Source organism: Physella acuta, unplaced genomic scaffold, assembly GCF_028476545.2.
Source record: "Physella acuta isolate Inbredline_101_S28 unplaced genomic scaffold, ASM2847654v3 ptg000178l, whole genome shotgun sequence".
In the NCBI taxonomy this organism is placed as follows: Eukaryota; Metazoa; Mollusca; class Gastropoda; family Physidae; genus Physella; species Physella acuta.
The window spans coordinates 1,459,118-1,603,296 of record NW_026731697.1 but is presented as its reverse complement, the minus strand read 5'-3'; the positions used below and the strand labels follow the sequence as shown (position 1 = coordinate 1,603,296).

Below are 144,179 nucleotides of genomic sequence, written 5' to 3'. Positions count from 1 at the left end.
CAACACGCCCCACTCAAGCCTAACCTGATTAAATGTCGCCAACAGGTCTGGGGTACCTGATTAAATTGTCATACCCTGCTAATAAACTACCCCCATTACGGTCACCCAGGCAAACTAGATACGTGTCTTCTACACCTACCCCCATTGATGCCGTCGTCCGTAAATGTAACCTAATTCTAACACGTGCCTCGTTGATTGTCTCCATCTAGACCTATTCAATCTGGGTCACGTCTGTTGTCAACCCTACACTTGCTATATACGCCCCCATATATATATATATATATATATATATATATATATATATATATATATATATATATATATATATATATATATATATATGTATATATATATATATAGGTATATATATATATATATATATATATATATATATATATATATATATATATATATATATATAGGTATATATATATATATATAGGTATATATACATATATATACATATTGTTACGTTCGGGTTGGTTTCACTCAGGAGACGATTCGTGTGTACTTTAATACTTTTATTCAGTGTACAATATGTACATTTTAGCGTAGCCCTCGTCCTACCCGATATCAACTAACCCGCTGACTAACCCCCTACAATCGTTCACTCGCCCTGTTATACCCGCATTCAACCTTGGGATTACAATACATAAACATACAAGGGTAACTACACAGTAGGGTGAACTCCACTCATACACGCACTCTACCCTAGTTCTAGACTATTCTAACCTATACTAATCTGACCTACAACTGACCCGTAACACACATATACATACATATATATATATATATATATATATATATATATATATATATATATATATATATATATATATATATATATATATATATATATATATATATATATATATATATATACTAGGCATACTGCTAGCTTCGCTTAGGTTTTTAAATAATAATCATTAAAAAAGTTTTAAAAAACCCACGTTTTCTGATTGAACTAAAAAGTAGAAAATAAATGCTATAGGCCCTACATCACAATAATGCAAGCGATCACTCTACTATAAGCGATGAAAAACGTGGGGCGCCGAAGTAAAAGTTATATTACTATTGATTAGATAATACTATTGACTTTTATTAGGGAGCTTGTAGAGAGTCAACAGTATTAGAAACTGTAAGAAAATCACGGCGCCCCACGTTTTTGCTCGCTTATAGTAGAGTGATCGCTTGCATTATTGTGATGTAGGGCCTATAGCATTTATTTTCTACTTTTTAGTTCAATCAGAAAACGTGGGTTTTTTAAAACTTTTTTAATGATTATTATTTTCTACTTTTTAGTCTTTGTCTGTTTGTTTGCATTAAAATCTTGCTATCGATTTTATCTTTTCACTTTTTTTGGGTAAACGAAGACAACTCGTAAAAAGACAACTCGTAAAAAGACAACTCGTAAAAAGACAACTCGTAAAAAGACAACTCGTAAAAAGACAACTCGTAAAAAACACGTTGTTTGAATACGTTACTGACTAGAACACATAGATTTGAACCCGTGTCGAGTGGGATAGCAATCGTGTGCCCAACCACTCGACCATATCGTCTCCCCCAAACTGTCCTACCTCCTGTAAGTTTAAACTCGGTTCAAGCTAAATTCTCTGCCCCTAAGCCTGTGGCGACATGTGATCGTTCGCTTTACTGCGCGCGAGGTACGCGTCGCTGGTTTTTTTTCTAATGGCTAGCAGAGGAGAATTATATATATAGATTATATAGCGGTCTAAAATGCTCAATAAAATGTTTCCATTGATCAATTTAGTAATAATAACAATTGAATATTCAATGGTCATCCAAAAGAAAGCTTCCCTGAAAATTTCAGCGCGCTAGCTAACTGGGAAGTGCCAGAAATTTCGATCGCAAGATTTGATTGGAAAGACAAACAAATAAACACACAGAGAAAGCAAGTTAAAGAAAACGTGGGAAGAAAAACATTTGAGAATTTGAATACTTAATTATTTAGCGATGGATTGGGTGTGGAGTGCTTTAATAAGTTTAATTTAAACAGTAATGCTAATTTTAGAAAAAAATGTTTTTGTTCGTCATTTACATTCCGTTCGTGGAGAATTTTTTGAAAGTACGCAATGTATAACTAAAATGGAATTAGAACTACACAGGTTTCGTGAACAGTATATCTCATAGTTTATATTACACTGCCTTTTGAAATTAATTAATTTATTTAATTAGGTTACTTAACTAAATTAACAACTTAATTTTGTACTAACACAAATGCTATACTTCGTCATTTTCTGTTTCTGTTTAAAATAGTATACAATTATTTGAAAAATAATAATTTTACAAACGTTACCTCCCTTGAAAACTGAACGTATGACGTATGTCATTGTTTACTTATATTGTTTGCTTATATAAGAAATTACGTTATATGAACTTATTTAACGACTATAATGGCTGTTTCCGACGGGAATAAAGTTTTTTTGTTACCCTCCAAGGTCGGTCTACGACGTCACATAATATTAAGGGGATCGTTCGTCAATTTATTTATATATATATCTCATATAAGGAGAATTTCACTCAAGATCATCTTTTAGCCCTCGTCGACGGCTTTGAGTCTGACCAACAGTTTTTCCATACGGCCTAGTCATCTATAGTAGTGTATGCAAAAACTTAGCATGATGTACAGATATTAAGTAACCTGAAAATTGTGTTAAAATTTCCCTGTTTTTCCCATAAAATACATAGATTATATAGGGAAATACAACTGGTCAGTTTTGACCGCTTTACGAAGTTTTCCCAGATATGCCGAGTTTTTTGTGACACCCCTAGGTGTTCTTCTACCACCTCACAAAATATCAAGGGGGGTCGTCGGAGGAAATTTTTTTTCGTAATAGAGCTCATATAATGAGAATTTCACTCGCGGTCACTTTTTAGCCCTCGTCGAGGGCTTTGAGTGTAACCGACAGTTTTCCCTAAAGGTCATGCCATTGACCTAGGAGCATGCAAAAAATTAGCCAGATACACTGAGCTTAAGTACCCTAAAGTCTGCGTTGAAATGACCCTCTGTTTTTCCCATAAAATACAAAGATTATATAGGGAAATACAACTGGTCAGTTTTGACCGCTTTACGAAGTTTTCCCAGATATGCCGAGTTTTTTGTGACACCCCTAGGTGTTCTTCTACCACCTCACAAAATATCAAGGGGGGTCGTCGGAGGAAATTTTTTTTCGTAATAGAGCTCATATTAAGAGAATTTCACTCGCGGTCACTTTTTAGCCCTCGTCGAGGGCTTTGAGTGTAACCGACAGTTTTCCCTAAAGGTCGACCCATTGACCTAGGAGCATGCAAAAAATTAGCCAGATATACTGAGTTTAAGTACCCTAAAGTCTGCGTTGAAATGACCCTCTGTTTTTCCCATAAAATACAAAGATTATATAGGGAAATACAACTGGTCAGTTTTGACCGCTTTACGAAGTTTTCCCAGATATGCCGAGTTTTTTGTGACACCCCTAGGTGTTCTTCTACCACCTCACAAAATATCAAGGGGGGTCGTCGGAGGAAATTTTTTTTCGTAATAGAGCTCATATAATGAGAATTTCACTCGCGGTCACTTTTTAGCCCTCGTCGAGGGCTTTGAGTGTAACCGACAGTTTTCCCTAAAGGTCAAGCCATTGACCTAGGAGCATGCAAAAAATTAGCCAGATATACTGAGCTTAAGTACCCTAAAGTCTGCGTTGAAATGACCCTCTGTTTTTCCCATAAAATACAAAGATTATATAGGGAAATACAACTGGTCAGTTTTGACCCCTTTACGAAGTTTTCCCAGATATGCCGAGTTTTTTGTGACACCCCTAGGTGTTCTTCTACCACCTCACAAAATATCAAGGGGGGTCGTCGGAGGAAATTTTTTTTCGTAATAGAGCTCATATAAAGAGAATTTCACTCGCGGTCACTTTTTAGCCCTCGTCGAGGGCTTTGAGTGTAACCGACAGTTTTCCCTAAAGGTCGACCCATTGACCTAGGAGCATGCAAAAAATTAGCCAGATATACTGAGTTTAAGTACCCTAAAGTCTGCGTTGAAATGACCCTCTGTTTTTCCCATAAAATACAAAGATTATATAGGGAAATACAACTGGTCAGTTTTGACCGCTTTACGAAGTTTTCCCAGATATGCCGAGTTTTTTGTGACACCCCTAGGTGTTCTTCTACCACCTCACAAAATATCAAGGGGGGTCGTCGGAGGAAATTTTTTTTCGTAATAGAGCTCATATAATGAGAATTTCACTCGCGGTCACTTTTTAGCCCTCGTCGAGGGCTTTGAGTGTAACCGACAGTTTTCCCTAAAGGTCAAACCATTGACCTAGGAGCATGCAAAAAATTAGCCAGATATACTGAGCTTAAGTACCCTAAAGTCTGCGTTGAAATGACCCTCTGTTTTTCCCATAAAATACAAAGATTATATAGGGAAATACAACTGGTCAGTTTTGACCCCTTTACGAAGTTTTCCCAGATATGCCGAGTTTTTTGTGACACCCCTAGGCGTTCCCCTACCACCTCACAAAATTTCAAGGGGGGTCGTCGGAGGAAATTTTTTTTCGTAATAGAGCTCATATAAAGAGAATTTCACTCGCGGTCACTTTTTAGCCCTCGTCGAGGGCTTTGATTGAAACCGACAGTTTTCCCTAAAGGTCATGCCATTGACCTAGGAGCATGCAAAAAATTAGCCAGATACACTGAGCTTAAGTACCCTAAAGTCTGCGTTGAAATGACCCTCTGTTTTTCCCATAAAATACAAAGATTATATAGGGAAATACAACTGGTCAGTTTTGACCGCTTTACGAAGTTTTCCCAGATATGCCGAGTTTTTTGTGACACCCCTAGGTGTTCTTCTACCACCTCACAAAATATCAAGGGGGGTCGTCGGAGGAAATTTTTTTTCGTAATAGAGCTCATATTAAGAGAATTTCACTCGCGGTCACTTTTTAGCCCTCGTCGAGGGCTTTGAGTGTAACCGACAGTTTTCCCTAAAGGTCGACCCATTGACCTAGGAGCATGCAAAAAATTAGCCAGATATACTGAGTTTAAGTACCCTAAAGTCTGCGTTGAAATGACCCTCTGTTTTTCCCATAAAATACAAAGATTATATAGGGAAATACAACTGGTCAGTTTTGACCGCTTTACGAAGTTTTCCCAGATATGCCGAGTTTTTTGTGACACCCCTAGGTGTTCTTCTACCACCTCACAAAATATCAAGGGGGGTCGTCGGAGGAAATTTTTTTTCGTAATAGAGCTCATATAATGAGAATTTCACTCGCGGTCACTTTTTAGCCCTCGTCGAGGGCTTTGAGTGTAACCGACAGTTTTCCCTAAAGGTCAAGCCATTGACCTAGGAGCATGCAAAAAATTAGCCAGATATACTGAGCTTAAGTACCCTAAAGTCTGCGTTGAAATGACCCTCTGTTTTTCCCATAAAATACAAAGATTATATAGGGAAATACAACTGGTCAGTTTTGACCCCTTTACGAAGTTTTCCCAGATATGCCGAGTTTTTTGTGACACCCCTAGGTGTTCTTCTACCACCTCACAAAATATCAAGGGGGGTCGTCGGAGGAAATTTTTTTTCGTAATAGAGCTCATATAAAGAGAATTTCACTCGCGGTCACTTTTTAGCCCTCGTCGAGGGCTTTGAGTGTAACCGACAGTTTTTCCTAAAGGTCAAGCCATTGACCTAGGAGCATGCAAAAAATTAGCCAGATATACTGAGCTTAAGTACCCTAAAGTCTGCGTTGAAATGACCCTCTGTTTTTCCCATAAAATACAAAGATTATATAGGGAAATACAACTGGTCAGTTTTGACCCCTTTACGAAGTTTTCCCAGATATGCCGAGTTTTTTGTGACACCCCATGGGGTTCTCCTACCACCTCACAAAATTTCAAGGGGGGTCGTCGGAGGAATTTTTTTTTCGTAATATAGCCCATATAAGGCGCCGGTCAGTCGAGGTCAGTTTTGACCCCCTCTCCGTAGACTTTTCGGCGAACCATCACCGGCCCTCGTGTTCTATCGCCCCAAGGCACCATCGTGCCAAATTTGACGCGCCTGCGGCGCCGGGAAGTGCCCTATCGGGCACCCGACAACTTTGCTTTATATATATAGATATATTTGAAGCAGGAGCTTCAAATTCGGCAGGCTATAGCGTCAGGCGAACAGAACGCGGGTAAAAAGCCGATTGACCACAAAGTCCACGACGAGTGGGTGGAAACTGACCGCGACTGACCATCGCCTTAAATAAGCTATAAGGCGAAAAAAAAATATTTTCGGCATCCCCCCCCCCCCCCCCCCCGAAACCCTCGATATTTTGTGAGGTTGTAGACCAATAACCAGAGTTTCCCCAAAAACACTTCGCCTCTGGGAAATACCGTTTTAAGGACTAAAGCTGACCAGAGGTATTCCCTTATTGTTAAAGTTGGTAAGAATAAAAGGGATTTTCAAAAAGTTTTTAAGGCATTTAGGCTCTATAGATTTAGCAGTTTCCTTGAGTGGACCTCGGTAATAAAATCAAATAGGAAAACTAGGTCAGACTCTACGCCCTAGCGACGGCTAAAAAATGTACGCTAGTGAAATTCTCCTTATATGAGCTATATATCCATTAGGTCGTCGACCGATCACCCGTTACAACAAGGAGAAAATGGTCTTTCACAGTTCTTTAATAAGTTTAGACACATTACACACAATTTTAAAAACGGAATACTTTTACCTTTATTATTAAAGTAGGCTATATAAATTACTTCCCATTTTAAAAAACCAAATAACAAAGGGTCACAACCTATAACTATGTCCGTCAAAATTTCATAAAAATAATGAGAAATTCAATAATAATAACACAAAAGCAAAGATATTTTATATTTTTAAAATTCAAATATAACATGCTATATGAAAATGTACGTAATCTTTATATATTTTGGAATTTAGAATTATTTTTTAAATCTATTTAAAGTTAAAAACCACTAGTGATATAAAATCCCATGTATTTACATTAATGAAAGTTAAGATTATTTCACGTTACATACACTGAACCGGCTGTATACGATAACACTTTTATTTCACTTAAATAAAATGTAATTAAACATTACTGTACATGTAGAAAGCAGGTGATCTGTGTTATTCTAAGTATGATTGAGAATAGTTTCAAAACAAGCTCATTTAAATATTTCGTGTTTTCAGATTTTCATGCACAATGTTGTCAAAACCGCATTAAGGAAATGGGTCCACATTTAATCTTTACAAACTTTTATGCTCAGCATTTTCATTTACTTCTTATATGTTCTGTTTCATATTATATTCAAACACAGCTATTATTTTTTACAAAGACAGTCGTGGGATATGTTAAGATAAATGGACAGTACTGTATGTAAGACTGACGTAGGGTATGTTAAGATGGACAGTAGGGCTTGCTAAGAGACACTTGGAGTATGTTTACCAACTAAGGTCATGAGAGGAAATGTATTTCGTAGCATGTTGAAAAATACACGGTTGTTTCAAATGACAATTAAGTGACATTTGTCATGACAGTGGTTGACATTAATGACACACTCGACAATAAAATGATTTAAAGACCACTTCGCCTGTACTATGTGGTATCTGTCTCTTAAAGTTGTGTAAGTTCTACACTATTTTACCTCTCATAAATTGAATGCCACATGTAATTCTTCCATGTTTTGTGTAACCAGATTACCCCCCCCCCACTAAATTGTGTCACCACCTGTGTCACCAGATTACCCCCACTAAATTGTGTCACCATCTGTGTCACCAGATTACCCCCTACTAAATTGTGTCACCACTTTTGTCACCAGATTATCCCCACTAAATTGTGTCACCATCTGTGTCACAAGATTACCCCACTAAATTGTGTCACCATCTGTGTCACAAGATTACCCCACTAAATTGTGTCACCACTTGTGTCACCAGATTACCCCACTAAATTGTGTCACCAGATTAACCCCACTGATAGTAAAATGTCAAACTCCCTTTTCAAACCTGACTGTCTATGGGGCACTTGAAGTAGTGTTTATCTGTTTCTGTGGCCTCGGCATATAAAGGGATAGTGTGGTAAGCACTAACAGAAGGGATAGTGTGGTAAGCACTATCCCAACTGCCTGTACTTTCCCAAACGTGAGTTAAGTACCCATCTGAGCTGGGTGGACTCAGGGACGCGTAACGGACTTAAACCATTGATAAGTCTTTTCAATTATGTCACCACTATTAGGTTCTTTGCATTGTATCGCCAAGACTTTATACCATTTATACGACTATTATTCTAACCTTAAGATATACATTTTAGAATTATTATTATCTATCTATATATATAATTCTCTTCTTCGAGCCGTTAGAAAACAAGCTGCAAACGCTCTCCCTACCTCCCCACCCCTACATGGTTTTAGTGAGCTGTGTTCACTCTAAATGTTTACAAGCAGAGCCAACGATTTTAAACGTGGGGGGGGGGGGGAGGAGGGGGGAGGGAAGGAAGGGGGGGGGTTATGGTCCTTAACGAGCTACTTATAGTGTTTTAAAGAAATATTTTCAGTGTCAGCGTTGGTACTGTCGAATTTACAAATTATGAATTATTGAAAATTAGAAACAACTAAATAGCGGCGTATGTTATGCCGCGGGCCGGCTCGTATATATATAATTCTCTTCTGTGAGACGCTAGAAAACAAGCTGTAAACGCGCTCCCTACCATCCCCACCCCTACATGGTCTTAGTGAGCTGTGGTTCACGCTATGTTTACCTTCGTGGAGTCGGGTTTAGTGACGGCTATTAGGGGCAGATAATTTAGTTTGAAACGATTTTAAACGTTGGGGGGGGGGGGGGGGGGGGGGGAGGGAGGAAGGGGGGGGGGGGGGGTTATGGTCCTTTACGAGCTACTTAGAGTGTTTTAAAGAAATATTTTCAGTGTCAGCGTTGGTACTGTCGAATTCACAAATTTTGAATTACTGAAAAGGAGAAAAAACAACAACTAAATAGCGGCGTATGTTATGCCGCGGGCCGGCTCGTACCATTTAAAATTGAAATGGCACACGTTATAAAGTTCCCATAAACCTCACAACTGTGTATCATGTGTTCTGTTATAAACCTCTTATAGTGCGGCCGCTGCACTTTCTGTGTACTTGTAGTCATCAACAGCAAAAATCCCCCCACCCCTTCACCCCATCCACCAACTCAACTAATACCGCTTTAAAAAAAAAAGTTTACCACCTATTTACACAATCTAACTAAATGGAAACAAAGGTCGCCCACGAACGTGAATACCGAGCAGTTTAAAAACTACAACACACACATTAATTTTATTCCAAGATGGCTGGTAAGATGCTATCTCTTCACCGCATTATTGAATAAGGATTAAAGCCTAACAGTGTTTGTTTCGTTGATCTGTAAGAAATGTTTGAGATTTTAATCTTATATACAAATACCAGCTCTATTTATAGGTCGCTGAGCTACTTTTGTATCTATTCAGACTGAGAGATGGTCTGAAAAAAGGATTTAGTATTAGTTAGAAACAAATAATGAGATTTATTAGAGTTTGTTGTTAAATGGAGTTAAGACTGATTAGGATAATGATAAAATTATCTAGAGCTCGTGAGCTCGCGTCAAAATGGGAAAGATTGAAATCATTCATCTCCAAAGACGCTCTTAAAGTTTGTCAGTCTAACTTCACAATGTTATGTATGACAGTCACAATATTATGAGTCAGATGTCATAATGTTATGTATGACGGTCTGACTTAAAAATCTGACAGTCATATTTGAAAACAAAAAGTTTACATCACTAGAAAACGTAACTAATTCTCGAAACAGCTATCTGAGGCGTGTTCATGAACGGTGACTCGAAATATAGGGCTACGTTACACCAAAGAAAATACGTCAACACTCTCTGTGTTCAAATATTGTTCAAGACAATCAATTGAAATCTTCATTAAGTATTCAGACAGGAGCGGAGTTGGAGCAATCATGAAAATTGTGTCCTGATGGTAAGTAGAGGATAAAAAGTTGGGACAAATCATTGGGGACTTCTGACATCACAAGGTGAGTTGTGTCCCTTATATAGTTCATGTTATAGAGTTGTTGTCCGTTATAAAGTTCATGTTGTCGAGTTGCTGTCCCTTACATAGTTCATGTTGTCGAGTTACTGGCCCTTACACAGTTTATGTTGTCGAGTTGTTGGCCCTTACATAGTTCATCTTGTCGAGTTACTGTCCCTTGCATAGTTCAACTTGTCGAATGGCTTTCCCTTACATAGTTCATGTTGTCGAGTTGTTGGCCCTTACATAGTTTATGTTGTGAAGTTACTGCCCATTACATAATTCATGTTGTCGAGTTACCGTCACTTACATAGTTCATGTATGGAGTTGCTGCCTTACATAGTTCATGTTGTCAAATTGTCGCCCCTTACATAGTTCATGTTGTGGAGTTGCTGTCCCTTACATATATTTTTGCATCTTTCATTACATATGATTACGCATCGTTAAGGAACACGTTGATAAAATCCAGAAATGTAAATGAATTCAGTAAATAATTCATGCTTGTAATCAATTTATTCGAATTCGCCAATTCGTTTATCCCACACATTCTGCCTCCACACATCAGCCACCTCGTCAACCCACACACAAACCCACACATAAACCCACACACGCCCCCACGTCAGCCCACACATCAACCCACGCTTTACATATCCAAATGACGTCACAACACTTAGCGTCTGCTCCGTGTGATACAACGTGACAGTGTAAACTACAGCATCTTGCCGCTCAGAAAAAAAAAACAAAAACAACATCAGCCAAATTTTTCTCCCCAAGTTCAAAAATAATTTGGCCAAGTAAAAAAGAATTGATGATCAATTTTTCAAGAGCTGCCTAATCTGAACCCAGCAGCTGTCAGGGCCATCTCTTTTCTCTACGTCTGGAGAAGGTGGTACGTCACGTCACGTGAGCTAGCCTTCGTGACGTCATAGGGCCCTGTTAGATTTTAAATATCATGGAAAACCATCATGAGTGGCCAGCCTGTTTCAGGCCATCATGTGTGGCCATCCCGTCGGAAGGCCATCATATGTGGCCACCCTGTTACAAGGCCATCATGAGTAGCCAGCCTGTTGGAAGGCCATCTCTTGCTCCACTAGAGCAACCTGTAAACTGTCTGTGGTTGACTACTGTGGTACCCTAGTAGCCTAGGGATTCAAGCCAGAAAACACAAACCAGCTCACACCAAACTGATTCTGCTCACGTTAAATGCACATGCAGTTAAAAACGTTAGTCCTCTGAGGTGAAGACAATCAAAAGCTGTAGAGCTGGACTTAAAAAAACAAACAAATATTAGATTGAGACTTTTTTATTTAGAACAAAGCGGGAATGATCTCCCCTAAACCTTCTGGTGTATTCTTAGTAGGGTGGTGTGGCACTTCCATGGCTTTAGAAATGTCGTTCACTTTTTTTTTTGTCAACAGCACAGAATTGTCAAAAAAAAAGAATTGCGCATCACATGAACTCAACCTAAGTGAGTAAAATAGAAAATAAGTACTTTCTATCAGTGGCGGAACTAGAAAAAAAGGGCCACCCCGCAAAATTTTTTTTAGGCCCCCCTCCCCCATAAATATAGGCCATAGGCTTATATATGTGTATATATGTATATATATATATATATATATATATATATATATATATATATATATATATATATATATATATATATATATATATATATATATATATACATATATATACATATATAGGATACTCATTGCTGGCCTGGCCTGTTCGGGTTTCATAAAAAAAAATTCAATTAAAACAAATTACAACATCATGTCATGTGTGTAAGTGCATGAGTGTGTTTTGGGAAATCAGTTTTATTTTATTTCTGCTATATGACATCTTAACCTCTAGGTGGTCAAAATCATATAAAACATGAAAGCTTTGTATAAGCAATGGTGTCTCGTGTTGTTTATTTTTATGTTTCTTTGTATTTATATTATTAATTTGCAAGAAAATTATTTTTTAACTATAAAAAATATTATGGTCGGCTGTGGGCCCCTAAATGGCGTGGTTCCCCCGCATTGCGGGGTCTGGCGGCACTGTAGTTCCGCCCCTGCTTTCTATAGGAAACATTGATTACCTTTTTGAAAAAACGAAAACTGCATAAATTACTATTTCCAATCCTCGGAAATCAATAAAAAAATTAGCCACTTGCAGCCTATCCGACAATTTTAGGGCAGAAAAAGAAGCTTTATAGCAAACCTCCTGTCAGAACACCCTGAATCTCCAAATAGTCAGATAGTTTTTCTTACAGATGCCAAATCTTTCCTGCAATCCCTAAAAAATCCAGAGTCCTATACTCAATCAATTAGGACAGCACTAGAAAGGCTAAAAATACCTGCAGCAGAATTTTGCTGCAGTGGATCCCGGGCCAGGGTAATGAGATTGCGGACCAGCTGGCAAAAATTGGGGGAAAGAAAAAACAACCAGAAATCTCGCTACACCCAAAAGAAATAAAAACAATAATAATAAAAAAAAAACGCAAATGTGGTCTGACACACACCCTCACTACAATTAAGATGATGGATATTATAATTTGACACGAAAACAACAATACATAATCTTTCGACTTGGAACAGGCCATAACAGACTAAATCAACACCTGCATAAAAAACTAAAAATTGGGTGTGGCGAAATATGCCCTTGTGGAAAGGCCCCAGGGAATACGGAGCGCGTCCTCCAGGAATGTTCTCTATATAACCAGGCGCGAGTCAGACACTGGCCCCTGCTCACCCCACTCAGGGAAAAATTATATGGGGCACTTGCAGATCTGGAGACCACAGTCCGGTTCGTTCACGAAGTTGGGCTTGTTGTCTAAATCCTCCACCATATTCTCAATTAAGAACGAAGAAGAAGAAGAAGAATCAAAATTTGAAAGAAAACAGCGAACAATACCATTTACCTACGTATGAAATTTCGTCTAGCTAACTAGTGGGATAAAGCCAGACAAAATAAAGCCGGACTAAATAAGGACAAAATAAAGCCGGAGAAATTGTGTGACCTCCCCTTCTGTGTCCTACTGAGGCTAGAAATGTGTTGGTCTTGTATCACTCACTAGAGCTCAAGGGGAAGACAACTCTTCATTCAAAGGGTAGTTAACTCCACATTCAATCAGAGGATAACCCCACATTCAAGGGGAAGATAACTCTTTATTCAAGGGGAAGTTAACTCTTCAACTTTGCATTCAAGACGGTGACTTCTGATTAAATGTCTGTCCTAATTTGGCGTCGATGATCTATGTCATCAGACTGGGAAGTTCAGCAGAAATGGCGCGACGTCTGCAGACCCATGGGACATTTAACAACTGCGTGGTGTAATCGTAGTGTTTTAAACGTCGATTACATCACTTGTGCTAGGGATCGATACTAATACGTTTCCGAATATTAGAGGACGATACCATAAGAAAACTGATACTATATATCGATACCATAATACTCACGGATACGAGAGGTTAATATACCACATACAGTTCTTCTTTAGACCTGGTGATCCATTTGGCAGATGAAGTAGAGTTTATGTTACTCAACCTCGGCGTATGAAGGGATGGTGTGATCAGCACTATGTCCAGCCGCCTTTATTTCCCCAGCGTAAGTCAGGTACCCATCAGAGCTGGGTGGACTCAGGTCCTACAGTCACAGATACGAACAGAGATCCGAACTCGAGGCCTTCGGGTTAGCAGCCAAACGCTCTACCCCGCAACAACGCCACAACGACACATAACATTAGCTGAATGTTGAAGTCGAAAATTTAACCTTAGTGATAGTGTAAGACAATACCATAACATTAAGTGATCTCAACTTCGATACCATAAATGTTTATAAAGATATTTCGATATTACAATACGAAACCGAAATTATATACTGATATTAATTTCTAAAAGATATCGATGTTGCAAAATTTCGATACCAGAAACCAATAGCTTAGTACACGATGATATTAGCTGATGAAATGTATCGATATTGTAAGATTTCACACCACTATATCGTGAGATAACACCACCATTATCGTGATACCAGTGTCGTATAACATTTGTTTTATACAAGGAAATGATGCTACGACACTGTCAAATAAATTCTACCCAAAGTTCATAAGGTCGAACGTATTGTTGGAACAAGAAAAAAGCGAATTAATCGATATTTCATATTTCATCAACGTGAATAATTGATGGTTTTACACTGTCTCAAGTTGACGTCATCATATCTTGCGCGTGGGGCTATTTTTAACCTAATGGAATATGAAACCCTTGGCTCCTCAATGCTGATGACACAACACACACACACACACAAACATCTACCCACTTGACTGCTGCTCACACACACCTCCAACACACACACACACACACACACACAAACACAAACACAAACAGCTACCCACTTGACTGCTTCACACACACATTTGATGTAGAAAACAGATAAATCTGTAAATACAAGTAGCAGTTTATTTTCCTAACTTGGACAGCGTGTAATTAAAAGCCAGATTAGAGTGAGCGTTTTCTTTTTTTTTCCTACCTCGTTCGGCGCTCCCCAGAGTCGGCGTCGGGACGGCCGCCCCTCCCGACCTCCTGTAGCTACGCCTCTGCAGGTTTCTATTGTTCATTTGAAAATTCCGTCACGGATACGACCGCTAATATCATTGGCTGGCGTCCGTCACGTGATTTATGTTTACCAAATACGTGAACTCGTTCATCATCAACGGCAAACACAATTGCGGCTAATTATCCACTCGCTAATTAAGGTTTGATGAAATTGAGATTTTTAAATGAAAGATTGACCGGAGTTAACCGCCCTCGCCCTAAATAGCCGATCAGCGATTGGTTGATTTGGGTCACGTTTGTCACGTTAGTTTCAAATCAAGTTTTTTTTTTTTTTTATGGGGTCGTGAGTATCAAATACAGCTTTAATTGAAGTTTGTTATGTCAAGGGTGTGAGTGTGTGTGTGTGTGTGTGTGGTTAATTGTAGTTTGATATGTGAAGCGTGTTTATGGAGGGGGGGATACGTAATGATGTTTTTACTAGGGTGATTTGTTCGGGTGTAACATTTTTAACGTATGAGTATAAATAGTTATGGGAAGGCGTGGAATAGATTGTCAGTTTGTAGACTAGTATATATATATATATATATATATATATATATATATATATATATATATATATATATATATATATATATATATATATATATATATATATATATATATATATATATATATATATATATATATATATATATATATATATATATATATATATATATATATATATATATATATATATATATATAGTTGTTGGTAAGTGGGGGAATCATTGTCACGTGATGAGAAGTCATTTGAGAAAAGTTCATGTTTAAAAACATTATAGTTTCAATGGTGAATGTTTACAGACTGTTAGTGTGCTTTCATTGAACTGTGTTCCGGTGTGTTTTGTGTGTGTGTATCAAGTGCAATGTGTGTGTATGTTGCGTGTGTTATTTAAAAAAAACCCATAATAACCACAGTCCTATGAGAATACAGGTTAATGTTGGAGGTATTTGGGAACGTATAAGATCAATGATCGTTCTGAGATTTTTTTTCCTGTGTCAGAATTTTTTTTAACGAGCATGAAGATTGAAATTGTGAGTTGTTTTTTTTTTGTTTTTTTATATATATTTATGTACATTACCTCCCGTTATGTTAATTATCTCCCCTGTGTCCAGTCCTTGTTGTTTCCTCTGCCTTAGCGTATGGCAGACGATATTCCCGAAATCCTAACTCGTGCAGAACCCCAGGTTATGGGGTACCCCATGCATGCCTACGTCATCAGCATTCAGCAATAATTGCACGTGCTCCTTGCGCGCGCATGTCAGCAGTGATCATCTTCCCCGTGACCCGGGCCCTCCTGGGATGTCGTCTGCTACACGGGGCGTCGAGGGGGGGGGGGGAGTCTATAGGGCGGGGTTACATTAAAGTTCAGCAAGTTGAAATTCCCTATAAAAATGTAAGGTTTAAATCAAGTGGGATCTCCCCTAAACTTTCTCGTATTTTCTTATATAACACTAAGGGAGATGGCAATTACAGTGCAATCGGGATACAGAGGGTTATTTTTGTTTTTTTTACAAAAGAATTGCTCACTAAATGAACGCATACAACGTGTGTGCAATATGCGGAAAATTAGTATTTTATAAAGGAAACATTGATTCATTTTTTAAAAAGTGAATGAAACATCTAATAAAGTCATATTTTAGTGTCGTCTTTACTTACATGAAGAGAATTCGAAACAAACAGGTCTAGTAGAAGTAATATTTTGTTGAGAAATCGGAAACACCATCAAGTACTACTTCCGATCACCGGAAGTAGCTCAAAATGAAAGATTTAAGATACTAAGATTGCATACCTATGTATCAAACTTCTCTCACCTAAATGACACAGATAATTTTTTTTTCTGCTCGTTGTACAAACAAAATATTGGACAAAAAAAAAACAATTATTATTGTTGTAACAACATGTGGGAACAAAATGATTGAGCATCCGATATAAGGGTCTTTGTTAGCTTCTGGCAGACGTAGCCTGGTTCTATTTACCAAAATGGCGGGCGCCTGGCTGCCTGCTGGTTTACGGGACAAAGTCCACATCACGTGCTCAACTACCTGTGCACTAATTAATTAGTGTCTAATTTTTTTTTACCTTCCCTTCCTATGCTCATCGATGTCGTGACGTCATGCCAGGCGGCAGATAGACTTTTGGAAACATTATTTACACAGCTAAAAACCCCGCCAAAAATGTGTACTGGAGGTGTCAGCTTACCCCAGTATCGCAGGGGTGTAGATAGGGGTGGGGTGGGGAGAGGAGGTGGGGGTTGGGAGAGGAGGTGGGGTTGGGGGTTGGGAGAGGAGGTGGGGTGGGATACGGAGACGGGGCGGGAGTGAGGGGTGCTTTATGCAAGAGGTCAGTTTGTATTGTTATAAATATTTTGCACAGGGAGAAAAAATGCGAATTGCTTTTATAGCTGTGATTGAGTTTATGCTGTTGTGTGTGCATGTTGGTGAGTATTGTTTGAATGTTCGTGTATGTGGTTGTATGTGTGGGCTTGTTGGCGAGTATCGCTTCAGTACTTTTATGTGTGTTTGTATGCATGTGCATGGAGTGTCAGTGATAGAATCTATATGGGGTTTATGTGTGATGGCACACACATACTGTGAAGGTTCGCGTAAAGTAAGAAATTATATCAAAAGTGAAACAAACCACCATAAATTAGCGACATGCCTCTCTATCCACTGGTTAATTTCCTGTAGCTGTTTGGTTTGCCCCCACTAAACAATATCGCTGTTTAATGTCGAACTGTTTCCCATGTAAACTATACGTGTCTCTGTTTACGTCCTGCTGACCTTTAACCCCGTATCTATGTTAAGTCTCCAGACTGTGAGTGACAGATCAACCCCTTATTCCACCCCTCCCCTCACCACCCTACCCCCTACCCTCATCACCCCACTTTAAGTGATGCCAATGATCGACATAAAAAACCCAGGGGCAAAAACTAAGTCAGCAGTAGCGATAGATAATCCTCCCTCCCTCCCAACCCCACCCAAACTCTCAGATCCCCAGTCAGGTGACCTCACCAGTCAGCTGACCGGAAGTGTCAAGTAACAACTTACAAGATTTCTTACTTCGTCACGTGACTCCCGCCGACACATTATTGAGGTGTATGTTGGGACTTTTTAAATATGACAACCCTGGTTTGTGGCTTTTGTGTTACAGAAATTCTAATCTTTATAACATGACGTAACACTTGAATGACTAATACAATTTAATAGCGATGATAACGACGACAATGAGTACTGTGTTAGTTATTTTTTTAAAATTTGTTATAAAGGGGTGTCTACTTAAATAAGTTGCTCGGTAAAATTTTAACTTACAAACTATAAAGAAACTTACAAACTATAAAAAAAAACTTACAAACTATAAAAATAATATTTAAAAACTATTTTTTTAAACTAACTTTTAAAATTCTTACAAACGATAAAAAAAACCTTACAAACTATAAAAAAATTAACAAACTATAAAAATGTGAGTGAATTCATGTTATGAACAAGCCAACAATTAAGCAATTAGGCCACACTCTTTTTACTTTCTCGTATATACGAAGTATAGAGAAAGTATTGTAATCGTGCACAAAAATAACTTGAAATTTTAACAATTTTCACCGTATTACACCTCAGTCCTTCATCACATCCGAAGTATAGAGGACTTATTTTAATCGGGCAAAAATGATCAATCCAGATTTATCAAAATTAAGAGGTTTTATGCGTAATCCAGTCTGAAAAACTGGGCTTTGCAATTCTGTCCGTATGTCTGTGTGTCTGTGTGTGTGTGTGTCCGTGTGTAAACACGATAACTTGAGTACCGTTACAGCTAGGTGGATGAAATTTCATATATAAGTATTTTATCAAAATCGTAGATCCGTATCAACTTTTGAGCGATTTCCGATAACCGGAAGTGGTACTTTTTCTACTTTGAATTTTTCAAAAGCCTATAACTTGAGTACTATTTCAGATGGATAAATGAAATTTCACATGTAAGTATAAGATCTAGTTATCTACCTTCTGTCAAATTTTGAGTAATTTCCGTTGCCCGGAAGTACTAATTTACGCTACTTCCGATTTCTGAAAAAACTAATGTAAATTTTTAAAGTACTAATAATATTGCGCACTATTATGCGCTTTTTTATTTCGCGTTCACTTGGTGTGCAGTCTTTTGTCTACGAGATTTTATTCTTATTTTAAAATGGATTAAAAATCATGTCTATAGCCCGAGTTCTCATCCCTTGTTGTTTATATAGGAATATTCGAGAAAGTTTAGGGGAGATCACTCCCCGTTTATTGTATTTTAAAAAAGGGGAGAGAACGCTAATAGAGTTGAGAGATGAAACAAAGATCTTATCGTACAACGGGAGGAAAGATGAATCGGCGATGCAAAGCTTTCCTACAGTGTCTGCGTGTTATTTTATAACAAAAGCCACTATAGGCAAAGTTTTCCTGGTCCACTACATTACCTCTTGCCCGGTCAATTACTCCCCCCTCCTCCCCCACCCGGCGATTATTCCCCGCTAATACCACCCACAATCGATCTCAATCTAATACGCCTACTTACTTTAAAATACCCCACAATATAATAATTACCAAATAATTGCCAACAATATAACAAAAGATAGACCACAATATAAAAATTACCAAAAGATAGACCACAATATAAAAATTACCAATAGATAGACCACAATATAACAATTACATAAAAATACAACTCCGTATCAGAGTTTCTTCCAGGCATCTCTTCGGGGGGGGGGGGGGGGGGGGGGGCTTTGCCCCCCCTCCCCCGAATTTTTTTAAACTCCCCCCCCCGAAGAAAGTCTACCCCCCCCCCCCCGAAAATTTCAAGTGCCCCCCCCCCCCCCGGAGAAAAAAGTCTGGAAGAAACACTGCTCTGTATAACATGTACTCACCTAAATCACAGCAAAAACTATTGGCATGAAAAACACAACATTTGCAATATGTTTATGGCTACATTAATTACTGCTGCACACTATTAATTATTGCATAACCTATTCACAACATTAATTATGGTTATAATGAAAGTAAAATATCAATCAAAGATCCAACTACTATCCTGTTCTATGCACAATATTATTTCAGTCCAAGAGATTGATCCTTTATTTTTCAACTTGCCGATTTGAATACCCGTTAGATATTTTTAGAAATGAAATATTCCGTTGTGCACAGCGGAACAGCGACAGGAACGAGAACTCCAGTTATGTCGGTTGTTTATAACAAGAATTATGCGCCTTTATGCAAAAAATAAACCCGCTCTCCTAAAGCATACAATGCATAAATATTCACTCATTAATTAATATAAATCAGTTTCAATAAGTTCAAAAAGGGTAAGTCTAAAAATTCTAAATAGAATCTCTTAAATTATTTAAAATATTGATCTTTGTCCACAGAGGTAATTGTCGTGTCTTTATAAAAATCAGTATGAGGTTAGCCTTGAAATCCCAGCGAGAAAAAATGTACATTTTTTTCCGACGCTCAGATTTTATCACTTTTTTAAGATGCCCAGGGCATAACCCGAGTTGAGATTTCGTCTGATGACATTCTGTGACCACCCAGGTGAGAAAATGAAATATCTTGTTTTCATTCAGACGAATTCTTTGATGCTTGATCCTGCGAGTAGAATCTATCTGTGAATTTAACACATGTAAGATGTTTTGACAAATCGTGTTGTTGATGTTATTTCACGTTTGTTGGTGTCTTTGTTGGTTTAGAGTTCAAACTGTAGATCTCAATTGCGACTATTTCTACCAATATTTCTAAAAGAACCGAACGAAATAGAATTTAAATAGTAAACATAGACTTTTACCAGTCTCAAATTTTTTCCGTTCTCCGGTCATTTACCCCATCCCATAAACAATTTACGACGTATCTACTTTCTATCAAGAAATGACGTCCAGTTAACCTGGCGGTGACGTCCCTGACGTCAAGAATATCTCAAGAAATGCAATCAACGTGCAATCACATGCCGTTACTTGCGCGAGAAAAAATTTTCGCGGCAAATTTTTCCTTTGCTTACTTTTGGCTTTCTAAATTTATTCCAGTCCGCCAGAGCTAGATCGATGGTATGAAAAATTTGGAATGAGTATGGAACGTCGTCTTCTGCTATGGTACCTCTCCCCCCCTCCCACCCCCCCATCAATTACACACATCCCCCCCCCTCTCAGCAGCGTCGTTCCCTGATTGTAAAACCTTACACTGAACCCGCCGTCCTTATTTTGGTCACGTGGTATTCGATTTTCCTGCTCCTGAAGATCAGGCACGATCTAAATTAGAATAAGTGACCTATTTAACAGGCACCCCCCACTCCCTCATTCCCAGAACAATGGCTTCTCGGGAACCGTTAGATTCAACCTCTTGGCTTTTATTTGCTCCTGTTTCGTAACTCAACTTTGAGCCCTAGTAGTGAGTACTGTGGCTTTAAGTAAGGAATTACAGACTCGTATTGACCCAATTAGCAAACTGAATTTATTTCCGAACAGCGTTTATAGCCCAAGAAGTTCATAACCCGATACATCGTAACCCGAGACGTTCATAACCCGAGACGTTCATAACCCGAGACGTTCATAACCCGAGACGTTCATAACCCGAGACGTTCATAACCCGAGACGTTCATAACCCGAGACGTTCATAACCCGAGACGTTCATAACCCGAGACGTTCATAACCCGAGACGTTCATAACCCGAGACGTTCATAACCCGAGACGTTCATAACCCGAGACGTTCATAACCCGAGACGTTTAATTTGGAACCCGGAGTGTCCCCCCCCCCCCCCCCATGCAGGTATACATTTGTTAAAAACAAACCACGTAGATGGCAACAATTATAAAAAATTTAACATGATCACATATTCAACTAACATAGCCTCTGATGGGTACCTAACTCACGTTAGGGAAAGTAACTGCGGATTGGCATAGTGCTGACCACACTATCTCTTCATATTCCGAGGTCTTAGAAACAAGTGAACTCTACTTCACTTGCCACATAGAGCGTCAGGTTTGAAAGGGAAACTGTACTCTATTTTTCAATAGTTTATAGTGCAACTAACCTTACGTTAAAACATGGAAAGGACTTTAACCACGACAGCTGCTAGAGGTGTTCTACCAGGAAACTTAAAGTACGCTGGCTAGTGATACGGGTAATTGGTCGTGTTCGGATGGTAGAGACCCTTGTAACTGTGTGGAAACATGTTAGGCGCCATATGGCCCCTTGACTCCGGCTTCAGTCCATTCAAGAATAAACTACAAGGAAGCAGTTGTTTGATTTTGGAGTTGTCTCTCCAAGATCGGTTGCTGTCCCCAGCCAACGAGCTTCATAAGCACCGGGTCCTAACTCGGGACTTTTGGAGTTAGCAACAATAAGCTCCTTCGTCCGCCCACACTGTCCTCTTTTTTACTGACATTAAATTAGCTCATTTATAGAAAATGTGGGGGGTTAAAAAGAATAATTTTGTCACCAGTTCGTTACTACCAAACAGTCACTACCTAGGCGGTGGGAGGAATATAGTGAAATGTTTTAAAAATCGCTTAAAGATGAACACCAACAAAATTATCTGATAAATAATCTGAGTTATTTATTAATAAATGGATTACAAGTTCAGCAATAAGTTCTGTATTATGCTTCAATATTAATTAGCATACATTACATGTTTTCATCAATATTAATTAGCATACATTACATGTTTTCAGCAGATTAATCTAGAGGAATTTTCACATTACAATTGATCTAATCATTTTCTTAGTAAACAATTTTTAAGGTCTAAAATTACTTATATTAGCTGTATATTAAATTGTTAGATTTCTGACAGGTCAGAATTTTCAAATAAATATTTTTAGATAAAACACCAAATAATTGTTAGCTATTAATTAAAATTATAAACTGACAGTGCCATTAGATTTTACATGCTGCATAAAACATTGAATATTTAAATGTAAACATTACATAAGGTTATCATTCACAAGAAAAAGGTGTATTGAACCCAAGTTATCTGATACAAAATTATAATTACAGCCCCAAAGATTGATATAAAAACAAACAGGATTTATTTTTGTCAGCGATATTTTTTAAAGCCAAAGGATTTTTAAGATGGACATTTTCAAGGAAGATAACTCAATTTTTTTTTACGGTTGACTCTTTCTTGTTGAACAGTAAGTTTGGCATGGAGAGTATTTATAATCTATATTTAAAGCATTCCAACATGGATGATATGAATAGATAAATATGTAATGATATATCACATTGTTGTGTGTTGTTGTGACTTCAACTGCTAATATTCCCTTTCTTCCAAAAAAAAATCATGACATTAATTTTATTTTTAACTTTTTCTCAATGGTTTGATTGGATCAAATTAATCTTCATAAACACAGAAATTAATTTTTTTTAGTTATTATAGCAAATTAAATATATAAATAATCAAATGTGTTTAAAACATTGGCATGTTCATTTTTTATAGGCTTCACCCCAACAGATAATATCAAATTGATTAGGCTAAACTAAAAAATGAAATAATGTCATAAATTTTATAAGGTAAATAAGCACAAATTTAGTGGAATTTAAATACAGATTTATTGAAAACAAATAGTTTTTTTTTATATTTTAATATTTTACTAAGTCGAGGAAAAACCAGTTGATAATCTGGCTTATGTTTTCAAAGGTTGTATACATTTATCATAAAATATAATTTTCTGTATAAATTTACTAAAGAAAAACAAGATATTGGTTCCTTAGTCCTAGTTTTACACGATTTTCAAATACTAAAAAAATTTGAATCAAAGTATATTTTACATTAACTTTCTTCCCAATGAGGAGAGTCCAAAGCTATTTACAGTAATTAATATATTCTATTATTGACATGGGTAAAATAAACAACAATAATAATAGAAATTATAAAAAAGTTAATGGTAAAGGCACGAGGTATTTAGTGTGTTGCCATTTTGTTATGTGAAGACAGATTCAGTATAGAGGTTCAAGTTTTTTACAGAATCTGTCTGTTTATTAATTTTTAATTAAACGTTAATTAGATGTTTTGATTGTTGACAAAAACAAATTGACATTCTACCACGCCAACAAAAATTCATTGAACCCTGTCAACAAGGGTAGAGGATTGTGAACCCTGATGACAGGAGCACAGTCATTGAACCCTTGTGACAACAGAGAAGCCACTGAACCCTACAAGAAATGCTGTCTTTACCACAGTAAGATATTGCAATTAAATTGGTTTTCCACGAACACCAGCCTTTCAAGGCTCGGCTTCGTGTAAACTGACACACTTCGATAAAGCCTATTGAATATATGCTAATATAAATTATAAGAATATGGACAAAGTTTCCAGATAAATTTACATCAAAAGATATGCTTAACATCAAAATTAAGTGTCAGGTTCTGAAAGGCAGACAACAGAGGACAACTTTGCTACAACAACTTTTTTTGCTAGAAACTTTTGATACATCAACCATTTTATTTACTAGATAATTCAATTAGAGAATCTACACATTTTATTTCTTCCTATTGAAGATCATTTAACAGTAACTTGAAAATCTCAGCACAAAAATGATTCAGAGCTCACAATAAAATCAGTAATAACAGCACAGTGTTGTTTTATAAATAGCATGGAGTAAAATATCTAACACTCGCTAACAAACTAACATGGGACACTATAGAAAAGTTAAAGCTTGTTGACTAAACTGTTGCAGACTTGAATGGGCAGCCTGCTCTGACACACACACACACAAACATCATGACATCACACAAACATGACATCACACAAACATCATGACATCACACAAACATGACATCACACAAACATCACGACATCACAAACATCATACAAACATGACATCACAGACATCACACATGATATCACACTAATGTTTGTAGTGGATACAAACATCATGTCATCACACAAACTCTGATAGTGTTACAAACATATCATCAAGCATTTCTGCTGTATACAAGCAACATCAAGCAACAGTGAAACACTGGGATGCCTCAACACATGTGTAAAAAAACCCACCTAGACAACACACATTGATTTAGACTTCTAGAAAATTCTTTTAAATCCACTTCATCACCTAAACTTTTTAGTCCAGATAATCCAAGAACCACACAGTAAAATAAACTACCTTATGAGTTTAGTGTTAATGTTATCCTAAAACTTTTGTATAGTTCAGAGTGGGATGGATAACCTTGCCAACATACCCCAATAAAACAGCTGGTGTCCAGATAACCAGCTGTTTACCATGGGTTTTGTCAGGGTAATCAATTGAGCAAATCTTAAATAGGTAAGTGTTGGCACAGTTGTCTATATTTGGAGGACTTTACTCTGTCATTCATTTTTACAAAACACAAAATGTAAGTATTAACAGAATTAACATTAACAGTATGCAGTAAATGTGAATGAATTTGCTAAGAGAGAATTTCTGCCACATAATAAAAAACATAAACCTAAAAATCTGGAAAAGATCAATTAAAAACCTAATTTTAAACACTAGTCTATTGAGATATACATCAGACCATCTAACAAATCTATCAAAATAATGACTGGGTCTATCAAGATATAGGCCTACATCAGGCCATCTAATAAATCTATCAAAATAACGACTGGGTCTATCAAGATATAGGCCTACATCAGGCCATCTAATAAATCTATCAAAATAACGACTGGGTCTAGCCTAGCTACAATCATTTAAAAAACTAATTGTTATAACTAGTCTATCAAGATATAGGGCAGGCAGTCTTCCTGAGGTTCTGTTGGCCGATCAATGCATACCAGTCCACCTGTTGTCCATTGATGTTTAGATTCTTTATACACCCAGTGAAGTAATCGTTGTGTTTGCTTGTTGCCTGTTCGAATCCCACTGTCAAAATACAAAATTTATTTTTCTTGATTCAGGAAAATGCATAGAAAAATCAAATTCAAATGTATTTGACTACTTAATTTGTATATCAGAGTTTTAGTTCAATACTCTTTTTTACTTCGAAAGAATAGACAAGAAATAGTTAGGGGAAATATTTTAATTGGTTCTAAACTTAATCACAAAATTTTAAATATTTACCTTCTAATTACCCCATATATAAAAAAACAGCATTACTTTAATTTCTTCAATAAAATAAAGACAAATCTTAACTTTAATCCCTTCAGTGACTTAAAGACAGAAGTTACCCTTAATTCCTGAATTAGATAAAAGATAAACCTTACCCTTAACTCCCCCAATAAATAAAAGACAAAACTTACCCTTCATTCCCCCAATAAATAAAAGACAAAACTTACCCTTAATTCCCACAATAAATAAAAGACAAAACTTACCCATAATTCCAACAATAAATAAAAGACAAAACTTACCCATAATTCCCCAAATAAATAAGAGACAAAACTTACCCTTAATTCCCCCAATAAATAAAAGACAAAACTTACCCATAATTCCCCCAATAAATAAAAGACAAAACTTACCCATAATTCCCACAATAAATAAAAGACAAAACTTACCCATAATTCCCACAATAAATAAAAAACAAAACTTACCCTTAATTCCCCCAATAAATAAAAGACAAAACTTACCCATAATTCCCCCAATAAATAAAAGATTTCCAGTTTTGATAGCAGAAGACCCCAGGACCTTTGCCTCTGCACTGGGTCGACCATCTACATTGAGAGTTAAGTCCCCATTGAGCAGCTTGGCTGTGACAGTGTGCCACTTCTTGTCGCAGTACTTGTACACATTCCTGTTGCTTGTCTCAGCTGTGAAGGTGTTGACGTTGTTCTTCAACTCTAGACGTAACTGGAACAACAAACAACATCAGTTGTAACAACATCATTAGTTGTAACAACACCACCAGTTGTAACAACACCACCAGTTGTAACAACACCACCAGTTGTAATGACACCACCAGTTGTAACAACACCACCAGTTGTAACAACACCATCAGTTGTAACAACAAACAACAACACCAGTTGTAACAACACCATCAGTTGTAACAACAAACAACACCATCAGTTGTAACAACAAACAACACCATCAGTTGTAACAACAAACAACACCATCAGTTGTAACAACACCATCAGTTGTAACAACAAACAACACCATCATTTGTAACAACAAACCACAACACCAGTTGTAACAACACCATCAGTTGTAACAACAAACAACACCATCAGTTGTAACAACAAACAACACCATCAGTTGTAACAACACCATCAGTTGTAACAACACCACCAGTTGTAGCAACACCACCAGTTGTAGCAACAAACAACACCATCAGTTGTAACAACACCATCAGTTGAACAACAAACAACACCATCAGTTGTAACAACAAACAACACCATCAGTTGTAACAACAAACAACAACACCAGTTGTAACAACACCATCAGTTGTAACAACACCATCAGTTGTAACAACACCATCAGTTGTAACAACACCACCAGTTGTAAGAACAACACCAGTTGTAACAACACCATCAGTTGTAACAACAAACAACACCACCAGTTGTAACAACACCACCAGTTGTAACAACACCATTAGTTGTAACAACACCATCAGTTGTAACAACACCATCAGTTGTAACAACACCATCAGTTGTAACAACACCATCAGTTGTAACAACAAACAACACCATCAGTTGTAACAACAAACAACACCATCAGTTGTAACAACAAACAACACCATCAGTTGTAACAACAAACAACACCACCAGTTGTAACAACAAACAACACCACCAGTTGTAACAACAAACAACACCACCAGTTGTAACAACACCACCAGTTGTAACAACACCACCAGTTGTAACAACACCATCAGTTGTAACAACACCATCAGTTGTAACAACACCATCAGTTGTAACAACACCATCAGTTGTAACAACACCATCAGTTGTAACAACACCACCAGTTGTAACAACACCACCAGTTGTAACAACACCATCAGTTGTAACAACAAACAACACCACCAGTTGTAACAACACCACCAGTTGTAACAACACCACCAGTTGTAACAACACCACCAGTTGTAACAACACCACCAGTTGTAACAACACCACAGTTGTAAACAAATTTTGTAACCGGTTAAAAAAAAACAGCCTAGTTTTCATTACAATAACTAATTATAAAGAAGTGATCTAAAAACATCAGAACCTAGTTTTTATTTTCACTAATTTTTTTTAAAAAAAAAGGTGAAATGTTTGTAAATCCATGAGGGCCACAATCTTCACTATCATCCTACATACATGACCTTCATCCAACACATGTGTCCAACATCCTACAAACATGGCCATCATCCCACCCGGCTATCATCTGACAAACATGGCCATCATCCAACAAAGCTGGCTATAATCCAGCAAAAATGGCCATTAACAAATATACTTAGTCTTCCTTTAACCAACCTGGCCACTATAACATAGACATGGCCATTAACAAATATACTTAGTCTTCCTTTAACCAACCTGGCCACTATAACATAGACATGGCCATTAACAAATATACTTAGTCTTCCTTTAACCAACCTGGCCACTATAACATAGACATGGCCATCACAAACATACCTGGCCATCATTCAGCTCCAGTGTTAGCCCTCGGCCATTCTTCTCTGAGACGGTTACCAGAAGTCCCTCTTGACTGGTTGTTCTAAACTCCAAGCTGATGACAAAGTTGGCCTCAATCACATAGTCAGTGGCTAGAAAAGTTTGAAAGATGTTAAAATTGTGTTAGCCTCAATCACATAGTCAGTGGCTAGAAAAGTTTGAAAGATGTTAAAATTGTGTTAGCCTCAATCACATAGTCAGTGGCTAGAAAAGTTTGAAAGATGTTAAAATTGTGTTAGCCTCAATCACATAGTCAGTGGCTAGAAAAGTTTGAAAGATGTTAAAATTGTGTTAGCCTCAATCACATAGTCAGTGGCTAGAAAAGTTTGAAAGATGTTAAAATTGTGTTAGCCTCAATCACATAGTCAGTGGCTAGAAAAGTTTGAAGGATGTTAAAATTGTGTTAGCCTCAATCACATAGTCAGTGGCTAGAAAAGTTTGAAAGATGTTAAAATTGTGTTAGCCTCAATCACATAGTCAGTGGCTAGAAAAGTTTGAAAGATGTTAAAATTGTGTTAGCCTCAATCACATAGTCAGTGGCTAGAAAAGTTTGAAAGATGTTAAAATTGTGTTAGCCTCAATCACATAGTCAGTGGCTAGAAAAGTTTGAAGGATGTTAAAATTGTGTTAGCCTCAATCACATAGTCAGTGGCTAGAAAAGTTTGAAAGATGTTAAAATTGTGTTAGCCTCAATCACATAGTCAGTGGCTAGAAAAGTTTGAAAGATGTTAAAATTGTGTTAGCCTCAATCACATAGTCAGTGGCTAGAAAAGTTTGAAGGATGTTAAAATTGTGTTAGCCTCAATCACATAGTCAGTGGCTAGAAAAGTTTGAAAGATGTTAAAATTGTGTTAGCCTCAATCACATAGTCAGTGGCTAGAAAAGTTTGAAAGATGTTAAAATTGTGTTAGCCTCAATCACATAGTCAGTGGCTAGAAAAGTTTGAAGGATGTTCAAATTGTGTTAGCCTCAATCACATAGTCAGTGGCTAGAAAAGTTTGAAAGATGTTAAAATTGTGTTAGCCTCAATAACAAAGTCAGTGGCTAGAAAAGTTTGAAAGATGTTAAAATTGTGTTGGCTAAAATTTTCTACTAGTAAAACCACCATAGATGGCCCACAACCTCCCTACACATGGCCCACAACCCCCACCATAGATGACCCACAACCCAACTCACCATAGATGACCCACAACCCCCCTACATAAGCCCACAACCCACCATAGATGACCCACAACCCCCCTACATAAGCCCACAACCCACCATAGATGACCCACAACCCCCCTACATAAGCCCACAACCCACCATACATGGCCCACAACCCCCACCATACATGGCCCACAACCCCCACCATAGATGGCCCACAACCTCCACCATAGATGACCCACAACCTCCACCATAGATGACCCACAACCACCACCATAGATGGCCCACAACCCCCCTACATAAGCCCACAACCCACCATACATGGCCCACAACCCCCACCATAGATGGCCCACAACCCCCACCATAGATGGCCCACAACCTCCACCATAGATGACCCACAACCACCACCATAGATGGCCCACAACCCCCTTATATAAGCTAACAACCCACCATAGATGGCCCACAACCCCCCTACACATGGCCCACAACCCCCACCATAGATGGCCCACAACCTCCACCATAGATGACCCACAACCCCCACCATAGATGGCCCACAACCCCCCTACACATGGCCCACAACCCCACCACACATGGCCCACAACCCCCACCATAGATGGCCCCCAACCCACCATAGATGGCCCAGGCATCACCAGGGAAGTAGATGCCAGCCTCCACATTCCTGAAGCAGCTGGACACGTCCTGGATGACCTGGGTGTCCGTGATGTTGATGGGGATGTTGTTGACCTTCAGTGACCTGATGCAGCCCCTCACACTGTGGCTCACCTGCAACAAGGGGGGCAGCAGGTAAGACAAGGTGTACAGGCAACAATCATAGCTGTACAACATAGGCAACTATTTGTTACAGCATGGTACTACAATTAGATGTGTAGAGCATGTCATACAAATACATTTTTAGAAAAGATTATTTGTTTCGTGCACGCACCAGCTGTATATCATTGTCAGTGAATTCCTCTTTTTTGGCCGGCCCACCTAGGTGGAGTGGCAGTGCGATGTTCAGCACTCCATCAATTGGTCCAATTTTTTCTGGGACTTTGTCGTAGCCTACTGTGATACTTGTGCCAGATTTCACAACATTGACCTGCAAGTGACAAAAGTTTCAGATATTGTTTTAGATCTGGTTTCAGTTTTTTCCATTTAAAAAAAATAAGAGCTTACACAATTGTTTAGCAACTGTTTTTCTATTTTAAAAACAAAATTTTTTCAGAATTAATGTTTTAGTGTACATAAATATATTTTTTTTACTAAACCACAACTAAAGAATCACAGCTTAAGCCAAACACAAATGTCTTAATAAAAAGTTTTAATAAGCTACTAACGAAGCAGTGACAATTATTTTCACCAAATGAACTGATCAATACTGCAGACTTACTGAGTGCCATTTTCCATCATTGATAAACTCCTCAAAGGTCAAGGTCTTGCGCTGACCTTGGTGTATGTAAGCCACTTCTAGTTTACCCTCCCGTAACTGGACACCCAGGTAAAAATCTTTGTCCTCATTGGTCAGATAACCAAACAAGCCGTTGGGATAAAATGTGCGAAAATCATAGGCAAATGTAAATCTGGGGACGAAAAATTCACACATCAAAACATCATGAAACAATATCATGTGTTGGTTTAGAGATTTATTTACTTAGTTTTTCTGCCTGGAACAACTAATTAATAAAATTAAAACAGGCATGTTATTATAATCAATTTTTTGTGATAGAATGTACACTGCTTAAATTGGACTAGTTTTTTTTCTAAAAGTAAATTTCCTGAAACTGTAATTTTTTAGTTTTCAAGAGAAAGCGTAAGTCACAACTTGACACGAGGAGATGAACAAATTAAAACTTGTCTCACTGGTTGCTCAACAGACGAGGGTCCAGCTTGGTGATCTCGGCAAAAAACGAAGCAGCGTTGGCCACAGAGTTGGCGTCGTCCTCGATGATGGGCACCGTGTCCTTGGCACAGGTGACTGGTTCGTCTGCTACAGGCAGCAGGGTGGGGGTGTTGGGCACACCTGTGAACCGACACCTGCCCACGTCTGCTCGCTTGTACTGGCTGGCGTCAGCCATGGACAACAGGCTGAAAAACATGGTGAACTTTGACCTCTGGCACTAATTAGTAGCTTATTTCTAAATTAAACGATCTCTAGTTTATCTTAGGAAGCAATTAAAAAAAAATATAACCATCATAACCATTCATATAGAACACAAGCTTTATCTTAAAGAGTCCTCAGATCGGTAAAAGACTAGACTTGGCTCATGAGTGACATTTCAAATGGCTTAACCATAGCCAGAGTTAGGTCAGATATTGGATTTTCTTCATTAAACCGGGACTAAGTTTAAAAAGTAATCAAGTCCTTCAGAAAGAGTTGATAAATGGACTGAATCGTAGACAAACAGAAATGATATAACAAAACAGAGTAAAAAGTTAGATATAAATGACATTGGCTGTAACATTACAGTTACACTAAAACACCACTGGCTATGTTACACCTAATTTACACTTACACCCCATTGGCAAAGACATCACAATGTTACACTTACACCCCAAAGACACCACAATGTTACACTTACACCCCAAAGACACCACAATGTTACACTTACACCCCATTGGCAAAGACATCACAATGTTACACTTACACCCCAAAGACACCACAATGTTACACTTACACCCCAAAGACACCACAATGTTACACTTACACCCCATTGGCAATGACATCACAATGTTACACTTACACCACAATGTTACACTTACACCCCATTGGCAATGACATCACAATGTTACACTTACACCACAATGTTACACTTACACCCCATTGGCAATGACATCACAATGTTACACTTACACCCCAAAGACACCACAATGTTACACTTACACCCCATTGCCAAAGACACCACAATGTTACACTTACACCCCAAAGACACCACAATGCTACACTTACACCACAATGTTACACTTACACCCCAAAGACACCACAATGTTACACTTACACCACAATGTTACACTTACACCCCATTGGCAATGACATCACTGACACAACCATCCAGCTTGGCATCCGTAGGCACAACCCCCATAGAGAGGATATCTGTCGGAGAGCCTCCCAGGTATAAATCTCCACTGTTATTGAAGCCAATGCTGACCGCTGTCTTTTTGTCCACAGCAACATCATCAACTACCAGCTCCACCTCTCTGGGAGGTCAAGGTCAAGTCAAAATTGTTAAAAAAACAGAAACATCCCTGAACATGTTCAATCTTCTAACAAGTAGGCTCTGAGAGTCAAAAAGGTTTCAGACTTTTTTAAAACCATTTTGTCCCAAGTCTACTGCCTTAAATTTTAAAAATATTTTTAAATATATAAAAATTTAAAACAAAACTTTTTTTTAAATTAATTAATTAAATGTATGCATGCAATATATTAGAAATAGGATCCTGTTTTTATAATATAACAGTCTAAAAAGTCCAAATATTTTAAGCCCAGTGTTTTAATAAGTATTACATTAATGACTTTTACATCTTCTTATTGAAAATCAAAGATGTGTGTTGGCTATTGAAAAACTAAATCATTATAAAATAATATTTTACAATTCTATTAATAAAAATCTGGATTTTAAAAAAAATATTGTTCTGGCTATTGTTCAAAGAAGTGAAAGTAGGCCTGAGAGCCATAGCTGATAGACACCAGACTGTAAACAAACTTACTGACACTATAAACAAACTTAACTTACTGATTGGAAGATTTAATTAATGAGACACAGTGCATCTCCCCATCGTTGAACTTATCTGTAGATTTTAGCACAACTTTCTGCGAGTTGGAATTCTGGAATCTGGCCTCAAGTTGTCCCCCAACAATTGACAAGGAATAAAAATTCTAAAAAGTTAGATAGACAAGGAATAAAAATTCTGAAAAATGTAAAGGAATAAAAATTCTAAAAAATTTTAGATGGACATAGAATAAAAATTCTGAAATATTGTATTCAGAAAATTTTGAAAGCAAATATAAAAGAAAAAAGTTTTCTCAGAAAATATTTTCACCATTTTAGTGTTTAAAAAATGTAAGTAAAGACGGATAGATTACATTTATTTTCTCTGGACTCACATCTGAGGGAATATCTCTGGCTACTAGGATGACACCATCTTCTTTCTTTGTGACAAATGTCAGTGACACATCATTGGTGACAGCTGCAAATTCAATGTGCTCACTTCGCAAGAGCAGATAACCATCGCCCCTGAAATCTACAGAGTGAATGCCCTGGGGATGGACAGGAATTAATTTCATAATAAACAAACACATTGTATAGCTGGTGGTTTCATTAGTAGATCCCTTAAACTGTGTAATAAAAACATAAAATAACATCAGAGATTCTTATAAATTAAGTGTGGTAATAGCTTCACAAGTCAATGTACCAAAAGATAAATACAAAACTGGAGTGGACTAGCATAAAGGCTAGAGCACAAGAATTTGGGATAAGGTGTTAGAAACAGGTAATAAGATAGACAAAGGTAAGAAAAAAGACAGGTAACTGATAGACACACAAAAGACAGACACAGGTACAAATATAGACACAGGTACAAATATAGACACAGGTACAAAGGTTGACACAGGTACAAATATAGACACAGGTACAAAGGTTGACACAGGTACAAAGGTTGACTCACATTTTCTCTACAACCTGAGCTGGTCTGGACGTTGTTGAGGACACTCCCCACCTCTTCAGGTGGGCTGGTATCAAAGATGATGTCCCTCATGCAGCCGTAGAAAAAGTCAGAGGCATTGCTGGTCAAACAACAACATAGTGGGATGGTCAGTCACATTGTGAAGATAATGATCCAGGTCAAATAATGATACAAGTTTAATGATCCAGGTCAAATAATGATACAAGTTGCTTAAAAAAAAACATCATCTCAAACAGATAAAATTAATATTATATTTTGATAAAGTATGATCAGCTTTTGATCTTTTTACATTAAAAAAATTAAAATTTTCCTTACAGTCCCTTGAACTTGTCCACCACTAGCTCCCTGGGTATACCACCAAAAAACATGGTTGCTCCATTGAGGTCAAGACCAGTGGATGTTCCGGAAGATGTTATAGAGATGCTCTCATCATTCACCTTCAGAACAGCTGAAAAAATAACATGGGGAGCTGTAGATTTTACACAGTAAATACCTTGGCTCATGATTCAACTATAAACAAAACACCATGGGGCATGAGGCAACTATAAACACAATACCATGGCTCATGAGCCAACTATAAACACAACATAATGGCTCATGAGACAACCATAAACACAACAATATGGCTCATGAGACAACTATAAACACAACAATATGGCTCATGAGCCAACTATAAACACAACATAATGGCTCATGAGACAACCATAAACACAACAATATGGCTCATGAGCCAACCATAAACACAACACCATGGCTTATGATTCAACTATAAACACAACAACATGGCTCATGAGACAACTATAAACACAACAAAATGGCTCATGAGACAACTATAAACACAACATAATGGCTCATGAGACAACCATAAACACAACAATATGGCTCATGAGCCAACCATAAACACAACACCATGGCTTATGATTCAACTATAAACACAACAACATGGCTCATGAGACAACTATAAACACAACAAAATGGCTCATGAGACAACTATAAACTTTATGAAGTGTTCTTCTAATGCAGCAGTAATGCTCCTATTAGAAGTGGCTATTACATGCAAGCGTCATGACAATAGACTACTGATAGTGTCAGAATTGTACGTCATGACATTTTAATGTCAGCAGTTGTATAACATTATTGTTGACATTGTCTACTGATCATGACATTCTAATGTCATCAGTTGTATTAACATTCTTGTTGACATTGTCTACTCATCGTGATATTTTAAATTAATGTCAGCAGTTGTATAACAATCTTGTTGACATTGTCTACTGATCATGACATTCTAATGTCATCGGTTGTATTAACATTCTTGTTGACATTGTCTACTCATCGTGATATTTTCAATTAATGTCAGCAGTTGTATTAACATTCTTGTTGACATTGTCTACTCATCGTGATATTTTAATGTCACTCATCGTGATATTTTAATGTCTCAAGAATTCTCAAAAACAGGATATTATAATTTAATTAATAGAAATATATTGTAAACTAATAATCATTAGATCATAAATTATTATAACTATTTCAGAATAAAATATTTCCTCTTTTGCATATATCATACATGGTCTTAGGCTATAAATAGAATATGCAAATGAAAGGCTTTCTTGAGAGAAAAAGAAAAAAAGGACGCAAAGGAAACAAAAGACAGAGAAGACTGGGTAAAAGCTGACCAAAAGGAAGCAAAAGACAGAGACAGGGACAGAAGGCTGAAGAAAGGCATGGGGAAAAGAAAAACTGCAGCTACAGAAAGAAGCAGAAAAAAGAAGGCTAAAACTAAAAAGAAAACTCAGCGAATGACTACTCCAATAGGGAAACAGCCCAACATAGTAACAATGATAACAGTCTTATGTACCTGAAATTTAGAGATATCAAGCCAGAGGAGGAAATCTTTTAACTACAATTCAAAGGCAATGCCACAGCCAACAATTATCACAACGATAGATGTGCCTTCACACTAGTAAGATAAAAGGTGGAAGTCTTCATGTGATAATTACTCTTAGGACTATAAGTACATAAATAAGAAATTGCTTACATGTTATTACAAATCAGAGGACAACTACAGAATAGCATTTATGAAAATAAACTTAGAAACTGGAACTGACAGAACTACAATATTTAAAATAAAGGGAAACCTCTTTAAATGGTTAGAATTAGCAGGAGTGGATGTGATTGATATTAAAGCACTTCTAAATGCATAAATGGACAGTCAGAACAGAAGAATTAACAAGAACCATTGCCACCATGTGTAAGGCAAACTTGAATTTTTTCCTGCATACATTCACAGAAAACCCACAAATTGTTTTAGGGCAGGGGCAGGTAATCAGTAACAAATCAGCCAAAATGCTTATTTCTATACCTAATGCTATTATATTTAGCATATAGTCATACCTCAAAGAGCTAAAAAATAACAGGATTATGTTTAGAAAAAAGCATTTTGGCTGATTTGGTATTGATTACCCGCTCATGATCTTAAGAGACACAAGTTACACCACTATAATAGTGGACAAAGATTGGGTAGATGAGAAAGATTACATTGGAGAAACACAGGATGTTTGACTAGTGAATCAATTGACTATCAAGTGCAGAAAAGCCAATGCAGAAATACACTGTCCGTGGTTGACTGGGGGCTCAACATGTCCTAGAAACATTGGTAGTACTCCAGGTATACATGATAATAACTATAAAATCAAGGATAATTCTCAAAGACTAAGATGTAGTAATAACATTATATATAGCAAGCAAGCAGACGCAAAGAGAGAAAGTTACTGATGTAGGTGAGACACCAAAGAAGATATGATACAGATACCCAGAGAGTAAGTTACTGATGTAGGTCAGAAACCAAAGAAGACATGATACAGATACCCAGAGAAAATGAAGATAAAGGTGAAGAAAAACCTTGTGGTTACACTATAAATGAAGTAAGATATGGTAGATGTAATCAATGGAATTTTGACAGTGTGAAAGCTAAAGCTATACATACTTCCCCTGACATAATCAATGGAATTATGACAGTGTGAAAGCTAAAGCTATACGTACTTCCCCTGACACCTATATAAGGGTTGAAACAAACATACGAATCATGCATTGATTGTTTGTATAATTATGAAACTATCATGTTGATAAAGGATGCCTTGTTGGTGAGGAAGACTAGCACTGTATTTGAACTATCTACTAAAACTTCAGTGATAAATTTGGAGCTGAGTAATACAAGTGTGTGATATAAATACAAATATAAGTCCTGTGCCAAATTAATTGATTGGCATGTTTAAACTTGGTTTTACTCAGTGGATGTAGAGTTTTTTTACTACAGTCACTGGGTGATTGAAATGTTTTTTCTGTTAAACATGTATTTCTCTGTAACAGATAATGTTAATGTACTTTGAAATATTTTTTTGCACACAGACAAATTTTAATCATCAGGTTAAAATCAGTGTTGATTTTGTTTAAGGTTCTGTATAGGAACATGTTGATTGTATTTCATGCCACTGTATAATAAAGTTTTGGAACATTTTTTAAATATTAATTGGTCTAATCCTGTTGTCATGGATATTTTTACACATTAGGAATTTATTTAGTGATATGATAACAATAAACTGTTGCATTGTCCTGCACTATACACTTGTAAGAGTATAAATGATTAGTCTATATTTAATTTAATTCCACTCATTGAGATATAATTATTTTTGTTGTCTGGTGCATGATCCTGCCCTATTGGTAATGTACTTCAAAAAATTTTTTGCACAGAATTTAAACAAAGGGGGGGACATGTAACAGACTATAATTTGGTATATAATGTTGTTGTTACCAACCATTCAGCAGTGTTACACTACCTTTATTTAGATTGCGTTGAAATATGATGGTGGTCCATTGGTTGTTGTTGTACGTCTTGTTTGTCCTAGCGAACCCAACAGAGCTTCCCCCCATGTCAAAGTGAACTGCGACCTGACCGTCCTTCAACTCCATGGACAGGAAGTCACCCTGTCAACAAAATCAGTTGAATATTATCTGAGGAAAATATAAAGGCTGCCTACCTCTAAACAAATTTTTCAGTAAAGCATCAATTTTCCAGCATAATGATGATCATCAACTCACATTAAGATATTATCTATGCAAGATCAGTCTTTCATTGAATAAGGTTTATAATATTCAATAGTTAACTTGCAGGGTCAAGGTAAGTTCATAACATAGACCTAACAACTCACATCGGCCTTGACATTGGATGGAAAGGGAGAGCAGGGGGTTGTTGTGGAAGGTGCATCATTATAAAAACTACCATATATTACAGCTGAAATTTTTAACTTGCTGAATATAAAACTCAGATAAAAAAATCACAAGTTACCAAAAGAAAAAATGAAAATAAAAATAACCTTTTATTTACACCAACCACAATTAAGAGTTTTTAGGAAACCAAATGCCTACCCGTTTTGGCATAATTGTAATGTAACATTACAGACAAGACCATACATGTAGGCAGCCAAGTTTTGGAATCACTCATAAGAACCTTATTATGATGACAGAAGAGTGGCCTATGAGAGGAGCCATCCAAAGATGTATAAAAACCACTAAAAACTAAACCACCTAAGCCCCACTGTATGACTTACCTGAGCTTCGTTCCCTATAAAGAAAATTCTAGAGTTTTCCCAGAAAGTCTTGAAGTGCATTTCAATCTTTGTTTTTTTGGAGGAATAGTATTTGACAGGAAATTGGGCAAAACCTCTCCCTTCAAAAACATATAATTTACTGGAGCGGATGCGTAGCAGTGGTCTGGAGAATGGTACAAAATAACAAGTTTACTCGGTTAAATAATAAAATATTTAGTAGAACTAATGGTACAAAATAACCAATTTACTCAATTTAAATAATATAAGATTTTGTAGAACTAATGGTACAAAATAACAAGTTTACTCAGTTAAATAATAAAAGATTTAGTAGAACTAATGGTACAAAATAACAAGTTTACTCAGTTAAATAATAAAAGATTTAGTAGAACTAATGGTAAAAAAATATAAGTTTATTCAGGCAAACAATTAGACAATAATGTATTGATTTTAAAGAAGTGTAAATTCAATAATGAGTAGGGAATTTTAAAAAGGAGCTCTCTACCATAAAGTTAAAAAGATACTTACACTTCAGTAGGGAATTTTAAAAAGGAACTCTCTACCATAAAGTTAAAAAGATACACTTCAGTAGGGAATTTTAAAAAGGAACTCTCTACAATGAAGTTAAAAAGATACTTACACTTCAGTACAGGCTGAGCAGTGGTTCTCCACATCTGTCTTAAAATTGTACACACCAATCCTGTTGTAGTCCACAAAAACCTCTCCCATACACCCCACAAAATTCTTCTGGGTTATCCCCTCTGGTGTCTGCAAGTACACATTTACAAATTAGTTACAAGCCCATGTAAACATCTCTTGAGTTTAGCTATGACTTCTGCCTACAGGCAACTGTGGCTTAAAATCAGTATTTTAGTCAGATAGTACCACAAAATCATGCTCTCCAACCATTATAAATTCTAATGCCCAGAAAAAAAGCATATAAGATCACACAAAAAATGACTATGTAACCAGAGTTTAGATCTGGTTAAAAAGTTGAATTCCACAAGAAAACAAACCTGTGTTAATCTGTCAGTTCCAGCCAGAGCCACAAGAGCCTTGTCGTTGAGGTTCATGAGAGAGCATCCCACGCCAACGTTGGCTTCTTTGGTCTCTGTGCTTTGCTCTGTGCTGTCTTCCATGCTCCAGACTTTCAGCTGACCAATGGATCCAATCCTGGGGAATAAAATGTTTCATGGCTGGACGAGGTTTTAAGTAAAACATGTTTTGTTCATCAGAACTGGTGATCATGATATAGATCTGCTACCTGTGCATATGCCAATGAAAGGTGTGTCAAAGTCTCACCTTTTAGTCTGCACCTGGTACCAAAGTCTCACCTTTTAGCCTGCACCTGGTACCAAAGTCTCACCTTTTAGCCTGCACCTGGTACCAAAGTCTCACCTTTTAGCCTGCACCTGGTACCAAAGTCTCACCTTTTAGCCTGCACCTGGTACCAAAGTCTCACCTTTTAGCCTGCACCTGGTACCAAAGTCTCACCTTTTAGCCTGCACCTGGTACCAAAGTCTCACCTTTTAGCCTGCACCTGGTACCAAAGTCTCACCTTTTAGCCTGCACCTGGTACCAAAGTCTCACCTTTTAGCCTGCACCTGGTACCAAAGTCTCACCTTTTAGCCTGCACCTGGTACCAAAGTCTCACCTTTTAGCCTGCACCTGGTACCAAAGTCTCACCTTTTAGCCTGCACCTGGTACCAAAGTCTCACCTTTTAGCCTGCACCTGGTACCAAAGTCTCACCTTTTAGCCTGCACCTGGTACCACTTCTCAACTTCCAGCTGCTGATCGTGTATCACATGCTTTTGACCTTTCCCAGAATTCCAGGTGAACCGAACTTTTTGATCTCGAATTTCTGCAGCAAGGAACTCCTAATGAGCAGAAATAATTTGGTTCAGAGCAAACTTTTTAAAAATCTTTTTCTAGCAGGAAGGAACTAATAACATACTCAAATAATTTGATTTAGAAAAAAATTAACTACAAGAATAAAATGTAATTTCTAAATTAACTGACACACCTATGTATCTATTTTCAATACTTTTCTCTTGTTTATTGTTTTCATATATTAAAAATATCAGGACTATTTGCCAATAGGAAATTAATTATTTAATATTGAATTTTCATTTTTAAAATTTCGATACCAATTCTTAAAGAGAATTTAATAGGATCTCTAATCAGTAAGTGTAAAAAAAAATTAAATTAAAAAATACAAAGGACTTTGTAAAAATTTTAAAGCAGCATAAATGGGACATAACTTAAATGTGCAACAGGGGACTGTACCAGTTACATGTTACACAACCCAAAAAGGGACTGTATTTGAATTACTAGGGGAAACCTCAACAGGAAGTTATACTAGGTGTGCTGGGTGCAACAATCAGACTACTTCAGATTATGTTCTTTGTGTATATATTTTTAACCACAAATAAATCGACTGAGTTGGCCCAAAATCGTTGTACCCTAGTCATTAAATGTTAACAAGCAAAAAAAAAATATGTTAAAGTAGAAATAGTTTAAAATATTTTAAAAATTAACATGATGATACACCTTTCACCAAATAATGATACACATTGTCATCAGAGAACAATAGATAACTAATCTTTGGTTGTCAACATAAATAGTGAGTGGAGATTTGATTGGAACTCTTTTGTTAATAAAAACAAAAATTATGTAAAGCATTACAATTATCAACATGCTGATGTTGTACAGAAGATAGTGTAGTAAAATATAGAAAGCCTGAAAGTTTATTTCTATATGAGTATAATATATAACAACTTCATTAATAAGTATTACTGTTAATAATAAATACGAACGTATAACTTTAATAATTTTTTAATTAAAATACACAAATTGTTATAAAAATAATTCTATAAAAGAGTATCACATTTTAGTAAATGATTGTGCATTGAGAAGCCATCACTTCATTTAATCAAGCAGCTGTTGCCATGGATAAGCCAATAAAATGTGAGTAAAACCATAAATTTTTTTACATGAGCCAATCAAAGAAAGCTAAAATTTATAAATTAGAATAGCCAATAAAAAAATGCCAAAATTTATAAATCAGCCAATCAAGGAATGCCAAAATTTATAAATTAGACAATCAATAAGTGCCAAAATTTATAAATTAGACAATCAATGAGTGCCAAAATTTATAAATTAGACAATCAAGGCAAGCCAATAGCTGTCAGGTGTTTGAAATAAACTGCTCTAAATGTCTTTAGCCTCACCTTTCCTCCATCCTACAGCATGAAAAATATTGTAGGGGTTCATCAAAGATTTAATTAAAATATTGCAGGGGTTCATCAAAGATTTAATAAATAAAAGATTACAGGGGTTCATCAAAGATTTAATTAAAATATTGCAGGGGTTCATCAAAGATTTAATTAATAAAAGATTACAGGGGTTCATCAAAGATTTAATCAAAGATTTAACAGAAATGTTTTAATTTACTCTAAACATAGCATGGGTTGATCAAATGTTTAACACAATCGTTTTAATTTATACTAAACAAATTGTTTTATTGTAAAATTACTGTAGAAAAATAACATCTAGAAAGTTAAATGTGTCAGAGCATGGTCAGTGGCTTCTGTTTTACATTTTAAATAAATTATTTTCTAGAAAATTATGTTCAGATTCAAGCTATTTTTTATTTACTGAAAGACATGATTAACAAGAAATTGTTTTCTGTTGTATTTGAAACTTGCCAAAATTAAGGTTTCTTTAGGAGTCAAAAAGCAAAGATAGTTGACATGCAAGGCATTCCATTTAATTAACAAAGAAAGGGGGAAATGAGCATAGCTGCAGCCATAGCTAAGAAGGGGTTTACAGTAAGTAGTTAACAGTAGATCAAGGCAATATTTTTAAGTTAATTAACATCAAATAAAAAAAATTGTGTAACTATGTCATATAAAATGACATTTAAAGATTAACTGATCTGATATTAATAGAACAAATCAATTGCTTAGATGTACTGATGAAAAAATTTTATTATTCAAATGTCAATATTTTTTTTAATTAAGAATTTTTTTCCAACATACTGTTTTGTAACTTATGTAACAACCAGAAAAGTTGAAAATAAAGAGATGAAAACTGCGATGAAAGTTGTTTTACCTGAGGTGATTGCTGCAGCAGTAGCAGCAACATGTTGTCTGTGGGGGGAGAACTCAGCTTGAAGGCAAATTTGATCTCATTGGTGGAGCTAGGTGTCAGAGGAGACCGATATGTCCGGTAGCACTGACCGTCCGCAAGCAGAGACAACTTCATCTGATTAGTGGTGAATTAAAATTTACGATTATTTCATCTAAATAGTGGTGAATACAAATTTAAGATAATTTCATCTAATTGATAGTGAATAAAAATTTAAGATAATTTTATCTAATTGGTGGTGAATTAAAATTTAAGATAACTTTATCTAAATAGTGGTGAATAAAAATGTACACTTTAATATGACTGTTTTATAAGTTGCTTGAAGTGACTAAATTGTTCAGGAAATGATAGAGATGACTATGACAATACTGGACAGGCAAGGCTTTTTACCTCACCTGGTATCTGTTCAAGCAGCGTTAAACAGGAAAATTTTGTCAACTAAACAAATATAATAGTAATATCAATAACAGTTTCTGGTCAATTTAATTTTTAAAATTCTGTATAGAAACCAAACAATATTTTATTTATATTGTATGGTTTTAATGTAAATATATTAAATAAATTTAAATACGATTAAATTTTGTTTTACTTTTAACCCATTCAAAATGTGTGCGTAATATATATTATGGCTGAATTCCGAATGTTTTTTTTATAACATACTCACTTCATTCACACGGCTTCTAGCATCTCGGATCTTCTCTGTCAGATTTTTTAAATCCACTGTGACATCAGACAAGTTTTTGCTCAGGGCATTGAGCCTGTTATCTGTATCTTGCTTGAGTTTATGCAGTTCATAAATTTCTTTTTCTGCCTCCAAAGCTCTTGCCACTACAGCATCAAACAGATGTTTAAAAACTATATTTATAATCATAATATAATAATTTTTTTTTAAGTTTACATAAGTTAAAATTATTAGTCACTAATAGGCAGATAAGGCTCGATCCCTCCCAACACTAAAAAATTAAGAACGAAGAAGAAGAAGAAAGCATTAGTCACTAACAAAGTTCTTAAATCACCTTTAGAATTTTATAAATCTCAAATCTATGTACACAAAAATAAAAGTTGAATATGTCTGGGTTAACAAAGAGCTAACATGAAATGAGATTCTAACCAAAATATTTTTCACTTATATGTGCTCATTTAGGTTATGCCTATCATTTAGGTGTCAAAGTTATCAATTAAATAACAATTTATAGTACGTGTTCGCCTATATCAATTAAATATCACACACAAAAGCAGAAAGAAAATCCATAAATGAGTGAAGTTTGAAGAAATGTTACGTACGCTCAGTGTCCACATCAGAAAGGTCAGGCTTGCCACCTGACGTTCTATTCTTCATGGCGTCGACAGCATCCTTCAGTTTATTGTAAATGTTGAGAGCAGCAGTGGTTGTTTGATTGGCAGTGGCTGTCTCCTCAGCCACAGCATTTATATTTTGCTTGATATCTGGAGAGTTGGGGGAGTTACAGCATGTCAATTTATCATTGGTTGTTTAATGGGCAGTAAAAAAATTAAACTGGACAAATAATTGTGTAGTTGTTAGGGTGACCTACATCTGGGTAACTGTTTGATCTTTGGGTTGACCTACATTCATACTGTTTGACCAATCAGTTGACCTACCTTTAAGCAACTGTTTGACCCACCATTTGACCTACATTGGGACAACTGTTTGACCCATGAGTTGACCTACCTTTGGGTAACTGTTTGACCCATGAGTTGACCTACATTGGGACAAATGTTTGACCCATGAGTTGACCTACCTTTGGGTAACTGTTTGACCCATGAGTTGACCTACATTGGGACAACTGTTTGACCTATGAGTTGACCTACCTTTGGGCAACTGTTTGAGCTTCCTGTCCACCTCATTCCAGTCTGCCAGGTTGTCCTGATGCTTTACGACGGCGTCATCAAGTTCTGACTGAATGTCTGACAGCTTGTTGTTTAAGACTGTGAGAAAACAAAACTTGTATAAATTGGTACACAAGTTCAATGACACTGTGATTTTAGTACATGTCCACAAACATTAAGGCTCAGGGATGTGGAGGGTAACCAAGTTAGAAACAAACAAGCTTCAGAGATTCATGAATAGGTCTTTTATACACATTTTTTAACTACATTGGCCAGATAAAATTTACAACCTGGGAGTGTTTGTAAGAAAGGAATTGAGGGTGGGTAAGCCAGACTTTCTGAAAGGCATTTAAAAACACCACTACACAGGTGTTCGTATGGAACCCACAGGGAATGAGCAAGAGGGGCTGACCAAAAATGTCATTAGGGAATAAGGCAGATGGGAGAGGCTGGATTTTCATGGCTTGTGTTTTAAAAAGTAGCATCAAACTGTGTTGATGTCTCACCTTGACACCTCCTTGGGGAGGCACAATTAAGAAAAAAGTAAATTCTCTGGTTAGAAAGCAAGTTCTAAATTCAGCTGATTACATCCTTGGGATATTTACAGATGACCACCCAACATGAGAGGGTTGTTGTTTGAGTAATTTTAGTTAGCTTTAGTACGTGATGTAGTATTCTTAAAGCATTCATCTAAATGAAAATAAAATTAGAGAAAGTTTAGACTTGCCTGTGGAGTTGTTGAGCAGGCTGTTTGATGTGTCCAGTTGTTCCCTACTTTTAGCAATCAGCCTGTTCACTTCTCTCTTCAACCTATCCACATCCGCCTGTAGACCACATCCACAAAATGTCAACAAAATGTTAACAATTTTAGTTAACATAGTTCTTGTAGCATATTTAATACAAAGGTAGGAATATGCTTAAGGTGAATGTTAAATTGTTCATTAGAATGTATAATGTAGAAAATTTACAGTACAATGTAAAAATCTGCTGAAAAATATTCTTACAATGTCCCTGGACTCTGTTGCATCCCTGAGTGCATCCAGCGCACTTTTCCTGGCTTGCTGGATAGCATCCACAATGTCCTTATATGCACTGGATGCTTTGACAGCATTCTCCGCATGGCCTTTGGTTTTGGCAAACAGGCTGGACACAGAAGGATGGACACAGGTTGGATGTAAACATAAGATGGAAGATATACACAGGAGAGGTAGGATGTACATGGGAGAGGGAGGATGTCAACATTTTGGCATTATGAAATGAGTAACACAATATTGGTTTGAGTCAATACTCAGTTGTGTATGAAAAAACCAGCTGAAATTACTGGACATGGTTTAACATGACTTGACCAAACATTGTTAACTGAACCCTGTTTCTCATTAGCAATAACATATATGCTCATAGGATTTTGAGTGTGTTAAAATTCAAGTTTGACAATTCAACAAAACTTTTTTATCTTAGGAATGCAATCAGTTTATTTGCATATTATTGTTCATTTTCACTACAACCCCTTTAGCTGATGTTGTTAACCTACAGGCAATAGCCTGAGTAGCACATCCATGAATCCACCCAGCTTTGTTGTGTATCTGACCTATGTTGAGAAAAGTAAAGACGATGTGCATAATGCTGACCACACTATCCCTTAATATGCTGATGTCACATAAACAGGTTAACTCTGCTTTACCTGCTTCATGGGGCACCAGATCCGAAAGCCAACTTTTTAAACATGCCACCTCCAGACATAAATTACCTAAATACATCTCTTTGAAACAAGTTCAACTAGATATATACCTCATTTGTGTTTTAAATCAGAAAAAAAAAATTGAATCAATGTATAAGATATTTTTTTAGAGTCTATCACTGAGTTCTACTCACTCCTAAGTAGCGAGTCTAATACTGAGTTGTACTCACTCCTAAGTACCAAGTCTAACACTGAGTTGTACTCACTCCTTGATCTCCTTGGCCAGAAGCTTCAAGTTGTCAACATGGGCATACACCTCCCTGACCAGAATGTTCAGCTTCTGCAGTGGACTGGCCAGTTTGCTGACATTTGCTGCCAGCATCTCCAGCCACGTGTCCAGCATGTTGTTCTGACCTGTGGAAGTCTGGGGGCACAAAGGGTCAAGGTTAAACACACCACAGCATCTTGTACTATCTTGTTCTCAAATAGTTTAAGACAACTTTATAATAAAGAACTCTCTAACAACCAAGACTAAGTTTAAGACAATGTTTATAACAAAGAACTATCAAACAACCAGACTGTATGCTGCAATGAAAGACACTCACAACAAGGTTGGTTTCTGCTTTGTCTAAAAGTTCCTGGGCTTTGCTCAGTGAAGAGAGTGACTCCTCTTCCAACTTTTTTATCTGATCCATCAATTTTTTCAAATCTTTCAGAAGCCTCTGTGGGGAAAATAATCGTATTTTTTATTTTAATAATCCCAGTGCAAAAACCATAGTCTAAACAATTCATTCAATTTTTTCAAATCTTTCAGAAGCCTCTGTGAGGAAAATAAATGTATTTTTTTATTTTAATAATCACAGTACAAAAACCATAGTCTAAACCAGGGGTCTCCAAACTTTTCAGCCCGAGGGCCGCATTAACTATCAAATATCAGTTCGGGGGCCAGAGTTTCTTTAAGGCATCTCTTCAGGGTCGTGGCGCCCCCCCCCCCCCCCGAAGCACGTCTCCCCCCTTCCCCCCCCCCCCCCCTCCAACGAAATATAATTTATATAGAAATATATACAAATTTCAAGTGTCCACCCACACCCCCACCCCTCCCCCACCCAAGGTCCACGTTTGTTCTCAAATTGTTCTTCACGTATTTCATTCTTGAAAATGTTTGTTCACACAGGTACGTTGTTCGAAAATTTGAAAGGTACTTTGATGCAAAAGTTTTAATGTTAGGAAAGTCTTCCTTGTGCTAAAACGTAAGAAAACCCATCCGCCCTTCTTTGAACGTGTCTCTAAGGAAGTCATTTTCTTGCAATTCAATGCAACTAGAGGTCTTTAACGATCTCGTATGTAAATGACGTGGGGAACTCAGTGGTTGCTTCAACCGTAAAGACCTTGCACTGCTGAAAGTGTGTTAAGTTGTTAGCCTGTACTTGTTCCAAAAACATGACAAGTTTGTATCTAAAGGCCTTTAGGCGGGTGAATAGATCAGAAACTAGATTTCACTCTCTTGCCGTTTTAGGTTCAGAAAATTTAAATGACTAGTTATGTCTGCAGCAGAGGCCAATTTCTATACCCACTCTTCATCTTAGATACTCAAGCTCAGAATTTTCTCGCAAAATTAGCAATCTTAAATATAGTAAATCTTGCGATTTTGTGTTTGTCTCTGAACTATTTATGGTTAGATATCCTCTTCGGTAGGGTAGGGAATCCAGCTCTTGTGTTATGTTCAGGTCTTCATCCACACCTCTAATGAACACAAGAACTTGAGAGGTAGAACAGCTGTCCAGCGAATCATCTATTGCAATTGAAAAATGGCGAAACTTGCTTGAATTTTTCGCTATTTGAATCACAATGTTTTCACCAATGTCTACAACACGGCGAGTAATTGTATTTGCACCCAAAGCTATATTTTCAAAAAGTTTTGAATTTTCTGTGCAAAGCTCCTCAGCCACCTCTAACAAACATTTATTCAGTGAACAAAAAAGATCGTGGCGGGCCGGATAAAATGACCTCGCGGGCCGCATCCGGCCTGCGGGCCGTAGTTTGGAGACACCTGGTCTAAACAATTCATTCAATTTTTTATTTTTGAAATTAAAAAAATTTTTTATTCAATGTTCCTTATTTTTAAAAACCATTTAGCATACATCAAACTATAGCCTTTAAAGAAAGCAATATATTTATCAAAATGTGTCTGAAACAAATCACACATTTTTTTTAAAATATTAATAAATAGCAACTAAAAGTGTATGAAATAAACATTACATTTTTATAAAAAGCTGTCTAGCAATCAACCAACTAAAACTGTACGAAACAAACCTTGAGTATTTCAATCCTCTCCATAGCCAGAACTGAAGTATCTTCTGCCAGTTTTGACTGGTCCAGCAAGTCCTCCAACCGCTTTCTTAGATCAGAAAGCACATACTCTATGATTGAGACATCATTGGTTGTATTTTTTTGGATCTCTTTAATCCGATTGGACAACTCTTCAGCCAATCTATTACAGAAGAGAAAAATAAGTTATCTCTTTGGAAAATACATGGAAGGTTTGATGGGTGATATAACAATATTATCCATAACACCAATACTCTACTCTTGTCTATCAAAAATTCTTGATCTGTATTAATAAATTTATTTGAAACAAAAAAACACTTATTTAATTGTATGACCTACTCCGGTCTATCAAAAACTCTTGATTTGTGTTAATAAATGTATTTGAAACAAAAAAGACTAATTTAAATTTATGACCTACTCTTGTCTAATAGTTATTGATTTGTGTTAAAGTTAGAAGTGAGGTAGTGGGGTACAAGCACCAGCTAGAGAAGGTAATCAGCAACTCACCTATTTTCCCTCTGGGTAGCATCGCTAGCAGGTGTGAAATTCCTGCCCTGAATCTCATTCAGAATTTTCCTGGCACTGTTCAGAGCTGAGGTCATGTTGATCCCAGTTTTATTGACCAAAACCCTTTCAACCAGTCCCTGCAGTTCATCAACTAGCCCTGTGAATAGAACCTTAAAACTCAACTCTTATTTCAAGACATTGTAAGCACTGAAACCATCAAATAACAACGCACACAAAAAGGATGCTTAGTTGTGTCTAATGTTCTGTACAAATGTCAAGAAATTTTAAAAATTAGGCTTCATAAGAATATAAAGGGAACTAACTCTGAATATCTGCATATGTTTTCATGACTACTGCCTCCATGTCAGAAGCATTTTTCCGCAGCTGTTGTGACTGATCTTTCACTTTGTGAACTTCAGCTCCAGTGGTGTTTACCTGATGGAAGAAGAAATAGTCATCCCAATAATTTTTTTAAAACATAGTCTCTAAACAAATGTTTTTTCAACATAGCCTCTAAACTAATGTAACCCTAATAGGTTAAAAAAATTAGTGAACTTAAAACATATTTTCAAAACTTGATAAAATAGAGAAATTTTTACCTGACTAATTGGGGCAGCATGTAAAAAATTAATTAAAAGCCAAAATAGTTTTATAACATATATTTGCAAATATTACTGGTACTAATGCTGCTTTAATTTTAAAAATTCATAATAAACATCTCCAAATATGAAAAATATAGCCCTATCTTAAATTGAACTTGTTATTTATATCCTCTTTCCATTGTTTATTAAAAGAACAGAAAATATAGTAGAGGAAAATAAAGCTAATAAAACATATTTTTATTAACTACATACTTTCTAATGAATAACAATCGCTCAATTGATTTTACAGTTTTCTTAGATCTATTCTTTGGTTAATTTTAAACTTTATATAAGATCTTTAAGAATAGTCACCAAAAGTGCTGAAAATGAAGATGCTGACACAACAAAACAAGTGAAAAAGCAAAACATTGACCATAAATTTGTTAAATTTGAGTTTTACATTGTAAAGAGATAACAGTCAACAGATATTTTTTTTAATTCTAAATCATGTTTGTTATAACCACTCTTTACGTCTATAAAATAGCAGCAATTATAACTTACCTCAAAGTTAATTTGTGAAAGTATTTATTTTACAATACTACTCAAGAAACTTTTTTAAATTGCTTTCTTATTTTTAGGCAGATAACTTTTTTAAATTAAAATTTTTGAATCTACGATTGATAGTTATTGCAAACCAAGCGCAAATTATTCTGACAAAAAAAAAATTAATATTAAGCTCTGAGTGCAAGCATTTGATCATGGTAAATGCAAGATACAATAACATTTTTAACACTAAAACCAACATCTAATTGTGATTTCTATCAACTAACATTATTTGAAATCAAAATCTGCAAATTGAAAACAAAGCTTAAGGAAAAATGTGATTCATGTTTTTAAACAACCATGCACAGGTTATTCAAAAACCCCAATAAAAACGAATTGATAGAGGCATTGTTTTGTTAAATATTAAACACAAGGAGAGGCAAAGGCTGAATTACTGTGAGAGTTCATCAAGAACCACACACAGAGCATGCAAGCTACAAATCTCTTACCTCTGTCTGAGTTGTGTAAGTGCTCTAGACAAAACAAAAATAGATCACACAAATTACAGGTTACATACACCCTTACATAGAGGATACGTTGCATAATGAACCAACAATCCACAACAAAATTTAGGTTAAGTATGTAAATTAATATTTTATATTTGATTAATGAGTTGGTGTAGATAAGAGTTACCATATTTTTTTTTAAATATATTAGTTTAATGTTATGTTGCTATTTTTAAACATGCAGAATTAAATAGAAACTCTCTTCCTGTGTAGTGTATATAAATGTTATAATAACACTAAAAAAAACACCAGTTTGAAGTTGATTTTAAAATTTTTACATCCAGAATCTATAGTGAAGACTTTTTTTTGGAAAAATGTTTCAATACTATGCACTTCTAAAAAGTCAAATCTTAACTTAAGAATATTTAAGTTAATCAAAGAATGAAACTTTGATTGTGATAGTTTTTAAAATTCTGTATTAAAAAATTATAAGTACTGGTAAATTAGTTCAAATAAATATGTTGAATGTTGTGCAGTTAATGAATTAAAATCCTTCGATTGTAGTTTACATTTGATACATGGGGATTTATAAAGGTACAATATTCTGATATAAATATATTTACATACATATATAAATATATTTACATATATACAAATGTAGAAGTCTGTCGGGTAGCCTGAATTTTGTTTTTTGTTTCTTTTTCTTATAAATAAATACAAATTATAAAGATAATAATATTCATAGAACTAATCATACGAATTAAGTAGAATTTATGAAATTAATAATGTTTATGGAACAAATTCTAAAAAAATAATTTGAAAACTGACAGACTTCTGAGAGAGACAGAAAGGAAAAAATGTAATTGAACAAACCCTGGTCAGCAGGTTATCTGCCAAGAGGTTGTAGCGGTCAGCACTTTCTTTCATGCTGTCCAGCTCTTTAATCCCTGCAGCCTCAGCTAAACTTAATTTCTCCTGGAATAAACCAGAAAAAAACATTAGCAAGAAATGTCTACACTCTCTTATATCTTAATTTAACAAAGATTGAATTGGAATAAATTTAACTTGTTACATAATTAAAATTTGTTTGGTCAAACCATATAATAATAAAGTTTAAAATATATAATAATAATTTGAATTTAAAAATACGAATTAAAATGCATTTCCTTAACCCCTTAACGCCGACAGTCGCGTTTTCGCGACATACCGATTTAGCGCATAGCATTTGCGCATATGTACATTTATCCTACTGCTGTCGGTCGTTGTGTATTGGGTACATCCAGACGGTTGTATTGGTACCAGCGGTCACGTTGTCAAGTCGAAATTTATGACGTCACACTCTCTTGACTCACGCGCATCGTAATTTTTTTGACTTCGTGAATTCAGCCTACTTACATTGATTATTATTACTAAATAGGTGATCCGCTTCTTCTACAAAAAATACTAATAGCTTTATTATTCATTCTTTTATGTATATAAACAATATAAATCACATATGAGAATAATTTTGGAAGTTATCTGCTAATTACGGTTTGTCGCGTTTTCGCGACATCCGGCATTTAGACATAAAATGGAACTTGGGTGCCAAGCAGGTATAACGAAATACGATGCATCGCCAAGCTGTCATTCATTCAAGTATGATTTTAAATAAGTAAAGTATTTACAATATGGTCTTCGCCTATATATAAAACTGCACTTTAGAACGTTACGGACCATGTGGTAGGTGAAGTAGAGTTCACCTGTTTCATTGATATTAGCATATGGAGAGAGAGTGATGCTTGAATAATGTGATCATGTTGCTGGGTACAATATAACGAATTTAGCTTTGAAATAGTGTTGTATAATATTAGGAGAACATAAAAAACAAAATAGACAACAGGAAGTGAGGTGGTGGGCCACTATCCTGGATACCACCAAATAAAGGTCTTCACAGTGACCTTGACAATAATTACATTGAGCATAGACCTACACCTCGTAATAAATACAGTAAGGTTGAGTGCTGACACACATACCCTTTGCAGTGCTATTGAATAACCACATTCGTGGCATTATACTGGCATTTAGTACCTACAGCAGTGTTATTGAGTACCCACATCTTCAGCACTGAGTACCAACATCAGTGACACTGAGCAACCACAGTTTGAGCAATAAGCACTCACAGCAGTGCTACTGAGTACCCACTGCTAAGGATGAGTACCTATATCAACGTTATCGATAACCAACAGCTCCAGCGCTGAGTACCCACAGCAGTGACACCAAGAACCGACTGCAGTAACACTGAGTACCCACAGCTTCAAGAGTGAGTACCCACAGCTTCAGCACTAAGTACACATGGCTTCAACACTCAGTACCCACTGTTTCAGCACTGAGTACCCATAGCAGTGGCAATATGTAGCTACAGCACTGTGTTTGGTAATCAATATCAGAATCAGTTGAGAACAATAGCCGTAGCACGAATTGGAAACATAGGGTACCATCAACAATAGCAGTGAGTACCCACACCGGTGGCACTGAGTACCCACAGCAGTGACACGAAGTACCCACAGCAGCTGCATTGAGCATGGACGAATATACAATGGCTGAACACTGTCATTTAGGACATTATTTGTTCACGTGATTTGTGTGTATAGCAAATATAGGTCAAATGAGAAATATGCGTCTTTATTAGTTGACCTTGAATAAGAGTTCACGAAAATTACGTAACCGGGGACAACTAAGGCTCCACACATTGAAGGAAGTCCTTCCATATGTAGTGTGTTACTGCAGTGTAGTAGAATTACGACAGCAAGACATCAAAATACCTATTCATAAGAGTTAGTCAGTGAGCAGGTGAAGCAGAGTTATGTAACTCTATGCCTGAGCTAATAAAATATAGTTTTCATGAGTTTTGCAAGTGATTCTACATCTCCTTGCATGTCCGTATGTTTAGTTTTTGATATTTTATTGTTTGTGCATGGATATTTAGAGAAACATGTGACAGTAAAAATAGTAAAATGACCCGGACTAAAAAAAAGTTAAATTACTGTTTGGTCCATAAGTGCCTGATGTCGCGTTTTCGCGACATACCGTAATTATCATCAAAAATAAGTCAAAATTCAAAAACAACTATATACCTCAAATTCAGTGTCAGTATGATGAGAGAAAATCAGCACAAATAATTTTTTACACGCTTGGAACATAATTCAGGCATTAAGGGGTTAAATCTATGAAAGAAACTTTAACAAAACGTGTATAAAACGTATTACCCTTAGTCTGTCAACTTCATTATCTAATTTGGTCAACTTCTCCCAGGGGTAGATGGCGCCTGAGACATTTATGTTAACCAGTGGCAAGGTCATCTTTCTTAAGTCATCCAGCAAAATGCCAGTACATCCAGTGTAGCAAGCTGAAGAAGGAAAAACATAAACAAATGTCTTACACTAGTTCATGCAGTTAAAATAAATTGTAATATTTGTTTTCAAGTTTGCCTGAACTTTTCAACTGAACAATTTTTTTTTAATATATTTTTTTTTAATAATATCATCCCACAGTCAAGTGACTGTTGAAGTCAGATTAGGGTAAGGTGACTGCTAACTGGGTTATGAATGACTCAAATGTGATACAGGCAGCATGCTCAAAAGGCAGAGAATTCAAATGCTATCCTTTGGTTCTCAGTCTCAAGTCAATAGGGCATTCCTGAGTTCCCCATCTCTGATGGATACCAGACTTAGGGTGGCTGGGCCTGGTGCTGACCACAAAATACCTTCATGTACCACGTTCAAGGAAATAGAAAACTGATCTAATCTATGTTCTGGACAAGCCTAAAAGAGAATCCTGTATTTTTGTATAGTTAATGGCCTTCCTACTGTGGCAGCTAAATAAAAGAATAACTCTCATTTCCTCATGACTTACACACACACTTTCCATTCTGGACGCCAAACGTCGGGTCTGTGCAAGCATCACATTTCCGTCCACTAATCCCACCAATACAAGGACACTGTCCACTAACTGGGTCACAGACTAATCCTGTGGAGCCGTCGGGGTTACAGTGACAGAGTTTGCAGGTGTCACCAATTTGTTGTGGGTTCCCATAATACCCAGAGGTGCAACTAAAGTAGAGAATTTTATTCATTCATCACATAGATTTTAAAAATATATAAAAATATATACTATTCTAAAAAAAATTACAAGCACAAATATTATATTTTAAAAAAAAACATTGAGAAAACAGTTTGTAAACAAAAATTTCCCTAAATGGTTTGAAAATATTATTTGGTTGAGAAATGTTAAGTTAAATAATTGACAAAACACATTTAACAAGTGTTGAGTTGATGCACGTTATAAACAAATTTACCTTTGGCAGCGTTGGCCAGAATAGCCTTCCTGGCAAGCTGTACACATGACCCCATTTCTGCCACCAATACATGTTGGGCTGAAGCTGGACAAAAACAGGAATGCTGGTTAATATATTTTTTTGAGATATTGATTGAAATAATAACACAGTTTGATTACAGTTCTCTAGTTTAGCTGTTTTTAAACTTAAGGCCATATCTGGGATTGTAACCAACATCTGGAAGTGAACATTTACTTGAGATACAAGGGCAAAGATATTACAGCAACAACTAACTTGTTGGAGGGAACAGATAGAGGGCAGGTACATGAGATACAACAAGAGCAAAGATATTGAAGCAAGAACTAACTTGTTGGAGGGAACAGATAGAGGGCAGGTACATGAGATACAACAACTAACTTGTTGGATGGAACAGATAGAGGGCAGGTACATGGCTGACAGTCTGATGGTGTCCCTGAAGTGGCAGTCCCAAAAAATCCATCAGCACAGATCTCACACATGTGCCCAGTCGTGTTGTGTTGACAATTCTGAAATACAGCAGAAGAAAATAAAATAGCTCAGCTATAGTCTTAAATACAGCAGTACAAAATAAAACTTTCAGCTATACCCTAAAATACAGCAGTATAAAAACAAAACTGCTCAGCTTTACTCTTAAATCAGGCATTAAAAAAATGAAACTAACAGCTGCAGTCTAAAATACAGCAGTACAAAATGAAACTGTTCAGCTATAGTATGAAACACAAGTTCAAAATGAAACCAGTCAGTTATAGACTATTCATCGCAGTATAAAACATAACCAGTCACCTATAGTCTAAACACAGCAATCTAAAAATAAAACCAGTCAGGTATAGTCTAAAGAGAACTAGTGGTCAGCTGTGGTTGGTGGTCTATGCCCCAGCATAGGAAATGTTATTCAGCATTGGATTTTACACTGCTACAAAAGTTTTCTTTTAAAACAGATACAGATATCTGTGCTGCGTGGGATGACTTACATAACATCTGCCTGTTTCAGGGTCGCAGGTGTTGCTGTGTTGGTGACAGCGACACCTCTTGATTTCACCAATGGCTGTCTCAGGTTTGGTGACATTGATGTCTGGTACAGGGTGGGCAGGGACATAGAACCCAGCACCTGGTTTCTGTCAAGAGATTTTTTTTTAAGATTCAACTTCTCTTCAAAACTAACTAAGCTAAGTTTTATAACTTTATTCAGATTTTACAATTCAAATTGATAACAAGAATGGTGATCTTAAAATTTTGATTCATAATAAATTTAATGTTAATGAGGTATAAAATCTATTTTAAAAAGAGATTAAAAGCTTTAAATATTTCCGCATTAATGGAATAAATTAGAAGATTATTTAATTAAATATGTCATTCTTATGCTATTCTAACATCTTTTATCTGGATGAAAGTACCATATGTATGCTATACAAACAATGTTTTTTCAATTAGATGACATGTATCTCAACAGTTTCTACCTGACAAGATTCACCGCTGTATCTGTCTGAACATTCACACAGCTCCACCCCCCAGGCCAGGTCAGTGCTCCTGTCCCCAGGTTTCTGCGGCACTGCCTTCTGGATGGTCACTGAGTCAATCCTGGACAACAGGAAGTGGATGAGATTAGAAAATAACTCGTTTGTTTAGTATAGTAAGATCTAGGTCTAATCAAAATTCTATACATTCTTTATAATTTTTAACAATTTTATAATATTTCTTTCATTAATAGATATTTTTTTGTATTAAAAAAGAGCGGTTCTAATAGTAGATGATGCTCATATGCTAATATATTGATGTATTGATAAAATTATGTAGATGATTTTCATATGCTAATATATTGATGTATTGATAAAATTCTGTACTAATGTGATGTCTTGATGTACTGATGTGATGTACTGAAGGAGTAATTTAAAAACCAGTTTACTCAGCGTTGGTGGTATGGCCATTCTGTGCAGCCTTGACTAAAATAGCTGTAACATTTTGTAGAACAACCATCAGAACTCTTCGACTAACAGGGGTCTCCATACCCGGGAGGTTCCAGAATTCCTAAACACAGGTCAGGTTGGAGAAAAAGTAAAATCTTTACATTTTTTTCTTAAACTTATTTTTATAAAAAAAAATCAACTTATTTTTTCATTAAAAAATCAACTTATTTTTTCAATAAAAAATCAACATATATTTGCTGTATAAAACAGTGTACCATTATTAAATTTATTACTAATATCTTTTATCAATGCAATGTTCTACGTGGGACTGAACCTACCTCATTCAAAGTGACATCAACCTTCATAGCATGTTTGGGCTCTAATATGGATGGCGTTGCGTGCAGTTCAAAGCCATTGCCTATCAGGACAACCAGTGGGGTCTCCTCCAATAGATGAGCACTCAGCATGGAGCCACTGAAGTAGTGGTAGAAGCTCAGCTTGCCATTGTAGGATAGGACCTGTTGGGGGATTAAGTAGTCAGCACTATCATGTCTGGGTTCAACATCAACATGTACTTCTTATAGTAGCTGTATCAGGACTTTACATGTCTTTAGACGATATGTTTGGTAGCTGTAACAGGACTTACCATGTCTTTAGATGATATGTTTGGTAGCTGTAACAGGACTTACCATGTCTTTAGACGGTATATTTGGTAGCTGTAACAGGACTTACCATGTCTTTAGACGATATATTTGGTAGCTGTAACAGGACTTACCATGTCTTTAGACGATATATTTGGTAGCTGTAACAGGACTTACCATGTCTTTAGACGATATATTTGGTAGCTGTAACAGCACTTACCATGTCTTTAGACGATATATTTGGTAGCTGTAACAGGACTTACCATGTCTTTAGATGTATGTTTGGTAGCTGTAACAGGACTTACCATGTCTTTAGACGATATATTTGGTAGCTGTAACAGGACTTACCATGTCTTTAGACAATGTGTCTTGTAGCTGTAACAGGACTTACCATGTCTTTAGACACTGTGTCTGGCAGCAGCCAGTACAGAGACTGCTCAGCTAAATCATCAGGCACTGCTGTATGGCTGGAGTTTATGATGAGGTAGCCAAACTTCCTGACCAGCGGATGACCAGCACTGCTGAATGTAGCACTCATTGTGGGCAGCTCAATCTAGATAAAGTACATGTATAAAGTGAATGTAGCACTCATTGTGGGCAGTTCAATCTAGACAAAGTACATTTACAAAGTGAATGTAGCACTCATTGTGTGCAGTTCAATCTAGAGAAAGTATGTTTACAAAGTGAATGTAGCACTCATTGTGGGCAGTTCAATCTAGACAAAGTACATTTACAAAGTGAATGTAGCACTCATTGTGGGCAGTTCAATCTAGATAAAGTACGTTTACAAAGTGAATGTAGCACTCATTGTGGGCAGTTCAATCTAGACAAAGTACATTTACAAAGTGAATGTAGCACTCATTGTGGGCAGTTCAATCTAGACAAAGTACATTTACAAAGTGAATGTAGCACTCATTGTGGGCAGTTCAATCTAGACAAAGTACATTTACAAAGTGAATGTAGCACTCATTGTGGGCAGTTCAATCTAGACAAAGTACATTTACAAAGTGAATGTAGCTCTCATTGTGGGCAGTTCAATCTAGATAAAGTACGTTTACAAAGTGAATGTAGCTCTCATTGTGGGCAGTTCAATCTAGACAAAGTACGTTTACAAAGTGAATGTAGCACTCATTGTGGGCAGCTCAATCTAGAGAAAGTACATGAAACAGAAACCTATTCTTTCAAAGTAACCAAATTCATTGTCAATTTATTTTCTTTCATTATGTTGAGATGATAAAATTGTTATAAAATTGTTCTAATTTCTATACAGGCTAATTAAAACAACCAATGACAAATGAGTTCTATACAGGCTAATTAAAACAATCAATAACAAATTAGTTCTATACAGGCTAATTAAAACAACCAATGACAAATGAGTTCTATACAGGCTAATTAAAACAATCAATAACAAATGAGTTCTATACAGGCTAATTAAAACAATCAATAACAAATGAGTTCTATACAGGCTAATTAAAACAATCAATGACAAATGAGTTCTATACAGGCTAATTAAAACAATCAATAACAAATGAGTTCTATACAGGCTAATTAAAACAATCAATGACAAATGAGTTCTATACAGGCTAATTAAAACAATCAATAACAAATGAGTTCTATACAGGCTAATTAAAAAAACAATCAATAACAAATGAGTTCTATCCAGGCTAATTAAAAAAAAAACAATCAATAATAAATGAGTTCTATACAGGCTAATGAAAACAATCAATAACAAATGAGCAGAAGACAAAAGTGAGCTCACCTCAGTGTAGACATAGGGGGCCTGTTTGCAGGACTCGCCTCGAAGGAAACAGTAACACTCAGTGCAACCTTTTGGGTTCTCTTTAGAAAGGCCAAATGTCCCTGCACGACACACATCACACCTTGGTCCCTCAACATTCTCCTGGACAGGTGAAGTAGAGTTGGGCTTCAATATTTACTTAAATCTGGTCTTATATTAAATATAGCTAATTATTTATAATATCTAAACAATAATTTGACAAAACAAAGTTGATTAAACTTTTTTAAGCACAATTTTTTTAAAATAAGTCTTTACTAGAATTTAGGCAAGGAAGGGGGAGGAAAGGTATGTTTATTTTTTTTAATTAAAAACCACATGTCTGAAAATCAGCTACATATACCTCAGTGACATACATCACATCAGATATTCACTTTCAACATTAAACTGCATTGAACAATTTTATAAATTCAGTTTTTTTTGTTAATAAGAAGTTATAAAAAAAATCAGAAATCGATTCAACAATTTTAAAAAAAGCATGCTGTTAAACAGTTGACTAGTTCTATTTTTAAACAAGTTTCCGAATTAAATTAGTAGGTTATTCGTACAAAGAAAATGCTGAGAAAATAATTAGATACAGGAAATAAAAGAATATGCTATTCTACAAGTCACAATCTAGTGATAGTTAGTGCGACTCAGTGTTAAGACAAACTACAATGATGAAAATAGCAAACCTAATGCACCTTTTCATCTACTGCATTAAATGAAAAGTTAAATTGAAATATTTATCGTTGTAATAAACATTTGCCTAATGCCGTTTTGGTCAAAACACTGTATATAGGATTCTATGGATACCGTTTTTTGAACATTAAATAGTCAGATTTCAATCACATGTAGAATGTATCATAAAAAAATGTATAATATTTGTTTAAAATTCAGGATAACATTTCTGTGTTGTTACCTTACAAAGACACTGTCCAGTTCCATCACATTCGCATACACTATCCTCACACGTGTCATCAATGACACCTGCCTGAAGACACCCACAAGCCCTGCAGTCAGGGTAACCGTGGTAACCAACACTACAAGAGTCACATTTCAAACCAGCATAGCCCTCCTGGCAACTGCACTTGCCAGTTTTTTTGTCACATTGTTGTGACCTTGATCCAGTTGGACTGCATTGACACAGCTGAAAATGACAACACTTAAAAACCATGTCCACCTAGGTGAAATCAAAAACTTAGAGACCATGTGACTTCCTATTTTTAGAAATAGGGCATCTGTTTTTAAAATGTACAGCCTTGAAGTAAAAACAAAAAAATTATAGGATTAAGGAGTAATTAAACTTTCCAATAGAATTAATTCCAGCAAAAATTTCTTTTATCAATCATTAAAAGTCCAATGATATTTATTTTAATATAAAAACTGTTCACAAATTCTATCTGTTATAGTTGCATGAGAATTAAAAATTATATGAAGAACAGCTAAAAGATGTTAATATTAGTGAATGTTATTGGGTCTGCTACTAAACACTGGTTTTGCGCTAAGATCCTTTTGTTAATACTGATGTAGCTTTTGTTAGACTTTAGCAAGCACATTTAAGTTAATGCTAATACATCAAATTATGTTTTTTCTTTTATAACATGAGCCTAAATCTACAGTTAGGCCTTAGCCTAAATCTATACTTAGGCTACAGATTAAATCTACAGTTAGGCCTTAGCCTAAATCTATACTTAGGCTACTGCCTCTATCTACCGTTAGGCTAAACAGACTACAATAAAGTCTAGATGCAGGTTAGTTGTTAACACAAAGTGTTCAATGCATTATCACACAACATCTGCAGTTTTCATTTTAGAACAATGAACACTCCCCATCTGTATTTCCACAAGGCCAATAACTACAGCTTATTGTGTAAACATTGTTTTACAACAATGAATACTCCCACTTTTGCTACTTTTCCCTCACCTTAGACTTGCATTTTTTCACATTTTTTCTTTCATTTGTATCATTCTATTTCTTACTATTCATTTTTCTTTCATTAGAATTCTTCCCATTCAGCTTCACTTCCTTAGGTTTCTAGCAGTAATGTGGTAAAGAATTTTTTTAATCTATTGTTTGCTTTTTAAAAATATTTCCCTTTCATCTTTATGTTTATGAGTCAAGATTGTGGCCTTGAGTAGATTAATGTAGCTTTGTTAGCTAGCACTAAACATAACTGATACGACATTCTCAGCCTCGCGCATTCTACAAGTCAACCAATCACAAAAGCATTTTTAAAATTAAAGTAAAATAAATTATTGGATTGCTGCTTTAAACATCATCAAATTGTAAATTCAATTGAGAAATGGAATGATAATTTAACAGTTAATCTAAGTATATGCTGTGTACTTCATATTTATTTCTATGTCAATTTTTAAAGTGTAGGTCTATGCATGTTGTCAACATAATTATTTCTGAGAAGGAACTGTACTGGAAAATCATTCATTAACCTAAACAGCAACCTAAAGCCCTTGGAGAAAAATTAAAACATGTTTTTATTTCCCTATAGCTGTGCACCATGTACCTCTAGTGAGTGACCTACCTTACAGCCTCCCTCCTCATCAAACCCCCAGCCATTGGTGATGCAGATTTCACAGTTCGGGCCTTCTGTGTTTGGTGGACAAACACATTTTCCGGTAACTGGATCACAGATATGCCCTTTAGCAGTGCATGGTTCACAAACTGGAATTATATGTGTCTTAGTTATAATTTTTTATTTAAATGATAGCCCATTTTACCTGAGTGTTAAACTTTGTATTGATGTTAACTTTCATAAAACAATTGTCTTTGTATTTTTCTAAATAATAATCATTAAAAAAGTTTTAAAAACCCACGTTTTCTGATTGAACTAAAAAGTAGAAAATAAATGCTATACATCACAATAATGCAAGCGATCACTCTACTATAAGCGATGAAAAACATGGGGCGCCGAAGTAAAAGTTATATTACTATTGATTAGATAATACTATTGACTTTTATTAGGGAGCTTGTAGAGAGTCAACAGTATTAGAAACTGTAAGAAAATCACAAAGCTTCCCTGACAATTTCAGCGCGCTAGCTAACTGGGAAGTGCCAGAAATTTCGATCGCAAGATTTGATTGGAAAGACAAACAAACAGAGACGAAAGCAAATTAAAGAAAACGTGGGAATTAGTGTATTACTATTTTAGCTGACATCTTTTAAAACAAATACTTGTCTGACAATCATCTTTATAAACCACTGACTCTTACAACATTTACCCTGACAACCACCTCTGATAACTATTTATCCATGACAACCAATGACAAACACTGACCCTGACAACCACCTACCCTGTCAACCACTTACCCTTACAACCACTGATGCTGACAACCACCTACCCTGTCAACCACTTACCCTGACAAGTACTGACCTTGACAACCACTGATGCTGACAACCACTGACCTTGACTACCACTTACCCTTACAACCACTTACCCTTACAACCACTGACACTGACAACCACTGACCCTGACAACCACTGACCCTGACAACCACTTACCCTTACAACCACTGACACTGAAAACCACTAACACTGACAACCACTGACGCTGACAACCACTTACCCTTACAACCACTAACCCTGACAACCACTTACCCTTACAACCACTGGCGGAGAAGCCAAAATACCCAGGAAGACACCTGTCACACTTGAGTCCACCAACACCTGCTTTACACTCGCACTGACCACTCTCCTGTGCACACTGGGCATCCCTTGAGCCAGCAGCACTGCACATACAGGGAGAACAGCCTTGTCCACTAGTCAGGCCAAAGTGACCATCCTAAAAGTTGACAATATTTAAATGTTAACATTTTTATTATAGTGCACATACAGGGAGCACAGCCTTGTCCACTAGTCAGGCCAAAGTGACCTTCCTAAAAGTTGACAATATTTCAGTGTTAACATTTTTATTATAGTGGACACACAGGGAGCACAGCCTTGTCCACTAGTTAGGCCAAAGTGACCGCCCTAAAAGTTGACAATATTTCAGTGTTAACATTTTTATTATAGTGGACACAGGGAGCACAGCCTTGTCCACTTGTTAGGCCAAAGTGACCGCCCTAAAAGTTGGCAATATTTTTTATTTCAATGTTAATATTACACTATCTGATTATGGATATTTTACTTTTCATAATATGAATGTTTATTTTAAAATTATGATTTATAAGTGTAAATATTAATGTGTATAACCTGAAAGAAATAATGTAATTCTCCTATTTGTTTATACTTCTAGTAACTTTAGATTTTAAAAAGTGGCAGATCTGACAGGGGCCAGATTTCAACAACCAACAGGTATGAATAGGTGCCAGATTTTTACAACCAACAGGTGTAAATTGTTGCCAGATTTTTACAACCAACAGGTGTAAATTGTTGCCAGATTTTTACAACCAACAGGTGTAAATTGTTGCCAGATTGTCTCTTGCCAAGCTTAAACCAAACTAATTTCTACCTGGGATTCTGCACTTACCTGGCACTTGTCACATTTACTCCCCTCAACCCCAGGCTTACAGATGCACCTGCCAGAGTAGGGGTCACAGTCTACAGAGTCGTTGGTGCCAACAGCGTAACAGTTGCAGCCTGCGGATTATTGTTAGGGATAGGTAGGTTAAAAACTGGCAGGTATAAACTCAAGTTAAAAAAATGTGTGTGAAATCTACTTATATTAAAAAATATGTTTTAAATCAACTCATTAACAAAAAAAATTCAGAAAGTAAAATCAACTCACGTTTACAGCCCGTTACGGTGAAATCATAGAATCCTTTCTGGCACTGATTACAAGACAGTCCTTCGATGCCTGACTTGCACTCACACTGACCGGTGACCTGGTCACAGTCCAAAGTTTGTGATCCCCTCCGGTCACAGTTGCATCTCTCACAGCCCCTCTCAATGTTGCCATAGCCCAGCTGTAATGAAACATCAAACTGACCAGTCACAAATATTCAGACCCAGCTGTAATTAAACATCAAACTGACCAGTCACAAATATTCAGACCCAGCTGTGATTAAACATCAAACTGACCAGTCAAAAATATTCAGACTAAGTTGTAATTAAACCACATCAAACTGAGCAGTCACAAATATTCAGAACCAGCTGTAATTAAACATCAAACTGACCAGTCACAAATATTCAGAACCAGCTGTAATTAAACATCAAACTGACCAGTCACAAATATTCAGAACCAGCTGTAATAAAACATCAAACTGACCAGTCACAAATATTCAGACCCAGCTGTAATTAAACCACATCAAACTGACCAGTCAAAAATATTCAGAACAAGCTGTAATTAAACATCAAACTGACCAGTCACAAATATTCAGACTAAGTTGTAATTAAACCACATCAAACTGACCAGTCACAAATATTCAGACTAAGTTGTAATTAAACCACATCAAACTGACCAGTCACAAATATTCAGACTAAGTTGTAATTAAACCACATCAAACTGACCAGTCACAAATATTCAGACCCAGCTGTAATTAAACATCAAACTGACCATTCACAAACTGACCATTCACAAACTTACTGACTTAGTTGTAATTCATTTAGAGCTACATTCATCATACAGTTAAAATATTTTTTAAATTGCAAATTACTGATTTCCAAAAGTCAGATATGTTGATTTTTTTAAAGTCAGAGACCTTCAAGTCCAGCCTAAATCTAGACCAATGGCCTGAAGTCCAAATTAAGGAATCACACTGAGAGACAAGGTTCTAGTTTAAAGGCTTACTTGGCACTTGTCACACTTGAGGCCAGTGAAGCGGCTTCTACAAGAACACTGGCCAGTTCTGATGTTGCACTGCAGGTTGTTGGAGCCCCTTTCATAGCATTCACAAGCTGCAGGAGAAAGTAAAGGATGAACATTGTTTACATCCTGCTCAACTACAACATTTTTACTGTTTCTTTAGTGACATGGTTATAGAGGCTAAATACTGCCAGATATATGTGAAACATGGAGTTTATACAGAAAGGGTGTGGAAAATTATTGTTAAGATACTGTAAATATATAAACATGTTTGGACTCAATCCTTTATTTTAAATTATTTTTTTAAATAACTTATTTGTGAATAAAATTTCAATTGGAGACATTCTTCTGAATTTTAATGAATTAAAAGAACCTTTTGTTAAAACAGATTAAACAAAAGATGAATAAATGACACTGTGTATTACGTTTGCAGTCCCCATTGAGGGCAGTGCCGTAAAACCCAGGCTTGCATCTGTCACAGTAGGGACCTTCTGCGTTGTTGCTGCAGAAGTTGCATGTGCCCGTCATGTTGTTGCAGATGTTGGGGTGGGTAAGTTCAGTAACTGGCCCACAGCTGCAGCGCCGACACGATCCACCTGGGGTGGTGGGGTCCCCAAAGTACCCAGGCGAGCACCTGAGTTCAGAACATAATGAAGTTTTCAATATAATTTTTGGGTTTTCATGAATAAATTAAGTTTGCAATATAATTTTTGTGTTTTTATGAATAAATTAAGTTTGCAACATGATTTTTGTGTTTTCATGAATAAATTTTACATCTTAAACAAGGACATCTGGTCATAGTGTGAGCTATATAATGCATTACTTTTATAATTGTATTAACTTAATTCTTTCTCATCTTTGCTGGTCCGACTTTTATACATTTTTAAAACATCCATTTTTGTAATTTTTACCATAACAGAAACCAAAATGCTAATTAAACTTTAACAATTTTTTAGGTAAACTTTGTCAAGGCTTACATGTGGCATCTATCCCCTGTGTAGCCAGTCCTACAGTTGATGCAGACGTACGCAGTCATGTCCTCAGCCGTGGGGCGGGCCACGCAGCGCTCGGCAAAAAAATTGTTTCCACTGATCAGTGGGCAGGCACAGGGTCTGCAGTCGTCTGGTGTTCCTGCTAGTGGGTTGCCATAGAAACCAGGAAGGCACTCTTCACAGTATCTCCCCTTAGTATTGTGTCGACAGTTCTAAAGTTTTAAATACAGTAACACAAAAATTTATTTTTATGGAAAAATCAAATGTTTCTTTAAAAAAGCTTGTAAGATAAATTACAATAAGAATTATTTTTAAAATTTTAACTAAATTAAAATATATTTAATACATTGTGTGAATTTTTAAAATAGAAGATGGAGTTACGATAACATTATTTCAATCCTTAACATTAGAGAGCACTTACTTTACAGAAGCCTGTAACTGAATCACAGTCTGAGGCGTGGTTATGGCACTCACACTTACGGCAGGTGCCACCAATCAACCTGTCATTGACCCTGCGCCATCCAGGTTTGCAGCTCTACAAGGAAAATATTCAGTCATTGTTTCATGCATAGCTCACACCACTTTTTACATAATGGAATAGCTCTTCAGGGTGTGAAGTTAGTTTTGGGAATACCCTGCAGGATACTCACCTCACATGACAGACCAGCATAGCCTTCTGGACACTGGCACTGCTCTACAGACTTCAAAGAACTTCCATCCATCACAGTTGGGCTGGCCACATCCAAAATCACATCTTTTAAGCTGAAACAAAATCACATCCTTTTTAGCTGAAACAAAATCACATCTTTAAAGTTGAAACAAAATCACATCTTTTAAGCTGAAACAAAATCACATCTTTTAAGCTGAAACAAAATCAAATCTTTTAAGCTGAAATAACACACATCTTTTAAGCTGAAATAACACACATCTTTTAAGCTGAAACAAAATCACATCTTTTAAGCTGAAATAAAAACACACATCTTTTAAGCTGAAACAAAATCACATCTTTTAAGCTGAAATAAAAACACATCTTTTAAGGAAAAGAAAATGTTATTAATTTTTAAGAAGTATAATTTTATTTAAGAGATGCACTCATTAATTTTTGTGGAACAGCATGGTCAAATGGTAGAGTATGTAACTGCTAATCCAAAAGTCTTGAGTTCGGAACCCAGGCTTGAATCCATACATGTCCCTGAGTTGTCCCAGCTCTAATGGCTGCTGGGCACAACACACTATCTCTTAAATGCTGAGGTCACATAAACTAGGTGAACCATACTTCATCTGCTCATGGACAGCCAGGGTTTAAGATTGTAACTTTACTTTTTGTCTTTCCTGATTAATTTTTATTTGAAAAATTAATTTTACAGTTTTCTTATAAAGGAAGAAAAAAATATGTTCTGTTTTCATGGCAGGCAGCAGATACATTATTTATAATGTTGAGTATGTTCAAAGTACCAAGCATGTTGAAAATGTGCTCAAGTGAACATCACACAGACTTACTAGACAGTGTCTTATGCGGAAGGTTGCTCGTATCAATAGACAGACTTACTAGACGGTGTCTTGTGTTGTGTGGAAGATTGCTCGTATCAACAGACAGACTTACTAGACAGTGTCATGTGCGGAAGGTTACATGTATCAACAGACAGACTTACTAGACAGTGTCTTGTGCAGAAGGTTACATGTATCAAGAGACAGACTTACTAGACAGTGTCTTGTGCGGAAGGTTGCATGTATCAACAGACAGACTTACTAGACAGTGTCTTGTGCGGAAGGTTACATGTATCAACAGACAGACTTACTAGACAGTGTCTTGTGCGGAAGGTTACATGTATCAACAGACAGACTTACTAGACAGTGTCTTGTGCGGAAGGTTACATGTATCAACAGACAGACTTACTAGACAGTGTCTTGTGCGGAAGGTTACATGTATCAACAGACAGACTTACTAGACAGTGTCTTGAGTTGTGTGGAATGTTGCTCGTATCAACAGACGTTGCAGGTCGTACAACACAGTCATGAATTCCTCCCGCGAGACTGGACGGTTGTTGTGTAGGTGGCGCCAGTTGTCCTCATGTAGACGGATGCTCATCTTGTGTTCCACGTCCTCCAACACCAATGTCTTTTCTGAACAAATTGTCTTGTTGTAGCCCTGTTCAAAGAATACAACACTTCTTTTTAATAAGTAGCTCTGTACATGCCTACCTACCTTTAAGATATAACTAAAGTAGCACCCCATGCTACCTAACTAGTACTCCTTGCTTACCTACCTTTAAGATATAACTAAAGTAGTACCCCATGCTACCTAACTAGTGCTCCTTGCTTACCTGTAAAATGAAGGTGGGATCTTCCAAGAACTCTCCCCGACGCAGTTTTCTATCCAAGTTGAACATGAGGCTGAACTTCAACATGCCACCATATGAGCTGATCTTTTGGAGAGATTTGATAGAGTCACGGGCTAGTGTACATTGGGGAGATTTGCTAGAGTCACAGTCTAGTGTACAGTGGGGAGATTTGCTCGAGTTACAGGCTAGAGTACATTGGGGAGATTTGCTAGAGTCACAGGCTAGAGTACATTGGGGAGATTTGCTACAGTCACAGGCTAGTGTACATTGGGGAGATTTGCTAGAGTCACAGGCTAGTGTACAGTGGGGAGATTTACTCGAGTCACAGGCTAGAGTACATTGTGGAGATTTGCTAGAGTCACAGGCTAGTGTACATTGGGGAGATTTGCTCGAGTTACAGGCTAGAGTACATTGGGGAGATTTGCTAGAGTCACTGGCTAGTGTACATTGGGGAGATTTGCTCGAGTTACAGGCTAGTGTACAGTGGGGAGATTTGCTCGAGTTACAGGCTAGTGTACAGTGGGGAGATTTGCTCAAGTCACAGGCTAGTGTACAGTGGGGAGATTTGCTAGAACCACTGGCTAGTGTACATTGGGGAGATTTGCTTGAGTTACAGGCTAAAGTACATTGGGGAGATTTGCTCAAGTCACAGGCTAATGTACATTGGGGAGGTTTGCTAGAGTCATGGGCTAGTGTACATTGGGGAGATTTGCTACACCCACTGGCTAGTCTACATTGGGGAGGGGGGGGGATTAGCTAGAGTCACGGGCTAGTGTACACGTGTTACAGAACAAAAGTGGTTTTTTAAATCATTATACTTAGCTGATTTAGCTGTGTCAGTTAAAACTAAACTGACCCAGTCAACCATGACCAGTTGACCCTCTCAACCATGAACTGGACCAGTCCATAAGCCCCCCATAGACCCCTCGGTATATAGAAAAAGTATGAGGGGGGGTGCAAATCGAAAGTTTGAGGGGGGGGGGTGCAAATCGAAAGTTTGAGGGGGGGTGCAAATCGAAAGTTTGTCCCTGGGTAAAAATTGGAACGATCCTGGCTACGCCACTGGACCAGTCAACCATGAAAAACTGACCCTGTCAACCATAACTAACTCACCCTGTTCCCCAGGTAAGCTGAAGGAGCCACCCAGTAATGAATCTCCTCCTGGGACTTCTGGTAAGAAATCTTTGCCTCCAGCCAGTCATCATTATAATTGGGGAGAATGGTCAATCCATTGGCGTCCAGTGTTGATAGCACCCAGCCATCTACTTCATTGACCTGTGGTAGGACAGACATATGACAGAGCTCTTTCTTTAACTTTCTTTAGATTTGAACTATTTTACACACCGAAAAATGTTTTTAAATAAGTCAACACAAAAACAGGTTTAATAGAGAATGGTATTAGTAAGCATAAGGTAAATACTAAGCTGATAGAATTATTGTTCTTAGGGTCTTACAGTAGTCAGCCCCCAGTCCACACTGTCGCACTGGTTGGTGACACCAAAACAAAAACAGTGGATGCAGCCTTTAGCGTTGTTTTGATCCAGGTTAAAGTACTCTGGCTTGCACCGATCACATCGGCTTCCGTCAACATTTTCCTGGACAGAGATGGAAGAATTTTTTTACTTGACAGACTAGTAAAAGCTGACATGACAGATTGGATTGTTACTGGTTTATTAAATTTGCTGAATGAGAAAGTACAATAATAATTCATGTTTAAAAAGAAGCTAAATGATTACAAAAAACTTGAGATTACTCATAGTTGAATCTACTTTAAAAACACCAACAAACCATGTACAACACTCACACCCTATGTACAAACCTTACAAACACAGACTCCCTCACAATCCCTAGCATCAACAATCCCTGCTATGTTACAGCGACATGGCCTGCAGTTGGGGTAACCATAGTAACCGAGAGCACATTCACTGCAGGATGAACCAGAGTAGCCCTCCTTGCAGATACAGTCCCCTGGCTTCTGAAAACCAAATGTCAAACATTAGATTCAGTGTCTGCTTCAGTTGGTGAGTGTACTTGACATGTGATGGTTTACAGAATAAGTAAAATGTGTGTGTGTTGTTCAGTGTAACTGTGCAGTGTTGTTAATGCATATCTGCGAGTACAGAAATAGTTAACATCTGTAATACCACATTAGTCAATTGAGCTGATCTATGAATAAAGCACCCTCATGTCATCCCCCCAACAAAACATACCAAGCCCTTACCAGCCCCCAACTACAATGTACCAAGCCCTCGTAAGCTCCCCCCTCCAACTTATCAAGCCCTAGTAACCTCCACCCACACCTTACCAAGCCCTCGTAAGCCCCCTGCACCACCACAACAACATACCAAACCCTCATAAGCTCCACCCACCCCCACAACTTACCAAGCCCTCGTCCATCCTGCTATCATCTGGCACACAACTAGCTTGCGTCGTGGTGGTCTCCCTACAGTTACACCTCCTGCAGGGGTTTCTCATGTCTGGTGTCATCCCCCGGGGCCTGTAGTACCCCTCAATACACCTCTCACAGTTGATGCCAGTCGTGTATTCCTTAAAATAAATTTTTACTTTAAACTTCATAAAGCTTGATTCATAAATAACAAAGCATAACAATCACTCTAACACATAAAAAAAGACACACCACAATGCATCCTCACCACATTCAACCACACACCACATTACCACCACACATTACAGACCACATCACCAGGGTTACCTTGCAGTTGATGCAGACTCCACCTCCATCCCGTTCTCCCATGATGTTCATCCCCAGACCCAAGGCATCCACTGTGGCGTTGTACTGACACTGGTCAGCTTTACCATGGCAGTTACATTCTGCACAGTGGACACAAGCAGGGCAATTAGTGAGAAGATAGGATTCATTGTAAAATGTAAAGTGTGCATACAGTGGTTAACACATAAATCTAGATCTAGATTTAATCCGATTCTAGATTCTAGTCTAGCTGCTAGATCTAGTCTAGAGTCTAGACTCAGAGTAGTCTAGACTCTAGCAGACTTCAACATCTCTAACAGTTTGAGTTGAGTTAGCATAGCTAGACTCAGAATCTAGCACTGATACTTAATTAATTCCTATTTCAGATCCACTGTAAATTCTCCAACCCACACACACAGTCTAGAGACATCTAAAACTAGATCTAAGTAAAATTACTATAGTTAGGGGACTAGCAATATCTAATAGTAGATCTAAATCTACTACTAGATCTAGATCTAGATCTAGATCTAATAGACTTCTAGATTGTTTGCAAATTTTAATCAAATACGAAGTAGAGTGGAACATGCCAGATAATAGTTCCTAGTTTAAGCCAAGAACTTGTTTGTTTGATTTTTATGGGTTTTTTTTTATCCATGTTTTTGTACATTTAAATTTCACCAACAAATTCTTACAACTAAATTGATTTAATTATTAACTATTTTGAAAGAAACGGAAAATACATCTAAATAGATTCTAGTTCTAATGTTTTAAATATAAAGATTATTTATTAAAATATCATGTTTTTTCTTAGAAACGCAACATATCGTCAGCTAATATGCCTAATATTGCATTATTGGCTAATAACAGTAACACTTTACATATAAAGGCCTAAGATCGTTCTTGTTATCACAATGTACAGCTAGATCTAGTATCTAACATCTAGTTTATTAAATTATATTATTGACAGAAAGAGAGCATATTACAATTGTTCACACCAACCTTCGCATCCAATATTTTGAATTCCGCCAACCTGCCACGGTTTGTTGTTAAACATAGGCAAACATTTTTCGCAGTTGTCTCCCCCGGTGTTATGTAAACATTGACACTGCAAGCGCTGCAAGTCAACAGTCATAAAAATGTTTCAAAAGTTACATTGTTGCAAATAATGGCGGGAAGTGCTGTGTACACAGATACTGGCCAACTCTAAACACACGTTAGAGAAACGACAGACTGGCATTTTTTTTAGTTTAAAGAACAAATTGATTTAACTATTATCGTCAGTACCGTCACGAGGAGGAGGGGGGGGGGGGGGTGGTTAGGACCGAATCTGGTGTGATATCATCCAAGGAAATATAGCCTGTGTGAGGAAGGTGAACTCTGGTTGGGTATAATACAGTACCCAGCATAATTTGAATGATTAACTGTCTTTTAAAGTTTGTTGAATAACTTTATTATAAAGGCTACTACATACATCTTTAGGCTCAGGGCGACACTATCACAACTATCAGTGGGATACACTAAATTGCCTTGATTTTGGACAGGGACAGAGAGAAAATGTGAGAGAGAGAGAGACGTTGGTAAGGGAGGCAACACTGAGTTTCCTCCAACTTGTGACTAGTTGTGACGCCACTTTTAAGAAAATGTCTTAAAGGGTAGGTAGGGCGAGGTAGGGTCCTTCAGAAAGGAGACGTGAATAAAATAGCCAATCCTGCCCCCCCCCCCCCTCAGCCACACCCAAAATTATCATAATCCCAACCAAGATTAATGTTTCTTTATTTCATCATATAGGGATTAGAAAATGTGTTACTTTGCATTTATTTAACCATCTTTTTCCTCCCGCCTATCAAATCGGACTTGGTTTATTGAAGGGTTTTCTGTGTGTAGTTTAATCAGTGGCTAAAACAGTGCATGTATTGTTTTACACGTAAAAATGTTGAAGGTGTCAACTTTTAGCGTGCTTACATCTTTGACCGTCTCGTGTCGTCTGCAGTAGGTGGCATGGCCGTAACAGATGCATTGTCCTCCAATTGAGATGTCCTTGACCGAGTAGAAATACTGAAACCAAGTTGATAATTAGATAATTAGAGTTAGATAACTATTATCAGCCGCTTGTCGTGAAGGGGTAGGCCTGTATCAACATATTCTCTAATGTTATAACGTTGTTTAGGGAAGGTGTGTAACCCACATTTCACGTGGTCGTTTATAAATGGGAGAATCTCTTATTAGAAATGTGTCGTGTGTGTCAAGTGGGGAGGCGATTGGGGGGGGGGGGGGGGTTACCATGGATTATAACATTTTCGTTAACTGTTACTTACACCCTAAGTTAATGCTTATGTCGACTCTACACAAATAATAAAAAGTGAATTGTTTTACGTTGTAATTGTGGGGAGGGGGGGGAGGCTTTTGTGACGTGTAAGGAGGGTGAAATGTGGTTGGGCTCAATACAGTACCCAGCATATATTCGTAGCACCCCCTGTCATTTCCCTCCCCCTTACACGAATAATGACGTCATAATGTACTCACCCTCCTCGTGACTGTGTCGTCTGCTGACTTAGGGTCACTAGTGCTGAAGGTCATCAGGTCAGCGTTCAGAGTTCGAATCTTCTGGAAACGAAGCTGTACAAATCTGGCCGAAGTGAAGTCCTGTCGTGGAGACACAAATGTAGAGATTGCTGTGGGCCAACTACTTTGGTGTGGGCCAACTACTTTGGTGTGGGCCAACTACTTTGGTGTGGGCCAACTACTTGGTGTGGGCCAGCTACTTTGACGTGGGCCAACTACTTTGGTGAGGGCCACTTACTTTGGTGTGGGCCAACTACTTTGGTGTGGGCCAACTACTTTGGTGTGGGCCGACTACTTTGGTGAGGGCCACCTACTTTGGTGTGGGCCAACTACTTTGGTTTGGGCCAACTACTTTGGTGTGGGCCAACTACTTTGATGTGGGCCAACTACTTGGTGTGGGCCAACTACTTTGGTGTGGGCCAACTACTTTGGTGTGGGCCAACTACTTTGATGTGGGCCAACTACTTGATGTGGGCCAACTACTTTGGTGTGGGCCAACTACTTTGGCGTGGGCCAACTACTTTGGTGTGGGCCAACTACTTTGATGTGGGCCAACTAATTACGACAGGGAGAAAAATATTGTGGGGTACTCACTAACGACTAAAACACACAGCAGATCCTTGTGTAGACCGCATTAACCCTTTACCGACCAGACAGAAAAAAAAGTTACGGTCGTCTGGTATTTGTGTACAGGTACATACGGTGTGTGTAAGCTGTTGCATACAAGTTTTACACAAGTACGGTTGGTGTAATATTACATACAAGGTGTTACACAATCAGGGTTGGTATAATGTTACAGTTTTGCACGGACCTTGGATTTTAGATAAACATTGAAAATACTGACATGAAGGGTATTTAAATGTCTGAAATACGGCATTATGTGTGGGGAAAGGGGTGGCATTGTGTGTGGGGAAAGGGGTGGCATTATGTGTGGGGGAAGGGGTGGCATTGTGTGTGGGGAAAGGGGTGGCATTATGCAACACATATACGTGTGAAAGCTGACGTTTATAACGTCTCGAAATAGTTGTGACATTATAATTTACGACCGCCTAATTTGCATCTCCCCCCCCCCACCCGACACACACTTCACCGCCGACTCCAATGTTATATGAAAGAGACTCGTGTATGTATCGTGGTACTGCATGGTTGTTTCCGTCCGTGTTTGCGTGTGTGTAGGTGTGTGATTTTGTGAAAGGGTACAGATGTGTAGCTTTTGAATGTGTGTGTGTTACTATCAGTAGGTGTTTGATTATCTGTGTGAATTTGTGCTAGGTGTGTGTGTGTGTGTTTGTGTAGACGTGTCTCTCTCTCTCTCTCTCTGAATGAGTGTATGTGTGTAAGATAAGTCTATATTTGACTGCATATGTCTATGTGTGTAAGGTGTGTCTATATATGACTGCATATGTCTGCGTTTATGTGTGTGCGTGTGTGCACGCGTCTGTGTCTATGTCTATATTGTATGCGTGTGTTCATGCGTGTTTCTTTCAACCACCCGTTCAGCCTCGAATGTCGTGAGAACGGTCAGACCGCGAATAAAGATCCAACAGAGCCAGACTTCAAGGAGTGGGTCTGGTCTAGAGTTGGGGGAGGATTACTGTGGTCAGGACACTCCTCGGGGATGTCTGACGTTCCTACTACTGGCTCTTCCTTTAAACCCCAATCCAAATTATATGCGATTAATGGATTAGTTCAACAAAAATCTATTATCCTGGGGGTTTTTAGATTTTTTTTTTCTCAAATTAAACTGTACAAAAAGGATTGCAGCCAAAAATATTTTTATTTTTTTTAAATTTAAAATAATCAAAAGTTACATATATGTTGATGCCACATTTGTTAGGATGAACGAAAAACAATGTTTGTTGTTGTTTTGAAACATTCACTTTGAAAAATCAACTTCTGTGAACGTAAAACACTGTAAAAACAGAGTAGAACCGGTTTCGAGTTTAAAGCGTATTTGCTTGTAAAAATATGTATAGCCGTTGTAAATAAATAATCTGCCCTGGGAACCACAGACTGAAACGATGAGGACATCCTTGTGGGAAAATAATTTCTCTACTAGATATAAAAAAAATTTTTCGAGCTATTCATAAACTACGCAGCAGGTATGTCTTTTGAATATATTACAGTCGAGGGTCTTTGAAAACAGTTACCCAACAAATAGACGAGCGATTCGCTGACTCGGCGTCCTGTTAGTCAATCTGCTGACTCGGCGCTGTGCAGTTAAGGCTAGCGTGACGCGGAGATTTTTATCGATTTGATTGCCGATGTCATTTGAATACGAAAGACAACTCTTCACCGACATGATCTTGTAAGCCTGGATTAGTCTCCCCTGAAGTCATCCACACAACGCTAGATAGTGTTGCGTGAATGAAGTGTGGGGAATAAATCATTCTTAAAATATGACTTAACAAGTAGTGGTCTATTGGGGTGGTATTTAGACTGACACCCCCCCCCCATTGACCCCTCCTTTTTTTCATTGATATCAACACAGCGTCAGTGTCAACGACAATGAGTTCTATAAATAAATTATCGTTAACAGAGTTACTACCCCGATAGTGTCATAATGTGGTTGTCTGGTGTGGTTCCATAATGTGGTTGTCTTATATGGTTGTCTGTTGTGGTTGTCTAACGTGGCTGTAGGCTTATAATGTGGTTGTCTAGTGTGGTGGTATAATATGGTTATCTCATGTGTTTGCGTAATGTGGTGTGGTTTTCTGGTTGTATATAATATTGTTGTATATTGTGGTTGTCTTGTGTGTTTCTTTTCACAAATATTATAAGCGATGTTGACTTATACCTAAAACAATTTTTCCTAATGCCGTAGTAAATTGTTGCTCTATGCCCATATTCGGGTCTGTGTAACCTCCAGTAGAATCAATGCATAGACCAGTGATTCTTACCTGGGTTCGATCGAACCCCAGGGGTTCAGTGAGTCAATCTCAGTGGTTTGACGGAGGTCAAGACAAACACCCGACTCATACGATCCACGATCGGATTTTGTCAGTGAAGACGATAGAGCCGTTAAGAAGGGTTTGGTGAATGCACGAATGAACCTGTTAGGTCCACCAAAAAAGGTTGAGAACCACTGGCCTAGACACATTAAAGTCTACCCGGCTATAACACACAACCTCTGGTGTACAGCGGTTGGAACGTATTCCTGTCTGTGTAGTGTGTATGTCCTTTGTTTCATGTTACAAGATAAATCTATTGTTTCATTGGTCGGGTGAGAGAGGACTGCTGGGTTTCTTAGGACGAGAAGCTGTTGCTATGGTAACAACTACCCCCGCCCTCTTCTAAACATACTCAAAGCTGATTAAAAATAGAAGCTAATCTGCAAAGGGAAAACACCCCGAATAACAGGACAACGTGAGGGGAGAGGTCACGTGATCTGGTACAACAATTCAAAACATCAAAGAGAACAAAAAAACGAACTAAAATAAACAACGAATCTGTTCTGCCTGAATCTAAACTTGATGATTAACCAGCACACAGAAATTTCAGGAGAGTGGTGTTTTAAAAAGTTGGAATTGTAAAAAAAAAAAAAAACGAAAAATAACAAACACCATGACGTGTCGCTGACTAAATACGGTAGTAGCGGGCGGAGATTAATGAGAAGTGTTTCAAATATGTGTAAACTAGGCGCCGTGGATCTGCCCCCACCCCCACTCCCCCACCCCCTCCACCTGAGTCATACAACAATGGTTTTTTTAAAAAAAATGTATTTACAGTACCGGCACGACTTAACAGGGACCCGCTAACCCAGTGATCGTCTGCGGGAGTTTACCTAAACACGTGACTGGGTCCCAAGGGTGTCCCGATTAGGTAAGGGTTACAGGTGTTCTGTTTGATCTGTAACCCGTCCCGTCTGACCCCCCCCCCCCCACCCCCCCACCCGTCGCCACTTCATTCAGTGCTTTCATTTCAAATGTAGGTCAACACAAAGAAGGTCACGTGGTCCGGCTTATCGCGACAAGTCTGTGGGTGAAACTAGGTTAAACTCCTGGCATCGGGTATTTGGTTACAGTGGGTAGATCTGGTGGGGGGGGGGGGGGGGTCCCACACACTGGATCTAGAGGTGCCCCTGAGTACGTCAGATATCCTGCTGGTTCTAGAGATTGCCCGTGCGACCGTTCCACCCCCCCCCCCTTATTATCATAATTAGTAAATAGAGAACCCAACAATTAACTTAAAAGTAGCCTACTTCTAATCACAAGGAAAACAAACAAAAAATATTTAAAAACCTAAAAAGTATAAAACGTACTCACCAAAACGTAACAAATATTCTAAATGTACTCACCAGTAAAATTTTGCTGGGTTGAAAAACACCTGGTCTGCCGTTGACTAGTGATACAAATATCTGGGGAAATTACAAAAAGTATAGATAAACGTGTATAAATAATATAAATATAATATAAATAATATACAAATCTCTGGGGAAATTACACAAACATTGTAAACACATCAGTGTATAATAATATACAAATATCTAGGTTACATTAAACAAACATAAACACATACGTCTATTTATAATATACAAATTTAGGAGAAATTGCACAAACGTTATAAACACATCATCATCTTTTCCCGTTTTTGCCCAATACACATAGGGCAGATGAAGTAGAGTTCATCTGTTTCAAATATCTCGGCATACATGTAGACAATGTGGCCAGCACCATGCACAGTCGCCTTTGATTCCCTAACGTTAGATACCCATCAGAGTCGGGTGATCTCAGGGTGACTTAAACCCGGATTCGAACTCGAGACTTTCGGGTTAGGAGTCTAGCGCTATCGCTAGGCCACGCCTTCACTTATAAACACATACATGTATTTTAAAAAATAAACAATAGATCTACTTGTTAAACCAGAAACAGAAAAATACAAACATGAGAAAAATTATATACGTTTATTATTATAAATAGAATCCATCAGCGCGTTATTGCTTTAATTTTAATTTTTTTCACTTCCAAAGTTATAAACACAAACAAAGATGTGGATTGTGTAATACAATTTATGTTTAAATTTCTGCTAGTATTTTGATGCTCCAGTTTGAGAAGATAATTATCAATAATTGAGTTGTTGGCAGAAAGAGTCAAGCACATTAATGCCGCTGTTGACATGCGGGGATAACTCGTCTGATAATTCGTGTCCAAAAGGGCAGATAACTCACACAACTGATAAATTTTACAAGAGCAGACAATCGACGTTTTAGAAAAAGATACTGTCAAGGGCAGATAACTCACACTACTGGATTATACATAAGATAAAACGATTGAAGTTACAATACAGATACAGACAAGGGAAGATAATTTACTTAATTAGTGTGTACCACCCCACCCCTACATGGTCTGGTGAGCTGTGGTTCACGCTAAATTTTTACAGTCGTAGAGCCGGGTTTAGTGACGACTATTAGGGGCAGATAATTTAGTTTGAAACGATTTTAAACTTAGGGGAGGTAACTAAGAGGAGGCTGCTTTCACGGGAGGGGGGGGGGGGGTTAGGGGGCGGGTAGTATCGTCCTTAACGACCTACTGAGTTTGTTTTAAAGCAAATATTTTCAGTGGCAGCAGTGGTACTGTCGAATTCACAAATTATGAATTACTGAAAAGTAGAAAATAAAACAACTAAATAGCGGCGTATGATATGCCGCGGGTCGGCTCGTTGACTATAATAGAGATATTGACAAGAGCAGATAACTTGTGTTTTGCCAACATCAGACAATTATTATTAGAGACATTGACAAGAGCAGACAACTGGAACTGACAAGAGCAGACAACTGCCACTTACCTCCCCATTCTCCAGGGGCGTCAGTGCCGAGTACCTGGAGGTGCATATGACCTCGTCGTCGGCCAGATAATCCGGCACCCCCACGGTGGGGTGTTTCCGGTACGCCTCCCGGCACTCGTTGTCCGTCATGGCGAAGTACTGCCAGGGCTTGTAGGTGACCCCGTCCAGGGAGCGCTCCAGGATCCAGTTGCCCGGCCGGGGGGCGTTGGCCGCCTTCACGATGATGTAGGCCACTTGGTAGATCTGCAGGGGAGAGGTGGATAGCATTAGGGTCTGGTGGTGACAAATAGGGGGGGGGCAGTGGTGGGAGGGTGCAGTGGTGGTTAGCATAAGGGTCTGATGGTGACCAACACAGGGGGGAGGGGGGCATTGGTGGTGGGCAGTGGTGGGTAGCCGGCCAAAGAGGTACATAGACATTAGTGTTGGGGAGTGTAAGATAGCCGGCTAAAGAGGTGTTGGGTTGGATAACTGGCTAAAAAGGGACAATAGATTCAACAGTATAAGTGAAAATTGTATTTCTGAAAAATATAGTCTAAACAAGTTCAGCGGAGTATTGCAAGCTTTACATGGGATACATATATATATATATATATATATATATATATATATATATATATATATATATATATATATATATATATATATATATATATATATATATATATATAGATATATAGATATATATATATATATATATATATATATATATATATATATATATATATATATATATATATATATAGATATATATATATATATATATATATCTATATATATATATATATAATATATATATATATATATATATATATATATATATATATATATATATATCTATATATATATCTATATTTATATCTATATATATATCTATATATATCTATATATATCTATATATATATAGATATATATATATATATATATATATATATATATATATATATATATATATATATATATATATATATATATATATATATATATATATATATATATATATATCTATATATATATATATATATATATATATATATATATATATATATATATATATATATATATATATCTATATATATATCTATATATATATATATATATATATATATATATATATATATATATATATATATATATATATATATATATATATATATATATATATATATATATATATATGTGTGTGTGTGTGTGTATATATATATATATATATATGTGTGTATATATATATATATATATATATATATATATATATATATATATATGTAATAACGAGAGAGAGAGAGAGATAGAGATTACGCTTTTTTTGCTACGCCGCTGCACTCGAATCCACTTAAAACAAATTTAATCTTTTCTAACTTTATTCTACTTAAACACTGCAGGACAAAAAAAAAGAAAATAATTGGATTTCCTCGTCTATACAGATAACTTCTATTTATCTCTATTTTTGTCCCCCCTTGTTTTGTTGTTCTTTGTTAGATAGCAGAGTTAACCCGCTTTGTGCATTGCCATTGGCCTTTGTTTCACCTCCTACGGTTGGTATTTAGGCAGCTATTTGTGTGCCCGGATTATCGCCCTTACATTGTGTGATAACGACTTAAGTCCCCTTCCTTGTGTGGAACGACAACTCTGTCTCGACATTTGTGCAGGGCCGCGGTCCAACTTTGTATTGTTATTGATCAGGGGCGGTACTTAACGTCACCCTTTTGCTATTTAGAAATTAATGTTTCTAGTAAAAAAAAAATACACTGCTAAAACACTTATGCGGATAAGGATCATGATTAGGGTTAAGGTTCCGGCTAGGTTTAGGGCTAGAGCTAAACAGAGTTTCTTCCAGGCATCTCTTCGAACGAAATGAAATTTATATAATTTATATAGAAAATATATACTTTTAACAGTGTCCGCCCCCCCCCCCCGAAAATTTCAAGTGCACCCCGGAGAAAAAAGTCTGGAAGAAACACTGGAGCTATATAAGAATAAAATCGAAGAATAGATGTAACTTCTCGACTGCTTTCTCCTTCAACAAGGGGCAATAACTCACTTTCTAAAATGATGGTTTCAAATTTCCGACGATATCATCGTTGTCAATATTTACAGTCAGTCGCCCTCAGGTCAGAACCGGAAGTTAAATGAGGTCAAGATGAAACCACGAGCTGGGTCAGGGCTGGGTCAACTGACCCTTATATTTTTTCTCCGTGTGTTAATCTTAGGGTATACACCTTAATCCTAACCACCCAAGTGATACACCGTAATCTTAACTCTCAGCCGATCATAAACAAACCTGCAGTGATGTGTGAGACTATACATGGCAGTACCTGTCTTACGTGTTTGTTTAGCCGCGTTTGGTGGTTAGTGGTTTGACTTTTGACAATTTGTGGGCGGTGGTGTTGACTGTTGTCGTGGTTGTGGGTGGTGGTGTTGGCCGTTGTCGTGGTTGTGGGCGGTGGTGTTGACTGTTGTCGTGGTTGTGGGCGATGGTGTTGACTGTGGTCGTGGTTGTGGGAGGTGGTGTTGACTATTGTCGTGGTTGTGGGAGGTGGTTCTGACTGTTGTCATGCTTATTTATATACAATCTTTATTTATATAAATACTTTTAGAGGCTGGCTTATGTTTTCAAATTTATTTAATCGTTGAGCCCAAACAAATTTGATAAGAACCGATACATTTCTGTTCATTTGAAGTTTAAAGTGCTTTCATTCATAATATTTCACACGGCATTCGTCTGCATGTATAGGTGTTTTATGTGGGATAGGTTGGGTCCTGCACGAAAACTCTCCCTCTATCCCCCCTCCTTCACCACAAATACCTACAGGGTTATGGATTGGAGACTTATATGTTTTCATAATGTGTAGTGGTTGGCTAAACAGCATTAGATCTTTATGTAAGAGGGGAGTGAGGTGTGGGTGGGTGGGGAAACAGACTCGCTGTTAACAGTACATTTATGGAAAACATTTGTTGTCTGGTAAACTTATGGAAAACATTTGTTGTCTGGTAAACTTATGGAAAACATTTGTTGTCTGGTAAACTTATGGAAAACATTTGTTGTCTGGTAAACTTATGGAAAACATTTGTTGTCTGGTAAACTTATGGAAAACATTTGTTGTCTGGTAAACTTATGGAAAACATTTGTTGTCTGGTAAACTTATGGAAAACATTTGTTGTCTGGTAAACTTATGGAAAACATTTGTTGTCTGGTAAACTTATGGAAAACATTTGTTGTCTGGTAAACTTATGGAAAACATTTGTTGTCTGGTAAACGTATGGAAAACATTTGTTGTCTGGTAAACGTATGGAAAACATTTGTTGTCTGGTAAACGTATGGAAAACATTTTTGTCTAGCTCTGAGTCACCGCCTCGTAACGCCCCCAAAGACTATTGTAAACAAAGCTCTTTAAATAGCAAGTGTCAGATGTCTACTTTGGCCGCTGAGAGAAAAAATTGTCCTGGCATAAGATTTGTTTAGCTGTGTCTACTTTGGCCGACGGGAGAAAAAATTGTCCTGGCATTAGATTTGTTTTGTGTGACAGGGACAGGTGGGCGCTAGAACTAGGAACAACAATTAGGTCAAATGTGAGGTCTGGGTGTAGACGTGTCACTGTCATTAGAGGCTGTCTGCAGTGTGTCCATGTGATGAGGCTGTCACGGGTGTGTCACTGACATTACAGGATGACACTGGTGTGTCAGTGACAATACAGGCTGTCATTGGTGTGCCACTGGGCAAAGTGCCACTAGACAGACCTTGGAGAATGTCACTAAACACTGTCATACAAAATTTACGATTGTGTGTCGCTAGATATTGTATCACCCGTGTGTTACTAGATACTATGTCACCGTGTGTGTTAATAACGTGTCACCAAAGCGAGTGTCACCAATATATCTATGGAGTACTGAACATGTCATACCGCGTGTTACTTTAGATTGTGTCACCAGTCACAACTGTACCTCTAGCTAGAGATTATATCAGTACACGTCCATCTAGAGAGTGCGTCACCACCTGTGTAACTAGAGATTATGTCATGGCCAGGTACACAAAGATTGTATCACCACTGCTAGAAATCGGTGCTGAACACAGGAGTCACCATAATGTAACTGGTAACACCCGTCTGATTTTGCTTCTAATTGTATCACCGTTTACCCACTACGTCACCACAATGTTACCACTAAGTTAAAGAGTGTTACCACTATGTTAGAGTATGTCACCAAAGAGTGTTACCACTATGTTAGAGTGTGTCACCACAGAGTGTTACCACTGTTAGAGTGTGTCACCACTGAGTGTTACCACTATGTTAGAGTGTGTCACCACTGAGTCACAAGAGCGTGTCTCACCAATACCAAACTAAGCTTGTGTCACCAATATATCACAAGTGCATGTGTATTTACCGTTATCTGTACAACATGTCACCACAATGTTTCTAACTCGTATGTCACCACTAAGTTATTAGAGCGTAGGTCACCACAGTGTCACTAAAACATGTGTCAGCACTATGTCATCAGAACTATGTCATTAGGGCGTAGATCACCTCTATGTCACTAGAACTATGTCATTAGGGCGTAGATCACCTCTATGTCACTAGAACTAAGTCATTAGAGCGTAGATCACCACTATGTAGTTAAAACGTGTCACGACTATGTCTTTAAACCCCGTGTCACCCACGATATCTGAAGAGTACACCAAGGGCCTGTGTCACCTTTGTTTACAGTAGAGGCCGTATCATTAGTGTCACCAGAGATTGAGTCACCATTGATTCCCAACTTTGCAACATCTCAGAGATAAACACGACAAAACAAATCACAGACCCAGTAGCGTACGCAGGGGGGGAGCAGGGGGAGCGGCCGCTCCCCCTCTGGCCATTTTCAGCAAAGTGGCGCCTTTTTTGGAAACTTTTTAAACAAAGTTTTAATCAATGATATTTGTTAAAAAAATATTTTTGGTCGGCACATCTATGCAAATCACAAGATTTCTTTTCATGCAGCAATTAAGCATTATTGTACTAGTCTAGTAGTGTCTACGTTTACAACACATATTAACAGCTGCAGCAGTTTGCCATTCTAAAAATAACCATTATAATGCATTGCAATGTTTAAAAAACCTCAACGGGTAGTACCACTTGGCAAGAGGGGTGTTAAGTTTAAGGCAACTGTATAATGTATTTGCTTACGAATGATTGAATTAGAAAATGGTATACATAAAAATTCACACATAATTACTTTATATATACAGTTTGAATCGTGTGATTATTATTTTTTAATTACAATACAGAAACAAATACAACTGATGTGGCACCTCTACTTAAATTTACTTATGAGCAAACTGCGTAGTGGTGGGAAACTTTTGACAAGGTTAACAACGTCATCACGATGAAGTAGTAGTATTCTTACAGTTTGGGCGATAGTGATAACGATTACAAATTATATGAACAGTTACAACCCACCTCCCCCATGGATCCCTCTGTAAAAAAAAATATTGTCATAATACCACTACTACTTATTTAAATCTATTTCTGTAATATATATTTGTGTAATATATATTTGTGTAATATATATGTATGTTTAGAACAGTCATCTAAAAACTGACGTTATGTTCACTCTGAGTTGGTTATCTCCCCCCCCCCCCCCCACACACACACACCTCACCTCCACAATTGTGTAGAGCGACATTAATGTCACACCTAGGTATACACTGGGTTGGATAATTGACCTAAAGTGACCGGACAGTGGTGAATGAAGTTGAACCCCCCGCCCCCCCTCCCCAACCCACCCCGAACTGATCTGTTAAGTACATGTAGAAAAACGCGTAATGATGTACCAAAGTACCATGCCGCCAGAAAATTACCTTTTAAACGTAAAACTCTGTGAATATTGTTTTTTGCAATTACCAGTAAAAAGGTGTGTGATCTAATCCATACCTATCACTATGTTAAAAAATTACCTTTAAAAAACAATAAGAAGCAGTAGTTAATTAACAATATATGATCTGAACTAAAAAGGCCGATATTTAGTTAAAATTCGGCTGTTATTCCGCGTGTTTTTCTATAATATCGAAAAGCGTGGTTTTATACCAACTCTGATTTTAAAAACTTTCATTATGCTGTAATACTTTAGCATTTATGATGACGATATATTAATTTCTGATTATAGATAAAAACATTTTTTAAAATCGAATATTGTTAAACAATTTCATTATATTCTAAAGGAATTATTTATTTGTTTTGCCATTTATAATTAAATGTGTAGATATATACATATTTATATTAAGGGAGTGATTATTTCCCCTATTTCACTTGTCTTAAATAATTTCCTAGGAATTATTATGTAAAATAATTTTTTTACAAGAATTACAAAACAGATTGTGTACGATCATTGTTTTTGGTTGTAGTGTGTATATTTCTTTTTGTTTTGTCGGCCTACATTGTGTGTTTTTTCTTATTTCTTCTGAGTGATACTTTCAATTTTTTTTTTTACATCATAGCGAAGTAATGACATACAGATAGTAATTATATATATATATATATATATATATATATATATATATATATATATATATATATATATATATATATATATATATATATATATATATATATATATATATAATTCACGTATATAGAACGTGTTAAAAATTCGGCGCCTTTTTTTGCTCTTTTCGCTCCCCCTACAACGAAAACCTGGATACGCCTCTGCACAGACCTAAACCCCGGCTCAGCGATGACCAGTGGTCATCACCTAAGTGGCCACAGGTCACGTGACTCAAACAAATTTTACCTGTCCCAAATCCAGTGTTATGGTCACGTGATTAAACTCCGGTCCATTGGTCAGCGTGGGGCTCTGCCACCACCTGTTGCTCCCGTCTATGGCGTGGGTGATGGGGTGCCTCTGGGCGGGGTTGTCACTCCTAGCATCACAGATGTCGCAGTGCCGGTTCTCTGCCGGAAATATCCGGACGTGCTCCACCAGCTTACAGAACACCTCAGACCGGCTCTCGCCACATGTGGCGTTGGAGGTTATTTTAGCCCGTGTGGCGAGGTTGAACACGACAGGGAAGAGGCCGTTAAGGTCTGGGGATTGAAAGAAACACAAGCTGGTTACACATGCATTCAGGGCAAATATAATACAGATAATATAACAATTTATAATCGTAGGGCTGGTTTTATTTTTTTTTTATTTTTATTTTTTGCTGTGTGTGCTCACGATAATTAGTGTTGTTGTGTCATGATTGCCGATTGCCCCGTGTGTCGAATTACAGAACACAATTCTATTGCATAATGTCTAATAATATCTTTACCTAACCTCCGTTTAAAACAACTAGCCTAATTTTCGTATTAAAAAAATAAATAAATATCCGCTTTTATGGAACTGGGTGGTTAGGTGCCAATGTGGTCAGTTGTCGCTGTGGTCAGTTGTTACTGTGGTCAGTTGTCGCTGTGGTAGTTGTCGCTGTGGACAGTTGTCGCTGTGGTCAGTTGTCATTGCGGTCAGGTGTCACTGCCATTAATTATCACTGAACAGCCTTAACAAAAAACCACCCAGGATCACATTGACTATTGTATTCAACGTAAATGAAATAGTGTGACTAGGATAGGTGGGGAAGGGGGAGGGGGGATGATACGCCCGGAACGCCACTTTATGTTCGTGTAAAACTTATTAATACCTACAAGGAATATCAAGTGTACTTATCAAGCAACAAAAATTCAGCTACCGGCACGCATTTTTAAAAACGAACTTTTTTTTCTTACAATACAGAACAATAGAGAGTGAGAGAAGTAGGATATGCGCCGAGAGTCAGCGAACTGTGAATTCGTGTTGAAATCACCGTTATGACGGTCAGACAAGAGAATCTTCTGCAGTCAGTTCAGTAGAGAGGTTTGGATGGAACTATCTGGAATAGGGGGACATTAGGCGTGCCCCAACAACCACAACAGATTTTATCAAGTGCATAATCCCACAGAGGTACAACAGTGTGACCTAGATTTGAGAACGATACCCCCCCCCCTCCCCGGCTGTGTGCTGATTGGCTGATTTATGAATCGAACTGTCTGGAATGTTTGAACTGATATCTAGACTGGAATGTATCGTCTGCTTCAAGATCTATGTCCACTATGTTAGGTCAGACAGAAATATGGGCCCCGCTCTTAGCAGTACTGGGGCCTCCATAATAGCACTCTACTGGGGCCCACGATATAGCTGTGTATTGAGGAAAGCACTACTGGGGCCCACGACATAGCTGTGTATTTTGGACAGCTGATGTCTTCTTAGTGTATTAGCTGTGTCATTGTACTGTGTTATGGTGCCGACATTTAAAAAAAAAAAGTAACATGGCAAGTTTATAAAGTACAGTCGGTGTGAAAGTGGTGCTAGTAATTTGCACCCCCCCCCCCCCCCACACACACACACACCCCTATGAAAAGAAACAGTCGGGTCATCACGTTCCTTGCAGATTTGAACCTCCCAGCTGTGGGTGTAGCCCGACTATCGGGTTACTGTGAGGTGTGGGGGTGGAGGTCGTGGGAGAGGTGGGAGAGGTGAGAGCAACCGGTACACCAGATGTATCGCTTTCGAGACAGATAACACAGGATACAGTGACATGTTCATCTAGGGATCCCTTCCACCCAGGGCACAGGGACATGTTCATCATGGGATCTCTTCCATACCTGTCATTTCATGATTTGAACTGTATGTTGAATCGTATGTTGTTGTGAGTGATTTATGATGTCACTCGTCAATTGCATGACAGACAGCATACCCCCACCTTCCCCTTCCCGCTCTGTGACGCTACTAGTACTAGTAGTAGTAGAAGTAGTAGTAGTAGTAGAAGTAGTAGTAGTAGTAGAAGTAGTAGTAGTAGTAGAAGTAGTAGTAGTAGTAGAAGTAGTAGTAGTAGTAGAAGTAGTAGTAGTAGTATTAGTAGTAGAAGTAGTAGTAGTAGTAGAAGTAGTAGTAGTAGTATTAGTAGTAGAAGTAGTAGTAGTAGTAGAAGTAGTAGTAGTAGTAGAAGTAGTAGTAGTAGTAGAAGTAGTAGTAGTAGTAGAAGTAGTAGTAGTAGTAGAAGTAGTAGTAGTAGTATTAGTAGTAGAAGTAGTAGTAGTAGTAGAAGTAGTAGTAGTAGTAGAAGTAGTAGTAGTAGTAGAAGTAGTAGTAGTAGTAGTAGAAGTAGTAGTAGTAGTAGAAGTAGTAGTAGTAGTAGAAGTAGTAGTAGTAGTAGAAGTAGTAGTAGTAGTAGAAGTAGTAGTAGTAGTAGAAGTAGTAGTAGTAGTATTAGTAGTAGAAGTAGTAGTAGTAGTAGAAGTAGTAGTAGTAGTAGAAGTAGTAGTAGTAGTAGAAGTAGTAGTAGTAGTATTAGTAGTAGTACTATTACTACTACTGCTACTGCTACTACTTCTACTACTACACACACACGCACACACAAAAACACACACTATTTGCTGGCTGATATGTTCAGATGACCAAAAACAGCCACACTTTCCTACTGTATGTCCGTCTAAATTATACTGGGTTTCACTAAATACAGTTACATTTGGCCAACAGTTTGATACTGTCAGGGATGTGACCAGACCAGGAAAAAAAATTAGGAAATTTTCTTCGTATAATATCTCAATATGTTTTTTCTACTTTTTATCGCGGTTAAGCAGCTTCATACTGTTACTGTACTAATTAATTGTTTAATGAAGTTAATATTTTAAATACAAGAAGTTTATGTTACTTTAAAATAACATTGAAAGTCTTGTCTAATTGCAATTTAATGTTTACCTTATAAACAACTTTTTTAAAATTACAATGTAACAAAAGTAGCAATTAAGTTTTATTTTACCATTAAGCTAATTTAAACGGTACTAATCTAGTGTAGATTCTAAATGTACTCCTGTTTTCAATTTTTAAATAGGAGGCCTAATGCCTAATATATATTCTTTTAAAGATTGGATTGGTAAAAATATTTGTCTTCATCTGTAAAGAGCCTAGATTAAGATTAGTTACAATTTGAAAGTATTAGGTTCATGTGATGGAAAAATTAAATGGATCAGGTTAGCTAAAATTAGAAAGGGTCTGACGTGTGAACCAAAGTTAATCATAATGATAACCAAGCCACATCGATATTTATGTTTTTTTGGAATAGCTGTAAATTGTTAGGGGTCATCCACGTTTTTTTTGACGATATTTACCTCCCCTCTCTCCTACAAAATCCAGACTCCCCCACCCCCATAATGACGTCACACCTCAGCCAACAAATGCTCCTCCACCCCCCTCCTCGAATTGAATTTTTTTTTAAACCGATTTTTTTCTAAAATATTGACTGAGGGTCGACCAACAAAGGGTGTTTTATTCAATTTCTATTAGATCTACAATGTTTTACAACAGTTTTCCAAAACGCGTAATAGCGGCTAAAATGCAGTTGTTTCTAACATTACTTTTTTAAAATACAAAAATATTAAAATATGACGTTACACTATCTTACGAGTGTGACGTTATTTATGGAAGATCCCTTACTAAAAATTTAAAAACAGTCTGTACGTATTTTTTCTTCCTCAAACAAGACACGGTCGCAGTCACGTTGAGTTTATAATTTTAATTTTTTTTTTAATCTGTAGGCCTACGAAACATACGTATTGCAGGAACAGCTATTTGAAATTGACTGTGACGTCATTTTTTCCCCCACAAGCAGTACCGAACACGTACTTGGGGTCAAGGTGAGGTCACAAGAGCCACCGTTACTACGAGGTGGGGCGGGTTAGTCTAGTCCTCATAGCCACCTTTTGCAAGGATTTCAGTATTAAGTTATTAATTTGAGATTGCGAAATAAAATAGAATCAGAGAGAAACTCTAGATTTAGGCGGGTTAAAATACCGATAGGTAAATTAGGCTATATCGATAGCTAGATTACCAGGCTTAAGAGATGTAAGTTTTAATTGAATAACTGCATTATTTTAGATTACCTTTTCTGTGTTTTTGTTAAATAGTTAACTGAAAATATCAGCGGAAAATTTGGACTAAAAAAGTGTACTTTGAAAAATTCGAAAGTCCGCCGAAATTCCGAATCTACATTTAATCTTGATCTAGCACCGTCAGACCTAGCGCAATCGACCAATCGAAAAGAAATGCGCATATTCGCGTGTCCGTTTGACCTAAGTACAGTACTTGTCGATTTAAATTTAAATACGAATAAGTGAAATGAGCATGTCGGCCCTTTCCGTAGAAGACATTTCCGTTTTTTTTTCCCTAATTTTTAAAACTTCGTAAAAAAATCGACAAAAATTGAAAGTCGGCGGAAAAATTCGGAGAAAATTAAATCAGCGGAGGAAAATCGCAACTGAAACGGAAAAATCGGATTTCCGCTAAAATTCGGAAAAGTCACATCCCTGTTACTGTGTTGGGTAAAGTCCCAAACTTTAATTAACACCAGTGGCTTGATGTTTAATCAACCTAATTTTTCTGACGAATGTCTGCGATAGAAACACAAGCTACTTCCTAATTAAGTTAATTAAGTTTATTAGTTTGGCTAATCGTTCCCTTCAGTTGATCTGTTTACCTGCGATTAAGTTTTTAAAAAAAATTAAAACTATCTGTTTTCAACATTTCTATACCAAGTGCCACCACATTTAAAGCGTCAATGTATTCAGTATCAGACGCCAAAGACGTCATGGAATGTAGCACCTGACATTTTTACTGTGAAATTTCCAACGTCTGCCTATAAGACTTGCAGCAGTTTTGAAAAAAAAAAGTCACTGATTAATGACAAAAATATTGACTGGCTAATTAACTGAGCACACATGTTGATTAATGACGGCACATGGTGTGGTGTTTCCTTGAAAAAATCCCGCGGCCGTATCTATACCGGATGTTGAGTTTCAAGTAAAGAGCTATTTATAACTTGATTTTAAAATATCCATGTCTTGAAGAGATGAATATATATTTTTTTTGTTACTTAGGTTTAAGGGAAAAGCATCGGCTGTCAGAACGAGGCTGTAACCGCCAAACGTTTAATGTAAAGTGAGAGAAATAGCGTTGAAAGTTAATTACATTTAAATGGCTAAGTAATCAAGGGGGGGGGGGGAATCACCCAGGTGCATGATGGGATGGTGGCATGCACGCGTAAACTGACGTCACAGCCCAGCACGATGCTGTGAGGTGTGTGTGGGGGTGTGGGAGTGTTTTCACGTGTCGTATGAGGTGAGTGCTTCACTCGGGATCTCTACCTAAGATCCTGGTACTCGCAATTCCTCAGCCTGTCACTGCTCATGCACGTGATTTCTGTCCTGATATTTATATAAGGGTTCGGGGTTGTGTACATATTTTCATGTACGCATATGGAAATAGGTAAAGCGTGTACTGGTGGGTTAAAAGTGTGTTAAAAGTGTTAAAAGTGTGTAAAAAGTGTGTAAAAGTGTGTTACAGGCGTGTTAAAAGTGTGTTTAAAGTGTGTTTAACATAAAGTGTGTTTAACATAAAGTGTGTTTAAAGTGTGTTTAAAGTGTGTTTAAAGTGTGTTTGGAGTGTATTTAAAGTGTGTTTAAAGTGTGTTTAAAGTGTGTTTAAAGTGTGTTTAAAGTGATAAACTGCCGTAGACTATACAAAGCGTTGAAGTTAGCATCCGTTAAACATCACATGATACTAAACCATAAGTTTAAGCCCGCCTATGTTGCCAATATATAGTAAAATCCTAACCCTAGCTCTTCGATAGATACATGGAGTTGACCTGTCTAGTTACGATCTTATAGCATCCAGCCCAATGGACAGTTTAATAACCAGACATTACACGCACTCATGTACCTATCCAAACGGTGAACGGAAAAAAAAGTCACAGGAAAAAAAAAGTCACAATGTAAAAATTTAATCGGAAAAAAAGTCACAGAAATAAAGTCACAGAAAAAAAGTCACAAAAATCTTTTTAGAAATATTTTGATTTATTTGTTAAGAATTGTAAAATTTTGTATGTTTATTGTTGTGAGTTGTATTTTTTATAGCATAAATTATTTATACACGTTAAAATCATTACAGTTTATAACAATTGTAAGTAAAAAATACTCTAAGATAATTTACACAACAATCTCAACTTTTGTTACGTATTTAGTTAAATACGCGGTGGAAAAGTTGATTATAAAAAAAATTAGGCACATCATTGTGTTTTGCATATGTTTTGCCATAGGCTATTCTCTGGTCGACCTCTCCTCAGTAGGCAATGTCCGAACATATTTTGTGTTGTTCACGTTTTGTGTCAATGACAGCCTTTGAACCTTGTCGGCTTTCTGATTTGATCCTAAGTTTTGTTGAGTAATGAGCGTGATAAATGTGGGCAGTATATGTGGTTGCGATGAGTTGAGGACAGTAAGTCAGATGTTGGTATTAAAAAAAAAACAATGAAAATCACGGACTTTGGACCATTCTATTAAAAGCTATTAATTTTATGTTTAACATAATTACAATCTACATACTTCATACTAAATATGTTTAGATGAATTATAAAAATTACTATGCGTATACAACCTACACACATTACATTACATGTAATTAATCCTAAGTTAATTAGTACTCTCTGAATATTTAATACATAAAAGTAATTACAAATTCAATGCAATTATATATTTGTGACTTTTTTTCCTGTGACTTTTTTTCCTGTGACTTTTTTTCCTGCGACTTTTTTTCTGTGTTTTTTTTCCTGTGTTTTTTTTTCCTGTGACTTTTTTTCCTACAATCATCCAAACTCTAGACCAACTCCAAACATTAAACCCCTGACCAACATGATATTATTCAGGCTAAGATCAATTCCATCCTTAGCACGAATGACAGTCATTCTGACCTAGACTAATTTGTGGCACAGTCTAATTCGCAGACAAATTATAATTTTTTTTTTCTAAAGCGTACACGGACGAAAATAACCGCATCAGATTCAAACACGTCCTGAAAAAATAAACTGATACGGTAAAATGTAAATAGCTGTTTGGCGTTAAAAAACATGTTGGAATACCGTGAGACACCGATGGCGATAGGGGTGTCTTTAGCACAGCTGTGTATATTTTAGTGGGAGTGAGGGGTGTCTTTAGTACATCTGTGTATATTTTAGTGGGAGTGAGGGGTGTCTTTAGCACAGCTGTGTATATTTTAGTGGGAGTGAGGGGTGTCTTTAGCACAGCTGTGTATATTTTAGTGGGAGTGAGGGGTGTCTTTAGTACATCTGTGTATATTTTAGTGGGAGTGAGGGGTGTCTTTAGCACAGCTGTGTATATTTTAGTGGGAGTGAGGGGTGTCTTTAGTACATCTGTGTATATTTTAGTGGGAGTGAGGGGTGTCTTTAGTACATCTGTGTATATTTTAGTGGGAGTGAGGGGTGTCTTTAGTACATCTGTGTATATTTTAGTGGGAGTGAGGGGTGTCTTTAGTACATCTGTGTATATTTTAGTGGGAGTGAGGGGTGTCTTTAGTACATCTGTGTATATTTTAGTGGGAGTGAGGGGTGTCTTTAGCACAGCTGTGTATATTTTAGTGGGAGTGAGGGGTGTCTTTAGTACATCTGTGTATATTTTAGTGGGAGTGAGGGGTGTCTTTAGCACAGCTGTGTATATTTTAGTGGGAGTGAGGGGTGTCTTTAGTACATCTGTGTATATTTTAGTGGGAGTGAGGGGTGTCTTTAGTACATCTGTGTATATTTTAGTGGGAGTGAGGGGTGTCTTTAGTACATCTGTGTATATTTTAGTGGGAGTGAGGGGTGTCTTTAGCACACCTGTGTATATTTTAGAGGTGAATGAACTACGTGTGTCCCTATCACACCTGTGTATATTTTAGAGGTGAATGAACTACGTGTGTCCCTATGACACCTGTGTATATTTTAGACCCAACAGGTTTGTTTTGTGCACCGCTGCATATTTTGTTTCCTTACACGTAGCAGCGACAAACTTGCACTGTGTAAATATTTGACAAGAATAGTTTAACAAGTTCATCAGCTGTTGCGGCATGGTTTATACGTAATATGGTACAGCACGATGACCCCCCCCCCCCTTGACCTTCAATAATTTTGCATCTCTGTTCTAGCCACCCCCCCCCCCCTCTTCCCCCACCCTTATTCACACAAACACCCTACCACTGCCTGCGCTAAAGGTAAAACGGCAATTTAAAAAAAAATTAACTTATTAATTTCATAAATTAATTATTGCCAACTTTTCTAACGCGCTAATATGAGACGTTGCCCTTCTTAAATTTTCTTACAGATGACATTAAAGCCACAGGACAACCCCTCCCCCCCTTTCCCATTGCTCCCTCGCCTTCCCTCACCCTATTCCCCGTCCCTCGCCCACGAGATATTGTCAGACTTTAGTCGTCACTTCTAATTTATGAGCAGCAAATTCTTATCAGGTGGGTGTGTGAAACCTGAACCCATTAGGTAGTGGTTCTCAAACGGGAACGTTCAGAGAGTGTGTGAAACCTGACCCCATAAAGTAGTGGTTCTCAAACGGGAACGTTCAGAGAGTGTGTGAAACCTGACCCCATAAAGTAGTGGTTCTCAAACGGGAACGTTCAGAGAGTGTGTGAAACCTGACCCCATAAGGTAGTGGTTCTCAAACGGGAAGATTCAGAGAGTGTGTGAAACCTGACCCCATAAAGTAGTGGTTCTCAAACGGGAAGATTCAGAGAGTGTGTGAAACCTGACCCCATAAAGTAGTGGTTCTCAAACGGGAAGATTCAGAGAGTGTGTGAAACCTGACCCCATAAAGTAGTGGTTCTCAAACGGGAACGTTCAGAGAGTGTGTGAAACCTGACCCCATAAAGTAGTGGTTCTCAAACGGGAAGATTCAGAGAGTGTGTGAAACCTGACCCCATAAAGTAGAGGTTCTCAAACGGGAAGATTCAGAGAGTGTGTGAAACCTGACCCCATAAAGTAGTGGTTCTCAAACGGGAACGTTCAGAGAGTGTGTGAAACCTGACCCCATAAAGTAGAGGTTCTCAAACGGGAAGATTCAGAGAGTGTGTGAAACCTGACCCCATAAAGTAGAGGTTCTCAAACGGGAACGTTCAGAGAGTGTGTGAAACCTGACCCCATAAAGTAGTGGTTCTCAAACGGGAACGTTCAGAGAGTGTGTGAAACCTGACCCCATAAAGTAGTGGTTCTCAAACGGGAAGATTCAGAGAGTGTGTGAAACCTGACCCCATAAAGTAGTGGTTCTCAAACGGGAAGATTCAGAGAGTGTGTGAAACCTGACCCCATAAAGTAGTGGTTCTCAAACGGGAAGATTCAGAGAGTGTGTGAAACCTGACCCCATAAAGTAGTGGTTCTCAAACGGGAACGTTCAGAGAGTGTGTGAAACCTGACCCCATAAAGTAGTGGTTCTCAAACGGGAAGATTCAGAGAGTGTGTGAAACCTGACCCCATAAAGTAGAGGTTCTCAAACGGGAAGATTCAGAGAGTGTGTGAAACCTGACCCCATAAAGTAGTGGTTCTCAAACGGGAACGTTCAGAGAGTGTGTGAAACCTGACCCCATAAAGTAGAGGTTCTCAAACGGGAAGATTCAGATAGTGTGTGAAACCTGACCCCATAAAGTAGAGGTTCTCAAACGGGAAGATTCAGAGAGTGTGTGAAACCTGACCCCATAAAGTAGAGGTTCTCAAACGGGAAGATTCAGAGAGTGTGTGAAACCTGACCCCATAAAGTAGTGGTTCTCAAACGGGAACGTTCAGAGAGTGTGTGAAACCTGACCCCATAAAGTAGTGGTTCTCAAACGGGAACGTTCAGAGAGTGTGTGAAACCTGACCCCATAAGGTAGTGGTTCTCAAACGGGAAGATTCAGAGAGTGTGTGAAACCTGACCCCATAAAGTAGTGGTTCTCAAACGGGAAGATTCAGAGAGTGTGTGAAACCTGACCCCATAAAGTAGTGGTTCTCAAACGGGAAGATTCAGAGAGTGTGTGAAACCTGACCCCATAAAGTAGTGGTTCTCAAACGGGAACGTTCAGAGAGTGTGTGAAACCTGACCCCATAAAGTAGTGGTTCTCAAACGGGAAGATTCAGAGAGTGTGTGAAACCTGACCCCATAAAGTAGAGGTTCTCAAACGGGAAGATTCAGAGAGTGTGTGAAACCTGACCCCATAAAGTAGTGGTTCTCAAACGGGAACGTTCAGAGAGTGTGTGAAACCTGACCCCATAAAGTAGAGGTTCTCAAACGGGAAGATTCAGAGAGTGTGTGAAACCTGACCCCATAAAGTAGAGGTTCTCAAACGGGAACGTTCAGAGAGTGTGTGAAACCTGACCCCATAAAGTAGTGGTTCTCAAACGGGAACGTTCAGAGAGTGTGTGAAACCTGACCCCATAAAGTAGTGGTTCTCAAACGGGAAGATTCAGAGAGTGTGTGAAACCTGACCCCATAAAGTAGTGGTTCTCAAACGGGAAGATTCAGAGAGTGTGTGAAACCTGACCCCATAAAGTAGTGGTTCTCAAACGGGAAGATTCAGAGAGTGTGTGAAACCTGACCCCATAAAGTAGTGGTTCTCAAACGGGAACGTTCAGAGAGTGTGTGAAACCTGACCCCATAAAGTAGTGGTTCTCAAACGGGAAGATTCAGAGAGTGTGTGAAACCTGACCCCATAAAGTAGAGGTTCTCAAACGGGAAGATTCAGAGAGTGTGTGAAACCTGACCCCATAAAGTAGTGGTTCTCAAACGGGAACGTTCAGAGAGTGTGTGAAACCTGACCCCATAAAGTAGAGGTTCTCAAACGGGAAGATTCAGATAGTGTGTGAAACCTGACCCCATAAAGTAGAGGTTCTCAAACGGGAAGATTCAGAGAGTGTGTGAAACCTGACCCCATAAAGTAGAGGTTCTCAAACGGGAAGATTCAGAGAGTGTGTGAAACCTGACCCCATAAAGTAGTGGTTCTCAAACGGGAACGTTCAGAGAGTGTGTGAAACCTGACCCCATAAAGTAGTGGTTCTCAAACGGGAACGTTCAGAGAGTGTGTGAAACCTGACCCCATAAGGTAGTGGTTCTCAAACGGGAAGATTCAGAGAGTGTGTGAAACCTGACCCCATAAAGTAGTGGTTCTCAAACGGGAAGATTCAGAGAGTGTGTGAAACCTGACCCCATAAAGTAGTGGTTCTCAAACGGGAAGATTCAGAGAGTGTGTGAAACCTGACCCCATAAAGTAGTGGTTCTCAAACGGGAACGTTCAGAGAGTGTGTGAAACCTGACCCCATAAAGTAGTGGTTCTCAAACGGGAAGATTCAGAGAGTGTGTGAAACCTGACCCCATAAAGTAGAGGTTCTCAAACGGGAAGATTCAGAGAGTGTGTGAAACCTGACCCCATAAAGTAGTGGTTCTCAAACGGGAACGTTCAGAGAGTGTGTGAAACCTGACCCCATAAAGTAGAGGTTCTCAAACGGGAAGATTCAGAGAGTGTGTGAAACCTGACCCCATAAAGTAGAGGTTCTCAAACGGGAACGTTCAGAGAGTGTGTGAAACCTGACCCCATAAAGTAGTGGTTCTCAAACGGGAACGTTCAGAGAGTGTGTGAAACCTGACCCCATAAAGTAGTGGTTCTCAAACGGGAAGATTCAGAGAGTGTGTGAAACCTGACCCCATAAAGTAGTGGTTCTCAAACGGGAAGATTCAGAGAGTGTGTGAAACCTGACCCCATAAAGTAGTGGTTCTCAAACGGGAAGATTCAGAGAGTGTGTGAAACCTGACCCCATAAAGTAGTGGTTCTCAAACGGGAACGTTCAGAGAGTGTGTGAAACCTGACCCCATAAAGTAGTGGTTCTCAAACGGGAAGATTCAGAGAGTGTGTGAAACCTGACCCCATAAAGTAGAGGTTCTCAAACGGGAAGATTCAGAGAGTGTGTGAAACCTGACCCCATAAAGTAGTGGTTCTCAAACGGGAACGTTCAGAGAGTGTGTGAAACCTGACCCCATAAAGTAGAGGTTCTCAAACGGGAAGATTCAGATAGTGTGTGAAACCTGACCCCATAAAGTAGAGGTTCTCAAACGGGAAGATTCAGAGAGTGTGTGAAACCTGACCCCATAAAGTAGAGGTTCTCAAACGGGAAGATTCAGAGAGTGTGTGAAACCTGACCCCATAAAGTAGTGGTTCTCAAACGGGAACGTTCAGAGAGTGTGTGAAACCTGACCCCATAAAGTAGAGGTTCTCAAACGGGAAGATTCAGAGAGTGTGTGAAACCTGACCCCATAAAGTAGAGGTTCTCAAACGGGAAGATTCAGAGAGTGTGTGAAACCTGACCCCATAAAGTAGAGGTTCTCAAACGGGAAGATTCAGAGAGTGTGTGAAACCTGACCCCATAAAGTAGAGGTTCTCAAACGGGAAGATTCAAAGAGTGTGTGAAACCTGACCCCATAAAGTAGTGGTTCTCAAACGGGAACGTTCAGAGAGTGTGTGAAACCTGACCCCATAAAGTAGTGGTTCTCAAACGGGAAGATTCAGAGAGTGTGTGAAACCTGACCCCATAAAGTAGTGGTTCTCAAACGGGAACGTTCAGAGAGTGTGTGAAACCTGACCGCATAAAGTAGAGGTTCTCAAACGGGAAGATTCAGAGAGTGTGTGAAACCTGACCCCATAAAGTAGTGGTTCTCAAACGGGAACGTTCAGAGAGTGTGTGAAACCTGACCCCATAAAGTAGAGGTTCTCAAACGGGAAGATTCAGAGAGTGTGTGAAACCTGACCCCATAAAGTAGTGGTTCTCAAACGGGAAGATTCAGAGAGTGTGTGAAACCTGACCCCATAAGGTAGTGGTTCTCAAACGGGAAGATTCAGAGATCACGACCATACCCTCAGAGCGACATGCGTGGGTCTGAACTAACGAACATTCACATCGATGTGACATTACCACGCAGTTTGAAACTTCAGACCATATATAACTATTTTATATTTTGAGAATCGGGACATTGGTAGTCTGGATCTCATTGTTCAAATTATTAGAACCACTGTAAGGTGTACCTACATCTAATAGCGTGTGGTTTACAGACAGGTATTTCCTTACATCTGACGCCATATTGGGACCTTTGTTTTAAAAACTTGACACAACGGGATAACGTGGGCTAAATAAAGTCTAAATCTGTCAGTGTACTATGACAAAATAGAAAACTGAGGGCTAAATAAAGTCTAAATAAGTCAAAATATATACACTAGATGCAGAAATTTTTATTTTTACAAGTCATATAAGTTGTATTTTTTCCAGTGTTGTTTTTTTTTCCTTTTTTTCCTACAATTATATACGTTATCAGCCAACCTTCGATTTACAACCATCTCACATACACCTACTACTACAACTAACAAACCAATGATTCAAAGACAAACGAAATAAACGAGACAACCCTCAAACCAACCAAGCAATCGATATTAACTAATAACCAAGTAAAACCTTACCACGTGACAGAATCTAACCAATAAAAATGCATGGTCCATCGTGGAAGCAGGGAACACGATAAGTTTACTGTGGGTGGGGGTTGGGGGAGGGGGGACACTGAAGATTGTAAGGTAACATCCCCTGTGTCAGTGTGTACTTCGATACAGTGGCATCATCTTGTCAATGAGAAAACTGTGACATTACATTCCCTGTATCGAAAGTATGACATTACATTCCTTGTATTGAAACGTTGACATAACAATTTACATTTCAGTATCGAAAGTAGGACCTAACATTACCTGTATCGAAAATATAACATTACATTATCTGTATCTAAATTATGACACTACATTCTCTGTATTAAGTTTGACATTTTATTCCCTGTATAAAAAGTATGACAGTACATTATCTGTATCTAAAGTATGACATTACATTCTCTGTATCGGAAGTGTGACATTACATTCCTTGTTTGAAACGTTGACATAATTTACATTTCAGTATCGAAAGTAGGACCTTACATTCATTCTATTGAAACAATGACATAATTTACATTCCAGTATCGTATTTAGGACCTTACATTCCCTGTATGGACACTGTGGCATTCGCACACTTTCAACCAACAGATGTCCTCAGACATCCGACATTAGATCAAAGTGCAGGTTAAAGCCCCCCCCCCCAAACAAACAAACAACCCCAGCCCTCACACTAACCTCACAACCCCCACACTGACGGATTACGTGACACTGTACAAAGACAGACCTGTTAGAGCACCCGGCAATGTAAACCATGGGCTGGCCGTCTAGACGGTGGGCTGGCCGTCTAGACGAATTCATCGATTACAATGTGTCGGATCTAAATCTAGGCCCAAACACCCGAATGTAACCAAAAGGTACGGGGTGCTATGGTGTAACTGTGTCGCACACTTTCCTGCAACAGCTGACTAGAGTAACGGGGTCGTTCACACATGACGTCACCCTACTAAAAAAACAACATGGACCAACACCCACACCCACACACCCACATTATCGTAAAAAATACACTAAAAAGACCTTCCCCCCCCCCCCTTAAAATGACATCACACTAGTCTTAGCTGCAATTTTTTAAACGTATTTTTTTTATTATCAACAATGTGTCAACTATTTTGTATATTGATATTTTTTTTATTTACAATAATTTTAAAAATATATGTTCAAGTCAATCAAAATGACTGCTAAAATTTGATTTTTTAAAGGATTTCTTTTTGAAATGCGCGAAGGTGTTACGTCACGTTTTCGGACTCACCCCCCCCCCCCCCCTCCACACACCCCATTGCCATAGTCACACATTTTATAAAAGCCCAACAACTCCCCTCCTTCTTACATGAGTTTGGCGTCATTTATGGACGCCCCCTCGAGTACGGACCTTAGCACATAAGCGAGATTTATTCTGATGGATCAGCGTATCGCAGTATCTTTATAGGCCTACACAGTAAAGGTTGAGGTTGTCCAAGTTGTAAAATGTGGATGTTGTGTTGTCATATCGATGTACCATACCACATTAATACACATTAAAGATTGAAGTTGTCTGAAAATGTGGGTGTTGTTGTCATAATACAGAGAGTGAGATGTTTATACTATAAAACATGTATATGTAACCAATTAGCCCCTCCCCGCTGTGTCTATTGGTCAGTTATTTAAATAAGAAGTGTGCTTACACTAGAAATAAAGCTTTACATAAGTGGCTAACTGAAGAAGTGACACTTCACTATTAATGACCTAATTTAAGATGAAATAAATGATTGGTATATTTTTGTACATACAAAGTGTATACTGATTAAAAATCTTTTTTTCTTAGTATACGTGAATAGCCAGTTCATGTCAGCTTTTAGATCTACAATTAGGTATTCATAAAAGCCACAAACGTTTCTGACCCCGCGTCAAAGGAGAGAAATCTAATTTCTCCCCAGGTAGCTAATTATCTTAAGTTTAATGAGTTCGTTTCAACAAAGCACTTTTAGACAGGAAGGGCTTTTTGCTTGAACGCAACAAAATTTAAAACGAGGATACTTTGAAGACTTAAATAGGATGATCTATGTGAGACTTCAAAGTTTTTCATAAATAAATGTGTCGTGTGTTGTTTCGCGAGAAATAGGGCCTGTAAAAATTTGCTTTGTTAAAGCGAATACTTACTTGATCATCTATCTATCTATATATATAATTATCTTCTGGGAGACGCTAGAAAACAAGCTGTAAACGCGCTCCCTACCACCCCCACCACTACATAGTCTGGTGAGCTGTGGTTCACTCTAAATGTTTACAAACAGAGCCGGGTTTAGTGACGACTATAAGGGGCAGATAATTTAGTTTGAAACGATTTTAAACGTAGGGGGGGGGGGGTAACTAAGTGGAGTTTACTTTAACGGAGGAGTGGGGGGGGGGGGTATCGTCATTAACGAGCTACTTATAGTGTTTTAAAGAAATATTTTCAGTGGCAGCGTTGGTAGTGTCGAATTCACAAATTATGAATTACTGAAAAGTAGAAAAAACAACAACTAAATAGCGGCGTATGATATGCCGCGGGTCGGCTCGTACACATTATTTTAAAGCGTTCAAGCAATAATGATGAAAGTGTGGGAATGAGAGTAAAAAGGGGAAGATAATGGTGATGTCGAGTGTGTGTGGGTTGGGGGTGGGGGGTAAAGAAGAATAATAGTAGATATTATAAAATGAATAATAGTGAAGCTTTAGGATAATAGACTAATGGGGTCGGTAACAGCTAGGGGGTGGGGCTAAAGTGACCCCTTAGTCAGACTATCCACATCATTCTGAATAAAAATTTAGTTGTACTAGGTTTCGACTTTGTTTTAAACGTCATTTTACATTTTTTTAAAATAATTTACCCTCAAATGTGTAAGAAAAAATGTATCAAATCATCGTTAAAACTTGCCATTTTATTTAATTTTCCCTCGTTTACATAAACTTCACAACTTAACATTTTGACCAACTATTTCTTGTTGATGGTTTTATTTTCGCTTGGGCGAGCTCAAAAATCTTCAATTACTGTACAGTCATCCCAAACAAACACCTACACACTCACTCAAACACTTACCCACCTAACTAAACACTGACCCACCTACCTAAACACTGACCCACCTACCTAAACACTGAACTAACCACCTAACCATCTTCCTACGCTCTACTCACCTATGCTCGGACATCACTCACTCTCCTTCAATCATACCACCCACCCACTCACACATCTACCCACCCACCCACCCACCCACTCACACATCCCCCACCCACTCATACATCTACCCACCCACACACACACACATCTACCCACCCACACACACACACACATCTACCCACCCACCCACTCACACATCCACCCACCGACTCACTCAGCCACCCACAAGCCAGCATCACCCCCTCCCCTCTTGTAATCCCACCCTTTCTCTTTTAAGGGAAACCGTTGATTGAATGAAGTAGTGGGCGTCTACTGAAGTCAAACACACAGCAACCAAACCTCGGACGGAAGACACGAGTTTTTCTTAACACACAGCGGAAGTACGCCAAGTGTACACGTGTCTGACACGATTGACAACTGTCAAGATATGACACAAATCGGAGGTCGGCGTGGTCGGGTCGGTTAAGCTCATGGTTGATGAACCGAAAAATCCCGAGTTCGAGCCCCGGGTAGATGAGGCTCGATAGTTGAGACAATTACAAATATAGATAAAAATTGCTACCTTGTCCAAAGGCTATGGAAGCACATCTAATAAGAAAAGTAGACTGAATTCGAAGTCCACCGCCTATATGTCATTGAACAAGAAGACGCGAAATATTAAATTGTGTATTCCAACTCCAAAATTTAAGAACCATGACACAAACTTCCTCTTAAACTTATTTGTCTAAAAAATTCATTTTTTACGTTTCAATCCTCATTCTAACACAATAGGCCTACCTGTTCGTACAGCTCACCTTTGATTCTTTGGTTTGATCGTAGTTATTTATATACACAAATTATATATCATCAGTCGTAATCAAATATATAGTAGTATGCAATAATGCACCTGTCTATATAATAATAATACTGTTTACGGCAATGAATCGCGTATAGCTAATAGTTCATTTCAAACCAGAAGTAGCACATAGAATACGCTTTAAATTTTATTTGAGGGCTGAATAAAGTGCTCGCAACTCCGACGTACCGATTTTTTTTTTTTTAAGATAATGTAAAGTTCGCCTTTTGATCGTGCCGAACACAAACAAATTTGGTGTTTAAAAAAACAAAGATGGTACGTGTGTTACGTGTATAACAACGGTATAACAAACATGGATCTGCTGGAGTAATTAGCTTGTTTATATTCAGCAGACGTTGGGTGCGCTGGCTGTTGACGTGGAACCTATGACGTAACAAACGCATGTTGTGATTTGTGTTTTTAATGTCAGCAGCCGGCGGGGGCACACCGAGTCAGGTACTTTATTGTTAGATCGTTACGTAAAGTCTAATTTTCCGCTCGTCGGAACTGGCGATCACTGTGCTAGATAAAGTAGAGTTCATCTGTTTCTGTGGCCTCGTTATATAAAGGGATAGTGTGGTAAGCACTACGCATAGCCGCATTTGCTTCCCTTGAGTTAGGTACCCATATGACCAGGGGACGTCCTAGGAATCTAAACTCGAGGCTTTTGGGATAGCAGTCGCGCGCTCTACCATTCGATCACTCCGCTTCAATGTCATTAGAGTCCGCATTCGAAAAAAACAAAGCTATCGTTGTGTGGAAAATATCGTACTTTAACGTGGGTAGCTCTTACACTGCTGTTGTTGCTGGGTTACGTTGTGGGTTGCTGTGTATAGAAAGGTGGGTTTGTGTATAGAGTGGTGGGTTTGTGTATAGAAAGGTGGGTTTGTGTATAGAGTGGTGGGTTGGTGTATAGAGTAGAGGGTTGGTGTATAGACTTGTGGGTTGGTGTTTATAGTGGTGGATTGGTGTATAGTGTGGTGGGATGCTGTATACAGGACTGAAGTGGATGACTGTATCACACATAAAAGAGGGGGTCTCACATTTTTGTGAAAATTCGCATTCTCAATTTCTTGTTTTATTGAGGTTTTTCTGCTATAATTTTATTTTTGTTAAAATTGCAATGCTATTGGTTGTAGATTATAAATATACCCCACCCCCCCCCACCCCACCACTCCTGTTGAAACTCCCTCTACAAATGGCCTACGACAACCACGGTAGATCCAATTACCGGGTGCTGTTCAAATCCCACAAAAACTTCCTTCAAGTCTAGCTATCATCGTCTCGTCGTTTGTCAAACCGACACACAATTTTGTCAGCGACGGCCGCTGCTCATGCCGACAAGTCCCGAGGTACGGCTAACCACAATAGGGGAATTTATCATCACCATCGGATGGCTCAGCCGGTCGTACGGTCGGTTCAGCCGGTTCGTAAGTCGCCGTGTTGCCGGTGTCCGCTGGTGACAGATTGTATCAGAGGCTGATGAAGAGGGGGGAGGGGGAGGGGGTATATCGCGGATATCATCAGCCAGGGGTCTTGGCTCCTTCTTCCCTCCCCCCCCCCCCCCACTCCTAAGACCAGTGGCTAAAGACAAGTCAACGGCTAAAGCCGGCACTCGGATAACTCACGGATATCTTCTGGTCGCATCTTGACGACACCGAGATTTTTTTTCTTTGAGGGGGAGATCTAGTATGGAGAGATTAGGGGGTGGGGCGTTGGGAACTGCTTGGGGCGTGTCATTTGGGGCGGGGTGGAGGTGGTGAGGGGGAGGGGTTAATGGTCGAGATATGATATAGATATTAAAGATATACCTCAACCAAAGTAATTATAATTAGTTAAACTGAAAGAGTGTCAGTTCTAACTAAGCAGTTCAGTGTGGGTTGATCATGAAATAGAAACAAACAGAAATATTAATCAACATCATCTAGGCTATAACAGGCGAAATGACTGATCACATCTAGGCTATCCCATCTTTACACTAGCCCACCTTTACACCAGCCCATCTTTACACCAACAGCCCATCTTTACACCAGCCCATCTTTACACCAGCCCATCTTTACATCAGCCCATCTTTACATCAGCCCATCTTTACACCAGCCCATCTTTACACCAGCCCATCTTATACCAGCCCATCTTTACACCAGCCCCATCTTTACATCAGCCCATCTTTACACAAGCCCCACCTTTACACCAGCCCATCTTTACACCAGCCCATCTTTACACCAACAGCCCATCTTTACATCAGCCCATCTTTACACCAGCCCATCTTTACACCAGACCACCTTTACATCAGCCCATCTTTACACCAGCCCATCTTTACACCAGCCCATCTTTACACCAGCCTATCTTTACACCAGCCAATCTTTACACCAACCCATCTTTACACCGGCCCATCTTTACACCAGCCCATCTTTACACCAGCCCACCTTTACACCAGCCCATCTTTACACCAGCCCATCTTTACACCATCCCCATCTTTACATCAGCAGCCCATCTTTACACCAGCCCATCTTTACACCAGCCCATCTTTACATCAGCCCATCTTTAGATCAGCCCATCTTTACACCAGCCCATCTTTACACCAGCCCATCTTATACCAGCCCATCTTTACACCAGCCCCTTCTTTACATCAGCCCATCTTTACACCAGCCCCATCTTTACACCAGCCCATCTTTACATCAGCCCATCTTTACATCAGCCCATCTTTACACCAGCCCATCTTTACACCAGCCCATCTTTACACCAGCATCCAATCTGGCTATGCTACTGAAGCCTATCTGCAGCGCGTCAGATATTGACATTAGGGCTTACGGGTCACACGTGACCCACGCTGTGGTTTCATTCATTGTTCTGTCGTCCGGTTTTTATCGTCCAGCGAGTGGTCAACTGAGAAACGTAACTGGACGCCAAGATCTTAGCTAACCGGTGCGACTTCCGCTTCCGTTCCAGTTTATCGAACACTTGCCGGGATATTAAGATGGTCACCGTGATAATCTCTTCACTGTGATTTTTTTTATGTCGATGTAGATTCACTAGCGGGAGTAAAGGCACGCTTCCGGTGGTCGAATAATCACTGGATGTATGGGGCTAATGGAACTCTGATACCCCCGGTTACTTGTCCCGTGGGGTCACTTGGCTCTTTATTCTGCCGGCTTTTGGCAACTTGGCCCTTATACCGCCAGCCACTTGGCCCTTACACCGCCGGCCACTTGGCCCTTACACCGCCGGCCACTTGGCCCTTACACCGCCGGCCACTTGGCCCTTACACCGCGGGCCACTTGGCCCTTACACCGCTGGCCACTTGGCCCTTACACCGCTGGCCACTTGGCCCTTACACCGCCGGCCACTTGGCCCTTACACCGCCGGCCACTTGGCCCTTACACTGCTGGCCACTTGGCCCTTACACCGCCGGCCTGTGTTTACCTTTGTAAAGGTGTGTTTGGCGACCAGCAGAAAGCGGGACTTAGAGCCAACGAGTATTTGTTTGGCCTGTAACCCGCGGGTCCGTGTGGGGCCGTGGTCACACCGAGGTCACTCGTGTTTACCCTAGCACGTGAAACGTGGGCCAGTGTGAAAGTGGCCAGGTTTTTTTTATCTGACCGCTGGTTTTAATTGGATTCTGGCTGGTTGGGTGTCCATGGGAGTGATGGTCCTGATTTATGGATGTGGTGTCTTTAACAAGTGTGTGTTGGTGGAAGGGGGGTCGGTGGGATGGGATGGGGTGGGAGAGGGGGGTCGGTGGGAGGGGGTGTGGGTAGGGGAGAGGAGAGGCGGTAAAGGCAAGTCAGTTAACTGCTGGTCACGTTTGGCTGCCTGAATAATGTAATGTAACTGCAGGCGACAGCAAGAAAAAAAATTAATGTCGCCAAGTCCGTTAACGTTTGAAGTAGCTATTTCTGTGTACGCAGGGAATTGTCATTGAAATAAATGGCACTTATAAATAAATACATCAAGGAGAATTTGAAGAATAAGACAACATACAAATCTTAGACAACTCCACAATCAAAGATTGCATTATAAGTCAAATACAACCCGACAATCAAAGACAACATAACAATCATAGAGAAGCTCGCAATCAAAGACAACCTATCAATCAAAGACAACCTAACAATCAAAGACAACCCAGCAATCAAAGGGAAGCTTGCAATCAAAGACAACCCAACAATCAAAGACAACCCAACAATCAAAGACAACCAACAATCAAAGACAACCCAACAATCAAAGACAACTCAACAATCAAAGACAACCCAACAATCAAAGGGAAGCTTGCAATCAAAGGAAGTCAACAAAGGCAACCCCACAAATCCAAGACAACCTTTTAAATGAAGAAGGAGCTCACACATTTAAAACAATCCCATAAATCAAAGCCATCTCCACACATCAAAGACAGCCCTCACATCAAAGAAAATCCACACACAGCAAAAGACCCACACACGCTCACACAAAAGTTAAATTAAGTGTTTGATGTGGAACGTATTAAAAATCAAGATTATACTATAATTGTTAGGTGGAAATTTTAGAACACTTCTTAATATTACCGTATGTAGTGACATACCCACACAACACACTTTTATTCACACAGCTACATGATTGAGCTCAAACACACATACATACACACACACTCACACACATCTTCATGGCGTGGTTTCAAAGAACCGAACAGATAATCCAATATGGCTGCTTAAAGCGAGGAAAAAACTGTTGCCAATAGCCGGGGTCCAGACGTCGCCATAAGTGACGTCACACGAAAGAAGAAAGAGAAGTTTGCACAGAGTGTTTGTGTACGGAGGGATGACGTCACAAACAGTGGCGTCACAGCGTGCAGTGATGTCGTGAGGTACATAAAGTCAGTACTTGACAGTACATCATGGAGACAGTACTTTATGGAGACAGTACTTTATGAAGACAGTACTTCGTGGAGACAGTACTTTATAAAGAAACCAATACTCCACTGCCTAAAAGTGTTTAGTACCAAACACATTCTGATGTGGTCGTGATTAATGAACGTCTGCCAAAAACCTACAGCCCCCCCCCCCTCCCCCAACAACTACTGCCCACATACTAAACAACCCACCTCTACCCCACCCCTAGAATTAGCCGGCCTCCCAGACGAGACCTGAAACGGCCAGGTCATGTGATTTATTTAGTCACTAATGACTCGTCAGTTTTTAGCCAGGTTTTATGGCCGCTCTGGTTACACCCCGGCATTAGCAGTGGCCAGATAAACCATGACTAGCCCGCCCACTGCCACCCACTTAGTCACATCTTTACTGTCTCTGTGTCTGTCTCTGTGTCTGTCGCTGTGTCTGTTAGTCTGTGTCTGCTACTCCGTGTATCTGTTTGTATGTCTGTGTCTGTTAATCTGTATGTCTGTGTGTCTGTATGTCTGTGTCTGTGTGTCTGTGTATGCTACTCCGTGTGTCTGTGTCTGTATCTGTATGTCTGTATCTGTATGTCTGTGTCTGTATGTCTGTGTCTGTTAGTCTGTGTCTGTGTGCCTGTGTATGCTACTCCGTGTGTTTGTGTCTGTGTGTCTGTATCTGTATGTCTGTATCTGTATCTCTGTTAGTCTGTGTGTCTGTGTATGCTACTCCGTGTGTCTGTGTCTGTGTGTCTGTATCTGTATGTCTGTATCTGTATGTCTGTGTCTGTATGTCTGTGTCTGTTAGTCTGTGTCTGTGTGCCTGTGTATGCTACTCCGTGTGTTTGTGTCTGTGTGTCTGTATCTGTATGTCTGTATCTGTATGTCTGTTAGTCTTTATGTCTGTGTCTGCTACTCCGTGTGTCGGTTACTCATCTGGCGGTCTAAAGTCAGGTTGATTTTATTTTTTCTATGTTTGCTCACCACCGTCTGATCACTACCTCACCACCATCTCACCACCATCTCACCACCATCTCACCACCATCTCACCACCGTCTCATCACTACCTCACCACCATCTCACCACCATCTCACCACCATCTCACCACCATCTAACCGCTATCTCACCACTATCTCACCACCATCTCACTACCATCTCACCACCATCTCACCACCACCACCACCACCTCACCACCAACTCACCACTATCTCACCCCCATCTCACCACGATCTCACCATCATCTCACCACGATCTCACCCCCATCTCACCCCCACCTCACCACCGTCTCACCACCATCTCACCCCCACCTCACCACCGTCTCACCATCGGTTCACCACTCTATCCAGAGCCGGAGTAGAGAGTAGATATTTTTTTCATGACGTTGAAAATACCAACAACTGTAACCCCCCCCCCTCACCCAACCACTGCCAGCAACTTATTTTTATAGACCTGGATAAAGCTGGATGGACCAAGGCACGGGTTGCGGACATGTACCACGGATTCAAACTCAAAGTTCTGGTTCGAAGTTGTATGCTGTAACATCCGACCACGCCGTGAACTACGCGTGCAAGGTTTATAGTATACTATATCCATCTCCTGTCGGGTAGTTGGTTTGCCTGTCACTTTTTAAACCCATTGACGCCCGTTCCTTGATTGTAGGGGGATGGGGGTCAAATGGAACTCAAACTATACCATTTTGATTTGAGTCGTATTGCTTAGTCTTTCATGATTAACCCATGAACATTTTTACATGAACTTACCCATTTTTGGCTATACCAAGAGTACTTTACGCTTCGATGTGATTCCCCAAATACCTTATGCTCAACAAATATAAGACTTGTACCGTGAAAAATTACCAGAGAAATTCTCTTCGCATGAATCAGCAGCACCTAAAGGCTATAACAAGCTAAAGCAGCCAACACAAAACAGCTACTATAAAACAGTGGCCACAAACAGCACGCTGTCTATAAAAAAAACAGTTACCAAAAAAACGTCTTCTATAAAATAACCGAAACCTTACCAACAAATTATATAAGCCAACTTTACCACTAAATTATAAAAGCCAACGTTACCACTACATTATATAAGCCAACGTTACCACTAAATTATAAAAGCCAACGTTACCACTAAATTATATAAGCAAGCATCACAATGTATTCACACCAGCAGACGTTACCACCAATCTACCACAAAACTTCACCTATATACTTTGCCCGTAAACTATTACCATAAGCTAGATTCGGTCAACTTGGTGTCCTCTGATGTTGAAAGAAGAGGAGGGGGGTGTAGTTACGTCATACGTCTATGCTGTCGTTTGAAATGTGTGTGAAGATTTTTGGCCTATTTTGTCACCTCACTTGGCTTTGGCGCCCCCTATAATCCTAGACATACTTGGCATGCCACTGTGATGGACGGCTACTTGCTTGTTACGACTTTATGGACGGCTACTTTCTTGTTACTTTATGGACGGCTACTTTCTTGTTACGACTTTATGGACGGCTACTTTCTTGTTACGGCTTTATGGGCGGCTACTTTCGTGTTACGACTTTATGGGCGGCTACTTGCTTGTTACGACTTTATGGACGGCTACTTTCTTGTTACGGCTTTATGGACGGCTACTTGCTTGTTACGACTTTATGGACGGCTACTTTCTTGTTACGACTTTATGGACGGCTACTTTCTTGTTACGACTTTATGGACGGCTACTTTCTTGTTACGACTTTATGGACGGCTACTTGCTTGTTACGACTTTATGGACGGCTACTTTCTGGTTACGACTTTATGGACGGCCTCATGTTTGTGTCTCCTCTGGGCGGCCATAATGTCGAATCACGACTATGTGGAAGGTATATGTCTGTGTCACCATTGAACGGCTCAGTTTTCGAGTAACGTCTATAATTATACACGGTTTAATGTTTGCGTCAACACACGCACACATACACACGCACACACACACACACACACACACACTCATGTTACCAGCCTCTAGACCCGTGGGTTTCCGTAAGGTTTTGCTTCCTTTCCCAGTGCAATGACCCACCAATGTGCCACCACTAACGTGTCACCACCAACGTGCCACCACTAACGTGTCACCACCAACGTGCCACCACTAACGTGTCACCACCAATGTGCCACCACTAACGTGTCACCACCAATGTGCCACCACTAACGTGTCACCACCAATGTGTCACCACTAATGTGTCGCCGCTGATGTGTCACCGCTAATGTATCACCACCAATGTATCACCACTAATGTGTCACCACCAATGTGTCACCACTAATGTGACACCACCAATGTGTCACCAACAGTGTGTCACCACCAATGTCTCACCACTAGAAGCTTGCATGGACAACAACTAGAGCAGTATCGAAAGGTCTATTAAATATTTTTAGATTTGAGTGCGGGTAATAAAAATAAATGAGGTTATAAAAAATTTATTATAAGGTTTCTGTCTGACTTGACTACACATTCGATGTATTTGATATTTTTTGTATTTTCAGTAACTAAATTAAAAAATTTAAATACCTAAAACAATTTGATTTTTAAATTACTAAAAATGTAAATAAACATGGCATAAATAGGCCATTTGATTAAAACGTATAATTTTATTTTAAAATATTATCAGCAAAGTTTTGAGTACAAATTATAACAAAGTGGAGTTTTCCGAAGATTGCTGACGGAGTACCTTCACAGACAATCAATGTTTGTCTCATGAAAGTGAAACCTCAGGTTATAATTAAACTAGACTTGCTGAAAATAAATAGAAATGTAGCCTTAAAGTTAACCATTTCCAAGTTCGCTGCATGTAAGTTTTATATCATTGATTCTAGAAGAAAAAAAATCTGAATCGAGTTGTTTTTTATGCCGCAATGAAGGCGAAATTGACAAAAATACAATTTTTATCCATGAAAGGCCTTTCCTCAACAGGGGCACTTGATATTTTCGGGGGAGGGCGGGGGGGGGGGGGACACTGGTATAATAAGTATATGTTTTCTATATAAATTCCATTTCGTTCGGGGGGGGGGGCAGTAGACTTTCTTCATCCCCGATGAGATGCATGGAAGAAACTCTGGCGAGAAAGTCAGGACTGACCAAAGACTGACTGGTCAAGGTTAGCCTTTAGTATCTGAATGACCGCATCTTTTAAACAGTATAACTTCTATGGCTTATCTTGTTACTCTCCTCATACAAGCAAACCTTGCAGTCTCTTCTTCTTCTTCTCCGTTCTTAATGTTAGTGTTGGAAGTGATTTTCTCCAACACAATTTAGTATTACGAGTCAACTTGTTATGCGCCATATAGGCTGTTGACTCCTATTTTAAATGGCTTTTCTTTCTGGATTTGCTTCCATAGCCTTTGTCCAACCAAGAACTAACTAAAAAGCAGCAGTTGTTTGATTTTGGAGTTGTCTCTCCTAAGAGAATAGCTGTCCCCAGATGTCGAGCCTCATCTGCCCGAGGGTTCGAACTCGCGACTATTCAGTATAGCAACCATGCGCTTCACCGACTCTACCAAGGCGACCCCTCTAGCAGGCTCAGAGCTCCACATTTTAGACCACCTTGCGAGCTACTTTCTACCATGTTTAACTAAGGTACGCAGCCAAAGAACCCTAGATTTGAGACCACCTTGCGAGCTACTTTCTACCATGTTGAAATAAGGTACGCAGCCAAAGAACCCTAGATTTGAGACCACCTTGTGAGCTACTTTCTACCATGTTGAAATAAGGTACGCAGCCAAAGAACCCTACATTTTAGACCACCTTGTGAGCTACTTTCTACCATGTTGAAATAAGGTAAGCAGCCAACGAACCCTACATTTGAGACCACCTTGCGAGCTACTTTCTACCATGTTGAAATAAGGTAAGCAGCCAACGAACCCTACATTTGAGACCACCTTGTGAGCTACTTTCTACCATGTTGAAATAAGGTAAGCAGCCAACTAACCCTACATTTGAGACCACCTTGTGAGCTACTTTCTACCATGTTGAAATAAGGTCCACAGCCAACTAACCCTACATTTGAGACCACCTTGTGAGCTACTTTCTACCATGTTGAAATAAGGTAGCAGCCAAAGAACCCTAGATTTGAGACCACCTTGCGAGCTACTTTCTACCATGTTGAAATAAGGTAGCAGCCAACGAACCCTAGATTTTAGACCACCTTGTGAGCTACTTTCTACCATGTTTAACTAAGGTACACAGCCAACGAACCCTACATTTGAGATCACCTTGCGAGCTACTTTCTACCATGTTGAAATAAGGTACACAGCCAACGAACCCTACATTTTAGACCACCTTGCGAGCTACTTTCTACCATGTTGAAATAAGGTACACAGCCAACGAACCCTACATTTGAGACCACCTTGCGAGCTACTTTCTACCATGTTGAAATAAGGTACACAGCCAACGAACCCTACATTTGAGACCACCTTGCGAGCTACTTTCTACCATGTTTAACTAAGGTACGCAGCCAACGAACCCTAGATTTTAGACCACCTTGTGAGCTACTTTCTACCATGTTGAAATAAGGTACGCAACCAACGAACCCTTCATTTTAGACCACCTTGTGAGCTACTTTCTACCATGTTGAAATAAGGTACGCAGCCAACGAACCCCACACCTTTAACAATATTAACTTCTTCCATAAAGAGAACATGATCGGGTCAATGACTTTAACGGCATAAATTTGGTGCAAGAACTCTTTAATCCTGCTGTGTTTACCGACTCCAGCGGAAACTACGACACCCCCCCCCCCCCCCCACACCCCTGCTGGTGTTAGGGGACACCCCATCAACATCGGGGCTGATTAATTCTAGGGCCGCCATTTCTTCAGCCGACGTTTAACCAAAAAACGATTCAAGTGTTCTTTTATTGTTGGCGTCTTGCGGGGAATGGAAATACGCTTGACCTCAAATGGCGCCAGGTTTTATCTGACGTGTTTAGGATGGATCAGTTGAGAGCTTGGAGTTTTGCTCTGGAGTACTTGAAGTATACTCTTGGCAAACTGAGACGGAGCCTGCACGGCGAAGTAGGTTGGGCTCTGAACCTGGTAGGTTGGTGGCTTACACTTTGGTAGGTTGGTGGCTTTCACCTTGGTAGGTTGGTGGCGTACACCTTGGTAGGTAGGTGGTTTACATCTGGTAGGTTGGGCTCTAAACCTAATAGGTTAGTGTCTTACACCTGGTAGGTTGGTGGCTTACACCTGGTAGGCTGGTGGCTTACACCTGGTAGGTTGGTGGCTTACACACCTGATAGGTTGGTGGCTTACACCTGGTAGGTTGGTGGCTTACATCTGGTAGGTTTGTGGCTTACACCTGGTAGGTTGGTGGCTTACACCTGACAGGGTGGGCTCTAAACCTGGTAGGTTGGTGGCTTACACATTGTAGGTTGGTGGCTTACATTTGGTAGGTTTGTGGCTTACACCTGGTAGGTTGGTGGCTTACACCTGACAGGGTGGGCTCTAAACCTGGTAGGTTGGTGGCTTACACATTGTAGGTTGGTGGCTTACATTTGGTAGGTTTGTGGCTTACACCTGGTAAGTTTGTGGCTTACACACCTGGTAGGTTGGGCTCTAAACCAGGTAGGTTGGTGGCTTACAGCTGGTAGGTTGGTGGCTTAAATCAAGATTTCTCTTCAGACCGAGCGCTTCATTGGGCAGAAGAAGTAGAGTTCATATGTTTCTTGACCTCGGCATATGAAGGGATAATGTGGTCAATACTATGCCAACCCGTCTTTACTTTCCTTAACGTGAATAGGTACCCATCAGAGCTGGGTGGACTATCATTGAGTATTATTGTTTTAATTCATAGTAACCAGGGGAGACAACATATAAATAATTTCCTACCAATGGTTGCAATCTTTAGAAATTCAGTATTAATTTAATTAAAATGGCAATGTTTATTTTTTAAATAAATAAACACGAATATAAAGTATTCCTATTAAGATTATAGTGTATTATTTAAATTGCTTAGAATTTATAATTATTATTTAATTATCGTTAAAATAGAAAACCTTTTAGAAATATATAGTAAAAAATGTATAAAGAACAAATCAAACATTTAAGTAGCGCTCATCGAATCGGACAGTTTGGGAAACATTTTTTGTTTCGTCGATCGATTTGTAAAGAATACTAAAGATTGTACCTGGGGTTGGCAACAATTTTTGAAGGAAGAGCCAAAAGTTTCAATGTTCAAAATTTCCAGCTGTTAGAGAGCCAATAACATTTTTATTTCAATTACTATGGTATTTGATTAGGATCAGGTATATGAATTAGATTTTTTATTTAAAATAAATAGCTTTAAATATGAAATAATATTTATTCATATGAATACATACACATTTTCCGCACATAACATATACAATTATTTTAGCTAGCTATGTTATAATAATACAATTAGTAATCCAATATTTTAACTACAGTTATTGAATAATATTTATAACAAATACATCAATGGGAGCATTGGCCTTGCATGACTTTTGATAGTTTTGTTAAATCTGACTTATAACTTGCTTTCAGTTTCAAGAACGCCTCAAGATTTTTATTTGTTAGCTTCTTATTTTTATTTTCATTATATTCAAGCAAGAGAACTCTTGCTCGCACGAATATGTTGACCTGAAGATCGTTAGCACTCAAGATGCCGTTTCTTCACCTTACTATAGAATCCTGCAAGACTATTCCATGCGTCAAATGTAAGTGCCTCAACTCGCCGCATTTCTTTTAGAACTGTCCACTTGTGCAGCGTAACGTTAATGCTTTTTTGGACCTCCAACTCTTCTAACTTGCTCTTGAGATCTGCAGAGGCGTAGCGACCCTTCCCGGCGCCCGGGGACAAAGATTTCGATTTGCACCCCCATTACAACCCATTTTGGCGCCCCCTGAGGTCGGCGCCCGGGGACATATGTCCCCCCCCCCCCTCGCTACGCTACTGGAGATCTGTGAACTACCACTCCATACATGTTTTGTTTTCAAATCAAGCAATTGCATTTGAAGCGAACCAGCAAAAATTCCAAATGGCTCAATGTTGATTTCTTTTATATTTGTTTTGAGATGATGTAATAAATTAAAAAAATGTTGTATCTTTGGACGTTCGGATGTATAACAAAAGATATTTTCAGAAACTTTCACGTATAAAATAATTTAAGTTTATGAATATTCTAAAAAGATATAATGAGAGCACAGAAATGGAGAGCCGCATCGTAACGTCAAAAGAGCCGCATGCGGCTCGCGAGCCGCACGTTGCCGCCCCTGGCCTATACATCTTAAGTTACCAGAGTTTATTTTTACTAATGAACTCACGCAGTTCAAGGAATAATTGTTGCTAAAAGTATCCTATGAAGCAAGGACTGACACAAGGTGACAGGGGAAAATAAGTCGCGGAACTCGTCGCAGTTTTTGCAAAGGAAATAGGCCTACAGTGCCAGACACAAAGTCACAAAGGTAATAAAATCTCAGACACAACGTCACAAAGGAAATAAAGTGCCAGACACAAAGTCACAAAGGTAATAAGTCTCAGTCACAAAGTCACAAAGGTAATAAAGTGCCAGACACAAAGTCACAAAGGTAATTAAGTCTCATACACAAAGTCACAAAGGTAATAAAGTCTCAGACAAAAAGTCACATAGGAAATAACTTGTGGAAAAAGTCACGCACATTTTCTAAGAAATAACGAATCTCTTGTTGAGAATTGTCAAGTCTTGCGCATTGTAAAATGTGGCTACAGATTTAAATTACATACTTCTATTATATTTTACTAAATACAAATCAGACTTCCAACTTCTGAATAAGTAAACACGTTTATTAACGTGGCTCATATCTTTGTAGCAAAACATGAGATGAAATATTGTGCTGATCTGGGGACATCATATATCAACTAATCTCATCTGCTTCTTGTATCTGGCTCATCCGAAAATAGTTGAAATCAGAGTTTCTTCCATACAGAAAATAAATGCTTTTAACAGTCCGCCCCCCTCCACACCCCCCCCCCCCCCCCGAAAATTTCAAATGCCCCAAAGAGAAAAAAGTCTGGAAGATAGACTAGGTGAAATTTTGAATACTACAAAATTTAAAAACCAAATTTAAAAACTATCATAATACGTCGTAATACTGATTATAAACATTATAAATGACGTCATTCGCCGAATGGAAGGTGCACATTTTGTTACGTTGTCCTTAATGTAAAAAATGGGGGGGGGGGGGGGGTAACCAAGGTGACGTCACTATCCGGGTTTTTTTTTACAAAAGGTCAAAAAGACGAAAACATGATCTTTTGTTGGAGTTATTTCTGATGGGCGAAGTGGAACTTGGTGAAGTCATTTTACGGTACTCTGGCTTTTTTGTGACTTTTTAGTGGCTTTTTATTGATGCTGGGGTGGGAGAAAAAAACTGGCTTAAATAGAATGTGATTTGTGGACACGCAAGTGTGGGTTAATGGGACGGCGAAAGTCTCGAGTTCGAATCCGGGTTTAATTAAATAAAAATGTCCCGGAGTGTACCCAGCTCTGATGGGTACCAAACTCACGCTAGGGATAGCAAATGTGGCTAGGCATAGTGCTGAGCAAACTGTTCTTTCATAAACCAAGGTCTCTGACCTCTGAAATAGACAAACTCTACTTCATCTGCGCCATTCGTCTTGGGAACGAACTAGAAAAGATGATGAAAAGATGAATTTGGTTATTTTTAATGTTATTTCAAACATTTAGAATTTTGGTCTTATCTTACTTGGGTTCATCATACCTTCAGTTATCAGAATTTTTTTTTAAAAAACTAAACGATCAGAAGAATCGCAAGAAATAACTCAGCATTTATTGATGTGCTCGTCAAGCTTGGCTGACCTTCACCAGCCGTGTCTAATTTCAGTGTGTACCCAGGCGAGTCTGCAGACAGAAAAAATGTTTGCGCGCCGGCTGTTCACACAACTGTCGTGTGAATAGGGGTGTCACGTGGGACAGGAGTGGGAATAGCTTACACGTCAGTAAATCCACCTCATCTGAGGAACCCCACGCACCAACAGAAAACAACCAGATAACGGGCGGTGCGCCTGCGCAAACATGGCCGTAGCACGTGCGATGACGTTGTGCAGGTACTTCCTCTTCCGGTTAGTGTGAAAAGGTTAGGGAAGTAATTATCGGACAGTGTACAGAATCAATCACACGACGTACGCCTGTGTACAACTAGACCATAGAATCTTGACCTAAGCAAGGTGTACTTTACGCGTTCTTTCCAATTAGCTCCGAGGCAAATGTCTAATCATCATTATCATTCCTGTGGACCCCTTGTGGAGCGTAGGGACCCAACATGGTTGAATGTATTGGCGTCTTCTGTAGCGGGATGTTATTTTAGGGTACGGCTGCTAGCCACAAGCCTAAAGTTCATCCTTCATCTGGGACTGATGATATGCTCTTGAAGGTTCTTCTTCTTCTTCGTTCTTAATTGTAATGTTGGAGGGGACTTTCTCCAACACAATTTACTATTACGACTCATCTTGTTATGAGTCATGTAGGCCTTTGACTCAGATTTCAGCCTGCTTTTCTTTCTGTGTTTGCTACCATAGCCATTGGTCTAAGATCAAATTACCAGGCAGCTGTTGATTGATGTTCGAGTTTTCTCTAATAGATGGGTTGCTGTCTCCAGATCCCCTGGGGTTCGAACTTTGCTACTATAGACATCACAAGAAATACACGATTAAACCTACTGCCACCAAAACTAAAGGTACTTCCACAGAAGCGTAGCGACCCTTCCGGCGCCCGGGGACAAACTTTCAATTTGGCGCCCCCCTCGGGAGCAAATTTTCAATTTGCACCCCCCCCCCCACTCAAACTATTTATAATGCAAAAGTGCAGCTAAAATGACATTTTAATTTGTTTTTTCCAACCCCCGGTCGGCGCCCAGGGACATATGTACCCCCCTGCCCCCCCCTCCCCCTCATCGCTACGCCTCTGTTCCATGCTGGTACGTTTAAGCTTACCGCTGCTAGACTACATGATTAACCCTCCTGCCCCACCAAAACTGCAAACACAACCAAACTACATGATTAACCCTACCGCTACCGATACTGAAGATACTTCCATGCTGGTACGATTAACCCTCTTGCTACCAGACTACACGATTAACCCTTATGCCACAAAAACTAAGCACTACCAGACCTACACGATTAACCCTACCGCTACCGATACTGAAGATACTTCCATGCTGGTACAATTAACCCTCCTGCTACCAGACTACACGATTAACCCTTATGCCACCAAAACTGTAACCACCACCAGACTACATGATTAACCCTCCTGCCACCAAACATAAAAAAAACAATAACTCCGTGTTTGGAATTCCCGAAGCCGCGTCACAACAAGCGGTGACAAGCGAGTTTTGACGGTCGAAAATTTGTCCCCTCAGCAAATCTCTGTGTTCATCTCGTGGCGCGGCCATTTGTTCACACGGTGACATTGTTTTACCGAGCGGTGTACAGCTTTCTCCTGCACCGTGACAAATGTACAGACGAAGTGGACGAGCAAGCCCTACGCTGGTTATATTGTGGCATTTACCTCGTCCACGTCTGCCGGTACGTTTGCTGGCGGATTTAATGAATTAATTCTAATCTCTTCCAAGTCTAGCGGTTACACGTAATATGATTAAGGATCGTGCAGCTAATACATAAAACACAGGCGGGGGGGGGGGGTGTAACCATCTTATATTTTGTTATACGGGTCCATGAGGATATAAAGAAAAACGGTTTACGACAATACCTTTGATTTATTTTTGTACTCTAATTTTTGGAAAATATCTGATGTTTGGAAGAGTTGCGTGAATAATTTGACGTTTTGTTTTTTGAAACAAATTCAAAGCTCTTCCGTTGTTTCACGTGAAGATGTTACAAGTAATTTTCTTAAATTTAAAACTTCACCGTTGGTAATTACTGAGTCAAACAGTGAACAAGACATTTAAAAGTCTGATAAGACTTTGAATAAAAAATATTAAAGTTTCCATTATTTCCACTAAAAAGTTTACGACTACCAACAAGCTAATTTTTGTCTTACCTTGAACGCAAAGTGGTTTTTTTTTTTTTTTTTGTATCGGACAAGTGCTTCAGCGTATTTTTAAAACTGACAATGGCAGCTTTTTTTTCGGCCGGCCGATCGTCGAAAATGGAGGCGCTCATACTCTCACAAGAAAATGGCGATGAAGATATCTTACAATAAACATAAACAGAGTGGTAGCTTCCATTTCTCGAGTCTTTTAGACACGTCAGTTTTAGTCAGTTGACGTCAGTGTTGGTCAGTTAATGTCAGTGTTGGTAAGTTGAGGTCAGTGTTGGTCAATTAAAGTGTTGGTCAGTTGAGGTCAGTGTTGGTCAATTAAAGTGTTGGTCAGTTGAGGTCAGTGTTGGTCAATTAAAGTGTTGGTCAGTTGAGGTCAGTGTTGGTCAGTTAATGTCAGTGTTGGTCAGTTGAGGTCAGTGTTGGTCAATTAAAGTGTTGGTCAGTTGAGGTCAGTGTTGGTCAATTAAAGTGTTGGTCAGTTGACTGTACTATGTAAAAGGTCTTTAGTTGTTATATCTGAAGTGCGCTGTGTGTAGATAGTGTGTTGTGTGTAGATAGTGTGCTGTGTGTAGATAGTGTGTTGTGTGTAGTGTGCTGTGTGTAGATAGTGTGCTGTGTGTAGATAGTGTGCTGTGTATAGATAGTGTGCTGTGTGCAGATAGTGTGTTGTGTGCAGATAGTGGGCTGTGTGTAGATAGTGTGTTGTGTGTAGTGTGCTGTGTGTAGATAGTGTGCTGTGTGTATTGTGATGTGTGTAATGTGCTGTGTGTAGTGTGCTGTGTGTAATGTGCTGTGTGTAGATAATGTGCTGTGTGTAGATAGCGCGCTGTGTGTAGTGCGCTGTGTGTAGATAATGTGCTGTGTGTAGATAGTGTGCTGTGTGCAGATAGTGTGTTGTGTGTAGTGCGCTGTGTGTAGATAATGTGCTGTGTGTAGTGTGCTGTGTGTAATGTGCTGTGTGTAGATAATGTGCTGTGTGTAGATAGCGCGCTGTGTGTATACTGTGCTTAGTTCGCTACAGACAGTACTAGTTCATTGAGCACCACAGTAAGTGAACACTAAACAAACATCATTAAACGTGCTCAAGAGCTCTACGTGATCTCAAGGACTGGATTTCGGCGTTTTTCCACGCATCATTGAACAGTTAAACACAAATACGATCAGCTACCTAATGAAGCGATAAGACATTGAGCCCATATAGTCCAACTTGAAACCTATTTTATTCACGGTGGCACAGATCCACTGGTATTCGGTATCCGGATTAGTCGCTAAAAATAGATATGAAACCAAAAACTGTTGAATGTACTAGACCGCGACGGGTGTTTTTTTTTGTCTGGCTCCGGGATATTTAAGTCTTATGTTTAATAATCCCTCCCCCTTCCCTCCCCCTTCCCTCCCCCTTTCACAGCCATACAAACCAACCCTTGACGTCATTAGCAGACGGCATGACTCACCATATAAGGGGGCCAAAAGAATTGTTGGTAGAAGAAGACCCATTTATTAGAGACATGTTTTTCCTGCTTCTTTTACCTGAATACAACCAATGTCAACAAACATATTTTTTTGTGTCGGGTGAAACTTGACTGTGTCTGTTCGTATACTAAACTTTTGGAACACATTTGTATGTCACTAGTAAGATATGGTGTACGGGGGGGGGGTAGTTATTTTACATGTGCAGCATCGTTTACTTGTTAGAGTCTGTGAGAACTTGATACTTGCGACACCACAATATGCCACCCTACAACACCATGATATGCCACCACTTTACGACCAGACCCATACGGCCTGCCCCCCCCCCCCACCCCGAACGAGATGGAATTTATATAGTAAACATATACTTTTACTAGTGTCCGCCCCCCCCCCCCCCCGGAGAAAAAAGTCTGGAAGAAAAACTGCTCGAAAGTTTCAGTCCCGTCCTCCCCCCCCCCCCCCCCCGGAGAAAAATGTCTGGGAGAAAACACTGCCCCACCCCCACCCCCATCCCCCCACCCCACACACACACATTTGCTTTCCTAATGCCTGCTGCTCTGAGACTTCTGTGAACACATTTTAAGCCTGATATTTCTGACATTTCCTGCTCACAATTCCCGCCCAACCAACCCTGATAACCTATCATAGACGCAAGTACAACCCATTGTCGTTTTTCTTGAAATGGTGAGGCCGTAGTTATAGCATCCTGCAAACGGAGTTACCCTTTAACTCGAAATATTGACATTGGAAATTCCAGTGACTATAAATAGCAATACCGTTTTTTAGCCAATTTTCTTGTATACTTCCTGTTTTTGTGTGTTCCGAAATATTTTCTTAACCTAGCACATCTGTGTTGCGCTAATTAATAACTCGGATTCTCTTATTAAAGGTTCTAATAACAGCGATCAAATTTAAATAGGTTACGGGTTTTCCCGTTAATTTCCTTCAGAACTAATTGAGCGTTGGCTGGTTTAAAAATGTAAAATTATATTATTTTAAATGTGTTCAAGAAAACGTCAAGAGATTGGTACGTGGTCGTTTGTTGTGGTCTGGTTATCGTCAAGTCAATGTAACGTTGACACGCTTAGTGTCTATGTCTTGATATCGTCTAGTCTATGTAATGTAGCCTTTTAGAGATAATGCCGGGATATCGATAATCCAATGTATCGTAAGCTTAAGCTCAAGGACTTGATGCACACTTACTAGAAAGAGAACAGAAAACACGTGAAATTCACAGACAGTTTCTTCCAGGCATCTCTTTGGAGCCTTCCCCCACCCTCCCAGGAGAATTAAGTCTGGAAGATACGCAGATCACAGGGTAGATGAAATATGGACTTCGCCACAAGCAATAGGTAGATACAGAAGTAAAGTCAATGGACATTTAATGGACATGGACATGATTTTGTTTTTAATTAGGCTGGACGAAATGGTTCGTTGTCATTTGTAAGCGGCCGTCTAAAGCTGTTAATTTATCGTGGCGCTTCAGTCGTGTTTTTAGTTAAACATTCCTTAATTAAGAGGGCAGCCGACAGGTTAATTAAGCAAGGTAATATATTGAGGTATTTTATCAAATTAATTATGTAAATTAATCGTCAGTCAGGTCACCTCAGATGTTAAGTAAAAAGTAGAAGCAGAAAACATAGGTGACCTCAGTGGTTTACCTGTGAACATGTGGTCCATATGTGACCTAGTGGTTCACCTATGACCTCAGTGGTTCACCTGTGACCTCAGTGTTTCACCTTTGACCTTAGTGGATCACCTGTGACCTCAGAGGTCGACCTGTGACCCAGTGGTTCACCTGTGACCCACTAGTTCACTTGCAGTACACCTAGTATAGCCAAAACAAACAAACAAGAAAAAAAAAAAAAACTTACCATCCTGCGCTCGCTGTGGATGAACAAATCCCAGGTAAACACAAACTACCAATATCCATGGATAAGTCAATCGAGCAGCATCCAGCGGCCACATTTCAAGTTTTCGCTGCTTCAGCAGGTTTTATCCATTCACCTAATCCACAGAACTATGTGTATCCATGGATACACCGGAACACAATTTCACTCGATACACCTGGATATAATATCTTACACTTGAATACACCTGGATATAATATCTTACACGTGGGTACACGTGGATACAATATCTTACACGTGGATACAACTGGATACTATTTCCTTAGCCTTAAAATAAGAAAACTGAACCATTAAATTTGCTGAACCTGATAAGAATTTTTTTTAAATCTATGTATGTGGTCTCAATGGCATCATGACCACACGTTTAACACCACGGCGTTGGTATAATGATGCGCAGGTGGGGGTAGGGCGGACCCCCCGGGCAACGCTTACATTAAATATAAATTAAATATTCATTATGAACGGTTAAGAACTTAAGATTCCTCACTGAGCGCCACTACATACACACTAAATAGTTTACACCGTAACGCCGTAAGGAAACATTTGGATCCTATTCGAATGTTTCAAAAGTATGGACGCAATGTTTCAAACAACCGAACGTTTTTCTATGAAAGCTGATATAACGGAACTAGCAGACCAAACTCTTGTTTTAAGACAAGTGGTAATTATGTATTTGTTGAAATTGCAAGTTTTGTTTTGATGTGTTGGAGAGGGGGGATTAATATTTGATAGTCTTTGACTTAGTAGATGGTAAATATTTATGTTGTGTAGAGGGCAGGCAGAAATGTGTCTTCGGCTGAGATTTGTTGTTACATGCACGACACAATTATTTGGTGAGGCAAGATTTCACAACAAGGGAAGCGTCGTTTTTATGGACGTTTGGTTGTCATAACATGCGGTCAGCTGATGCAGTTGGTTCGTCTACACGCAAGGTGGGGGTGTGCAGGTGTGTGCAGGTGTCAGAGGGATGGAAACAGACGGTTAACTAACTGTTGCTTTAACGGATAGTTAAACAACTATTGCTGGAAATAGACACTTAAACAACTGTTGCTGTAAACAGCCAGTTAACCACTTGTTGCTGTAGCCAGTTAACCAACTGTTGTTGTAAACAGCCAGTTAACCAACTGTTGCTGTAAACAGCCAGTTAACCAACTGTTGCAATAAACAGCCAGTTAAGCAACTGTTGCTGTAAACAGCCAGTTAACCAAATGTTGCTGTAAACAGCCAGTTAAGCAGCTGTTGCTGTAAACAGCCAGTTAACCAAATGTTGCTGTAAACAGCCAGTTAACCAACTGTTGTTGTAAACAGCCAGTTAACAACTTGTTGCTGTAAACAGCAAGTTAAACATTTTTTCTACCCTACAAGTTTGTTTACAATATTTTTTTTATTAGAATGTTGTCTCTCGTGTAAAGAATCTATGACGTAAATCTTCCAAAATAATAAATTTGACTTTTTAAAATTCTAACAACTAAGCATAAATTATTTTTTCTTTATTACTGTTTAATAACTTAAATCAAATAATAAAAGATTTTTTTTTAAATAAACGGTGTATAAAAAACCTTCCTGAAATTACACATGTAGGGTAGACTTTGGTAATAAATAATTTAGCCTGCTGTATAGGCGAACGTGTAAAAAAAAACAATGTATATAAATAAACACATGAGTAACAAAAGCGTACGTAATGTGCCGTTAAAAAAAAATGTTATGAACAAACGTATCGTACCGCGGCGTGTAATTCACAGAACAGCAACACACACCACACACGACACCGTCAACACGACCTCTACAGACGACAAACCAGAAAACACAACTACAGCAGAATTAGCAGCCTAATCCAAGAACCTAATCCACGAACAGAATTTAAATCCACACGACCGAAATGGTTAAATCCGAGAGTATCCAATCCACACCTAACCACAAGACCCTGTCGTCTGCTATGGCAAGGGGAGGGAAGTCCAAAGTTTAGGGGCTCAATTAAAAAAGAGGCCAGCACATACCCTGTGGGACTAGCCTAGAGGTGCACGCAAACACACGGGGCTACCAGCGCCGAGCCCTCCCCCCACCGCACTACAGCCACTTGTATTTTTAAAACCTAATTATAAATGGGAGGTTAGGGGAGGGAAAAAAAAGAATGGGTAGATGACAGAATATGTAGTCTCCAGCGCCCCCCCACCCCTGCCCCCTTCATTCACCAACAGGTAGAGCGGTTCGCCTTGTCGCGCAGCGAGAGGGGGGGGGGGGAGGGGACGTCTCGACGCGAATTTTGGCGGGTTGGTCACATCTCCATAACAGACTCCCAGTCACACTAAATTCATAAAATATTACTGCTATAGTCCAGAGAAGAGTAGTCTTTACATTCGGCGCTAAAACTTTCAGGATGATGAAAGAAACCATTTTGATTTTAAACCTAAACAGTGGCGTCGCTAGGTCGGGTGTTACCGGTGCGGCACCTCATGATGTCACCCCCCTTTTTTTTCTCTGTAAATTTTGTAGTGTAGTTGTTGTCACCACCCCCCCCCCCCCCGATAAAAGCTTTAAAGTGTTTACATTTAATATTAATGATGTTTATATATAGACGATTGTTAAAACAGCTGTGGGCGTGTTAAAACAGCTGTGGGCGTAACATTGTTTTCTCTGTAGTTTGCGTCTAAGTGTTCTATCTCCACCCCACCCCCCCCCCCCTTGTCGCGATCGTCATCATGTACTTACATTTTTTAACGCTAATTAACCATTCATTAAACTGGCAAAAACCATATTTATTTTATATATCTTGCAATTTTTTTTGTCTTGGTGTCACCCCCCCCCCCCCCCCCCCAAGGGGTCATCCATTTTTGACGTCCACACGGGGGGGGGGGTGTCCCGAAAAAAAGTGACTTTTGCGGACGCGTGTGGACTTTTAAAAAGGACTTTTGTGGACGGGGGGGGGGGGAGGGGTCCAAAATCTAAAAGAATTGTGGACGTCATAAATGGATGACCCCTAAATTGTGTCGCCCAGTGCGATCCGCAACCCCCACCTCGTGACGCCTCTGAACCTAAATACAAATTGTTTTTAAATATTGCTTTAGTTTTTGTTAAAAAAAAATTTAGTCTGTAAAATAACCTGCTGTTTTATTGAAGGAGGGGTGAAAACAAGGAACGAACATCACCAACTATCAAGGTTGTACCGGACTCGGCTGTAGTTAAGTTTTCTGACACGGAATATTTGTCTGGTCTTTCTGGCTTCCACTTTCATAATTTGTGTCCATGTTATGGGGGTCATCCATAAATTGTACGTCAGGGGTCATCCATAAAAGACGTCATGCTTTTTTGGACTATTTTACCCCCCCCCCCCCTCCCATGTCACACATCGTCACAAAAAAGCCAGACCCCCATAAAATAACGTCCACTTTACCGAAGCACGTCCAGCGCTCCCCACCCCTCCAACCAGTGTTTCTTCCAGACTTTTTTCTCCGGAAGTGCACTTGAAATTTTCGGGAGGGGGGGGGGGCGGACACTGTTAAAAGTATATATTTTTTAATAAATTCGATTTCGTTCGGGGGGCGGTAGACTTTCTTCTTTAAAATGCAAAAGTGTTATTTCACATACCGCCTACCATTTCCCCCCCCCCCCCCTCCTTCGGGATAAGCCATAACTTTCTAAACTGTACCGGCACGGCGCAGTATACAAACCCACGTCTCTCGCCGATTGAAAGCATGAATGAATTTTTCTCCTTCCAAAGATGATAGATTGTGATTGACCGCCACAACATTATGGCCGTGTCTGCCGTTTGATAGATACTTCACCGGGCCGGCTAAATACCGAGATCGTTTGTGTGAGGTCGCTAACACGCATAGTTACCACAGGGTAGCGAAAAAATTTAACAGTAAACAACCATTTAATTTTGTGTTGTTAATTTTCATTGTGTTTCGTGTTTATAAAAAATGTCTTCATCGGCTGTAATTGTATTTAAATATTAAACTTGCAATGTTAAGTAAGCCTATTTACTTGCTGTTTTTTGTTGTTGTTTTTTTTGGGGTTTTTTTTTTAAATAGACCTAATACGCTTGAAAAAAATGACAAGCTGCAAAGTTTAGTTGACCTATAAATAGACTAATTATTTTAAATTCGATATTTACATTTCATTAGCGCTCAAAGTATAAAAACATATTTGTTGGTCTTGAATATTTACAAACAAGCAAGCTCATGCAAGTGAATTTGTTTATAGAGTCTAGTTCCCCCCCCCCCCCTTTCCAAATAATTAAAGTCTAAGTTTATAAATAGAAAGAAGGGAGAGCAGCTTCAAAAGAAAAGCACGCGCAGGCTTGCCGTCCAGGAAGTGACAGGTGCGGGAATTATAAATAGATGGCCGGAAAAAATAAAACGAAACGAATTTCGAAAAATAGTTAAGAGTTAATGAAGTTTGAAAAGTATTTTTGGAAGTATATTTGAATTCAAGTAAACATAGTTGGCTTTTGGCTTGGACGAAGGGGGCGTGGTGAGGTCTTGACAAACTGTTGTGGTATGTTGTCGTTTCTCGAGTGTGGGTGAATGTTTACAGTTGTGGTACCAATATGGACGGGCTAGTATGTTGCCGTGTCGTGTTGGTAAATGTTAACAGTTGTGGTACCAATATGGACGTGCTGGTATGTTGCCGTATTGCGGGTGTGGGTGAATGTTTACAGTTGTGGTGCCAATATTGGTTTTACTGCGCCTAGGGCATGTATTAAGGGATGTTTCAAATCTTTTCTTCTTCTTCTGCGTTCTCAACTTGCGTGCAACCTGTTATACTCGGCCACGCCGACCCCCGCAAATCTTATAATAAACCTGTAATGAGTATGACGGTATATTTGTTATATTGTGTTGGTTTGCGAGGAAGTGTATACATATGTATTTTATATAAAACCTTATATTAAGGTAAGTTAAGAGTCCATTTCCTTAAGGGCTTTGGACCACTAGGTGTAGCTAATTATAGCCCCAGACCCCACGTGATGCAAGCAGGTGTAAGCGGTCCATAAAATACCTGGCATTCCTGTCTGCTACATTATTGTTTTAGGTTCAAGGGTGTAATTTTGTATTCATTTTGCTGGTTAGATTAACCGAAACGGTTTAGTTTATTGTTTTAGGTTCAAGGGTGTAATTTTGTATTCATTTTGCTGGTTAGATTAACCGAAACGGTTTAGTTTATTGTTTTAGGTTCAAGGGTGTAATTTTGTATTCATTTTGCTGGTTAGATTAACCGAAACGGTTTAGTTTATTGTTTTAGGTTCAAGGGTGTAATTTTGTATTCATTTTGGTGGTTAGATTCACCGAAACGGTTTAGTTTATTGTTTTAGGTTCAAGGGTGTAATTTTGTATTCATTTTTGGTGTTTAGATTTACCGAAACGGTTTAGTTTATTGTGTTAGGTTCAAGGGTGTAATTTTGTATTCATTTTTGGTGTTTAGATTCACCGAAACGGTTTAGTTTATTGTGTTAGGTTCAAGGGTGTAATTTTGTATTCATTTTGGTGGTTAGATTAACCGAAACGGTTAAGTTTATCGTTTTAGGTTCAATGGTGTAATTTTGTATTCATTTTGGTGTTTGGTTTAACCGAAATGGTTTAGGTTAAGATATCTAGAATAACCGAGTATTTTAATTAGAGATATTTATATTTTCATTATGATTGAAGTTTGGCAATTTAAGGTAATTAAACATATTTAAGTAATATAAGTTTAGAGAAACCGGAGCTGTTTAGAAAGGACAATTTCGATTTTGACACGGGTGTGTGTTAAACCTCAGGAAAGGTTTAACTGAGATGGCCTTGTTCAGAGCTCAGATATGTTCAGGTTCAGAGCCTGGTGTGGACGATAACCGAACAGTTTTGGGTTGATGCTCTTAATACCGTGATAGTCGCACAGTGGCCGAGTTACATTTTGACCAGATGTTAGGTTAATCATGACACACACTTGTATATATATATATATATATATATATATATATATATATATATATATATATATATATATATATATATATATATATATATATATGATTTACAAAGATGGGAATCACATCGTTTCAGAAGGAAAGAAACACGATTGTTTAAGCTTCATTCAAAATTACATTTAGGCCTAATTCCTGTGTAAACTATTGGTGTCCCCTATGTATTCCACCAAGTAGAAATTTGCGACGGGACAAATTTTAATAAAAACCAAAAGGGACTGTTACTAGATATAACTAAACTAAAAAACCAACAGCTTAACCCCTTATATGCATAACTACACGTGCATGAATCCCTTACTTAAATCATTGCTAATCGAACTCGTTTAGATCTGATTCTTAGATAATCGAATACGACAGGCCGTAAAGAGTTGCTAATGGAGTCGATCCGCCCAGGGTCGGGCAATAAATGCTGAGCTGCCGCTCGGGTGATAAATTGTCGGCGTATCAAAACGCCAGGGATTATGGGACGGCTGGTTTTTATTCTTTCCTTGACACCATTGGGATGACGGGTAAGCTTTGCGAGGGGGGGGGGGGGGAATGTTGGGAGATTTGCCGAGACAGAGGAATGAGGGGATTTGAGCATATCAGAGATGAGGAACATCTCGGTGTGAGGTCTGGTACAGTGGCGTGTGGGGTCGGGTACAGGGGTGTGTGGGGTCGGGTGGGGTCTGGTACAAGGGTGTGTGGGGTCAGGTACAGGGGTAGGTACAATGGTGTGTGGGGTCAGGTACGATTGTAGGAAAAAAAGTCACAGGAAAAAAAAGGAAAAAAAAAACACAGAAAAAAGTCACAGGAAAAAAAGTCACAGGAAAAAAAGTCACAGGAAAAAAAGTCACAAATATATATTTGCATGATATTTGTTAATACTTTTATGTATTAAATATTTAGAGAGTGCAAATTAACTTAGGATTAATTGAATGTAATGTAATGTGTGTAGGCTGTATACGCATATGGATTTTTATAATCCATCTAAAAATATTTATTATGAAGTAATATTTTAAACTTAAGATTAGTAGCATTTAATAGAATGCTCCAAAGTCCACGTTTTTCATCGTGTTTTTTTTTTCAAATACCAATATTAAATTACCGTGAAATGGTAAATTCATCTGACTTGATGCCCTCAACTAATGGCAACAATAGTTATGTTTAGTTCAACCACCTTTACTGCCCACATTTATCACGCTCATTACATAACAGAACTTAGGATAAAAAAAGAAAGCCGACAAGGTTCAAAGGCTGTCATTGACGTTTAACGTCAACAACACAAAGTATGTTCGGACAATGCCTACTGAGGAGAGGCCGACCAGAGAATAGCCTACGGCAAAATGTGCCTAAATTTCTTTTATAAATAATTTTTCTACCGCGTATTTAACTAAATACGTAACAAAAGTTGAGATTGTTGTGTTAATTATTTTAGAGTATTTTTACTTACAATTGTTAAAAATCATAATGGTTTTAACGTCTATAAATAATTTATGCTATCAAAAAATACAACCTACAACAATAAACATACAAAATTTTATAATTCTTAACAAATTAATAAAAATATTTCTAAAAAGATTTTTGTGACTTTTTTCTGTGACTTTATTTCTGTGACTTTTTTTCCGATAAAATTTTTCCACTGTGACTTTTTTCTGTGACTTTTTTTCCTAGCAAAAAATGTGACTTTTTTCTGTGTTTTTTTTTCCTGTGACTTTTTTTCCGTTCACCGTCAGGTACATCCAATGTGGGAGTCAGGTACAGGGGTGTGTGGAGGTCAGGTACAGGGGTGTGTGGGGTCGGGTACAAGACTGTGTGGGGGTCAGGTACATGGGTGTGTGGAGGTCAGGTACAGGAGTGTGAGGGTCAGGTCAGGGGTGTGTGGAGGTCAGGTACAGGGGTGTGTGGGTCAGGTCAGGTGTGTGTGGAGGTCAGGTACAGGGGTGTATGGAGGTCAGGTACAGGGGTGTGTGGAGGTCAGGTACAGGGGTGTGTGGGGTCGGGTACAGGGGTGTGTGGAGGTCAGGTACAAGACTGTGTGGGGGTCAGGTACAGGGGTGTGTGGAGGTCAGGTACATGGGTGTGTAGAGGTCAGGTACAGGGGTGTGTGGAGGTCAGGTACAAGACTGTGTGGGGGTCAGGTACAGGGGTGTGTGGGGTCAGGTCAGGTGTGTGTGGAGGTCAGGTACAGGGGTGTGTGGAGGTCAGGTACAGGGGTGTGTGGGGTCGGGTACAAGACTGTGTGGGGGTCAGGTACAGGGGTGTGTGGAGGTCAGGTACAGGGGTGTGTGGAGGTCAGGTACAGGGGTGTGTGGAGGTCAGGTACAGGGGTGTGTGGAGGTCAGGTACAGGGGTGTGTGGGGTCGGGTACAGGGGTGTGTGGAGGTCAGGTACAGGGGTGTGTGGGGTCGGGTACAGGGGTGTGTGGAGGTCAGGTACAGGGGTGTGTGGAGGTCAGGTACAGGGGTGTGTGGAGGTCAGGTACAGGGGTGTGTGGGGTCGGGTACAAGACTGTGTGGAGGTCAGGTACAGGGGTGTGTGGAGGTCAGGTACAGGGGTGTGTGGAGGTCAGGTACAGGGGTGTGTGGGGTCGGGTACAGGGGTGTGTGGAGGTCAGGTACAGGGGTGTGTGGAGGTCAGGTACAGGGGTGTGTGGAGGTCAGGTACAGGGGTGTGTGGGGTCGGGTAAGGGTGTATTTGGGGTCAGGTACAGATTGTGTGGGGTCAGGTACAGGGGTGTGTGGAGGTCAGGTACAGGGGTGTGTGGGGGTCGGGTACAGGGGTGTGTGGAGGTCAGGTACAGGGGTGTGTGGAGGTCAGGTACAGGGGTGTGTGGGGTCGGGTAAGGGTGTATTTGGGGTCAGGTACAGATTGTGTGGGGTCAGGTACAGGGGTGTGTGGAGGTCAGGTACAGGGGTGTGTGGAGGTCAGGTACAGGGGTGTGTGGAGGTCAGGTACAGGGGTGTGTGGAGGTCAGGTACAGGGGTGTGTGGGGTCGGGTACAAGACTGTGTGGGGGTCAGGTACAGGGGTGTGTGGAGGTCAGGTACAGGGGTGTGTGGAGGTCAGGTACAGGGGTGTGTGGAGGTCAGGTACAGGGGTGTGTGGGGGTCAGGTACAGGGGTGTGTGGAGGTCAGGTACAAGACTGTGTGGGGGTCAGGTACAGGGGTGTGTGGAGGTCAGGTACAGGGGTGTGTGGAGGTCAGGTACAGGGGTGTGTGGAGGTCAGGTACAGGGGTGTGTGGGGTCGGGTAAGGGTGTATTTGGGGTCAGGTACAGATTGTGTGGGGTCAGGTACAGGGGTGTGTGGAGGTCAGGTACAGGGGTGTGTGGAGGTCAGGTACAGGGGTGTGTGGAGGTCAGGTACAGGGGTGTGTGGGGTCGGGTAAGGGTGTATTTGGGGTCAGGTACAGATTGTGTGGGGTCAGGTACAGGGGTGTGTGGAGGTCAGGTACATGGGTGTGTGGAGGTCAGGTACAGGGGTGTGTGGAGGTCAGGTACAGGGGTGTGTGGAGGTCAGGTACAGGGGTGTGTGGAGGTCAGGTACAGGGGTGTGTGGAGGTCAGGTACAGGGGTGTGTGGGGGTCAGGTACAGGGGTGTGTGGAGGTCAGGTACAAGACTGTGTGGGGGTCAGGTACAGGGGTGTGTGGAGGTCAGGTACAGGGGTGTGTGGAGGTCAGGTACAGGGGTGTGTGGAGGTCAGGTACAGGGGTGTGTGGGGTCAGGTCAGGTGTGTGTGGAGGTCAGGTACAGGGGTGTGTGGGGTCGGGTAAGGGTGTATTTGGGGTCAGGTACAGATTGTGTGGGGTCAGGTACAGGGGTGTGTGGAGGTCAGGTACAGATTGTGTGGGGTCAGGTACAGGGGTGTGTGGAGGTCAGGTACAGGGGTGTGTGGAGGTCAGGTACAGGGGTGTCTGGAGGTCAGGTACAGGGGTGTGTGGGGTCGGGTAAGGGTGTATTTGGGGTCAGGTACAGATTGTGTGGGGTCAGGTACAGGGGTGTGTGGAGGTCAGGTACAGGGGTGTGTGGGGTCGGGTACAGGGGTGTGTGGAGGTCAGGTACAGGGGTGTGTGGAGGTCAGGTACAGGGGTGTGTGGGGTCGGGTAAGGGTGTATTTGGGGTCAGGTACAGATTGTGTGGGGTCAGGTACAGGAGTGTGTGTGTGGTCAGGTACAGGGGTTCTGTCTTGTGAGACAATGTCCCACCTAAACTGGTCGCCTTAAGCCATCAGACCAAGGGGGTAGGTAAACACAGACGTTCGCTATCTGAGGTGCTGTCTTGTAGTTGGTGATTTACACACACATATGTCTAGGCCTTAACAAATGAAAGGGCTGTGAAAGGATCAATAATGTGATTGGTCCCTTGGAGAATCTGATAAGTATCGGCATGCCACCAGAGGCGTAGCTAGGGGGGGGCGGGGGGGGGGCGGCCGCCCCGGGCGCCGACCCTATGGGGGCGCCAAAAGGGGTGGGAAAATTTTTTTAAAGCTGATTTTATGCTGCAGTTTTGAATTATAAACTGTCTAAGTTAAGAAATATAATGGCTACACGCATTTACATACTGATTTAACTGTTTTCTATCTTGATTTCTTGTAAAACATATACTCTTAAGAAACAGTGACCGGCAAAACCGCTTTGAAGCTTTTCCTAGATGGGGGGGGGGGGCGCTTTTTCGAGACTTAAAACGGAAGAATTTACACTAGATTGTTGAGTCGATAAACGTTACCACTATTAAAAGAAACCAATTGTATTAAAACGTATTGTACGATTGTTGAACTTGTAAAATACGTTAGTGACTTTTATCAAGATGGTTCAGGGGGGCGCTTTTAGGCTAAATAAAATAGCAGTTACGTTAAAAACCGCTCTACAAACTTTGTCCAAGATGGTTGTGATGAGTGTGTGTGGGGGTGGGGGGGGGGGCGCTTTTTTCGCTAACAAAAATCGCAAGTATTTGTACTGGATTGGTGAGTAGATAACTCTCTTAACACTTAGTAAAGAAACCAAGTGTATTAACGCGTAATGTACAATTTCAATAGCCAGTTTTGTTAAAAAAAAAGACGCGACTAGTTCTTTGTAAGATTCTTACGATTCTCTCAACTTCAACGTGAGAGATCAGATACTTTTGATCAGTGTTTCTTCCAGACTTTTTTCTCCGGGGGGGCACTTGAAATCTTCGGGGGGAGGGGGGAGGCGGTAAACTTTCTTCGGGGGGGGGGGGCGGACACTGTTAAAAGTATATATTTTCTATATATAAATTATATAAATTTCATTTCGTTCGGGGGGGCGTAAAAATTTTTCCGGGGGGCTTCGCCCCCCCGAAAAGATGCCTGGAAGAAACTGTGTGCGAGAAGGCAGGGCAAATCTGCGAAATCCAAGACTACGAGCTGTTAACATCCGTTGGATTCCAGTTTGTTTTCTCTAGCTTGTTTTGTCATACCATCAACCAATCAACGAAATACCCATGTCGTATTCCAATGTGAACAATAAATATTTCTGATAACTTCTTCTTGTATGTCACTTGTGTGTCCTTACTCTAACAAACTTCGAATCCAATATGTACCATATCACAACAGAGATCGTTCAAAACTAGAACATAAAAGGCTGGTCTAAACATATTAGCGTTAGCTACAAACTACCCTCTAACACAGATCAGGCTTATTTTTTTTTACTGACATTACTAATCTTTCGCAAAAAAAGTTAAACGCATCTTAATGGGAATTAAATTGTCGTAAAGTTTTAAGGAATGAAAATCATACAATGTAATTATTAAACCTTGTCCGGACTGTAGCATACACGCTTACACACACGCTTACACACACAAATACACTCTTACCCACACACAAGCTTATATATAAACACACTATCACACACACATAATTATACACACACACACACACACACATATATATATATATATATATATATATATATATATATATATAAGCGGGGGGGGCGCCAAATTGAAAGTTCGCCCCGGGCGCCGGGAAGGGTCGCTACGCCTCTGCATGCCACGCGAACCAACGTCATATCCAAAACAATAACCCATGGCACACTGCCAGGAGGGAGAAGACGAGGATGATGACATTGGATGTTGGACATCAAGTGACAAGGATGACATCAAATGACATCGATGACATCAGGTGACATGGATGACATCAAATGACATGGATGACATCAAGTGACATTGATGACATCAAGTGACGTGGGTGACATCAAGTGATATGGATGACATCAGATGACATGGGTGACATCAAGTGATATGGATGACATCAAGTGATATGGATGACATCAAGTAACTGGATGACATCAAGTGACATGGATGACATTAAGTGACGTGGGTGACAGTGATATGGATGACATCAAGTGATATGGATGACATCAAGTAACTGGATGACATCAAGTGACATGGATGACATTAAGTGACGTGGGTGACAGTGATATGGATGACATCAGGTGACATGGGTGACATCAAGTGATATGGATGACATCAAGTGACATGGATGACATCAAGTGACATGGATGACATCAAGTGACATGGATGACATCAAGTGACGTGGGTGACAGTGATATGGATGACATCAAGTGATATGGATGACATCAAGTGACATGGATGACATCAAGTGACATGGATGACATCAGGTGACATGTGTGACATCAAGTGATATGGATGACATCAAGTGATATGGATGACATCAAGTGACATGGATGACATCAAGTGACATGGATGACATCAAGTGACATGGATGACATTAAGTGACGTGGGTGACAGTGATATGGATGACATCAGGTGACATGGGTGACATCAAGTGATATGGATGACATCAAGTAACTGGATGACATCAAGTGACATAGATGACATTAAGTGACGTGGGTGACAGTGATATGGATGACATCAAGTGATATGGATGACATCAAGTAACTGGATGACATCAAGTGACATGGATGACATTAAGTGACGTGGGTGACAGTGATATGGATGACATCAGGTGACATGGGTGACATCAAGTGATATGGATGACATCAAGTGACATGGATGACATCAAGTGACATGGATGACATCAAGTGACATGGATGACATCAAGTGACGTGGGTGACAGTGATATGGATGACATCAAGTGATATGGATGACATCAAGTGACATGGATGACATCAAGTGACATGGATGACATCAGGTGACATGGATGACATCAAGTGACATGGATGACATCAAGTGACATTGATGACATCAAGTGACGTGGGTGACAGTGATATGGATGACATCAGGTGACATGGGTGACATCAAGTGATATGGGTGACATCAAGTGACATGGATGACATCAAGTGACATGGATGACATTAAGTGACGTGGGTGACAGTGATATGGATGACATCAGGTGACATGGGTGACATCAAGTGACATGGATGACATCAAGTGACATGGATGACATTAAGTGACGTGGGTGACAGTGATATGGATGACATCAGGTGACATGGGTGACATCAAGTGATATGGATGACATCAAGTGACATTGATGACATCAAGTGACATGGATGACATTAAGTGACATGTGTGACATCAAGTGACATGGGTGACATCAAATGACATGGATGACATCAAGTGACATTGATGACATCAAGTGACGTGGGTGACATCAAGTGATATGGATGACATCAGATGACATGGGTGACATCAAGTGACATGGATGACATCAAGTGACATTGATGACATCAAGTGATATGGATGACATCAAGTGACATGGATGACATCAAGTGACATGGGTGACATCAAGTGACATGGATGACATCAAGTGATATGGATGACATCAAGTGATATGGATGACATCAGGTGATATGGATGACATTAAGTGACATGTGTGACATCAAGTGACATGGGTGACATCAAATGACATGGATGACATCAAGTGACATTGATGACATCAAGTGACGTGGGTGACAACAAGTGATATGGATGACATCAGATGACATGGGTGACATCAAGTGATATGGATGACATCAAGTGACATGGATGACATCAGGTGATATGGATGACATCAAGTGATATGGATGACATCAGGTGACATGGATGACATTAAGTGACATGTGTGACATCAAGTGACATGGGTGACATCAAATGACATGGATGACATCAAGTGACATTGATGACATCAAGTGACGTGGGTGACATCAAGTGATATGGATGACATCAGATGACATGGGTGACATCAAGTGATATGGATGACATCAAGTGACATGGATGACATCAGGTGATATGGATGACATCAAGTGATATGGATGACATCAAGTAACTGGATGACATCAAGTGACATTGATGACATCAAGTGACGTGGGTGACAGTGATATGGATGACATCAAGTGATATGGATGACATCAAGTGACATGGGTGACATCAAGTGATATGGATGACATCAGATGACATGGGTGACATCAAGTGATATGGATGACATCAAGTGACATGGATGACATCAAGTGACATGGATGACATCAAGTGACGTGGGTGACAGTGATATGGATGACATCAAGTGATATGGATGACATCAAGTGACATGGGTGACATCAAGTGATATGGATGACATCAGATGACATGGGTGACATCAAGTGATATGGATGACATCAAGTGACATGGGTGACATCAAGTGACGTGGATGACATCAAGTGACGTGGGTGACAGTGATATGGATGACATCAAGTGATATGGATGACATCAAGTGACATGGATGACATCAAGTGACGTGGATGACATCAAGTGACGTGGGTGACAGTGATATGGATGACATCAAGTGATATGGATGACATCAAGTGACATGGATGACATCAAGTGACATGGATGACATCAAGTGACATGGATGACATCAAATGACATGGATGACATCAAGTGACATTGATGACATCAAGTGACATGGATGACATCAAGTGACATGGATGACATCAAGTGACATGGATGACATCAAGTGACATGGATGGCATCAATGAATGGACAAGACTGTCCGTCGCAGAATTACTTAGAGCAGCAGAGAACCAAGAAAAATGGCAAAAATCTATGAAGAAATATAAAACTGTGGTGCCCCAACTATCCGATTGTAGGCACACAAAAAAAATACATGCAAAACACAATGATGTGCCTAAATTTCGTTTATAATTAACATTTCTAGAGCGTATTTAACTAAGTTCATTACAAAAGTTGTGGTTTCAGTGTAAATTAGGTTACGGTATTTTTACTTATTAGTATTAAAAAGCAAAATGCTTTTATCGTTTATAAATATGCTACAAAAAATAAAAAAATTAAAAAAATAAACTCCCATCAATAAACATCCACAATTTTAAAATTCTCAACAATTAAAATCAAAATATTAATTAAAATATTTCTGTGACTTTTTTCCGAAAAAAAAATTCCTTTGTGACTTTTATTCCTAGCAAAAACTGTGACTTTTTTCTGTTCACCAACTATCCGGGGGGGGGGGGGGGGGGGGTACCACATTGGTGGTGTGGTGGTGTGGGTATTTACCACATAAATGCCCCCGTCCCCGTCCCCAGAAAATATCAAGTGCCCCCCCCCCCCCCCCCGGAGAAAAAAAGTCTGGAAGAAACACTGCTTGCCTTCTTGAACCAGACCAAAGTGTTTCGTAAGAAAAAAAAAAAAAGAATCAATACATATCTGCAGTAGGAGCATAGAAAAAAACCGCGATCTTCAATGATGGACATTGTAGAAAGGGTTAGATACTTATATTTTCAAGTAAAACAAATACATTAAATCCTTATCTGTTGTATATATTAAGTCAGATTCATAGTTTTAAAACTTTCAGAAATAAAACTCGTTAATTAAGCTGTGGCACTGAAAGGTGAAATAAGTAATTTTAAAAAAAAAAAATTCTCTTTTTTTTGTGCCTCATACATGTAATTTACAGCGTGAGTTTGCTTTGCATGTTCGCTTTAGTATTACAGTTTATATCGTCGGCTTGTGAGGACCAATACAGATTTACAATAGTAATATTTCTTTAAGTAATTATCTCTAAAATAACCAAAGAACGTTTAGACAGAGAGGGTTGGTGTGGTCGAATCGGTGAAGCTCATGGTTGCTAAACCGATAAAGTCTCGAGTTCAAACCCTATGGCAGTTAAAGCTCGATCTAACACTAAAATTTAAGAACGAAGAAGAAAATGTGTCCTAGTAACTATATGAATTAAATAAATTCTTATAAGTACATTATAATTTTTTCATACGGCTAATGCTTTTATATTTAGTCTAGAATCAAGTAATAATTTAAACACATTAGTAAAGTAGAAAAAAAATTGCAAAATATCATATAAAAAATTAGCGCTTTTGTTTTATAAAATAATTAATAATGTTGCAGACGTTTTTATTGTTAGCTTTTGCTCATTTTTACTTTTTGACGACTTTAAAAAAAAAAGAAATAGGTTATATCCCTTGGCTGTTTTGAATTTTTTTTTTCTACCTACCAAGGTAGGTAATTAAAACTATTTTGTTTCTTTTATTTATCATCTGTTACTTCCCTTACTAGAATCGCCTTTTTCCTCCTGACTTGCTATTTGAAACAATAGGTGGGCCTAAATTACGGAGGGTTGGACTTTGACCCCATTGTGTAGGCCTACTACTAGGAGTATTTTGCTACTCACACCGTGTGGCATGTTCAAGATCAGGACAAGCTAGCCAGTGTCATGGCCCACTAGTACGTATTAATGTACCCCTTCGCACAACCTTCTAACATTATCCAATATATTTCAACTTGTTAAGTATTAAAACTATTTTTCATTATTTTCTAAAAATAATATTCAGCATTCCAAAATTGTGTTCTGTACCCCACTTCAATATTTGCAACATCACAATTTTGGACACCCCACTTCAATATTCACAACATCACAATTGTTGACACCCCACTTTAATATTCACAACATCACAATTGTCGACACCCCACTTTAATATTCACATCACAATTGTCGACACCCCACTTCAATATTCAAAACATCACAATTGTGGACACCCCACTTTAATATTCACATCACAATTGTCGACACCCCACTTTAATATTCGCAACATCACAATTGTTGACACACCACTTTAATATTCACAACATCACAATTGTGGTCCCAACTCACTGTGAACACCTTAGCAGGACGTACCACACACCACTATATCTAGTCCACTCCCCTACCCCCACCTGTCCACTCCCCTACCCCCACCTGTCCACCCCCCTACCCCCACCTGTCCACTCCCCTACCCCCACCTGTCCACTCCCCTACCCCCACCTGTCCACTCCCCCACCCCCACCTGTCCACTCCCCACCCTCACTAGTTCGCTTCCCCACCCTGACCAGGCCACTCCCCCACCCCCACCTGTCCAATCTCCCACCCCGACCAGTCCACTCCCCCACCCTCACCAGTCCACTCCCCCACCCTCACCAGTCCACTCCCCCACCCTCACCAGTCCACTCCCCCACCCTCACCAGTCCACTCCCCCACCCTCACCAGTCCACTCCCCAGCCCCAATCGTCCAATCCCCCACCCCCACCAGTCCACTCCCCAGCCCCAATCGTCCAATCCCCCACCCCCACCAGTCCACCTCCCACCCTCCCCGGTCCACCCCCACCCCCACCAGTCCACTCCCCACCCTCCCCGGTCCACTCCCCACCCTCACCGGTCCACCTCCCTCCCCATCAGTCCCAACCTCAGCTCACCCAATTTCAATCCCCGCCCGCCTGTCCCCTTTTCACCATTTCACCAGCCACACTGCCCACCCCCACCAGTCACGGCACCCCCACCCTCACCCCTCCCTACCTACCACGCGCGTGTCAGCACTCCCCCACAGATAGCACGTCTCCCCTTTCACCTCCACACCGCTATATTTATACCTCGGTACTCCCATAAACCTGATTGGTCAACTAACCGACCAATTAGCCTTGTTCCCCAGTATCGTCCACCCACCGTGCACTAGTACTCACCAGCTGATAACCCAAGCCTACCCCCTCCCCACTCTACGTCATACAAGGTCATTTCTCTGTGACTGATCACCTCACTCGTATATACATAAATCAACCCCCTCCCCCCCCCCTCCAGTCGTAAAAGAACACATGTATTAATATCATCCTCTCATAAAAAGAAATTATAATTTTTCACATTGCTGTTTTTATTTATTTCATCAAATACTTAGACTAGTTATTTATACAATGAAGGAGGCACTTGATATCATATTAAAACTGAACGGTAGTTGTGCCATTTACTGAAGGCCTATTCACGAATGTGTGCGTATTATGTTAATGTTTTCTTTGATATACGCTGAAATTTAAAAAGCCACTAATATATTAGACGGTATTGATACAGTTTTTAAAAACTTGAAGAGAATTTAAGAAATGTAAGAGCCTGTGATTTTGCGCACATCTTAAAATTACTGCCAGTTTATCACAATGTGCAGATGCCCATTCACTGTCCTGCCAGTGTTTCACCGAAAACTTGTTTTCGTAAATAATCTTTAACTAATGAAAGGGGGGCAACTGAATTAATTATCGCCAGATCTGCTTACTCCCCTTTTCTGTCCTAGCCTCCCCTGTTTATGTAGCCAAACACTTGAGTAAATTTCTGTTCTTTTGTTTGTTTTTCCAACACCAGACTTGCCAAATGGCACTGGGAAATCTGGCAACAGCCATAATACTGGAGTGGTCTCTGGTTCTGCTACACAGTGGAGCCCATAATCAGCTCATGAAGTTGTCCACTGAACATTGGGGTTATCCGTGTCTGACCCGTGTCTGACCCGGGTCCGAGGGGACGTTTTTATTTCCACTGATAAGAGGGGGGTGGGGGGGGGTTGTTCGCTCATTACGTGTTTACAATACATCCGTGTGGGTGTGAGACAGGGGGAGTTAACCCAGGGCCGTAGCGAGGGGGGGGGGGCGGGGAGTGCGGACCGCACCGGGTGACACCATTTAGGGGGGTGACACCAAGGCAAAAAATAGCAAAATATATAGAGAAAAACTGGAGGGTGGGGTGCAAATCGAAAGGTTGAGGGGGGGTGCAACAAATCAAAAGTTTGAGGGGGGGGGGCGCAATTCAAAAACTTGAGGGGGGGGGGGCTGCAAATCGAAAGCTTGAGGGGGGGTGCACATCGAAAGTTTGAGGGGGGTGCAAATCGAAAATTCGAAAGTTTGTCCCCGGGAAGGGTCGCTACGCCTCTGGGGGTGACACCATTAAGTGCCGCACCGGGTGACACCCGACCTCGCTACGCCACTGAGTTAACCCTTTTTTTTTTTTGGACACACAACGTTAAAAATTTGGTTGATCATAAAGTAGGCCTACTTCATAAACAGCATATTATACAGATACAGCATATAATACAACTTCGATATTTAACGACTAAGAATTGTTCTGTAACTCAACCACCTTCAATTTAACCACCCGCGATTAAAAGTGTCGTTCACAAATGACGTGCACAATTTTAATCCTCCCCACCCCCATCGTCGTCACAAAAAGCCCGGCCACACCTTTGACGTCACCATCCCCCACAATAACTATAACTTTTATCAGCATATTGTTTTCATTTCTAAGAAAGACAAAACATATATTCAGCAATATTTTCTGACACCACCCCCCCCCCCCCTCACCTACACCAACGCAGTGTTTCTTCCAGACTTTTTTCTCCGGGGGGGGCACTTGAAATTTCGGGGGTAGGGGCGGTAGACTTTCTTCGGGGGGGGGGGGGGGGCGGACACTGTTAAGAGTACATATTTTCTATATAAATTATATAAATTTCATTTCGTTCGGGGGGGGGGGGGGCGGGGGAACTTCAAGAGATGCCTGGAAGAAACTCTGCACCAACGTCTGAAGCAAATCGTAACAAACTTTAACACACCTTCCCCACTCATAGCTTCAGCCGCAAGCCCTTTAAAGACCTTAAATTGACAACTAATTAAAGAGTTTTTAATTTTTAAAAATATTTGTATCTTAAAAATCTTTAATCTTGATAATATTAACTAATTATTAACCATTCTACACTCGCAAAAGGCAATATGGCCACTCAAGTTCCTGTAGAACTGAACTTAAGTTCTTATTTTTTTTTAAAAT

General features: G+C 39.1%; 1 protein-coding gene across 1 annotated transcript; it reads right to left on the bottom strand.

Moving 5' to 3' along the window:
- Positions 1 to 24,636: 24,636 nt before the first annotated feature.
- On the bottom strand, positions 24,637 to 124,317 carry LOC131936482 (laminin subunit alpha-1). The gene is made up of 65 exons (XM_059293496.1): positions 124,140 to 124,317; positions 86,337 to 86,629; positions 79,578 to 79,820; positions 78,091 to 78,150; positions 73,755 to 73,874; positions 73,194 to 73,286; positions 72,231 to 72,345; positions 71,235 to 71,353; positions 70,904 to 71,068; positions 70,341 to 70,496; positions 69,976 to 70,116; positions 69,635 to 69,796; positions 68,504 to 68,605; positions 68,126 to 68,328; positions 66,830 to 66,941; positions 66,601 to 66,714; positions 66,165 to 66,391; positions 65,613 to 65,821; positions 65,173 to 65,279; positions 64,171 to 64,348; positions 63,913 to 64,022; positions 63,042 to 63,225; positions 61,969 to 62,108; positions 60,349 to 60,576; positions 59,412 to 59,552; positions 58,044 to 58,205; positions 57,350 to 57,529; positions 57,011 to 57,132; positions 56,565 to 56,685; positions 56,079 to 56,222; positions 55,486 to 55,613; positions 55,090 to 55,173; positions 54,648 to 54,844; positions 54,002 to 54,141; positions 51,630 to 51,731; positions 50,760 to 50,783; positions 49,450 to 49,561; positions 49,127 to 49,283; positions 48,605 to 48,782; positions 46,897 to 47,013; positions 46,558 to 46,715; positions 45,618 to 45,756; positions 45,341 to 45,437; positions 44,596 to 44,712; positions 44,050 to 44,211; positions 43,430 to 43,593; positions 42,730 to 42,882; positions 41,847 to 41,858; positions 40,366 to 40,493; positions 39,632 to 39,788; positions 39,256 to 39,383; positions 38,619 to 38,781; positions 37,848 to 37,995; positions 34,330 to 34,462; positions 33,997 to 34,114; positions 33,416 to 33,589; positions 33,066 to 33,208; positions 32,350 to 32,529; positions 31,195 to 31,419; positions 30,725 to 30,914; positions 30,278 to 30,433; positions 29,964 to 30,117; positions 28,153 to 28,283; positions 26,176 to 26,395; positions 24,637 to 25,474 (listed from the first exon to the last, which is right to left on the bottom strand). Exons 1-65 carry the CDS (start codon positions 124,231 to 124,233, stop codon positions 25,332 to 25,334), a joined length of 9,477 nt encoding a protein of 3,158 aa, XP_059149479.1. The 5' UTR covers positions 124,234 to 124,317; the 3' UTR covers positions 24,637 to 25,331.
- Between the last annotated feature and the right edge of the window lie 19,862 nt (positions 124,318 to 144,179).

What these genes read in the sequence shown, in the direction of transcription:
- LOC131936482 (XM_059293496.1), bottom strand. Translation starts at nt 124,233, where the DNA reads ATGTGGCCGCTGGATGCTGCTCGATTGACTTATCCATGGATATTGGTA. An exon ending in CACCGTAACGGGCTGTAAAC is followed by an intron (nt 64,023 to 64,170) that starts GTGAGTTGATTT and finishes AATAATCCGCAG; the next exon opens with GCTGCAACTGTTACGCTGTT. An exon ending in CCTCGTCTGTTGAGCAACCA is followed by an intron (nt 30,915 to 31,194) that starts GTGAGACAAGTT and finishes TTTCGTCCCCAG; the next exon opens with ATTTACATTTGCCTATGATT.